This window comes from Sciurus carolinensis, chromosome 3 (genome assembly GCF_902686445.1).
Source record: "Sciurus carolinensis chromosome 3, mSciCar1.2, whole genome shotgun sequence".
In the NCBI taxonomy this organism is placed as follows: domain Eukaryota; kingdom Metazoa; phylum Chordata; class Mammalia; order Rodentia; family Sciuridae; genus Sciurus; species Sciurus carolinensis.
The window spans coordinates 3,836,874-3,981,052 of NC_062215.1; the positions used below are offsets into that span (position 1 = coordinate 3,836,874).

At 44.0% G+C, this 144,179-nt stretch overlaps 1 protein-coding gene and 1 pseudogene across 4 annotated transcripts; one reads left to right on the forward strand and one right to left on the reverse strand.

Annotated features, from left to right (window-relative positions):
* Positions 1–329: 329 nt before the first annotated feature.
* Positions 330–120,071, reverse strand: Tnrc6c (trinucleotide repeat containing adaptor 6C). 4 transcript variants are annotated; one of them, XM_047547760.1, is made up of 23 exons: positions 119,555–120,071; positions 77,664–77,763; positions 76,864–76,885; positions 56,526–56,852; positions 43,549–46,146; positions 32,732–32,947; positions 30,187–30,353; positions 27,578–27,658; positions 26,193–26,250; positions 24,061–24,203; positions 22,578–22,727; positions 20,639–20,785; positions 17,980–18,099; positions 15,912–15,995; positions 15,414–15,654; positions 11,726–11,893; positions 10,248–10,439; positions 9,668–9,811; positions 7,019–7,135; positions 4,935–5,129; positions 3,763–3,833; positions 2,979–3,118; positions 330–2,075 (listed from the first exon to the last, which is right to left on the reverse strand). In XM_047547760.1, the coding sequence occupies exons 2-23, from the start codon at positions 77,724–77,726 to the stop codon at positions 1,715–1,717; spliced, it is 5,805 nt and encodes a 1,934-aa protein (XP_047403716.1). In that variant the 5' UTR covers positions 77,727–77,763; positions 119,555–120,071; the 3' UTR covers positions 330–1,714. The 4 variants fall into 4 exon arrangements, with proteins under 4 accessions (XP_047403716.1, XP_047403715.1, XP_047403719.1 ...); XM_047547759.1 differs by having other exon boundaries at positions 22,578–22,751; XM_047547763.1 differs by lacking the exon at positions 7,019–7,135.
* LOC124981402 (transcription elongation factor A protein-like 8) lies at positions 73,651–74,159 on the forward strand (annotated as a pseudogene).
* Positions 120,072–144,179: the final 24,108 nt, after the last annotated feature.

Genomic DNA, 144,179 nt, shown 5'->3' on the forward strand with positions numbered 1-144,179 from the left:
TAGAGATTAGGTATTTTTCATCTTTGTGGTTTTTTTTCTTTTTTGTTTTTTCTTTCTTTTTTTAAATTTTTATTTTTTTTAATAACATCTTCAGTGCTAGGAGTTGGGTTTAAAAATACATGAAATGGTGTGGAGCTGCCCTCGGGAGCCCTGGCTTTCCTGAGAGCGCGTCCGGCATGTGCAAGACAGTGACCACAGCGCCTCGTCACCTCGACGAAGGGGCGAGAACAGTCGACAGAGTCCACGGCGATGGCCGAAGGGGGACGGCACTGTCCAATCCCAGAGCTCTGAAGTAGCGCGTCTGCGTTCTGAAAATAGTTTCTTTACCACGGAAGTCTTTTTTTTTTTTTTTCTTTTTTTAAAATTCCTTTTTAAAATTTTTTATTTTAAAGTCTGAAGGAGAAAAAAAGGTCTGTAAACAGGTGGGAGCCCAAACCACGGGCTCCGCTGAAAGCAGTCTCAACCACGTCCAAGTGCTTGTCCCGCTGCTGTCGCGGAACCGTCGCTCTTTACAAGTATCTATGGCCACAGTTCAGCATCAGTTCTTTCTCTTTAACTTTATATTCCAAATGGAAATGGTGCAATACTCTGGTAATGACTTCTTGCATTAGTCCACAATAACAAGCTGCTAAAGGTAGAGATACAGATCATTTCTCCAGAGATACACACTGCGGTTTTAGATGCAATAACAGAGTCCTTGAGTAAACATTTACACGTGAATTGTCGCCGGCCCTGTCCTGTGAGTTCTCTTTGCTGTTTAGGGTTAGCTGAAGGAAGGGCAGGGACACCTCAGTGCAAAGTTAGAAGCTAATAATAACAAACGTTTGACCAATGCGCCAAATAAAAGCATATACTGAATAAAAGGGAACACCCACAGTTAGATCCCTCCCACTCTCAACACACACAGGAAGCGCTACTGTGCAGGAGCACATGCGCACACACGCACACGCTGTTTCTCACACACACGCACACATAGGCTATGAACTTAAGAAAAATTTCCTAGAGCCTGTTTCTGTGTACTGATGTCAACCTGGAAGTGTAGAATTACTTAGAAAGTGTTCACATTTCATTATTGGCCTGCTGGATTCAAGTATTTGCATGTTTGATATGTCTTTTTTTTTTAAACTTTTTAAAAAATATCTTTTGGGATTTAAAAAAAAAATGACATGAAAAAGTAATGAAACAAGGGTAATGTGCATAGGCGGATCCAGGGGAACAGAGGGCAGATGGCGGCCGGCACCGCTCAGCTCAGTGCCAGCGGTCAGTGCCCTGCCCATCCCGCCCCGCCCCGCCCGCCGCCTCTGGTAATGTGCATAATCGTCACAGGCTCACTTAATAGGCTTCCGTCTCCCTCCCTCCCTCCCTCCCTCCCCGCGATAAAATAACCCTTTCCAGCCCACAATCTGAAAAGTGCCCTTCATGATAGAACTATTCTAAGCAGCTTTTATACTTAAAAACTCAAAATGACAACACACCATACAAACGTAAGACGACACAAAATAAAAAGCTATGAGGAACATCCTGTCGTTAGCACGTGACACTGACCAAACGCAGCCCGCACTGTTTCAGGAACAGTTCACAAGGGCTGCGGTGAAGGTTCGTCTTCGGAACTGGACAGAGGTACTCAAAAGGGCTGCGGGCTGCTCTTCCTGGGGCCACAGCGTCCGGGACTGGGAAGGTCAGCTCTCCTCTCTGGCACTGGTGACCCACGGCCCTAGATGGACTCCCCGCTGAGCAGGTCCCCGGGCAGCAGCGTGTTCAGCGGGGTGGGGCTGCCGATGACCCTGCCATCCTCGGTGCTGGGCGGGCCCCACAGGCTGCTGGAGTACTGGGGCACCCCACCCCACAGCAGCTCGCTGCTCCCTTTGCCTCCCAGGCAGGGGGCGTTCCAGTGGGTCGCATCGCTGCGCACCAGTCCGTGGGCACTACCCGAGGCGCCCAGCCGGGGCTGGCTGCTCCCGCTGCTGGACTGCCAGCTGGAAGTGGGCGGCAGGGCTTGGCCTTGGGCTAGGAACCGGTTCACTTCCTCTTCACTGGCGAACTCTGCCAAGATGGTAGTATTTCCCAGAACGCACCTGCGGGGAGAAAAGGTCAGGTGAGCGTGCTCCCAGGGCCCAGGCTGTGCCACAGGGAAAGGCGGGCCTGCAGCCTGTGCCATCCTGTGGCTGTGCTTCCCAGTTCCCAACCAGATCCTGTCCCTTTCCGGGACTTCTGGCAGCCACACACTGGTGTGTGCAACATGTATGTAAGTTCATGACGGACACCGGGGACCTGGGGCCACGCAGCATCAGTGCCAATTGCATTCTGGGCTAAACCCAGTAGAGCTGGTATCTCGGCCTCGTATCTCAGGGATGCTCCTGAGTGGTCGGAGGCTCTGCATCCAATGCACAATTTAAGGAGGCACAGGGGCCTGCGGTGTGAGGACTGCCGACAGCGCCTCTGGAGAGTGTGAGGGGCTTCGCAGGAAGGGTCCTTCCTTTCTGTGGTTGGGACGGATGTGGTCTTTGGGGAGCCCTTCCTAGTTCTGGCAAGCACCATCGGTAGAAACCCACTCATCACCAGACACCTGTGACGAGCTGCTGCACGAAGTCACCACCCCAGTGCTTCTGAATGTCGTAAAGACCTGTAAAGACAGGTCTTCGTGGAAGTGACTCAGTTAACTGAGGTCAGACGGGTGGTCTCATCCAACATGACTGAGGTCTTTAGGAGGAGACCAGGACACTGACACACACAAAAGGAGGACCACGGGAGGACAGAGAAAGGACGGCTGTCTATAGGCCGAGGAGAGAGGCCTCAGGAGGAGCCAACCCTGGTGACAGCTTGATCTCAGGCTTCCAGGCCCCAGGACCGTGAGAGACTGAATTCCCATGGCACACGGTCCCGTGGCTGCTGTGGAAGTGGCTCCAGGACATGAAGCCCCCATGTGCTTGGGCACTGGAGGCCAGCTGGCAGCGCAGGGCTGACTGAGGGGAACATACATGTGCAGAGACTTCTGGGCCTTGGCAGCCTCCTCCTTGGAGCTATAGCGGACCACAGCGTTGCCTTGAGTCAGGTTCAGGTGGAATGTGATGAGAGGCCCGTGCTGCAAACACAGTGTCCGCAGTGTAGAACCATCGATCTGGGGAGGAAGCACAGGGCACCCGGGCTCTTTCCTCCCAGTTCTTTCACTACCTTCTTCAAAAGCATCAGGAATGGAAGCACTAAGTGCTAGGAAAATGACTCTCCTTAAGAAGGCTTAATGAAATACACTTTATGACGCTGATGTGTGCTACTTTGGGCACCCTGGCATGTTGGACACTTTAGTTAGAGTTCATGAGTTGAACTAACCAGAGGAAGGAGAAAAAGTCCATTTTGGGTTCTGCTCCCCTCTCGCCAGGGCACATCCCACAGTCTGATTTCTAAAAGGCACCAGGGCCTGGTGGCCCTGTGGCCTAGCAGGTGTATGCCTCAGGTCAGGAATGGTGACTACTGGCTGGCCACAAGGCCTGAGCTGGCCAAGTCGCTCTTGAGTGGGCAGTTAGAAGACAAGCATTCTGTTTACAAGGGTATGCTTTCTGAGCCCCCAGAGTGGGGATAAATAACCAGGAACATGGTTCCAAGCAGCCCTGTGCCTGCTCACTGCAGCTGGAGCCTGGTTCTGCCTGCCTTGCGTGCCCCCAGGCTGATAGAGTATCTGCCAAGCTGCCTGCACCAGGGGCCAAGTGGCACTTCCATGTCCCTATGGGCATGTAGGGCGGCCCTCCTGTTGTGCTGGGGCCTTACCTGGGGTGTGAGATTGCGAAGAACGAGCCAGCTGCTTGTTCTTCCTGAGGTGTCGGTGCTCCAAGCAGAACCTGTGTGACAGGCCGAGGGCACAAGAACTCAGTGACAGGATGCAGAGCCTTATCCACAACAGGCAGCAGGCCCCCCGTCAAGCCAGCGGGGCCCAGGGCATCTCCTAATAAGCCCAAATCTCCCATCCCTGCAGACATCCGTCTGCACCCATGAGAACCCCCATTTCCTAGATGTTCCTCCAATCCAGGTCTGTGCGTTCCCACCTGTGCCATGAGTGATGGGAAGTTCTTGTTTGCCCTGACTCCCCACTTAGATTCAAGGTGCTAAATCCTGCTTGTTAATGAAACTAAGCAAATCCATAAGAACCATTATTATTATTATTATTTTTCCCTTTTTTTTTTTTGGTACTGGGGCTTGAGCCCAAGGGCATTTTACCACTGAGCTACATTCCAAATCCTTTTATCCTTTTATTTTTCATTTGAGACAGGGTCTAAGTTGCTCAGGCTGGCCTCCAACTTGTGATCCTCCTTCCTCAGCCTCCCAGTCACTGGGATTACAGTTTTGAGTTACCATACCTGGGTAAGGGCCACCATTTAAACAGTCATTCTCAAACTCTCTGCTGCTGACTTAAACCTTTAGTTTCTTAAATCCCCAGTACCTTTCTCTCATCCCTCAGGGTTAGCATGAGGTATCTGCAGGGAGTCTATAGAGCCCCAGTAGCAGCACAGTGTGCTCTTCGAGCTGCTGGGTTTGTTTTTGGCCTGGAAAACCCCTATGTTCCAGTGAAATCTTGTGGGGAAGCAAACACGAGGAGGAGCCCTTAAGACATTAGTGCTGGTTGGTTGGGGCTGATGGGAATGGGAAGGCCAAATGGGCTTCCCTGGGAGATCAGCACGTGGCACAGCAGGACACAGGACAGGTGCTGGACCACCTGGGACCTCTTGGCTCACAGCAAAGCTGCAGTGAGCTGCAACACAGGGGCTGAAAGCCCCAGGCTCAGTCAGCCAAAGCCCACAAGTGCAGGGAGGCCTCAGCTCCCTCCGAACTCTGCCCAGTAACGAGTGAGCATGCAGGGATCCTGATAAGGGAGGGGACAAAACCACAAGGGAGGTTTGCCCCCAAGGGAGGAGCAAAGTGGTTGGGAAGAGGAAGGCACTTACTGGAGGAGTAAGAGCTGGTCCAGCCAAGGGGGCTGGCGCCCCAGGTGGAGGAAGGCTTGGGATTGGCGAGCCCTGGAGGGGGCCTGGTGGGTGCAGTAGTGTTTCTTGGCACCTTCCACAGCTCGTGAGACAGAGAGGCTTGCGTGTGGGAGGCTGCGCCAGAGGACCACGTCGATTTAATGTCTGACAGCTTACCTAGAAGGCAGAAAACGGAGCATGTTCACTCACTCTGCAGTCAGAGAGGCAAAGTGATCACAGGGTTTGGGGAGCAGGCACACACTTGGACACCAGTAGACTGGGAGGAAAAAGAAATTCCACATCCTGAAGCGAGCCCAAAGCACTCTATTTCTTCCAATTCTTTTTTGTTGCCAGGCTGACCTTGAGCTCCTGGGTTCAAGGGATCCTCCGGCCTCAGCCTCCCAGGTAATTGAGACCACAGGTGTGCACTGCTGCACCCAGCCATGCTCTCTCTTGGATTTCGGCTCACAGTCTGCATGGCCCCTATAGACCTTGCAAGTGTTTCGACACTTCATCAATCTGCTAACATTCACCACCAAGATAACAGCATTTCTCAAGTCAGTGTTAAGAAAAACTTGCCATTGAAGCCTATGGGGACGTATCTGGTCATGCAACAGGTTAGTGGAGTCAGAGGCACAATGTCCACATGCGCCTCCTTATGGTATTTCCTTCAGCATTAGTCCCTTGTCAGAGGACGCTCCTGATGTGCCAGCTTCCCCCGCTGCCCCTGCAATCTGCCACAGCTTCTAGAGACACCCCTCTTGCACCCTTGCACAGAAACAGCAGCAGTCCAGCTGCCCTGAGTCAAGGTGCCACATCGGGCATGCTAGTTGGGGAGGGACTGTTTTAAAAGTTCTTTGGGAGAAAAACAAAAAGTCAGTAATGACCACCAGCCCCAGCTGTCTCCTCCACCAAGGCTGATGGAATGAGCAGAGGCCTGGACACCTGATACCCCTGTGTCCAGGATTCACAGCACAAATGTGGTTCCCCAAGCATGACCCCAAGGTGGTTGTGACTTCACAGTGAACAAATGCTAACCTTAGAAAAGGTGTCGCTGATTAGAAAACAAAAGCCATGCAAGACTGACTCAGAGGTAAGGAAAGCGATTTTTTTGCTCTTCTCTTTAGCCAAATGACTGAGGAGGTACTAAAAGTCTAAGTATCTCCCTCCTCTTTTTTGGAGGCTCCACCACTGAGCCACACCTGCAGCCCTTTTTGAGACAGTTGCCTAGGCTGAACTGGAACTTGTGATCCCCCTGCCCCAGCCTCCTGAGACGCTTAACTACAGGTATGCGCCACTGCGCCTGGCTTTGGTTTTCTTTTAATAAGATGCTAAACTACATTGAAAGTGCTTTTCCCCCAAGGTAATGGAATTATAAAAATTCTTACTGAAAAAACCCTAAATGCTGTCCTCATGTGGGCACGGCACAGCAGTTTAAAAATTTGATAGAACACAGAACTAGATATGAAATAATTTATAAATAAATATTCATAAACACACCACAGTTTGTGTCTAGTTCTCGTTATATGCTTGTCTTAAGAGCTTCAGATCCAAGTCCTTTTATTCTCCTATTCTCCCCTAACTCTAAAACAAATGCCTCATTTGAAGGCCTTACATCTTCTGCGGGAATACAGACGGAGTGCATCAGATGCCACACAGATGCAGGCAGTGGGATGCGGGCACTCTGGGGACCTGCCAGCCTCCTCCACCTCTCATGGCAGATTCCCAGCTGCTGCCTGCCTCTGAGCTCCTCACACACACACTCCCTGTCTTGCAATCAATCGTGGGGGAGGAGGGAGGGAAGCAGGCTACTCAGGCTGGCGCTGTGTGCCAGGCCAGCTGGTACCCTACGCGTCACCTGATCTTCACAATCCCACAGAGGGGCACCGTCACCACACTTCCACTCCTGTGTGAGGACGCAGGTGCCTGAGGCCCCGCAGTCGCGGGGGAGGCCAGCCAGGCTCCATCACCTAGCAGGAGGGCAAGGGGCACAGCTGAGGCCTGTCACAGTTTTGTTTGGGGAAAGAAAGAAAATGCTACCTGCAAGTGGAGAGGCCAGTTCGTACCTGCAGCACTAGGTGCGGAGGCAATGCTGCTCAAAGAGCCACTGTAGCCGGAGGCACTGAGCGGCCAGGCACTCGAGGAAGGCAGTGTGGCATTCTGAGAGGATGGTGGGGAGGACCCTGCAGAACCAAACATGGCACTAAGAAGGGGTGGCAGGCGTGTGGTCGGCAGCTCTGATGTGGGTGAGGAGCAGCACCGTCACCTCCTGAGCCGCCGATGGGGCAGAGGACTGGACAGGGAGGCGTGGTGCCAGGAGGCATGAAGGCACGCCTCTGAGGCCCGCGGTCCGAGCTGTGGGGAGGCCAGTTTGGGATGCTCAGGAGGCCCAGGAGACCACAGCATGCTCTGAGGGTGACATCAAGCCCTGGGGGAAGGTCTACCACCAGAATGCTTAAAACGCCAGGTCAGAGAAGGTCACGTGACTGCCCCTTCCTAAGCATGGGAACGATTTAAATGCGGGGCAACCCTCACCCTTTCACAGTTCCAACCACAGCCACAGAACAAAGAACACAAACCCCAAGCTTTTCAGTACAAATTCTACCATAAAAACATGAGCACTCTCTGGCCCCTTATCTCCCTTGCGTTCCTTCTGGGGACATAGGCACGGTGGAGACATCGTCCCAGGAACTGTGCCCCTCCAGGCACGGTGCCCGCAGAGTGGCACCTTCTGTTCTGAGGAAACGCTATCCCTGCACCCGCAAGACACCTGGTTCCTTGGGATGGAGCTGAGCTCTACGTGGCTTTGCTTGCTGTCACTTTCACTCAACATCTGGGAAGAAAGCAAGAAGCTGGGAGGGGTGGGCAGGTGGAGTAGAGGACGCTGCATAGAAGCAAGGAGAAAGAGCTCTTCTCGCCTGGGGGCCAGGAGGACCCAGGGGGCTTCTGCCTTCATCACCACCAAGGCAGGGCCCCAGGTGTGGGGCACCTCCTACATGCCCTGTGTAGGGGGACCTCTTCACCAGCTGACAACAGTTAGAGCATACTTAACAGGTCTTCAATTTTATTTATTTATTTAGGTACCGAGGACTTAACCCCGGTGTTTAACCACTGAACCACTACCCCAGCCCTTTCATTGATTTATTTTTATGTGGTGCTGAGGATTGAACCCAGTTCCTCACACATGCAAGGCAAGTGCTCTACCACAGAGCTATAGCCCCAGCCCTCCCCGGCCCTTTTAAATTTTTATTTTGAGACAGTCTCACTAAGATGCCGAGGCTGGCTCTGAACTTGGGATCCCCTGCTTCAGTCTCACGAGTTGCTGGGGTCGCAGCGTGGCCACTGTGCCTGGCAGCTGATGTGTTTAATCCCAGAGTTGGATTCTACCTTCTTGCCTTGTCTTGATGGCCAATGTGCTTCTCAGCTTAGATTCCCTTCTGCCCTTAAGTCTACCTCTTTTATCAGGTAGGTACAGAACCAGAGGAAGCTGCTTGGCTCTGATCAGAAACCATGTGCTTCTTGAGGCCACCTTTACTGCATCAAGGAAGACCTGGCCCTACGGTAGATGGCACTCACACCACTCCTGCTGCCACCCAGAGGCCAAAGGATCCTGTGCAGCTCCATCTATGCCTGCTCCAGAAACTCTGCAGCGTACCAAGTAACACCGATGCTTTCAGCTTCTAACGCCTGGATCAGCATGGCCCATTTCACTTCCCCACAAGACGGTCAAGACAGACGGGTTCACTCTGCCTGCTCTGCCACACACAGGTGTGACTTGCCTTGGTCCATCCCTGCCATCTCGTGCAGGCTCCTGTTCTGACAGCTGGGACACCTGCAGCACTGAACAGGAAGGGTGGTCTATACTCATGTGGGCCTCTGTCCAGACCACAGACATGTTTAGAAGTTCATTGCTGAAAATAGCCGAGAAGCAGATGCCTTGCTCCAGCAGGTCTTTTTTTTAAGTGGGAAACCTAACTTAACTTTTTTGGGAACTATGTAAGAGGCCTTCTCAGTGAGGACAGGGGTCTCTGGAAACCTTGCTCTTCTGTCCACACCCACGAGTGCTGCCGATGAAGCCATGGGAGGAGGCTCCTCCAGGCTGCCCTCTACGGGCATGCCTAGGAGGGAGTCTGAACTCACACTTCAGCCCAGCACTTCTTGCTCTGAATCCTAAAGTCTGACAGAGTGTGTGCTAAAAACTGGCATTGATATTTGTGCTAGGAAAAACAGATTGGGATGGATGAATAAAGGGTATTTCTACATCCTTTTCAGTTTAAAGAGATTTCAGGTGGAAACTTTTTCATTAAAAAGCTAAAGGCTAACAGTGTGATTTTATAATGCAATCTTAAAAAATGCGATATGATATATGGGGTGAGCATCTAAAACCAGTGTCATGTAGCTAGCACACTGCAGACTGCATTTTTGGACTGGGCATGCTCAACTGTGAAGTCCCTGCCAACATTCCAAAATCAGAAAAGCTCTGGAATCCAAGTTACTTCTGCCCCAAGCATTCTGGATACCTTATACTCAACCTCTACAAATCAAGCAAAAGCATGTACCCCAAATCAATTGTCTTATGCTGCAGCTGACAGGTGGCCAGAAGTAGCCTAGCAGTGGTGTCTCAGTCGGCCTGCCCCCACCTACACTGCCAGCTGGCGTCTCTGAAGGAGACCGGACCCTCCCAGGGGAAGGCAGGTTGAAGGGCCTCTCCTCACCTCCACTCTTGAGGAGGTAGCGGTTGACATCCTGGATGGTGGTGTTGATGCTAGGCCCAGTGGGGACACTGCCAGGAGTGACATCAGGGTCATTCTCAGGATCGATGTTCTGAAGTCCTTTCCACGGAACTCCAGGATGGAATTCTGCTTGTGGGAATGAAATGAAGCTGCATGCTAGAGCACCTTCACATTGCTTCCTGACATTTAAAAATATTCTTTTCCTGTTTGTGGAAATTTTTATAATCTGGTAATTAAATTCAGGAACGCGCTAGACTCTTTCAATTAAATCAACCACTCCTTTGGAATAAAGGAGGACCAAGTATTACACACTAAGGCCTGAAATTTGTTCCCAGATGGTATCCAGTGTCCCCTACCCCCCGCCACTGCCTTACTGTCCCCTCCACTCCTCACATTGGACTAAGGAGCCACAGAACAAGGTTTGATGCCCTTGTTCTGACAAATGAATTCCCAGTGGAGATGACAAAGTAGTGGGGCCGAAGTTCCCAGAACCTGTGGCCTAGAACCTGCTCCTCCCAGGCTCGTGTTCAGATCTGTGTTGCTCTGTATTGTGTGGTCTTACCTGGGGGCCAGTTGATGCTGGAGCCATTTGAGATTTTATCACTGTCAGATTTGGCACGTGACCAGCTATGGGGCACAGCTACGGGAGGACTGGCTGGTGACTCACTGTTCTGGATTAAATCGTACCGGCCATAGGAGTCATCAATGGAGGACTTACCTGGAGGCCCAATGCTTAGACCTCCAGGGATAGCACCTATAGGAGAAAGAAACAGGAGCCCAGTGAATACTCTCTGCTCAAGACCCAGGGGCTGCCAAAGAGCCTTCCCTTCCAGGTTTGTCAGAATAACACGAATCATCAGACTTGGTGTGTCCAGGATTCTCAAGAACAGTGACTTGTCTGGTCAGCCCAAACTTTGCCCCTGGAGGAGTGAAACTCTTAAAAGAACTATTTTACTTAAGTCAAGTTGGGAACCATTTTTTTCTTAAGTCAGAGTCTGTTTCCTAGGATGGCCCTGACTTCCTGGGCTCAAGTGATCCTCCAGCTTCAACCTCCCAAATAGATGGGACCATAGTTGTGTGCCGCTGGGCCTAGTGAATACTTATTTCTTGCATTGCTGGGTGGGGTGGAACCCAGGGCATGGTTCTGCCACTGAGCTATACTTTCCTTTTTTTTTTTTTTTGCGGTACTGGGGATCGAACTCAGGGCCTTGTGCTTGCAAGGCAAGCACTCTACCAGCTGAGCTATCTCCCCAGTCCTGAGCTATACTTTCGTCCATGCTAGAAATCTTTATGACACAGGAGGCTGCCCATCATAACCCTTTCTAAGGACAACATAAGAGGCTTTGTGGTTTGCTGCTGTCTCTGTGTCCTCCCTCCTGCAGCTGGCCACCCTTACTGTGGAGGAACAAGAGGGTGTTAAGTTTACACAGACTAAACCAACCAGTTACAGGCGACGGGGCTTCCTCTTGCCAAGGAAGATGCACAGATGTCGTGGAGATTTCCTCATAGAAATGACTAACCACCAGGCAGAACTGTCTTGTTCCTTTTAAATTATGTGGATCGAGTAATTATATAACATATTAAATGTCCTTCATGTTTTATGCTACCGGGAAGTTCAAAGCTACTTAATTTAATACTTAACAGTGTGATTAATTCTAATGATTGACATTTTCTTTCTTTTTCTAAGTATTTGATTTTGTTTGTGTTTTATTATTTTATTGAAAAATTTTCTTTTCAGTAGACTCATTTCTGTGGTTTAGGAATGTAGATGTTTAAAAAAAAAGCAAGCATACAGGCTATGGCCTGTATGTTTGCTGCTCTGTGATTTCTGGATTTGAAGCTTAGATCTGACAGCTGGGTTTCAACAAGTTTGATCCATGACTAGTTGAAAACTTATAGACTCTGTAATGAATGGAATGCTTTTATTCCATTTTCAGCATTGGGTGTGTAAAATGTACAGAATGAGCATGCCCCACAATGGGATAATCAACGAATAAGCCAGCAGTGACCCCTTGTGTGGGTGTGCTGGTCATGACGTACCGTGCTTGCTAGGGTTCTGATCCAAAGGAGAAGCAGCACTGGACAAGCTGTCCATGGAGTTGGGGTGTGTCCATTGAGGGAGGCGCGACTGGGACTGAGATGGGTCTTTTACCGACAAACCACTGGTCATGTCCATGCTGCTGACATTCATGTTTGGGTTCAGTCCAGCTGAAAACAGAGGTGCCGTTAGGATCGGTCTTTCCTCCTCTGTCTGATTTCACTCCAGGCTTTATTAATGCTGGTGAAAAAATACCTTTCTTCCAAACAACATATTTCTTTTCTTTCTTTAAGCAATATTATTCCTCAAAGTGAAAATGCCAACAATCTTCAACTAAGTACATTCCACAATTCTCATTTGGCTTGTTTTAGTGCTGAACATGGTCCTGAGGCTGCCCAGTCAGCGTCTACAGAGAAACAGTAAGCCTAACAAGGAGGAAAATTCTTTCGGATTTTAGGGCATCTTGTGGGAACCTCCAGATCAAGAAAACTTTCTCCTGACCCGCCACCTACAGAACAAGCTGATCTGAAGAATGCATCTATCTGCAGTGAACTTCTGTTACAGAAGCATTTTCTGAAGGAGTGTGAGTTCCATTTCAAGTGACTTTTCAGGAACTGTACTATCTGGGAGCGTGGGCGCTGCCATTTTCTCCAGCTGGAATGATGAGTAGATGCTGCCAAGGTAGCAGCACTGGGTTGGCTGATAAAGATGATGGGGATCATGATACAAAGACTGAAGTGAAGAGTTCCTGACAGGGATGCCACTAAATGGTAGGCCAGATGGCTGGGCTGGAAGGAAGCCCACTGTGGCAGGGCAGCCACCAGGATGGAACACTTGACAGCAGCAGTCTGCGTGCCATGAGCACCTACTCACCCCCATGTCACGTGTTACCCAGGGAGGGAACCCTACTATTAGGCAAGGTGCCAAACACTTTGGTTCTTAACTTTATATCAGGGTCTGCAAATTCAAATGCCTACAGGAGCCAGGTGGATAATGCAAATGAAGGTGAGCGGGGCGTGAGGGACTACAGCAGGAGGGACAGGCTCTGCACTATGAAAGCAGGTGCTCCTGGGCAACCAGAGACTGCCCTGTGGAATACTGACCTGACCTGTGTGGCCACACTGTTTATTTTGTACTGGGGATTGAAGCCAGGGGGCTCTAGCACTCATCTGCACCCCAGTCTTTTTTTTTTTTTTGAGATAGGGTCTCAATTAGTTTCCCAGGCTGTTCTCAAACTTGCAATCGTCCTGCATCAGCCTCGTGAGTCACCAGGATTATAGGTGTGCACCACTGTGCCTAGCTAGTCAATTTTAAAAGATATCAGGAGTCATTTTTATTTGATGATCCCCCCACTTTTTTTGTACTAGGGATTGAACTCAGGGATGCTTAATCACTGAGCCACATCCCTAGCCCTTCGTATATTATATTTACAGACAGGGTCTCCCTAAGTTGCTTAGGGCCTTGGTAAAGTTGTTGAGGCTGACTTTGAACTTGTGATACTCTTGCCTCTGCCTCCCAAGTCACTGGGATTACAGACTTGTGCTACAGTGCCCAGCTGACAATTTCCCAATTTTTAAATATTAGTAATCAATATAGATAGATAGATGAGAGAGAGAGAGAGAGAGAGAGAGAGAGAGAGAGAGAGAGAAAGAGAGAGAGAGAGAGAGGACAGAGACAGACAGATATACACTTTGTAGACATAAAAAATACCTCTGCAAGTTTAATACTGCCTAGAGGGTGCCTGCTTACAGTCTCTGCTTTCTTGCTTTCATTTCCATTTGTACAGGTCTACCAGATGAGGGGCCCCAAGGCAGGGGCTTCAGCCTGGCCAGCAGAGTATCCAGTTCCCACAGTTTGGTCCCAACCCCCTCTCTCTACTCTTCCTTCACAAGTCAGCTAGACTGGTCTGGGCCTGGAGAATATGAACTGCCCCTGGAATACACCAGAGCTCCTCTGTAAGGCTGTGTCTAGAGAGGCTTTCTCTTTATTCATTGAACTTCTATTTCTTTGAGGCTCAAGCTTAAATTCTACTCTCTGGTGTTTCTTTAGTCATCAAGGTGAAAGTCAACTTTCTGCTTAACAGTCCTGAAAGCCACTGGGTATCAAAGCTACTTCTTCCTGTGGGTAGGCTTCATCTCCTTGTCCAGGTGGTTGGCTCTCTGAGGGAAAAGATGGAATAGCCAGGGAGGTTGAACATGCAGACAGAAGGTGGACAGAAGCTCACAACTAGGTGTGGGCTGCTGGCTCCTGGCGTTGATACCTTAGTGTCTAAGAGGCTTTTAGTACATGCTGCTGCAGAGAGATGCTGACAGTCAACAGGAAAGTGAAGTTCCCTATACCTTACTAGCTATTCATTTTTAATGCATTTACAATTTTTTTTTTCTTTTTTTTTGTGGTGCTGGGAATTGAACTCAGGGCCTGTGCTTGCAAGGCAAGCACTCTACCAACTGAGTTATATCCCCAGCCCCCATTTACAACTTTAATGCGACTATTATGAATATTTTATCAAAATAATTTTCATCAGATTTTGAAGATCCACTGAATGAATTATTTCATTATGCTAAGAAAGAGATGTTATAGGGCAGAGATGAGTGCACTTTATTCTCTAAAGCAAGAGGACAGGTGAACACTAGAAGCTGGATTTAGAGCATTTTAGGATGACAGGTGGAATGGAATCAGTTTCCAAACCAACCATTCCTAAAACAGAAGAGCCTATATGAAAAGTCAATGAATTACATGCTTTGTATTGGGTAAGAGCTTGACATACTAACAGAGGCAAAGGACAGTAGACAAGCTGTACCAGGGAACAGTGGGCCAGCTGGCAGTGGGCTGGGACTCAACCCAGGAAGGTAATTCCTAGGTCAGGCCTTCATTACCAGACACCATTTCTTGGACATCAGGGGCATTAATGGACAGGACAGGAATGTCCAGTCTAACATTTGTCAGCTTCATGTTAAAGATATACCATGTTTGTTATGCGTGAAGCAGGAAGTGTTCCTATGACTACTTGCGACTCTTTTTCAGAAATTTGTGCTAGCATTTAGAAAGGGATGTTATCAGTTGGTAGCAAATTCTCTGTCACTCATCCTGTGTCTGTAGATTCTGATAGTGACAGACAAGCCTGAAATGCAGTCCCTAGCTCCTGGTGACATTTCTCCTCTATTTTCTTCAGTTGTGTAACCCAAGTCTTTGCTGGCCAGCCTGTATGACCTGGAAGGTGGGTACTGTGGCTCTCAAGACATGTGGGCTTTACATGCTGGGCATCCTCTGGTGGGTCAGTTCCCATTCTGCACAGTAGGAGCTGTAGGAAACAGCTGCTGCCCTGTAAGCAGGGCCTGCTTCAATGAGTCTGAAGAGAACTCATTAAACTACTGTAAACTCTTCCCTGCAACTGAAGCTGGAGGAGGGTGGCTAGTAAAGAACAGCAAAAGAAAAATAAACCAGGAACAAACAGGCTTTGCTGATGCAAGAATGGAAAAGGGAATATCTTCAGGGCTTTCATGGGTATACTCTGAAAGACTTTATATTCCAAGCACTGGAGGCAGTGGTCAAGTGCTTTGTTTTGCAGAAGGCAGGTAGTGCTGCGCCCTCTGCAGTGGCCTCAGGAGGTCTGTCCTAGGGATCTGTCTGGGCTGCACTCCTGGCATGCTGCCCATCGCAGTACAGTGCTGGTGGCGACAGGAGACTCACCGAGAGGGTAAGGAGCAAAGGTGTTGGGTGAAGACTGCTGCTCTTTGGTCTGCAGGTCAGGTAGGCCGGGAGTCTGGGGGTGAGGGGGGAAGTTGTCCATGGCCGATTTGCCTGCAGAGGGGTGCAGAGACAGGTGCGGCGGGGGTGGTGGTGGCGGAGGCTGCTTCACAAGCAGGGCCTGGGCCAGCTGGCGCTGGTGCTGTTGGATCTGCTGCTGCAGATTAGTGATTGTGCGCGCAACCTGATGGGTAGAGAGACGCACGTTAGCCAGTGTGAAGCGACGTGCACAGCCTGCTACAGACCAAGTGTTTTCACCTCGAGGCTGGGTCAACCCCCTCCCAAACCTAGCTAGTTTCAGGACTTTTCAAAGGGGAGGCTTAGCCCGGGGTTGGGGAGGAGGGTACGGAAACAAGGATAATCTAATAGTTCATCAGTTAGTGTCTCTTCTATTAGGGACAATCAAGGCTAATGACAAAAGTCAGGCTGGGTGACACCTACTTGCTGCTCCTGTTGTCTCATGGGTCCGGAAACATTACGCTGGGCCTGTAACATCTGCTGCTGGATTTGTAAACGTTGGTATGCCTATTGGCAGAAAGAAAAGCTAGAATGTTATAAGAAAGCCATCAACAGATGGTTCAATATCCTAACATTAAGCAAATAAAAAAATAAATTTACTTTTATCATGATCAAGACTAAAGTCCAGAATGGCCAGATTACAGATAGGTTGCCCCAAACAAAAAATTGGTACTAAGCAGCTCCTAAGCACCTGGAGGTCATGTGATTACCTCAGACAGTGCTATGGGAACGAAAGCCAGGACAGGACCCCAAACATGGGTCTGTGGGCCCTTTCGGCATGTGCACCTGTGGCCAGAGTGGGCCCAGGCAACTGCATGGTTGTAAGCACGCTGGTGCAGACCCCATGTTCAGCGGAGTATTGCAGAATGCTGGGGGAACACTAGATTTTTTTCTTACAACATGGATTTTGGGAGATATTTTTGACAAAAGGACTTAATTAAAATAGAATCCAAATAACAGTAGAGATTAAGCTCTTAGAAACCCCTCATTAATTATGGATTCACTTAAGTGGATCCATCCAGGGGTCCGAAAACTGAAACTTAGAAACAGTGAACTTTATTTCTCCAATTTTTCTGGGAAAAAGTTGGAGAACAGAATACACTAAACATAATCCAGCATTTTTCCTGATGTTCTGCACCATGGGGCCAAGAAGAACTCAGCAGGTGAAGGAACGACTCTGGAGCATCAGGCCCACAGCACTGTCCAGCGTGCGTCCTTGGTCTATGGCAATGACTCTGAATCCCTGGGCTTTATAAGGTGTGCCTGGTTCTTGTAGCACCTGCCTCCTTCTTGGGGTAGGGTCTCCTGCTGCTGTTGCCAGCACTGAAAGCCACAGGACTGTGCAAGTGTGTTGCCCTGAACGCAGTACTGCTAGCCTCCCTATCTTTGCTGTGGACCAAGAAAGAGCCTGCGGGTGAGGCCATCCTGCCCTTTATCTGGAGTTCTGTGCTTTTCAGGAAAGTCAGGACACCCACAGTGTCTCTGGGACGCTTTTCTCCTGCTGCCCCACTGAAAAGTCAGATATCCAAACTTCATAGATATGTGCTTAAAAACCGTGCCTTAGAAACTGTGAGGGGGGCCTCAAGGACCTGGACTCCTGTATAAGCAAAGGTCTCACTGGGGTGCCATGCACTAGATGCCCCTGCTGCTCCCGCTGTTCAGCTGCCTGACTCCTACAAGGTACCAGCCAGGACGTCTAAATACACCAGGCACCCACACATCAAAGAACAGAGTAACAGACTGGGCCCTGTGGTGTGCATCAATTGAGTGTACACCTAGGGAATGTAACAGCATGGTGTTTTATGGTAAAAGCAATAAAACTTTAAAAACTAAAAATTCAAGATATATTAAATTATAAAACTTTTAAGAATAATTGGGTCATATAGGCTGTACTCCTTTTTTTTTTAGTCTTAGGGACTGAACCCAGGGGGGCTCTGCTACTAAGCTATACCCCCCAGTCCTTTTTATATATTATTTTGAGTGAGGATCTCACTAAGTTGCTGAGGCTGTTCTTGAACTTGGGACCCTGCCGTCTCGGTCACCTGAGGAGTTGGGATTATTGGTTTGCCCCTGACTCACACCAGCCACTCTCAACCGGGGTCTTAGAGAATCGAGTTCTTAGTTCCAAGGCATCTAGCACCCATGATGAAGTGACTCTCACCTGTTTGTAGAATAGGTACTGTGCAAACCGCTCTTGGGAGAACTGAGAAAACAGTCACTTATATGAGTTTTTATGTCCTGTGGCTCCCAGAAGCTATGAGCTCAAAGGGAGAGAGAGCCTGAGACTCCTGAATGCATAGGGGCCAAAGCGCTTACAGAGCTTAGTAAAAACACCCTTAGTGAAAAGTTCCACAACTCACGAACACTCGATGACACACCACACCAGCTTCAAGTGTCACAGCAACCACAGGTGTCTGTGGTGTGTGTCGCTTAGCTATGAGTGTGTGGGACGCTCCCCTTCACCTGTAGCGTGGGCGACTGGCGAACTCACCAGCTGCAGCTGATGGAGCTGGTTCAACATCGTCATATGCTGAGGGTTAATTGGCGAGGTTAATAGTGCAGGGTTGAGACCAATGTTTTTTGCTGCAAACTGCAAAAGCTGTGCTTGAACCTGTTTGACATAAGACACACTGTCAGCACCATCTCTATGAGGACCTTTACTTACCCACAGAGTGTTTCTAAGACTCAAACTTTATTAAATCAAAATTACATTTGTGTCAGGGTTGGACTTCAAAGGCCATTAGAATATCTATGGACACTTTAACTTTAGTAGTTAACACTTTGAAAATAAGGAAAGAAGGACGGAAGGAGAATCTTCAGCGATTTCTTTCCCTAAGTACTTTAGTTACTCATTAGCTTCCCATGTGTGGTTCTGGGTTATTCCCATCAGTGACTGAGTTCGTGTTCTGCCAAAGTGAATGCCTGAAGGACAGGAGGCAGGGGTATGTGTCTCACACAGACCCCTGGGCCCAGCTCCTGCCCGAGCTGCACCCCTGGGAGGACCAGCAAACCCATCTCCTGTGTACACACTCCAAATGCTGCCACTGCTGCCACAGAGCAGATGTGCCTCTGGCTGGGCACCACTACCCTCAGTCTTCCTGTGACTCTCTGCAGACCTGATTAGCTACCTGCCTGCCTCCCACTCGGGGCCGTCTCTTCAACTAGAATTCACTACTTTGAACCAAGCAGGGCTAACACTGGCTATTTCAATGTTTTCCAAAGTGTGAAATGGACCTTCATATCAGAGGTAGGCACACAAGAAGATTTTAGGTGTAACACAGTTTGGGATTTTTTACTTTAATAATTGTCTTAATGCATATTAGAAAAATGATGATTTTTCGATTATGGTAGACGTGAAGTTTTCTTTAAAAATAAACAAGTTAAAAAGGGCAAGTCAATTTAAATAAAAAATATTATGTAACAGTACAGGTACAATGGAAATCATATTGGAATTCATTGAGAAAATAAGACAGCACAGCAATGGCTGACATGCTCCTCTGCTCAGGGTGGGGCAGAGCACTACACGTTCTCCTCCGGGGTGTGGCTGTGGTGCTAGCTGCAGGCAGAAGCATGTACCGGAGAGGAGCATATGCAGCCTCCAGGCCATCCACACAAAGGGCTGTCCTGGCCTCTCTTGTACCTTCTTCCTGTGGTTGGCAAGTGGTTGTGGCAGAGCTGCCCCACAAGCTCTTAGCTGCTTCTGTCCACACTGTCATGAAAGAGAGGAATGCCTGTCTTTTGTGGCCTGTCTATTACACAGGCTTATCCTGCATCCTAACATATTTAACTAGCATTCTACCAAGTTCTAGCCATCTCTGCTAGTGCACAAACCATTACAGATCAATGCTTGTTCCCAGCAAACCCCTCACACATCTGCTTGCTTCTGTATATGCTATGGTCTGAATGTTTGGTCTCCCAAATCCCAGCACTGACATCTAACCCTCTATGTAGTACTAAGAGCTGGGATGCTTGGGAGGTGGCTGAGTCATGAGCACAGAGCCCTACGTGGGATCAGGACTCTTATCAAAGAGCCTAAGGGAGTGTGGCTGCCCCTGCTTCCACGTGAGTATGAAGGAGGTCATCAGGTGTGAGGACAGTCCACACCACACACCAGATCCTCGGTGCCTTGATCTTGGACTTCCAGCCTCCAGAACTGTGAGCAATGAGCCCACGCTGTTTACGATTCATCCAGTCTAGGGGATTTTGTTATAGCAATCCAAAGTCAACTGCAGCTTGAATTTTATGAATAAAGACTGATGGGTTAACACATTCTCTTTTGGAACAGATTAAACATAAGGTCCTTCAGAAATCTCAAAAATTTTCCTGGTAACAGAGGTCTCTCGGGGAGAAAGCAGTTTTTCCTCTGCTAGAAGAATGCCAGGAGGTGGTAGGGACCTCAGGATGTTTTTGCTCCTTCCTGGTAGGGCGCAACCTCCCTGTGCCAAGAATGACATATCAAGTAGAGTTCTGATGTGTTAACAATGTAAAGCAATCAAGTATTATGAGGGTAAGGACTGTCACACTGTGATCAAAAACTCAGTCCAAAGCCTGAAATTATGGGATGTTCTAAAAGTAAACAATACTCCCCCTAACACATGCTCTGACTGGAGGACCCAGAGCTGTGTAAAACAGTAATATCTTGAGAATCTCTCTGGCCAGGAATAACCTCACAAATGTTAACTACGACTCTAACACACACGTGCTCTCTGTGATGGCCTTCAACTTCTCACCACAAAGTGGTAGTCCTGGGTTGTTTGGGGCTATTTCCTCCATGGCCCAAGCTGCCAGCAGAGCAGCCTGCCCTGCCCTTGCCAGCTACCCAGGACCACCATCAGGTTCATCAGAGTAACTTCCTAAGGCAAACCCAGGACAAAACCACATCATGGGTGGTATGCTGTCTTGTTTTCCCACAGAGCTGCTCTGACCAGTGGACACCTGGGGCAGTCTAGGTGGCTAAGGCTGCCTGAGCAGTAGGTTCTGGGGATATTCCTGGGGCGGCAGGGTCAAGCTGCTTCTTGAAGGGTTAGGATGGCTTTGCACATTAAAAACAGATGTGGATAACTCAGTTCTCACTTTAAAAGAGTGTCTCAGATATGACGCAAGTCCCCACCAAGCACCCGCCTGTATCTCCCACTTGGCAAGGGTCTGACCTGAGGGGATAGAAACTGAGGCACTTGAGCGCGGAGGCTGGGCTGGGAGGAGTTAAGAGGCTGCACTGGTGGCTGTGGCGGCTGCTGCATGGTCCTGGCTTGTGCTGCTCCGCTATTGCCAAACACACCCAGATTGCCACTCGGGATCTGTAGGGAGACAGAATGGACTTTAGGCGGCAGAGATAGATAGGTTGCAGGGGTAGGTGAAGTAGTGTGCTTCCCATCTACGAATGCAAGGTTGTTTCTGCTTTCTAACACTGCCAACCTGCTCCCACCACACCCGGGGTTGATGCTGTCTATACTGGGGACAGTGGGTAGACAATCAGCCACAGAAGCAGCTGATGCTTTAAACTCACAGCAGTCATATGATAAGAGCCCCCTTTTTTGGCAGTTCAGTCAGTGGGGACTGAAACCAGGGTTGTTCTACTACTGAGCTATACCCCTGGTCCTTTTTATGCATTTTTAAAATTTTGGGGCAGAATCACACTAAGTGGCCCAAGTTGGCCTTAAACTTGTGATCTTCCCACCTCAGAGATTTCTTTATTTTTTTTTTGGTACTAGGGACTGAACTCGACCACTGAGTCATACCCCAAGTCCTATTCTGTATTTTTATTTAGAGACAGGGTCTCACTGAGTTGCTCAGCAGCATGCAGTTGCTGGGGTTGGCTTTGAACTCTCAATCCTGCCTCAGTCTCCCAAGCTGCTGGGTTACCCTGCCTGACAGTACATTTTGGAAGTGTTCCCGAACAAGGCTATCAATTTACAGAAACCATAACAACTCAGTTATGGTCTATTTTTAGAAAATAGAATGACAGACATTTCCAGAGGCTGTCTATGGTCAGAGGTGAAGGGCAAGAATGTTTGATAATTACTACTAACCCAGAGAAGAATGACATTTTCTTTTTCTTTTTTTTTTTTTTTTTTTGTGGTACTGGGGATTGAATCCAGGGCCTTGTGCTTGCGAGGCAAACACTATCAACTGAGCTATATCCCCAGCCCTGAAGAATGACATTTTCAAATGGGAAATATGGTCATTATGTCAACAAACCCTGGAATTGAATCAACTGGCAAATCTGGGTAGTTCAACTTGTTGTCAAATCCAGTACGTCTGTCTGGGGTGCATTTTCCACACTGTGTCAGAAGCTACCTAGCAAATAAGTACAGCAAGATGCTCTCTGCCTTCTCTTGGGAGAGCAGTCTAGGGGGCACTGGGCAGGAGACCCATCCTGTGCCCACACTGCTGCTGGACTGCTGACTCCCGACAGAATATCTGGAAGGGAGATTTCCTATCAAATTCCATGAAGCTAGCAATTCCAAGAGCACCAGGATTGCACTGAGGGTCAGCTGGGAGCTCTGAGAGTGGACAGAACACTGCTGATAATCCCATGGGGACCACAGGCGCAGACACCCTAATAACAGGGTGTACTTCAAGGAAGGGGCAAAGGGGTGGGGGGCCACTTCCATGCAAAACCAATGAGAAGTGCTGGCCTGCAGCCATCAAGGCACTGCTTGTCTGAACACCATCTTGTGCCAGAGAATCCACAGGAGGGTGAGGAAATGCAGCAGCAGGCAGTCAGCGGACCTCTTCACAAGAGGGGCCCCTCTGTGTCTGGTGAGAGGGAGTGCATGGCTTCTCTTCTAGCTCAAGACTACTTGGCATTTAAACTAGCAGGAAGTTGGTCCCAGGGTATGGGGAACACTCAAGTATGTTTTAGTTTAGTGTAAAAGTTGTAAGCATTTCCTGTTGCATGGTTAAATTTCAGGTCCTGATTCCACTGAATCACCTGAGGGAAATTTTTATGATATTTCAACTACTCTTCCATATTTGATTTTATTTTAAAATAAAAGTATTAATGGAAAATAAGAGCGTTTCCATGGAACACATCTTTCTAAGAGGCAGGTGAACAGAGACCACAGTCAGCTTTCTCCCCAGCCTTACCTGTCTGGAAGAGTTCAAGTTTTGCATGCCCAGCCCTGAGGCAATCCCACCCAGGGCCTGATTGGGGAGTGCACTGTTGGAAAGGGGGAGCTTCAGGCTTGGGGAAGGCAAAAACGGTGAAGTCGTGGGCTCTTCCACGAGGCCGCCATCCTGATTGGAGAAAGAAAGGGTGAGCTGTGCGCAGCGTCCACCAGCAGACAAAGCACCGAACAGTTTCCCAAGGGAGGAGGAAGGGGACGGATGGAGAATTAAAAGAGCGAGAGTGTGGACAGTGAGGGAATGGACAGCATGGGCAAAAGAAGAGGGGAAAAGAAAAAGAGAAACAAGATTAAGATGCTGTTTTCATCAAAAATATTCTACAAACACATACATTCACTTCTAGTACTGCTCTCACACACTGCTGCCCCCACCTTGGGTAGAATGAGGAGGAAGGGCCAGAAGCGCTGGCTGAGTCTGGTCTGCAGAATTTGGTACAACCATTTTCAAACAGGTTCTTTCTGAGAGAGTAGGACCAAGGCTCGAGGTATACATGGACTGAATTCTGACATTCACCAGCTTTGACCTCAGCACTCAAATTTCACTGAGTGTAAGTTACAAAACACTCGGAATCCTATTTGTTTTTTTCCTTGTATTTATTGAGGGCATACTATGTGCTAAACCCTTTACAAACTGAACTCATCCAATGTCACAACCAGTTGTAGTATCATTCTGTTTTAAAGATAAGGAAATAGTCAGGGTCCCACTCTTAGGACTGCCAGATTTAGTAAATAAAAATATGGGATGCTGCAAATAAATGAATAATTTTTTAGTGTAATATGTTCCTGGTTCACACCACAGCCCAGTTTTCAAAAGTGGAGTGTGTTGGGGAGGCTCTGAGAACAGAGGGAAAATCCTATCAGGGATGGCCAGAGCCCTCCTGGGAGGCTTTGGTTTTTTAAAGCGTGCCCCTTCTTGTTTGAACATTAATTTTCAGGTTTGATCCGAATGATGATGTTTCCCTGCTTTGTAGTTCCACCAATCTGAAGGGGGCAGTACTCCACAATGACACTAAGAAGATGGAGCTGACTGGATTTGAATGTGCAGGGAGCTGTCCACTGGGGCTGTGGGTGTCACCAACATGGGTGGCTGGCCAGGGCCAGCCAGATCCAGGTGCCCAGCCCCACTACTTCCCTTTCTCCAAAGCTAAAAACACCATTTCCAAATGGAAGAACTGTGTGTTTGAAATTTGATGACCCTTGGATATTGGACAAATTGAAGTAGATAACCAACTAAGTTCACACAACAAAAATGAAGATCAGTTTTCAATTCCAGTGTTTTTCATTCCTCCTAACATTATTTGTGAAATGTATTATGTCTTTGATTAAACTTTCATATCTTAGGGGAAAAAAAGGGTCAAAGTCTAGTAAAAATTTACTCTGACTTGCATTAAGGACACAGTTTAAATGAAAACACTTCTCATTTAAAAACTGCCTAAATCCATTACCTTGTCAAGAAAGGTGGGGCGGTCCATGGAAGACTCTTTGGAGATTGGTGGGCGGCAGCCAAGGGGTTTGGTGACCATCCCATTATAGTCGGTCACTCCCAGTCCACGCTTATCCATGTCCACCTTCTTTTCCAGCAGAGCGCCTGGGGCACAACACACAGAACAACACTAAAAACAAATGCAGTCAGGGGCACTGGCACAGGACAGGTGCTGGCTCCAGCCTCAGGGAAGAGACCCCTGAGCCCTTCAGGAAGGAGCAGGGGCACAACAAGCCCTTAGGTGCTGCATGGTACCCCTGCTGCCCTCACCCTGATGAGCCCGCCTATGGCTGCCCAGGCTTCACACACTTGCTTCCTCCCCACAACTACCAGTGTCAGGCCTTCCTGACTGTCTTTGGGAACAGTTCCTCTCGCTCAACTTGTGGCCTTGGTCCCCATTATTGACGTCCTGTAGAAGTAAACTGCTTCCTGGAAGCTTCTGGCCCAGTGATCTGCATTTGTTTGGATCACCTGAACTTTGCATTACTTCACAAGTCTAAGAAGCTGGTACTCACTGCTTCTGCTAGCCAAAGATCCCCTGCTCTGACACTCTCAACCCCACCTGGTCATACCATCTACCACCATTACTCACAGATTCTGTACTTGAAAATCTGCCAACTCACTAAAATTTGTCACCCCAAAACCAATAATTATGGTATCTTTGTGGTCACTTGTGAGCATGTGCAGATAGGCAGGAAACATGAGTCATTCCACAATCAATCTCATGTCAAGCTCAGGTCACACGCTGCATGGTGTCCTTCTTTCTTGAGGTCCACTTAGTGCCCTGTTTTTCATATTTATGTGCTTTTTGTTGGTGGTTTTGGTGACTGAGATGGCCCCCCAGTGTGCAAGAAGGCTGAGTGAGAAAATGTGTTATGTGAGCTTTGCTCAGGCACGAGCTGCAGCTGTGGCTTTGAGTTCAGTGTTAGTGAGTCTCAACAGGGCACACCCAGAAGGGGCACACTGCCACGCAGGCAAGGATGCAGGTGCTGAGCCAATACTCATGGGTCACAAGAGTGCTGCAGGAAAGATGCAGAGCAGCTACACTTGTGGATTTCTGAGGGACTGATGTAAAAAGCATAGTGGGTAGCACTGTTTTGAGTTTGAAACCAAAAGAATTTATGGCCATATTATCTAGGTTTAGGAAGATGTTAAATCTTCCTTGGCTCTTCTTTTTTTTTTGGCACTGTGATTGAACCCAGGGTGCTTTACCATTAAGCTACACCCCCAGCCCCTTTTGCTTTTCACTGTGACAGGACCTTACTAAGTTGCCCTGATGGCCTCAGACTTGCCCTCCTCCCGCCTCAGGCTCCCGAGTAGCTGGGATTACAGGTATGCCATGGTGCCTGGCACTTGTGCTGTGTTATAAATAAATATGGCATCTAATTGTTTGATAAACACCTATGAAATATGGTGTCTTGAAACAGACACACACATAAGACAAGGTCAGGTATGGTCAGCAGAGGAACAGGTTTCCAGAGGTTTGTAGGACCCTCTCTATCTCCCTTGAGACAGAGGTACAGTATTTCTTCAATGTTTGCAGTGGCTTTATGGAACATAAGTACCAAGAGTATTGAGTACAGAGGTGTGCCACTGCACCCAGCAATAATTATCATTTTTAAAGTAGTTCCAGGGCCAGGTTGTTTCTTGAGTATAGACTGTTTTTCAACAAAAGAAAGGGCTTGGTGGTAGAGTGCTGAGGTCCATGCTGGCCCACTGGGTAGGGTACTTGGAGGGTGCTTAGTTGGGACCAAAAGAGGTCTGGGTGGGGTCCCAGCACCTCTCTCCAGCAGTGTCACTATTAAATGCCCCCTCAAAGTAGAGGCATGCAACCCACCTGTTTACTAACATACTGGGAGAAAAATGAAAAAAAGTGACAGGCTTCAAGAATGGCACTGGCCATTTGTCCTCACAGTCCACCTGCCCAAGAGACTTGCCACGTGATCAGTGCCTCGAGTTCTGCTCGTGCACTGGCCCGGCCTCATCTGCCCAGCACAAACGCAGCCACTGCCCGTGACCACAACTGGGCACTCAGGGGAGCAGCACGCAGGAGTGGGCCCCTGGCTGGCAAGTGCCGCCCACACCCTCACTTACTCATGGCCTGGTCCAGGTTCATGCTGTTGCTCTTCAGGGCCTCCTCGGCCGGCTCTCTCTGCAGAGGAAGCAGAGTGCTTATCAGCAGCACACATCAGCAAAGGGAGGGCTAGCAGCAGCGTGGTCACCCCCAGCGTGGAGAACACTGTGATGGCTAGATTTTGGACCTGGAAATGCTTTTCTCCACTGCTAAGGTTAGAGATGCCTTTTAAACAGAAAGAATCCTTAATTAAAAATGACTGCTAACCTTGGAGAACTTGTATTTAACATCTTAGGATCACATGTAGTTTTCCAGGACAGCCTTCTAAGTTCTCCAGCTAGTGTCTTCTGTCCAGCAATGATTCAGCAGGGATGCCACCTGGGCCCATAAAGCAGAGCCAGACACTATTGATGCGGGAAGACCCTGTGCCACCTGCCACTCCAGCACCAGCAACTGCTAAAAGTCCCTGGCAATCAGCCTAGAGGTTGTTTTCTAGGTCAAGAGCGCTAGGCTCTGCCATTCAAACTTCCCCCTCGAGAAACAGAAAAAACCCAAGTAGGTTTATCGTGGTTGTTAGCCCTCCGAGTGGAGCAGAACAATCCCCTGGACGACTGAAGCTCCCGGTGCTGGATGAGCACAGCAGCTGGGCCACAGGGGCAGTGCTGGGCGTGGGGCAGGGATGCCTGGCTAGAGGCCCCATCCTTTAGGGTCACCCAGTGAAGATACTCATCTGAATAAGGATTTGGAAAGAAGACATTCGTAGATACTACATGGTGACCACAGGTGACAGCCCTGGCTCTCTGAATCCCTCTCATTCTGCCTTAGGAACTGAACAGACTGACATTTTCAAGGGAATACACTAGATCTGAATTCTCCCTACGAGTCATCAGAAACTCTGAAACTAAATATGCTTGGTTAGCATGCTTTTTTTTTTTTTTTTTTTGATATGATACTTCAGAGTATCTATACAAAGATTTCTTTTTTCTTTCTTTCTTTCTTTTTTTTTTTTTTTGTGATACTGGGGATCGAACCCAGGGCCTTGTGCTTGCAAGGCAAGTACTCTACCAACTGAGCTATCTCTCCAGCCCTACAAAGATTACTTTTGTCATCTTTTTCAATCTATCACATTAATAAAATTCACTTTTAACTATAAATTATAAGAAAATAAAAAACTATGTAAACCATAGAAGTTACAAATTATGCAGTTTTTACTATGAAAAAGCTGTCATGTTGCTCTTAATGGGAACTGAGTGAGTCTTTTGCTGCAGTTCAAACCTAGCCTAAACTGCCCAGGCCAAAGGGGACTTAAGAGCTAATGAGGTCATAACCTCATCCTCACAGCCTTCCTCAATTATAGCTGTTCACTTAGGGAAATGTGAAGAAGTAGTACCAGGTGACCACTCACCGGGAAGCCCATGTCTGTGAGTTGTTTGATCAGCCGACTCATGATCCAGGCCTCATCCTGCTTGCCAGATGTCTTCATGCCCTGGAATGAAGTGCAGGCAAGGTGAAGGGCCAAGAGTTGCATTGTGCCTAGACACGGGAGGCAGCTGAAACTCATGGTAATTTAGAAGCCACAAATCTTTTTTGTTAGCATTGAATTGGGCTCCCTTACAGGACTTTGTGGCTAACAGAGAATTGCAGGGTGCAGCACCAGGTTGGGTAGTAAGTGTAACTTTATAGACTTAAAAAAAGCAGGATAATTATTTCTCCTTCCCAGGACATCAGTTTGGCTCATCACAAAAGTGTACTACTTTCATTATTAAGTAATCACAAGGAATGCTCCAAATTACTGTTTTTGTCCTTTTACAAACTTTACTGTCAATGCAAAATGTAGGGGGTTTGCTGCAATGAATAAAAGGTCAAGAAGAAAGGTAGGGCTGGGGATATAGCTCAGTTGGTAGAGGGCTTGCCTCAAAAGCACAAGGCCCTGGGTTCAATCCCCAGCACCACAAAAAAAAAAAAAGGTAAACAAACCTTTTAATTGTATTAACTATTCATTGCTTGCACCCCTCAGGTGAGAGGAAAGGAGGAAGGAGGAGTGTCAGAGAGGACAAGAGAAAAGGGGGACAGGTCAACCACAGGAACAGAGAGAGCCCAGCAGGAGGGTGCAGGTCCTGGGAAGAAACGTCCCTCTCAGTCTGCATGGACAAAGGCTCTACTGATAAATCAAGAAAATAAACAAAACAAAACAAAAACTCCAGGTGCGGTCCTGCCTGCCTGCAGTCCCACTACTTGGCAGGATGACTTGGGCCCAACAGTTCAGGAGCAACTGGGCGACACAGTGAGACAGTCTCAAAAAATGAACAAACATGAAATGCTCCCTGTAGGAACGTACCTCACTGTGTGTTTTGCTGTAACTGCGATGCAGCACATGAAGCAGGCTTGCTGCCTACTAGGAAGCAGCTCATCTGGGGCTGTTTTCAACATTACCATGTTGCTGGAGCCACATCAGCCAAAACTATATTATATTTCTCTTTTTTTTGGTACCAGGGATTGAACCCAGGGGTGCTTAACCACTGAGTCACATCCCCAGTCCTTTTCATGTTTTATTTAGAGACAGGGTCTTGCTGAGTTGCTTAGGGCTTAAGTTGCTGAGGCTGGATACTCCTGCCTCAGTCTCCCAAGCTACTGGAATTACAGGTGTGTGCCACGGTGCCTGGCAGGGCTGTTCAACCTTAATATATGTTCATGAGTATTTAATGCATCCTAATATTGCACCCAAGACAGCTTAGTAATAAATGTTTTTAAAGTAATATCAGCACTTTTTTTTAAAACTTAAGTTTTATATGATGGTCACACTCTACTCATTTGCAAAAAAAAAAGAAAAAGAAAAAAAAAAAAAAAAAAAAAAAAAAAAGGCATAAAACCCGTGACTATTATGTGGTGAAATTGTCTGTCCTACAGATCCCTTCTCTCTTCTGTTCTATGACGTGAGCTATTATATTTTCCCCCAATCTTTTACCTGCCCTTTGTCTCTGACTAGGCTGTTTTCTGTCAAGTATGGTTTTTGTGCTTACTGTTGAAATCTAAAATTGTTTAATGATTTGAGGATTTTAGTCATATTTAGAAATGTCCCTCCAACTGCTAGATTGTTTTTATAACAATCATGATTTTATATTTTCGTATTTAAATTTGTGATCTAATTGGAATTCATCTTGCTGTGAGTTTTGGATCTCAGTAGCTTCCAGATGGCTGCTCATTTCAACACTAATTAATGGTACACTTCAGCAGTTCTTAAATTATTTCGTTTTGGAATTCCATTACACTCTCTTAAAAATTAAACTCCCCAAAGAACTGTCACTGATAGATGTACATTTACTGTACTTGAAGTTAAAACTGAGAAATTAAAAAAAGTTTAAAAGTTTCATTTGAAAACAGCGAGAACAATAACAAAACATTCACGTTAACATAACTTTTTGGAGGGGTACTGGGGATTGAACTCAGGGGTGCTCTACCACTAAGCTACATCCCCAACCCTTAATATTTTATTTTTTTAGATTTTGAGACACGGTCTCATTAAATTGCCAAGGCTGGACTCAAACTTAGATGCTCTTGCTTCAGCCTGCTGAGTTGCTACGATTATAGGGGTGACCACGGCACCTAGCTATAAATAACATATTTTAATAAAATTTAATCGCATTTCTAAAACACATTTTCAGTGAGAAGAACTGGTCCTGTGTTGCCTCTCTCTGACTCGTGTGATGTCTGGCTTGAGAAACCTTTCCGTGCATGTGCTTTGTGACTGCTATGGTTTGGATCCTATGTGTCTGCCAAAGGTCCACCTGCTGACAGCTGCTCCCCAGAGTGGCAATACTGGGAGGACAGGGGTCTTTAAGAGGTAGGGCTGCGTCATGCCTTCCTTTCCTCCGACATCTCAGCCATGAGGCGTGCAGCTTGCTCTATCACAAGCTTTCGCTACGATGTGCGGCTTCTCAGAGGTCCTAAGCAGTAAGGTCCCCAACCAATGCCTCCCAAACTGTTGGTTCTCTCCTGCAGAAGCACTGGGCCTACCTTCTGAAGTCCCTTTTTGGGGGCGTTGCCCCAGGAGCTGCAGGAGGAAGTGCTTTCTTGGGAAGCAGCATTGTTCCACAGGTCCCCTTCCTCGTCTTCCCACTGGCTGGGGCCCAGGTTCACATCATCCCCACCACTGCCCCAGCCTTCTTGCATAGATTTGGAAGCTGGAAGGAAAGCAAACAGGAACTTATGAAACTCCCTCCCTAAGGCATGCAGTTTTGCTGTAATGAAACCCGGGGAGGCAGGGAAAAGTGGGTGCTGTGAGACCCACCTTCTCATTTTGTTTCCCCAGGACCTAAGAAGCTCCCCCGCCCCGTCACGGATGACGCAGATACATGAGTGTGTTTTCTCTTTTGCAGTCCAGCTATTTGCAGTTAATGCTGTTCAAACTTGTTTAACCAACTACACTTCTTCTGTGAAACAGTAAAGTAATCCCACGGCACTAAGGGGAGGGTGGCAGTGTCTGCGCCCTGTGAAAAGGCTGCTAGGATGCGGACCCCTGAAAATGTCTGTCCCCATGTGGTTCTCGGCGGTAACGCGACCTAACCCTGTGGGCAAGTCCCATGGCCAGCTTCTCAGTCCTCACCACAGGTGGCAGTCAGTGAGGGTCACCCAGAGGGCTAATGGTCTAGGTGGGGTTAGCTACCTCTATTTCTGATAAGCTTCCAGGAGATGCCCCAGCTCCAGGACAGAAGCCTGGGGCCGGGGAAGCTCACACTGACTACTGAGTTACTATTTCAGGATGTTATTTTTCTTCCTTTTTAATAACAGAAAGTGATTTTTGGTGTCAAAGCAACCCCAGTTTTTACTTTTTGGAAGAACGAATAAGACCAAACTAGGTGACTGTGGATAGTTGAAGTCTTTAAGATGATGAAAATATGATGCTCACAAGGTAGACAGGCACATAACTGGACCTCATGGGTAAGTTCTAAAAGCAAAATACACTGCCTTAAAATAGTGTGTGCATTTAAACACCCAGAAGTTCTCTTATCCTTTAGCTTTGTAACCAAAAGTAACAGGAATGAAATAGACACTTCTAGCACAACTGTTGGATATCCGGAACATACCATCTATTGTCAGCAAAACACAAAATCAAATGAAGTTGTATTTTAAGATCTAGGGCATCTAATGAAATCCAAAGAACATAAGATACTTTCTGCAGCCAAGTGAACACCTTTTCCCCCTGGTATTGAGGGACTGAACCCAGGGTTGCTGTACCACTGAACTATGTCCCCAGTCCTTTTTATTCTGAGACAGAGTCCAAGTTGCCCAGGCTGGCCTCAAACTTGAGATCTTCTTGCTTTAGACTCCTGAGTGCCACTGTGCTGGCCTGAACAATTAATTTTCACATGAGACTTAAATCAGAAATCTTATACTCAGGAAACTCTGGGCTTCACCCATGCTGGCAAGTGCTCTGCCTCTGAGCCACTCCCCAGCCCCATCTTCTTCAAGTTGTTTTAAGTATGAACAGTAAGACCCAAAGTGAAATTTTGTTTGCAAGATGAAAACATGGCAAGAAGTTCCAGATCACTACGAATATGTGTTTTCAAGACCCAGTACAAGGAAAAAACTGACGTGCTGTGTTCGTCTTGCTTGTGAAGTAAGCTTAGTCAGCAGGCACAAAGTGCTACGAGGAAGAGAGAGTGCTGCGGCTCAGCCTTCACTGACATGCTGGGAAACAGCAGGGTTTCACATCAGTTTGGGGTTTGGACTATTTGCATGTACCTGATGAGATATGGGGACAGGACCCACGTCTAAACACAGAATCTGTTTGTTGCCCATACACCTTATACATGCAACCTGCAGGTGACACTATTACTTATTTTCTGTGCATCTGTGGGACCCAGCACATGAGGTCAGGTTTGAAATTTTTTTACCATGCTGCCACATTGAGGCTCAAAGATTTTCAGGTTTTCAAGCACTTTGGATTTGAATTTTTGGATTGGGGGTGCTCAACATGTAGTAGTATTAAATATGCATGCTTGATTGCTCTGATTTATTTATTTATTTATTTATTTATTTATTTATTTTTTGCGGTGCTGGGGATTGAACCCAGGGCCTTATGCTTGCAAGGCAAGCACTCTACCAACTAAGCTATATCCTCAGCCCCTGTATTTATTTTTAAAAGAAGGAGAGCATGGACTTCTGTTAAAAAATTCTTTTATGTTCATGTTTAAGATGTGGTAAATATTTCTTTATAGTCTTGGTTAAAGTTAGTCTTAGAGGATAAATAGATTGAGGAAAAGGGTCCTAATTTTTTTTTTTTTTTTTTTTTTAAACTCTACCAACTGAGCTTTAACACCAGCCCCAATACTTTAAGTTTTAAAATTCATTTGGGTCTGGGACTAACTGGTAGTGTGTGCTCATAGCAAGGTTTTTGGTTCAATTTCCAGCATCAAAAATTTAAATGAATGAACAAAACAAGCGTGATGGCTTAAAAAAGGAAGGTGTTCTAAAATCCACTGAAAAGCATCCATCTACATACAATGCTTTGAACCATTTCTACATTGCCAGATCAGGGCATGCAGAATGCTCGACTCACCTGGCTTGCACAGGGCTGGGGTGGCAGCAGGCGCACTGGCTCTTCCGAATGTCCCCGTCGGCTCAGAAGGGTGATCCACCCACCCGCTGCCACTGCTTGGTGGCTTTCCCCACGCTGCTGTGCCGTTGTCCACCAGGGTGGAAGGCGGGGACGGCTCCCCCCAGGAGTTTTCAGCCTTTGAGTGAGCATTGGGCATTTCTCCCCAGCCTGAGGAAACTGCAAAGGGTGCCAAAGGGGAGAGGAAACAATAGGAGTGAAACAGGAAGAAAAAGTGAAGTTGTAATCCAATTTCTAAACTCAGTTCAATGTTCACAATTCTGCCAGAAGCCCATGTCATACTGCTGTCAGCTCCTGCCAGTTGTAATGTTTACAGAGACAGGTTATCTCCGCAAGAGAGATGCAAAGATTCCAAATAGTAACCCAAGACTAGAAAGTACCAGACTCTACATACAAGAGAAAGCTTAGGTATAAAATAAAAATAGTTAATGCAAAATTTAAGTGATTTGGTCCCAATGTGGGTATTACTATCTCAATGATAAAATTTATTAATTTTCTTACTAAAGACAAATGGAATCAGTTCCCTTGACGCTCATTATTCTAATAACATGCAATAATACTGATGATAAAAGGATATGCAACCTATGAATCATTTTAAATTACAAGCTCTAGGATGAGCAATAGATTATGCAAATTGTTACCAATAACATGGGAACCATTCCTAATCAGTTATTACTGGCAACTGCTAACAGTAATGTTGCCTATAATTATACAGAAAATAATGCATATGGGGAACAAGGTTTACAAATTGAAGGGACAGAATTAAATCAGGAAAATTAACATAGCTGATAAAAATTATGGATGCTCTGGGAAACTAAAAAACGTAGGTGCTGCTAAAGACCAATCAGCTATTAACACACTGATTCATTGTAGGTAACTAAATACTAAATTCACCCAACTCTTCAAAATTAGAATTTTTTTTTTTTTTTTTTTTTTTGTACCAGGGTTTGAATCCAGCAGTGCTTAGCCAGAGTCATGTCTCCAACCCTTTTTTGTATTTTATTTAAAGAGAGAGTTTTGCTGAGTTGCTTAGCACCTCGCTAAATTGCTGAGGCTGGCTTTGAACTTGTGATCCTCCTGCCTCAGCCTTCCAAGCAGCTGGGATTACAGGCATGCATCAACTGCTTGGCCAAATTAGATTATTTAAATAAGTAAAAACTAATAAACATTGGGTTGAAGTTGTGGCTCAGTGGTAGAATGCTTGCCTAGCACATGTGAGGCACTGTGTTTGATCCTCAGTACCACATAAAAATAAAGGTATCGTGTCCACCTACAACTAAAAAAAAATTTTTAAAAACTAATAAATATTGAGACTATGGTAATTATAGTCAATTGGTTTTTTATGGAATGTTTTTCTGTTAAAAGCAGCAGCAAAGTCTAAGGAGTATTTTTATGTAGAAGGCAAGTGATTTATAAGTTTCATATCTCCAAATGTTAGAAATAAATGCAAAAGCACTAGTTTCCTCAAAAATCAAGAATATATTTTCTTTCTATATGAATATGCTCACAATGCAAACCCACATGCATTTCAGGGTGAGCACAGTGTCACCATTCAAGGTTCTGGAAAGCGCTGTGCAGTGAGATGCAACAGACAATTTTGGTGCAAACCAAGTATTTTTAGTAGACAAAAACCAATTGTAAATACACAATATTAAACATAATCTCGATTGTTCAGTGTTTACTACTAGAGAAAATTTTCTCTCCTTTTTGTTAATAATTTGCAGGGAGTTATTTTAAACTTGGATCGATGAGGCAGAACAACTTTCTATTTATACTTAAAACACTAATGTTAAAATTTTAAAAGTGATCCTCCTGGGCTGGGATGTGGCTCAGGGGTAGAGCATTGACAGCATGTGCTTGGCACACACAGTTCCTGGCTTATATCCCCAGGACCCTATCATTGTCCCTTTCAGTTTCTTTGATTGAACAAACAGGGTAGGGAATAATAAAATGACAAGACACCAGCAGAACATGCAGCTTTTGTTTCACATTAGAATGATCCCCCCTTCTGCAATGCTATGGGTGGGGGATGGAGCCCAGGGCTTCCTGCACATCAGGAAGGCACACGACTTCTGGCTCCAGAGATTCTGCCTCTTTCATCAGATTGGAAGGAGTGAAGTGCCCCGGGGGCCAGCATCAGGAGACGGGGGTAAAAATGAACGCAGAACAGGCTCAGGGCAAGAGCTGCTCTTCCCCAACTTCAGGAACCCACCGTGAACACAACAGTCCTGTTGGTGGCCTGCACTCTCTTCTACGAAAGCAGAATCAGTTCCAGCTTGTTCCATGGACCTAGCTTATGAAGCTTCCTAAATATGACAGGCAATCCTTCTTGAGAAGAGAGGTTTAGTGAAAGAGTGGCCAGTCAAAATTATGTGAAAGAAAAGTAAAAGACTAGAAGTTCAACTGATTGGCATTTATCGAATGCTCGTGATATGCCTGGCACCTTCAGGTACGAACCGAGGCATTAGCAAAGCCTCTCCCTCTCTGAACTTCACGTAAGTGGGCTGCAGCACTGGGTGGCTATGGCTGAGGCACAAGGTTTCCTATATGAAACCGAGATGGCACTGATGCCCTTGGCTGGGAGCTCCGTATGCACAAGCGTACAGTCAGGTGCAGAGCACCCTCCTTTTCCAAAAGCCTTGAGCTGTGGGCATGTGATGTTTCTATTCCACACCAGAGGACACTCTTTGAGAGCACATTTGAGGAGACACTATTAGAGTAACAGGGGTCCTGCTGAAAGACCAGTTCCCCTGAGACACGGTGTGGCATAGGCATTAGGAACAGAAGAGTGTCTGTCTATTCTAGCACACCAGTCCCGGTTTCAAATTCCTCTTTCTTGTTGGTACTTGTGAGGCAGCACCATTTTCAACCGTCGTGGTCATCTATTTTGAACTGAAGGCGCCCACAGCTGGAGCATCTGTGCACGTCCTTCACCTGCTTCACACGTTGATAAGCATCCCTCCCTCCCACGACTGTCGCAGGACTGCTCATTACCTAGCCTCATTCAACTTTAGCAACACTTACCAAGCCCCTCAAAGCACAGGAAAGCAAAAATGACCCAATGCAATCCCCCACCCTACTCCAAACGATTCCATATCCACAAAAGCATAGATCGCTCAAATCATCGCACACTGCTTAAAATGGAATTACTTCTGCCTGTTAAGGTCACTAGAAGCTGTTTCTGGATTTGTGGTGTGAAAACAGTTGAACTGGAAGAACATGTTGCGGATTCATTCTATCTCCAGATGACACTAGTTTTCGGTACCATTTTTACACCAAAAAACAACTACTAAACTTTCTAGGACAGGGTGTCTTAAGCAAGGGCATTTTCTCTAGCTTTTGCTACTGCTGAGACATATATAACAACGGAGAAAATATCCTAAATTCAATTTCCCCAGGTTTTAGTTTAGAAAATGGAAGTCATGCCACTTTCCTAGCTAACATACATGCTCTCTGCTTTTATAAAATTTTGTAATATAATTTTAAAACATCTGTGCTAGCTTGGGTATTATGGGCACATGTCTGCAATCCCAGAGATCAGGAGGCTGAGGAAGGAGGATTGCAAGTTTGAGGAAGGAGGATTGCAAGTTTGAGGTCAGCCTCACAGCAACTTAGCAAGACCCTGTCTCAAAAATAAAATAAAAAAGTCCAGGGATGTAGCTCAGAGGTTAAACAGCTCTGGGCTCAATCCCCAGTACCAAATATAAATGAAAAAAAAAAAAAAATCTGCATCAGAAAAGTAATTATCACTAGACGGCCCAAATGCAAAGTCAAATGTGCTTCTGGCTCCAGCCCTTCCTGACCCACGTGAGTCACCATGGCGGTTACTGCCAGCACAGTTGCCAAGGCTTGATGGCTTAGAGGGGTGCTCTGGAGGAGCAGGGGCAGGTAGGTTTGGAGATAAGAAATGCTCTCTCTAGGAAGACCAACGCTCACAGTACTTTCCCTCTGGTTTTCTGACTGATACATGGAACTAATACTTTATTCCTACCCAGTATTGAAGAAGGTAAAATCCCACAACCCCACTGTGTGCTGGCTTGAGCAAGGGTGGCACCTACTCTGGCTTCCATATTTGACTTTAGGGAGACTATAGTGTTTTCTCTTCCCCACACCAATCCCTTTCAAATTATCTGTGTATCTTTGGGGAAACCTGATAAAGAGTTCAGGGATAAAAGAAACAATCTCTGGAGGTTCTCCTATCATTGTTAGATTCAGTTACCTGTGACATAACTGTGCTAAACAGTTGTATTAATAATTACTGTTCTGTATGTCTGCAAGTTGTTTTAAGTATCCCAGAATATTTATTTCTAAATGTACTGGGTAATCAGGCTGCTAAGTAGTATTAGGACCTTTTTTATTCCCTCAGAAACCTAAGTAAAATGCTGTGTTTGTGTTTTCTTGCTCTGGCCACTTCCCCACCAGTGGGTGAAATGATGGCCTGCTTCTATGATGCATGACAGCTTCAGGTCTGTCAGGTTTTGCTCAGGTTAGACCATGCCACTGGGGTGATGTCACCAGGAGTGCCATGTGGGTCAGGGGATGCAAGCTGGCGTCCTGCATCAGTGGGGACTTGCAAGCCCTCTTTAGGTGGCTTATTGTCTCTGATAAAAAGACAGGCACAGGGAAATTTCTGTAGATTGTTACGGTTGTTCTACCTCCAGAATAGGGTTGAGCCAGGTTCCAACAATCCAGCTATCCAAGGTATACTGCACTTCTTAACATGATATCAGTTTTCCTCAGGTTCACAGGTAATTAATATCAACATAAGAATGAGAAAAAAAGATAGACATATCATTTGCTCCTATAAAACTGGATATGCAAAATGTTATTGAGAAACCATATTTTGTACAAGGAGAGCACAATACCCATAAGTGGTAATGATCAACATTTAAAAAGTAACTTAAATCCAGAAATAAAAGATAATTACATGAAATTAACACAGGACAACAGCAGAACTGCAGAACTGCAGAATACCTATAAAACACCAAATTTATAAACAGCAGAAACCTCACTAGGCAGACAAGTAGGAGGTTTTGTTTGGAGTGGAGGATCTCAGTGGAGCTATGGAACAGTGCGGCTGCTCCAGTCAGTGGCTAACACGCCTGGCAGGTGCTGTGACTGCTGGACAGCACAGTCCTACATGAGGGCATCAGGCTGCCCTGGTGGGCACACACGTGCATGGTGTCGTCATTGGCAGGAACTGGTGTGAAACTGCCTGTTACAAGAACAGGTAGGTGTAAGAATATTGCAGAGTGACAGGCTCTGAGCACTTGGAATCCCCAAGAGTGGTAAACTGACTCTCACTGAAAAAGATGGCTTGGCTCAGGTCTAAGGCTGGAACATCCCGGGTAATATGGAGCAATGATACACCATGCTGCCACTTTAAACCCATGGTAGAAAAAGAAATTGATCTTGTGAGAAAATTGGTAAATAACTCTCTACTCTGTGTTGTGTAATACACCGAACCAGACAGTTTCTGTACAAGGTATTACCACACAGAAAAAAATTCTATAACTTTTTGTCTCTGTTAAGTGGTAAAACTAAATTCACAATTGCTTGTACAACACTGCTTCATGCACAGGGCCCAGGAGCTGGCAGAAGAGAAGGAACACAGAAACAGTTACCATGCTGGGATGAAATGATCACGGCAATTTTCCTCTATGTTGTGAAACAACATTGTGCAATTTGTATTTTTCATATATAAGAATGTTCTTGGCCCTTCTAACTGAAAAAGAATGCCTTTATCAGGGTAAAGTTCACATTCCTTGTCTATTACAAACCAGTTAAGAGCTGGGGAGATAGCTCAGTTGGTAGAGTGCTTGCCTGTCAACCACAAGGCCCTGGGTTCAATTCCCAGCACCGCAATAAAACAAAACAAAACAAAAAACCAAACACACAAAACAACAACAACAAAAGAAAAAGTTAAAAGTGGTTCTAGGTTGACTATTGAAGGGAACAATGGCCATTATGTGCCATGTGGTTCCCACTTCTGCAGGGTGACATGGTGTGACATTTCAGAGCAGTCTGGAGGCTGAGATGCAAATTACACATGGGACTTCACCACCTCCTTGGCACACAGGTGTTGCTGTAAGTTACGAACCCCCTGTTCGTGGCTGTAAAAGGAGATGGCACGTGAAGACACTCCCTGCACAAGGTCACAAGGTAGAGGCCCAGCAGCTGGAGATCCTCCAGAAGGTACCAGGCCACCTGGGAGCACAGCTATGGGACGGTTCATGGTGGTGGCAAGGAACGGTGATAGCATTTTAAAAGGCCGATTTTTCTCAGACGACTTTCTGTGAAGCAAGCTGTATTGAATTTGACATTACTGGCTTCTCTCACTACACTATACCATGTCTTCATTTTCAGATTCCTTCTCTTTTTTTGGCAACACTTTTTTACTTCCTGATTTCCCTCATTCTCTCAAGTACTTCTTAAAATTTAAGTGCTTAAAAACAACAGTTATACAGAAGTAGAAAACAGTGACCACAAATTTAAATGTCCCAAGGAAGCAGCCAGTTAATATAAACTGTCCTGGTGTAAGGTAGACACAGCACAAATTTGATAACCAAAGGCAAAGCAGTAGCTCAAAAGCCCCCAGACTGGGAACCTCAGGGCCAGCAGGGAAGGTCGCAAAGGGAGCATACACTCTAGTTGGTTGCTGCCAGGAGTCCAACATGTCAGAACCTACAGGTTTCCAAAAGGAGCCAGAAATCTGCAATTTTTACATGAAATTTTACATTAAAAATGCTCATTTAGTCAGGCATGGTGGTGCACATCACCTGTAATCCTAGCAACTCAGGAGGCTGAACCAGGAGGGTCATAAGTTCAAGGATAGCCTCAGCAACTTAAGGAGGCCCTAAGCAACTGAGCAAGACGCTGTCTCAAAATAAAACAAAAAGAGCTGGGAATGTGACTTAATGGTAAAGAAGGCATGGGTTCAATCACCAGTGCCCAAAACAAACACTTATTCATAGAAAAAATGTGGGTCAAAAGGACATGTTTGTGGGACCAGGTGGGGCCTGTGATTTGGATGAACTGCAGGTGGGTCCACACGGAATTCCTGATGAGGCAGGTAGCATTAGGGAGGTAAGGGTGAATTGCCAAGGATGTGAGAGAGGCCTGAAGGACCACATGCTGCAGCGAACAAGGAGGTTCTACAGGGAGGCATTTGAATTAATGCAAAAAGGACAGTTCCCATTTCAGCCTAGCTGCTGAACGTTCACCACGAAAACGCCATGGCCGCCCAAGGCCCCTCTGCCTTGTGCAAGTCCCTCCCCACCCCACCTCCCTGGGGCTCTCCCCAGCATCATCACTGCTCATGCATAGTCCACCTACTGCAAGTCCCATGGGCAGGGTCCTGGCTGCTTTGCTCCCTGCTGTGCTCCAATGCAGCGCTGTGCCCTGAGACCTCCGGGACCTGACACTGCCCAGCCCTTTGGGATCTGGCCAACCACTGGCTCCGTTCTCTGCACAGGCTGATGCAGGCTTCCCCCCCTTCACACTTCACTCCTCCGACTTCCTCTCCACTCTGGGTTGGTGCCAGTGCCCTTGAGCCACTGAACATTTGCCTGCCCTTTTCTCCTCTGAGACAGACCAGGAGTCTCTCGTCTACTGGATGGAGGGCCCTCCTCCCTTCCCACTCCTCATTCTTTTCTATTGGTTCCTAACTGTGCTCAAAAGTCCACCATCGTATGTATTTTGCTTCTTGACCTTACACCTGTGCCACAGTCACTCTCCCATACCTGCACCTTAAGTCAGCTCTGTGCCAAGACCTGGTCTTCCACGTCTAATTCGGGCACCAGACAAGTCTGAATTCTAAGCAGAAGTCTGCTGTGCTCATGGATATGTGAGCAGATGACACAATAATCTGTCCCTTGCCAGAGCCCTTGAGTCCATCTTCCTTTTGGCTCCCACATCCAAAAGATACTCCTTTTAAGTCCACCTCCATCCATCTTCACCCCACCACTGTCCATTCCACTGGTACCTCTTCTCCAGCATGGTTTCTTTTTACATTCATTTTACTGATTCCACAAAAAGTAAGTCTAAGAGTTCAAGTTCTGCTGACAACTGTTCCTTGTTTTCCCAGACCTCTGGACATGGTCCAGATGGCCTAAAAGATCCCACTGACCCAGCCCTGGCTCTGCTTCAGTTGCTGCTTTCTGCAAAGCCTTCCCCATCACAACATCAAACTACTCTGGACTCCTATGTTCACTCAAGTTGTTTCCTATGCCACCTCATGGGAGCTATGCTGAGGGCAGAGGTAAGGAAAGAGCCAGTTACAGCTGATGTCTGGTAGGGTATGGAGTGAGGCAGCCATGGAAGAAGATTCTCCACTCAGGTCTGTCCAGCAATACCTGGCTGGTGAGGATGGTTTTTTAAACCAATGTGTCTGCATATGACAATCAACTGGCACTCAATACTACTCTGCTGCTCCCCATGGGCCTTCTGGAATTACTAATGCTGAGTAAAAAACGACACTGCAGACTCTCTCACAGGTGGGGTTCTGAAGACAGGAACCATCTATCAGATTGGCCAGAGACTATCCTGAGTCCTGTCTTTATGGCATTTTTATAAAATTCAGGGGCAACATAAAGCTGGAAGGAATAACTGTTGATGATGCCTATAGAATCAGGGGTCCAATTGCTCTCAGGGGCTGGGGTTGTGGTTCAGTGGTAGAATGCTTAGCCTAGCATGTGTGAGGCACTGGGTTTGATTCTCAGCACCACATATACATAAATGAATAAAATAAAGGTCTATCAACAGCTAAAAAAAATTTTTTTTTAAATGCTCTCTAGAGGCTAGAAGCCCTGATCATAACAGCTGACCAGAAATGGGGCTCTCTACTTGAGGCTCAGTAACCATTCAACAGAGTAGTTTTGAGGGAGAAAAGGAGGGGTTGCTTAATCTCAGCCTTAGGAGGAAAGATGTGATTTTAAGCTCAATTTGAGGAAAACTGCACATGACATGACTCAAAAAGCTAATGGAAACTTAGGATGCATTTCTAGGGAGTACGGTTTTGGGGTGAAGAAGGTTACAATGTCAACTAACTATACACTGGTTTAAGAGTACTTAAAGCCAACAACATCAGTTCTAGGCACAAGGATTCTCACCGAAACAGCTTCCCAGATGACCATGGAAAGAACTGAAAACTGTAAGTCTAAGGAAAGCTTTTAAAGGGCAGGAACATCTCCTGGTTATGGGTTAATGAAATGTGATAACCATAGTCAACTGCTTGAATTTCTGCAGTACAGAAGAAAAATTAATTCTGATATTGTTTCAGGAGACAAAGCTATAAGCATAATCACTGAAGCAAGAGAGCAGTGCAAGGAAAAGCACAACAGAGGCGGGAAATGAATTACACTGGGAGGGGTGGGCAAAGGCTTGGCGGAGGTGTCTGGTTCTTTACTAAGTTGGCAGAAGGGATTTCAGAATGCAACCAGGCCAGGAGCTGGATCATAGTCCTTCTAGTGCCTCCCACACTTCTAAGAAGTTCTGAAATTTGGTGAGTAGTCTCCTTCATTTGTACAAAGACTAATATTCCAGTTAGAAATTTGGGACTATTGGTAATTGTGCAGTTACGAAGTCCAACTGAATTTTATTTGCACCCCTTATAGTCAATGCTAGGTTTCTCTTCTCTATTGTAATTCAAGCTCTCTGGGGGGCAGGCTGAATTATCTCTTCATCATCTCTTCCACTTGTACCACGTAGGAACTCAAAACACAAGTCTTAGTTTGAATTTAGGATGACATGACTGGTACAATGTCCTTCACATTTTACAAAAATTGTTTTCAGTGTGGACCACACACCAGAAACACCTGTGGAGCTTTAACGCTATCAGTGAATTGGGCTTCATTCCAGACCGACTGAATTGCACTCTCTGGAACTGACATCCCTCCATCCCACCAAATTCCCAGGTTATCTAAGGAGTCAGGGCTGAGAACCACTGGCTTATCTGATAGAGATGAAGACATTTCTAAATTAACATAACTTTCCTGAAGAGGATGTGGATCTTCTTTCCTCTGCCATCTTGTGATCATGGCTTGCCACTGACATTGAGGGGGTTTGGGTGTGTGGCAGGGTTGATATGGACTATCTGCACAGCATGGGGTAGGGAATGGGGCTGTACTTAAAAACTCAAAACTGGGCTGGGGATATAGCTCAGTTGGTAGAGTGCCTGCCTCACAAGGCCCTGGATTCAATCCCCAGCACTGCAAAAACAAAAACAAAAACAAAAACAAAAACTCAAAACCATCTGTGATGGTGATAAGACTGATTACTTAAAAAGGCTCAAACACTGGGCAAAGGCTAAATAAATGACAGTGTGAACATGACACACAACATTGGGCAACCTCTAAAATGATGTTTAAGAAGATAGGAAGTAGCAATGAAACATACAAGAATGAGGCTAAAATGAAAAAAAAAAAATCAAAAATCGTTCCTGTAAAAAGATACAATCTATCCAACAGTTATATAACTGACGAGGAACCCAGACAAACAGAGTCATCACATGAGCATAACTTCATATAAAGTCCCCTCTGGTAATCTGAACAAGAGGGGAACAGCTCTATTTCCCCTGTGGATAGAAAGCAACAAGGGGATCCTGCCCTATTTACTATTTTCTTTGGAAGATATTGAGGTATGATGCTACAAGGCCAGGGCACTGAAGTGATTTCATGTCATCTGTGGTAAAACCACTATGCATAAGTAATGCGAATAAACTACTTTTTTACTCATAACGCAGCTTACAGCACCTTCCATACCTGGCCCAAGCAATGGCGACCGATTCAGCTGCGTGCTGGCCTGGTGCGGGGGTGGTGTCCCGCCCCGGTGTGCAGGGTTGCTTGTGGAGGGGGTAGTGGTGGTGGTGGTGGTGGTACTGCTCTGGATAACTGGGTTGTTTCTATCCCACATGTTTACAGTTTTATTGTTGTAGTTGCTTGGGTCCCCCCAAGCTGAGGTACCATCATCAATTTCCATTTTGCGTCGGATGGACGGTGGAGAGGGTTCTTCCCAGCCAGTTGCCTCACTGCTGTCCTTCTGCTTGACTGGTACTGGTCCTCCGATCCAGCCTGTCCCTGTCTGTTTAACAGAAGCAGCTCCTCCCCAGTTACTCACATTGTTGTCTTGGGGCTTGTTTGCCCAGTTCTGTTGGGGACCAGGTTTTAGGGACTCCCCCCAGTTTGTACCTGGATTCACCTTTGCATTTGTGCCGTTGCCCCAGCCACTGGTCCCAGCTCTTGTGGCATCATTCCAACCAGACCCTGATCTATTACTGTCCGCATCCCATCCAGAGCCATTCTTCTTCCCATCCCCCAGGTGTCCAAGGACAGATGATGAGTCTGCCCAGTCTCCCCCTCCTGCACTCCAGGATGGATTAGATCTTTGTCCATCTCCCCAGTTTTGGGATTTGGGTTTTTGAGGCTCACCCCAGGTGGGTGACTTGTCCTCCTGATTCACGGTCCCACTCCAAGCATGGCTGCTCTTGGCAGCAGCAGCATTATTAACAGCAGTAGAGCTTATCGAGTCCCCCCAAACCCCAGGACCACTTGGTGCTTTGCTGTTGCTGTCTCCCCAGCCTGTGTTTGCTGGCACAGCAGCAGGGGGTGCGCTGGCCCACCCCGATACTGAAGAGGTATTTGTACTGTTCGTGATGGACCCATCATTCCTCCCCCCTGAGCTTGAAGGCTGAGGAGCTGCACAACCCCAGGCCTCTGTCCCATTGTCACTTTTCCTTTCCGACCTAGGGGATTCTTCAAATTCCCAGGCAGTGTTCTGCTTTACAGGAGTCTGTCCCCAACCAGTATTAGACAGAACTCTTGGGTCGAGATCATTCCTTGGCAACTGGATATGTCCCGGGTCCATCGCCCCTTTATCCCTTCTCCGGCCCTCTCCTGCTCCTTCCCTCCCAGGGCCTCCTTCATTGTGACTGCCAGACCCATCACTACTCCCTTCACTTGCTGTAGTTCCAGAAGATGCAGCTTTGGCCCAAGAGTTCACGTGTTCACTGCTAGGCTGCAAAGCAGGAGTCTGGCCAGCAGAGCTGGGGCCATCCCACCCTCCTGGTCCTTTCCCACTGATGTCGCTACTGGAATGCTGGTTTGGGAGCTTCCCCCACTCCCCATTCACACCATTAGAGGAGCCTCGGCTGGGGTGGCCCCATGCTCCTGAATGGATGTTACCAATGCCACTGCTGCCACTGCCCCTCCCCCAGGCAAGTACCCCAGGACCTGCAGGAGGCCCCGAGTCCCAGGCACTCCCTCCCCTCTCTTCCTTTTGCACAGCACTGCTGGATCCATTTTGTTTAGCACTTAATGCTGAGTTCACAGTGTCTGCATTCCCCTGACTGAACCCAGAACTGCTATTTGCTGTGGGAGTGTTACCGGGGGTCAGTCCCCACACAGAGTTGCTTATCCCTTCACCCCCACCCCCACTGCCTTGAGAAGCCGATGATCCATTAGCACCAGGAAGGCCTTGCAGGTGGGGTGGGAGGATGGCCCCCATGCCCACAGCCACGCCCCAGTTGGGCAGTCCATTTGTCTGCATTGCATTGACAGGGTTTGGTGAGGAGCTCATGGGGTTAGTGTTATTTGGTCCATCAGTGTTAAGGTTCTGAGGTTGTAGGCTGAAAGACACATTCTGAGACGTGGACGTTTGTGGTTCTGTGCTCTCTTGAGGCAGCAAGTTTCCCCAAGCACCTAGAGTGCCTGATGGATTCCCATTCTGGCTGCCCATATTCTGACCCATGGCACTGACTGGACTGCAAATACTGGAAGGGTTGCCTGTGGCCACAGTTCCTTCATGCCCCAGTACAGGCCAGGCAGCTGGGTTGGCATTAGGACTAAGGTTAAGGTTAATGCCGGCACTGGAGTTGGAAGCACCCCAGCAATTCTGATTTCTTCCATCGCCAATCATGGTGTCCATTTTCCCATCCCCACCACTGACAGAGCAGTGAGCCAGGCCAGAGCTGGAGCCAGTGGCTACGCCCCACGCTCTGGCTGTGCTTCCACTCCCATTCGCTCCCGTTGCCCCAAGGGCACTCTGATGAGAAGGGCTTTGGACGAGTGCGCCGTTGGTGCCGTTATTGCCATTTGTCTTCTTGGTATGTCCTGTGAAGCTGCCCTGGGCACTCCCTGTAGCCATGCTACTGTTCTCTGAGCCACAGTTGGAGGCAGAGTCAGTGTCTGTAGGACATTCTGAGGCAGATTCAGTCTCTGTTCCTGTGATGGAAGGCCACGCCTCCTGGTCAGTCCTGTCTATAATCACTTTTTCCCAGCTGCAGTTGGCATCACTTCTATAAGAGGGCTGCTGTCCCCAGTGGGAATTTTCATAATGATCTGTTAGTCCACTGTGACCAAGATCTAAAAAAGATGAAAGAATATTCAAAATTAGATTTTCCTCCCATTTGTTAATGAATCAACTGTCAAATAGTCTTTGGGGAAGTTCTTTGTTTCAGGTTTTCAATTCTGAATGACAAATGCTAAACGTGACATAAAAAAAAAGTTGTGGGTCAGAGTTCATTTCACCATGTCCTATTTCCCTTGGGGACAGGCTCTGCCTTGAGGCAGGCCACTTGCCTCTCCACTAGGACAGCAGAGGTCAGTTGCAATACACAGTTTCATGGTTTCCATTCCATAACTGTGGCACCGTGGAAGACGGGTCTTGCCTTAATGGTCTGCTGCGGGGATCTGTGTGAAGTGATGCCTGAGGCTCACTCAGCCCACATTTGGAGGGGTCATACATTGGATGAGTGACAGGCTAAAGAAGACAGCACCAGGCTAGCAGAGAAGAGGAGGACCAACTAAGGAGTGCTACTACACAACTGCCTGGCCATATGCAAAGAAGAAAAGGAGATTCCCTTATTTCATACAGACACAAAAACACACTCTACATAAAGAAGACCTAATTAGGGTGGGACGTGGTGACTCACACCTGTAATCTCAGAGGCTTGGAGGGCTGAGGCAGGAGGATAGGGAGTTCAAAGTCAGCCTTGGCAACTTAGCATGACTCTCAGCAACTTTTTTTTTTTTTTTTTGCAGTACTGGGGATCAAACTCAGGGCCTTGTGCTTACAAGGCAAGCACTCTACCAACTGAGCTATCTCCCCAGCCCGACTCTCAGCAACTTTGTGAGGCCCTGTCTCAATTCCTGATCTCAAAAACAAAACAAAAAAAAAAAAAACAAACAAAAAAAAAACACCAAGATTCTTCTCCAAAGCACTCCCTGTGGATCCTGATTGCACACACAAGCACTTCAAAGTCCGCCTCTCTTTTGAGGCCTCACTTCGTGTCACTCCTTCCCTTGCTCTGGGATCTAGCTCAGCTAGTTCAAGACGCTGTCTGTACAATGCCTTGCCAAGACAGGGCCATTGGAGAGGTGTCCTGCCTGGATTCAAGGTCTACTCTGTTTTCCTATCTCAACTCAGTGCACATTCATTTTGAGAGGCTTTCTTTCACCAGTTAGGACCCTCTGCCACATTATTAGTCTTCCTTTCCTGTTAACCCTTTTAGACCAGATTGGCAACAATTTCTGTACAGGGTCAGAGGGTGAATATTTTGTAATTCATGGGTCATTGGTCTCTGTGACGACCACTCAGTTTTGCTGTGGTGGTATATAAGCCACTACAAATAATGTGTAAATAAATGAGTGTGGGGTGTGTCCAACAAAACTATCTACAAAAATAGGTGGTGGACTAGAACTGGCTCATGGGGACTGCCCAGTGCAGCACCCATTACCTTCTCCTCTGGATTTCAGCTGTTCTCTTGTTCCTTACTTGTTGGTTTTTCAACCATATCAAAATCTAAATCTCCCAAAATTAACTTCACTGAAAATCCAAAGACATGGAGACAAAACAACATAAAAAATGAACTAAAGTTGTGTTCTCTTTATTTTACCACTTAGAAGCTCACTAAGGGCAGATCCTAGGTACTTCTCTAAAAATTTCTCTGAAATTATAAAAGCCCAAGTCCAAACCCAACATATAAACTATAACTTTGCCATGAGAAACACCTTATCATTTAATTTACTTCTTTAGCGGGGAGAGAGGTGATTTCATCATTGTGATGAATGTTACTGGGACAATGGAGAAATTTAAGTATGCTAAATTTGGATATATTAGATAATAGTACGACACATCGATGTTAAATTTCGCAAATGTAAAATTTATAAAATGCTACTACAAACATTCCAATACTCTTTACTCCTAACATCCTCAAGTCCCTTTTTTCTCAGCTGATGGGTAGGAGTTACAGGTAAGAAGACCTGACCTAAGAAACCCCAATGTTTTTGTTCTGCAACTGAATGGCATCCACCACCCTCTGCACATGGTGCCAGTCAGGAGCCACATCCACAGCTCAGAGGGGAACAGGATGTTCTGGAACCAGAATGCACCAAGTGGGAGCATCTCAAGTCCACTTTAAAATGACTACTTCTGTCTTCAATTCAGCCAAGAATGGCAAAACTTACATATGGAACTTCTGAAGGGGCTTAAAATGAGGTCAGGTTAGTTTGCTGTGCATTTTATCTATGTGTAATAATTTATTATATAAGCCAATAGGAACATTTTTTAAGTATATCTTTGTTGTCATGCAAACAGTAAATAAGGGCAAAAAGAAACACGATTATTATAAATTTTTCCATTGTGATTAAGCTTTAAGAACTCCAAAATATATGTATTTTTCCAGGGAAAGTACTTTTGGGGTGCTATGAGGGTCAAAATGAATATTAAATATGTGAAAACCAAGAGATGAAGCATGAAAAGCAAAAATTACTCCACATCGCAGTCCTTACAGTTCTGATATTTGGCCTTACTGCGGGTCTTCTCACTTTGGTGCCCTAGGAAATTTTCTAACATACTTCTCTTTTCCTACCATCTAGGACCCCACACTGTGCCTGCCCTCATGTGACTCCTGGTCAGTGTCCTCACTTGAAAGTTTCCTGAGACATCCACATTCAACAACAGCATATTCAACAGTTGTTACTTGGTAGAACCTCAAGACTGGAAAGATGGGTAGGACCTGTTCCTACTAAGAGGCCTGATATACAGAAGTTTTATTTTTTCCTTATGTCCCTTCTTTCGCTTTTACCTTGTTCTACCACTTTTTTCTTCAGAGTTTTAACATGGGAATCAACTGTGTCTTATCTACCTTGATATCTTTAAAAAATAATAGATCAAATGTAAAAACTTAAAAACTGGAACAAGATGTGGTGGTATGCACCTGTAGTCCCACCTACTTGGGAGGCTGATGCAGAAGGATCACTTGAGCCCAGCTCAAGTTGGGAGGCCAGCTTGGGCAGCACAGCAAGACCCCACCTCACAAACACAACTACCACAACTTGATTGGAAAGGACTTGAAAGCCAGAAAGCAAAAAGGCATGATTCCAATTCAGTATTTCTGGTTCTCAAATACAGACTCAAGTTGATTTGAGAATGTCACTCAAATATCTTATTGTTCTTAACGCCAGGTAAGGACTGTTGAATGTGAATGTCTAAGGGAGCTTTCAGCTGAGGACACTGCCAGGAATTACATTAGGGCAGGCACACAAGAAAATAATGCCTTAGCAGACTGGTAAAAACAAAACAAGCAACAGAAAACAAACAGCAGAATCTCTGTCTCCACATGTGAGTAACCTAAAGCCACTTCGTAAAACCAGGTTCTCCCCACACCTCCCTGCTCTTCTTAAGACCCTGCTGAAGTGGAACTCTGAGGAGTTTGAATAGCAGCATTCTGTCACACCTGAATGTACCCTCTACCCCTTCACCACTATCATCATCGCCACCATCACTATCATTATAATCATCACTGTCACTGTGGTCACCACTGCCATCATCACCACTACCACCACCATCACCACTACCACCACCACCATCACCACCATCACCACTGCCATTATTACTACCACCACCACCACCATTATCACTGTCACCACTGAGATAGATCATCAATACCGTCACCACTGCCACCACTACCACCCCATACAGTCATTTAATCAGTGCACCAGGATATATCCCCAAAATAAAAAGACTTATTCCCTGTAAGTTTAAAGCATACCATGCACCTTAGGAGAACTTTATGACTTCAAAAATATCTGAACAAAATACTTTTCGGAAACCAGAGTCTCAGCAGGCAAGGTGGTATGTGCCTCAATCCCAGCAACTCAGGAGACTGAGGCAGTAATATCACAAGTTTGAGGTCAGCCTGGGCAACTTAGCAAGACCCTGTCTCAAAATAAAAAGGAGTAGGGAATATAGCTCAGTGGTAAAGTATCCCTGGATTCAATCTCTAGTACCACAAAAAAAAAAAAAGAAGAAGAAGAGAGAAGAAAAGAAACAAAACAAATCAGTCTGACTGTTATTAATTCATGAACCCTAAGTTGTCCAAAGGACTGAACTAAGTAAAAAAAATTGTTTTTGAATTGAGTGACTTCATGGAGCAGGCATTTTGAAGTGAAAGAAATGAAACTCTAAGTTGATTCAAGCCTGAATTTTCTTTCAGGCATTGCAGACTTTCAGGCACGGCACAGGAGCTTTCAAAGTTTAAAATCCACACACCAAACACGCAGCAAGTCTGAAAGTGCTTTTCGTCTTCATCTCCTTCAGGCATCACCCTCTGCTACAGGTTGAAGAATTTCCAAATAAACCAGTCTAACTGAACCTTAGGAAACAAATTATGTCCGTTTTCTACACAGGGAAAGAGAAACTGACAGGTGTGAGTGGGGCTCAACTAAGGCTTATAACAAAATGCAGTGAGGAATGAATGAGAATGTGTTTCAGAAGAAGACCAAATAGAGTGCTTTCTACCACATCATTCATCTATTACCAACATGAAAAAGAAGTGAGGGTCATGTGTAATGTTAAACTCTTCTGCTGTTTAACTGGCTTACACATTCTATAAATAAAAGTCTCTGTAAAAACTAAGTAACAAAACTGTCTTAAGAAATTAAATTAAAAAGGATTACATAATAGCATATTTTAAAGAGAAAAGCTTTCCTGCTTTTTTTTTGGGTGCTGGGGATTGAACCCAGGGCCTTGTGCTTACAAGGCAAGCACTCTACCGACTGAGCTATCTCCCCAGCCCCTGCTTTTTGTTTTTAAACCTCCAAATATTACCATATGGAGAAAACTTTCCAGGCCAAAGTATTTAGTAAAGGCCTTCCAAAAGCTATAGTAAGCAAAATTTTAATTAGTTATCAAAGTAATCAGGCAAGTGTGGCCAAGACTGATTCAGAAGCAGTGTGCCGAGTACTCAAGTGGCTGCCAGGGATAAGCAGTGCACATGGAAAGCACTCCTCTATCACCTTGGTTACAAAGTAACAAATCACACATTTTAAAGGATGGTTCCCAGTGCTTTTAACCATGGATGTTCACCAATGCTTACTGACAACACAAATTCCTTGCTACCTGGTTTTGGGGGACAGGCTAAATGTTATTACTGTTTTCAGTTCTTGAGGACCTCCCATTCAGCTCAACTCACTGTGTATAAAAATCTCAGGGAGAAAGCAGTTTGCAATCAGAATTGTTGGAGAGACGCCCAAGCATTTCATTTCAACTGTTGGAAGTGCAACGGATTACAAATGCACACCATAGTAAAAGGTTTACTGGAAACAGTAATAAAACTTCTAAAAGTATCCGCTTGTTGTCTTGTGTTTTTCTTGAAAATGGCTGTAAAATGAGATTGCTTTCTCAAGGTTAAGAAGTCGGACTACTGAGCAGGACCCTTGACGGCTTCCCTCCAGGGGCCATCTTATTCCACCCAGATGCAGCCAGGAACCAGGGCCAGCTCTGCTCCACACTGCAAATTCAGGATGACTCAGGAGAGGAAGCTGCTTCTTGCTCAGGGCTTGCTCTGCCTCTCTTGCTCTACCAGGAAATACCTGCTCTGCTGCAGGAGAGGAAATACCTGCAGCGAGTGCTGCTTGCCTCCCAGGGGATGCCCCCTGGTGCACAGTGGGCCCAGTGATATACTGGTTCCCCAGACTCCAGTTCCAACATGACAGCAGGTCCAGCTTGAAGTCTCCTGCAGAGCTGCCAGGACATTCTGGCCCAGGTAGGTCCGTCCGGGTGATGCCCTTTCCATTCACTACAGGAGGAAGCCCATGGATGGAGGTACCCATGAATGGGCTCTTCATGCTTTGGTTATCTAATCGCAACTGACAATCTGTATCTTCCTTCCTCTGCAAATTATCCCAACTGTCACAGATATTTTCACTTCAGGACCCAGTAATAATTAGCACCACAGCCACTTTTCTTCTGCTTTTTTTTTGAAAGCCAGCCAAAAGAACAGCAGTATATTGTCTACTGACTGCATGTAAATAAACTGCTGCTGCACTGATCCACCCTTGCTTTACATCTCTTCTTTCTCTTCCAAAACATCCTCTAATGTTCCACATCCCAACACTAGCTGTGATATTCTCAATGAGCCCATATGGAAACTGGCGAGTGTCCAACTTCCTAATTACTTTTCTGCCTCTCTCCAAAAAGGATATAAGTAGTAAACACTGCCAAATATTAATCAAACCTTCTGTTTAATAAATGTACAAAGCAGTCACCAAAACAATATTGTTTTGCCTCTGCCTAGGAAAAAGGTTTTTTTCTTTCTTTCTTTCTTTTTTTTTTTAATAAAAGCTCTTGAGTGTTCAAGTTGGGAGTTATCACTTGCAAAACATAATCTCAAGATAAAATAACATGATAGAGTGGGCATTCTTTGGAGTCCTGGCAGTGTAAATCACTAAAGGTGTATGCTAACACACATCCAACCAGGTCAATTGGCCAAAGGAGTTCCTCTTACAATCGAAATATGAATTCAAAAACAACTTTCCCGGGCTGGGGAGATAGCTCAGTTGGTAGAGTGCTCGCCTCACAAGCACTAAGGCCCTGAGTTCAATCCCCAGCACCGCAAAAAAAAAAAAAAAAAAAAAAAAAAAAAAACAACTTTCCCTTTGATTATTCTGTGAGAAGACTAATGTTATATTTGCCAGAAACAGTCTTATTTAAATAGAACCCTGTCCAGAAGTGGGAGGTGTCCTGGCCCACTGGTGTGGCAGAAGCCCTTCCACTATAGGCAACACCTGGCTGTGTCTCTGGCTACAGTCAGTGTCGGGGAGGGAGCAAGTTCTCCCACAGGCTGTACCCTGCCCACTGCCAGCGCTACACTCCAGTCTACTTACACCGCTCTGGGTCCTCAGGCCAGCCTTCCTGGGCTTGAAATGCTTGCAGGCCTGCCTCCTCCTCTTTGTTTATGGCTTTTGGATGGGCTCCCCTAGCCCTCGGAAGACATTTCTCGGCCTCTGTCACCCAGGCTGCTTTGGGCACAATTGCTCAAGAGCCCGTTTTCCACAAGTCATCCATGGGATATACACTACTAACGGGAACAACAGGCTGGGTCCTGGAAACTTCTTTTGAACTGGTAGCTTATTACAAAAAGTCTGTTTTGGCCTTAAACTTCAGAGAGTTTCACTGTATCATCAGCATTATTAAACCAGTACTAGCTTACCACCCACAGCTCAGAGCCTTTTCTACTCTAAGCTAGCCACACGATGGAAAGTTCAGATACTTTCTTTACAGGTTCTTTTTGATTTAGTTGAGAGGTGAAACTAATGAATTAATCAGTAAAAGATACAAGTTATACAATATAGTGTGCTGCAGATCCAGGGGGAGCTACAAAGGTCAGAGGCTTAAGAAGCTAGGCAGTGAACTAGTGGGAGGAAGACGAGGCACTGCCAGCTCCCACACACCGCCCACAAACAGTCTGCTTAGGACAGAAAGTGGGCGTGGAGAAGAGAGAAGGGCTGACTAGAACAGTTGCAAAGGCAGGAAAACTAAGTTTGTGCCTTAGGAATAGGCAGGGTGCTAAGGAGATATCTCAAACTAAGGAAAGGTGAACTGTGGGGAAGATTTACATGCTGACACCAGAGAGTGTGGGGAAGAGAAATGGTATAAAAGGAAGACCTCTGTGGACCAAGAATCAGTTTATTTTATACTCATTATATAGACTGACTCAATTTTCTGACCTGTTTTTATCCACAAAAAGGAGGATTTATGTCCTCAAATTGTTATTCATCCATTTTTTGTGCTGCTGAGGTGCTGGGTCACAGGGCCTTGTCCTGTGCACACCAGGTGAGCACTCTATCCCTGAGCTACGCCCAGCCCTGAGTGTGTGTTGGAAATGAGAATCTCACCATGCTGCCCAGACTGGTCTCAAACTCATGGGTTCAAGCACTCCTTCTGCCTCTGTATCCCAAAAAGCTGGGGGACTACAAGAGCATAGTGCAGCTCTCAGTATCTCAGTATACATGTGTGTGTGTGTGCGTGCATGTGTGTGGGTATGTGTGTATTTTTTGGTACCCCCAAGTTGCTTGACCACTGAGTTACATCCCAAGCCCTTTTGTAATTTTTATCTTGAGACAGGGTCTTGTTAAGTTGGGGAGGGCCTTGCTAGGTTGCTGAGGCTGCCCTCAAATTTGCAATTCTCCTGCCTCAGCCTCCTGAGTCACTAGGATTACAGGCACATATATATAACATACATACACATATACATATAAATATTAAAAGGACTATAAACTAGAAATATTTTCTTGGAGAAGGTTATTATGTTTATAGAAAAAGCTTGTTTTATGATTCTTCTTTTTTTTTTTTTTTTTTTTTTTTTTTTGTGGTGCTGGGAATGGAACCCAGGGCCTCATACGTGCCAGACAAGAGTTCTAGCAATGAATTACACCTTCAGTCCTGAAAGGGTTTATTAAAGAATATTATTTTCACACCAAAATTTTATGGAATTGATCCTTGATGATGTTCTACTTTTTATGTAAGAAGTACCAGGAATAGCCTACACCAACAGCATCTGAGGAGAAGAACCCTGATGCAAAATGGTCAAATAAACACATCCAAGTGAGGTGCAGATAAAGGCTATTGCATTTCTTGTCCAGTTTTTCATACTGAACACCTTAACTTACTAAGCTATTTAGATATGCCTACAGATCTTGGTTAAGGTTATCCTGAGGACTGCATTTTAGTGTAGAAAGTAATCTGCACGTTTGATTTAGAGTGCTTGCAGCTAAACAGATGGGACTATGGTCATGAACATGTTTTTTCCTTACTGTCTTGCTTTTTGGTGACAATCATAGGTCTACCTCCCCTCTACCAGATGCTTAGCAGATAAAATTCAAGGCTATTTGAAAGATATGGCAGTTATCCTAAAAAGTTAGTTCCAAACATATTACAAAGTTGCAGTTTTGAAAAGCACTGCTATAAATACTTTAAGGTTATGCTGGCATTATTCCCCATATTAAAAGGTAGCACATGAAAGAAACCAAGTATTAATATGGCTTGTGACATGTTTCTTTTAAATCACAATCATGAAAGTCTCCTTGCTTATCTAATTACAGACCTGAATTCACAACTATCAGCAAGTGTGATATCCATTATAGAAGAAGCATGAACTAGCATTTAAATTCCTTTTTTAAAAAAGTTAAGAAAACAAGGGCTGGGGTTGTAGTTCAGTGGTAGAGAGCTTGCCTAGCATGTGTGAGGCACTGGGTTTGATTCTCGGCACCACATAAAAATAAATAAAATAAAGGTCCACTGACAACTACAAAAATATTTTTTAAAAAAGTTAAAAAAAGGGGGGGGGCTGGGGTTGTGGCTCAGTAGTGGAGCGCTTGCCTAGCATGTGTGAGGCTCTGCGTTTGATCCCCAGTACCACATAAAAACACTAAATAAACAAAATAAAGGTATTGTGTCCATCTACAACTTAAAAAAAAAAAAATTAAAAAAACAAAAGAGAAACATGGCAGTTGAACATAAATACATTGCTCTCTCTCCAAAACTCCCTAAAACTATAGCAAAGGAATATTTTCTCTGATATGCAGATGCTAATTCACAATGCCGGGTGGGGGGGGGAGGGGCGGCTAGAGAAGAACAGAGTTACTTAGATTAGGTAGAGGGGAGTGAAGGGAGGGGCAGGGGTTATGAGGATGGGAAGGACAGTAGAATGAATCAGACTTTATGGTATGTACATATATAACTACACAACTGGTGGGATTCTACATCATGTATAGTCAGAAAAATAAGAAATTATACTCCATTATACATGATGTATCAAACTGAATTCTCCTGCCATGTATAACTAATTAAAACAAATTAAAAAAAAAAAGTAGAAATTCATGAAGTCTAGAAGACTGGAGAAGGAGCTGACAGGAGCTAAGACAAGGAACAGCTACATCTTGGCGATTTTTCTCAGGAGTCAAGAGAAAGCTACAAGATAATGTGGGCAAGGAAGCAATACAACGAAGTCAGAGTAGAACCCCTGGGGCCACAGGGCTCAGGCCATGCGCATAGTACACTCAGGAGACAGCTTCGCTGCAAAGGGAAAGGTTTTCAGGCCATGCACAGTTTGAAAGCACTGCCTTGATGGGGTCACACAGACTCTTAGCTTCTGGTGAGAGACCAGCTGACCCGAGTGAGGTAGCTAATGACGTCTTCAGATACATGGAAAATACCAGAATAAAAAGGAGAAAACACAAACTTTCAAATCTGACATCAATCGGTCTATCTCTATTAATAAGTATAGAGTGAACATATGCCAAAATGTCTATTTTTATTTCTCAGCAGCAGAGTTCTCACATAAAATGTCTCAGGCTGAGGGTGTAGCTCAGTGGTAGAATGCTTATCTAGCACATACAAGTCCCTGGATTCAATCCTTAGCACTGCAAAAACAAAAACCTTATTCTCCCTGGTTTGTTACCTGGTTGGAGTTTGCTGGGATGCTGCTGCGACCCGGTTCCAGGGAGGGGAGGAGGGCTTGCCCCTGTAGACCCAGCAACCTGCGCCGGGCTCACACTGGTCAGAGTCCCTGTAGGCAATGGTTGACCTCTCTTTAACAGCTGCTTCTGTTCTTGCTGGCGGAAGCGTGGAGGCACCTCTCGAGGCAGGTAACGGGATGCAGCTGGCTGCTGGCCACTGGCAGATGCACGTTTGCCATTGCTGCTGCTGGAGATAGTGCTGGTGGAAGTACTGGTACTGGTACCGGCAGGTTGGAGCTGGCTTGAACAGGTCTTAGTAGGTTCTGGCACTAAAAAGAACAAAAGGAAAAAGAAACCAAAGTTTTAAAAAAATAACTTCTTAAAATACAACCCAAACCAGAAAAACAAAAAAACGAGAGGACAAAAGCCAATGCAGTGCTTTAGAAGCAGAACTGGACTAAAGTCTACAGTTGCAGGTTTGAACCCAGTTTTCCTACAAATGAACTGTCATCTTGAGATCTTGGGTTAGCTGCTCTTGGGCCTTAGTGTCTGTCCCCATCTGTAAAAGGAGGGTGCTAAAATTAGATTAGAGCAGCAATTACATTTCCATACTTGCTTTCATCAGAATCACCCCTAGGGGGTGTTGAAGCCCAGTCAGCTTGCCCCCTCCCCTCACCCCCATCACAGACCTTCTGTTGCAGTAGGTTGGAGGAAGAGGAGAAACCCGACACTTGCCTTCTGGCTTCTCAGGTGATGCTGTGCTGGCCCAAGGACGACCCTTCAAGAACCACTGCTCTAGTTCAATGCTTGTACAAACCACAGGATCCCGAAGGTGTCCGTGAATTTATATGTACTTTTGTTTTAATTCTGATAATAATGAATAAGTTATTGTGCATTCTAAGCTATCTGAATAATTAAAGCTGAATACCCTGGATTTCAGCATTTGTGGGGATACCACCTACAGCGTTGCTGCACTCCGCCGGCTTCACTGGACAAGGATACAGGTGGCTACTCTGAAAACCATGCTAATGATAACAAACATGCCAAATGCGAAGGTGGATTATGTAGTGGTGTAATGACCTACACACCCAGGTCAGGCACAAAAGAACCTGAGCCTCAATTGTCGGGCCCATCTTCATCCTAATGTCAAACATCATTATCTAGGACATTATATTTATCATGTTGTTGTTGCTTTTTTAAACAGACCTGGGGTTGAATCAGAGGCTATCACTGATCTACACCTCCTGTCCTTTATTTTTAATTTTGAGACAAGGTCTTGATGAGTCACCCAGACTGGCTGTGAACTTGTGATTTTTCTGCTTCAGGCATGATTACAGGCATGAGTTACTGCACCTTGTGAAACACCCTTGGTTGTATAGTTGAGTAAAATAAAATCTCATGTACAAAATGAGTTTATACATAGTTCAGTGTATACCTTTAACATACAAGTAACATTATAAAAATATTATGGGGGACATTCTGAGACACTGCTGTTTTCTTCATATTACTAGCTCCAGTTAGTCTGCAGTTTTTTTTTCTTTAATATTTTGTTTAAGTTGTAGGTGGACACAATACCTTTATTTTATCTTTATGTGGTGATGAGGATTGAACCCAGGGCCTTGCGCATGCTAGGAGAGCGCTCTACCACTGAGCCACAACCCCAGCGCTAGTCTGCAGTTTTCGTCTCTCAATGTGGACTCCACGGTCCACCTGATGACTGCTACATTGCCTGCTTGGCCATGTTCTTGAGGTCTTTGCGCATCTTTCTGTCACTGCTGCCTGGCAAGTTCTTCATCCTGAAAGAAGTCACTGCTCATTCTATGCTGACTCACAGTCTCTCCAAGAAAGCTGAATAGCCAGGAAGTTTGGTGCTACTCTGAAAGGATGGTTCCTACTTTTTGAGATTCCCCCCAATCCTGTGTGCTCCTGGGTCAAAATTCATTCAAAACCTTTCATTCAAGCCTCTCATGCCTTTGCCCAGTCTCTTCCTGTACCCCAGGATAAGCCTGACTCCCTCTTCAGCTCTGAGACTTGCACTTCCTCATCGGCTCACATCACTTATGCTGGGATGTGCCTTGCAGTCCATTACACATCAGTTACTCCCCAATTTCTCATGTCTCCTACCACCAACCTTCTTGGAGAGTGTGTGCATGCTGCCTCTTCTTGCTTCCTTACTTGCCATTCTCCCTTCACCCCGCTCCTCATGGAAGCCTTGTCACACCCAACTCCAGTGAGTTATCTCTTCTTATCTCCTGTCTCCAGGAGACTTCCTGTGCTCAGCAGATCTTTTCTGCTCACCCTAGCAGGCTTCCTTCTGGCCTATGCTTGAGATTTTGATGCAGACACTTTTTTTTTTTAACTGGTTTTATTTCCTTTTAAAGTTTTCTTCATTTTTTTAGATATACATGACAGTAGAGTGTATTTTGATAGATTTTACACACATGGAGTATAATGTATTCTAACTAGGACCCCATTCTTGTGGTTGAACATAGTGTGGAGTTCCAGGGGTCATGTATTCATATATGAACATAGGAGAGTTGTGTCCGATTCATTCTGTCTTTCCTATTCTGCCCCCACTCCCTTCCCTTCATTTCCCTTTGTCTAATCCAGTGAATTTCTATTCTTCCCTCTCCTCTACTTATCATGAGTCAACAGCATATCAGAGAGAACATTCAGCCCTTGGTTTTTTGAGATTGGCTTATTTCACCTAGCATGACAGTCTCCAGATCCATCCATTTACTGGCAAAAGTCATAAAGTCATTCTTTTTTATGGCTGAGTAATATTCCATTGTATATATGTACCATATTTTCTTTATTCATTCATCAGTTGAAGGGCACCTAGACTGGTTCCACAGCTTAACTATTGTGAACTGAGCTACTATAAACATTGATGTTGTTTCATGCAGGCACTCTTTATACTAACACATTGATCCTAGTCATCTCATCTATTCCCGTGGCTTCATTTATCAATCTTGTGACAGTGCTTAGAGCCCCAGATGGCAACTAGAGACCTGTATCTGCATATCTTACAGGCACTTCAAAATCAACATATCTCTAACACTATGCATTTCTCTCCTTGCCCTGCTGAGTCTTTCAATCTCTCCTAGAGATTCACTGCAAAATTCAAAGGCAGCAGAAGAAAAGAAGAAGGAAGGTGGGAATAAAGAACTACTATCAAGCTGTAGAAAGTTCCATGCACCCCTGTGATGAAAACCCAATTTCTCTTTTATGAACAACTGACACTGGTTGGCCAGCCACTATCAATGTCAAGGTCTGTCCACTCGTTAACTTGTTTTTTAAAAGAGTAGAAGAAAATCTTTTTTCCTTTACTGAAGGAAATTTGGCAAGGACTCCAAAGCAAAGAATTCATGCTGACAGCAGCCTCAGAATTGTCTCACCTCTCCATTACCTGTACCTTAAGAGCAGAGGGGACTAACTCAAGGGAACACAGCTGATGTGTCAGGAACAGATGCCACTGCTCTGACCAACAGCCCAGAGCTCTCCCATGATACTGCTATCTTTTTTTTTTTTTTTTTGGCAGTACTAAGGCCTCACACGTTAGGCAAGAGTGCTATAACTGAGCTATATCCCCCCAGCCTGCTGCTATCTTTAAAAAAGATCAAAGGGCAAATTCAGAACTATTTCCCATCAAATCTATCAGAGGAAAAGGAATTTATGCTGCATTAATGAAAGAGTAAGCAAATAAACGTTATCAACCAGTCACTCTTTTTTCAATCTAAACTACCAGAATCTAAGATGTTTGCGTATGGAACATGCAGCTCTCCCATTACCTGTTGTGTTATGCCAAGGCCTCGTTTTAAGAGTCCAGCATTCTAAGCCAGTCTTGCCTTTCCTCCTTGAGTACCTGTTTTCTAGGCAGGGTAGAGGCTGGCAGGTGAACTAAGAATGCTCCTATACTTTTAAAGGGTGTGGGAAGGGAATAAAGCAAAGATGACTATATAACAGAGACCAAATAAGGCTTGAAAATTCTAAAATGTTTACTATCTGGCTCTTTTTAAGAAAAGTTTGCTGACTATTAGTATAGGGTATGGAAACTTCCTGGAGAAAAATTCCAGTAATGTATCTCAAAGTCTTGTGTGTTTTTATTTTTTAAAAATGTATGGGCACAAGGGTACACACCTGTAATGTCAGCTACTTGGGAGCCTGAGGCAAGAGGATCGTAAGCTTGAGGACAGCCTTGGCAACTCTGTCAACCTAACTCCAAATAAAAAATTAAAAGATAAAAAGGACTGGGGATGTAGCTCAGTGGCAGAATGTTCCTGTGTTCAATCCCCAGCACCAATAAATAAATAAATATGAAAGTCTGTAAGTAAACTGTGAGCTCCTTGTCCCCTCTGCACTCACGAGGTATTCTTAACAGTAGCCAAATGAAAGGGGGCAATGCTCTTCACCAGGAACACACAAGAGTCACTGAGTCTGGCAGTCTTAGGTCCTCTCTTAGGAACCCAGGTGCTTTTTGCTCCATCCCAGCACTGAGTCCCATGCACAAGACAATGCCTTACCCCAGACACGTCTGGGGGACTGCCTACCCTTCCTGTGTCCTTCATGGGCCCTGCCACTCTTGTTCTCATCCCTGCCTGGGGTGACTCAGGAGCGGGCTTCCACACTCATGGCTCTCACTCTCCTCTGTGCCACTGAAGCCCACATACTGCCCCAGAGCAGCCTCTCTAAGTTCATCTCCAGCACTGCTTGGAAGAGTTTCTCTTCAAATCAAACACTGAAGTTGAACAAGAATGTCCTTCCACTAAGCCAAGACCATGCTGGTTGTTGCAGGAAGGCACTGTAGCATAAGCTAGGCTTCTCACCTAAATGCACCAACAATTAATTGGGAAAATAAAAATCAAAAGACATGCAGTTTTCAAAACATGGATAGCTGATTGGAAATCTTAGATAAGTTTAGAGAGGAAAGATGACCATATGGTGGCCATCAACCACACAGGGTTACTGACAGTGCTGGATGTCCACAATGAGTTGTACTGCAAGTATGAAAAACATAACTAGATTCTGAAGACTTAGGACCAAAAAAAACGAATATACAAATAAATATGAAATACCAAATATCTAAAAATACTTTTCATATTAATGCTAAAATGGTAGTATTTTGGATATATTGAGATAAAAAAAAGCACATTTTTATTAAAAGTAACTTTAGTAGCTCAGTGGAAGAGTGCATGTGCAAGGCCCTTGGCTTAATCCCCAGTCCTGCAAAAGAGTAACTTCACCTGTTATTTTTAATATATATATTTTTAGTTGTTGATGAGCCTTTATTTATTTATTTTATGTGATGCTGAGGATCAAACCCAGGGCCTCACACATGCAATAAGTGTTCTACACTGAGTCACAAACCCAGCCCCTTTACCTGTTACTTTTTAATGATGCTACTAGATTCACCTGGCTCACATTTTTTGGGGGGTGAGGGGTGGGGGGTGGGGTCTTGTTATGTTGCCCAGGCTGGTGTTGAACTTCTAGGTTCAAATAATCCTCCAGCCTCAGCCTCAGCCTCAGCCTCCCAAGTAAGTGGGATTAGAGGTGTGCACCACTGTACCCAGACTAAACGGAATTTTCTTTGTCTTTTCTTCTTCATAGTGCAGGGCCTTGCACATGCTAAACATGCACTCTACCACTGAGCTTCCTCTTAGCCCCTTGTATATTTCTGTTAGACAATGCTGCTTCAGAAATGGCAGTTGGGACTTTTTTTTTTTTTTTTTTTTTGGTACTGGGGATTGAACCCAGGGAAGCTCTACCAATAAGTTGCATCTCCGGCCCTTTTTATTTTTATTTTGAGACAGGGTCTCACTAAATTGTCCAGGCTGGTCTTGAACTTGCATTCCCTCCTGTGTCTCTGGGATTACAGGAGTGTCCCACCACAACTGGTAGCAATGTCTTTTTGAAAGAGATCAATTCAACTGATTTCTTAGAAATATGTTACATTTAGAGGCCAGGGATGTGGTTCACTGATGGAGCGCTTACCTTGTGTGTGGGAGGCACTGGGCTCGATCCTTAGCACCACATAAAAATAAATAAATGTATAACAAAAAGAAATACGTTACATTTAAATGATTGTGTTTTTCTAAAGGTTGCAAGTGAGAAAATAGCAGCTGTGAGCGATCACATTGTTTCAGGTGAGAGGTTTTCCCTTACAGCTCTGCATGCCACAGGAAGCACTGCATGTTGTCTCACAAACAGAAAAATGCCATTTGTTAAATTAACAAAAAGACCAAGGGCCCCTAGAGCACAACAGGAGCACAGAATCCCTCACACTGCCTCACAGCAGTGGCTCCAGCAGCCCCAGTGCCAGGGCTCCAGGCTAGAAGTCTGGAGGTCCTCTTGGGCCCTAAGAAAAGGGAAGAGGCCCCTTACTCAGCAAAACAGTGAACAGGAACCACGAATTCTGGCCTGGTCCAGTTGTACCTCTGGGGTCTCTTCTATGTGATGGAATGGTGAACCTGCTCTGATTTCAGACCTTTGGAACTAGAAGCCACCTAACACATCTCAAATGAAAAATGGAGAATTTCAAAATTTGGATCTATTCTCAAAATAGAGATAAATCAAATGGGTGCTTTTGGACTAGACATAAACTCTTCTTGGATCCAAATTTCTGAATCTATTCCTGCCCCAAAGAAATAAGGTATCCTATAATAAAATTCAAAAACAAAAATGGGGTATCCAGAGCAATCCTAATGTTTCTCTTACACAAACCTGGATCTAAGCCCACATTGCAATAAGGAAGGCTTATACTGTATCTATCTTTCTACACGCAGTGTTTCCACAAAGCAGAACACAGCAAAGCCATGGAAATCAGTTTATGAATGGTAAACAAATCATTTGTCTCACTTAGAAAAACTTAAGATTGCAATCATTTACTAACTATATAGCTCAAAAACACTTTCAGAGTGCTGGAAGTTTTGTTTACTCTTTTTTGCCTAAGCTTTTACCTTTTTTTTTTTTTTAATGAGGGTGACACCTGCTGGTAAAAAGTAAAAAGGCAGATATTAACTCTTTACCTTTTAAGAATTTTCTCCTTTCAGCTAAAATTTCCAGGTACATTGTTATTTAATAAGGCCAAATAGTCTATTTGATAAGCTGCTATTGCTTTTTCAAAACCCCAGGTGACAGCATTGACAGGAAGTCCAGACTGTCCCTGTGGTGCTCTGGAGGACTTCTTTTAGGAACTCCTTTTCAAGCTTGTATACACTCTCTAAGAGATCACAGGAGAGCGACTTGCCTAACTGATTCCTGCCCCCTTGCTAGTTACTTTGCAGCCTCCCCAACCGCTAGTTACAGTCCTGCCCTCTTCCCCTACTTCCCAGCATTCGCCTGGCGTGAGCTTCATGGTGTCATTCGACACCACCATCTGCATTGACCTTTCTTCCCTTGATGTGCTTGCTACTATGCTCCTGTACATTTACCCCAGCCTTCATTCTGGCATCCAGACTGCCTGGCCCTGCCACAGCCTCAGTGACAGGGAAGGCATTGACTATCTACTTATTCCAGCATAAGGCCCAATGCTTTGAAGAATTAACCTAATGTGGACTGCCCAAATCTCTCTATTGTAATGTCTAAAACCTTTCCTATACTCTGAAATTTGGATAACCCAGTTCCCTCCCTCTCTCAATCTGTGCCCTTGACTTCTGTCTGATTTACATTCATTCGACTGTGGGTGAGACAGGCGGTTCCTGGGAGGGGGCCAACCCAATTGCTTTCTTTTTGGCTGTGAAGACCAGGCTGACGAGTTCTTTCCCCAAGTCACAGCTCCTCAGCCCTTCTCAACCCTTTCTATGATTTCATAAGCACTCAATCCCCTGTTCTGAGTCCATTTCTGTTTAAGTAGAGTGTAAGCAGGACATTCGCGTCTTTCATACACCTCAACAACATTACGGCATTTGGTGTGAGCCAGACACGCAACTGCTTCCTTCTGATGGAAACAACTCAAAGGCACCAGAGTTACAATCTCCTGGGCCACCATTACTTGCCTCAAGTACACTGACAGAGTACAGAGGTATGTTTTAAAAGTTGTTTTCTATAGGTAAATGCTAACCTACAGGGATGTTTTAATACACACATTTTATTTTTAAAATCTGGATGTACTTTACAATGACTGAATACATTTAATATGGTTTCCCAATTCATCCTCTAACTCCACCAGTAAGACATTTAATCAAATGTATGATACATACATTATTTTGGTTTTCCTCTACAGTTCCTGGCTCATGACTCCCATAGCCCTTGTTAAGTTCTTAGTGACTAGAACAATGAGCCTATCTTTTGTTAAAGTGTTTGGTCTGCTATTCTTGGTTCCCAAAGCAGCTTAGGAGCACCTGTAGAGGCTGAGGGTAGAAGACAGTATCTTGGGACAGCACTGGGGCCCCTGGCCTCAGGAAGCACAGCCTCTCCCTCTGTCTCATCTGGCCCTCCTTCCACCTGCTCCTGTTCTCCTCAAGGTGGACCACAGAAACCAGAATTCCTCTTTCCCAAGGGAGCTCACAGAAGCTCAAGAGGCTGGAGTCTTCCCCCACCTTTCTGTCTTGGAGCTGGTCACACGGAATTCTCTGCCCCACTTGTCTGACAGTAGCAGATCCCAAGACCTCCCATTTCCAAAGGGGGCCTTCCTCAGACCCAGGAGGAAAGAATCGCTGGGGCAAGAAGAACATGTGCACAAAGACCTTGCTGGGGTCCTGGCCCACCTGTTAGCGCTGGACCGTGGCCTGGTGTCCTGTCACCTTTCCACACAGCTGTCCATGCTGCAATCATGCCTGAAGCATCGAAGCCTCCATACAACCCCAGGACAGGAAGCTGAACAAGAACGCGTCCACCCGCTGGCAGGCGGGACACGTGGGGTCCTTCTAGACCTCACCCTATTCATCTCAACTGGCTGTTCACTTGTATCATTTGAAATACACATTATGATAAACCAGCATACGGGTTTCTGAGTTCTGAGAGCAGCTCGAGCAAATCAATTGAGCTTAAAGAGGGACTGCAGGAGCTCCAAATCACAGCAGGTCACTTGGAAGTTCAGAAGGTCCCAACTTGCACCTGGGTCTGAAGTGGGGTACAGCTCTCAACCTATGGGGTCTTACACTGTCCCAGAACTCAGGTGAACTGGAGGACATGCAGCAGGTGGCCACTGCAGAATTGCTTGCTTGCTTGCTTGCTTGCTTGCTGTGGGGAGAAACCCCCACACCTTTTGGTGTGTTTGTGTGTTGATGGGCTGGGGTTGTGGCTCAGTGGTAGAGTGCTTGCCCAGCACGTGTGAGGCACTAGGTTCGATCCTCAGCACCACATAAAAATACACAAATAAAATAAAGGTATTCATCTACCACTAAAAAAAAAGTTAAAAAAAAGTAAAGAAAAGAAAGAAACCATGTGTTTGAGTGTATAGTAGAAGAAACTGAGTTTGTGTTCATTTTTCTACATAGATAGCATCTCAGAATTTCACAAACAAAAGTTTTTGTATGATACAGCAAAGAAACTTCTGTTGGGCACAGGCACTACACAATAACAAAAAAAGAAAAATACTAAAAAATCTCTCATTAGAATTTGAGGGCTGGGGAGATAGCTCAGTTGGTAGAGTACTTGCCTTGCAAGCACAAGGCCCTGGGTTCGATCCCCAGCACAAAAAAAAAAAAAAAAAAAAAAAAAGAATTCCAAGTTTGAGGTCAGCCTCAGCACCTTAATGAGGCCCTAAGCAACTTAGTGAGACCCTGTATCAAAATAAAAATAGGGCTGGGGATGTGGCTTAGTGGTTGAGTGCCTCTGGGTTCAACTCCTAGTACCAAAACAAACAGAATACATATTCAAAAATTCAAAGTTTTAAAAACCATTTTACATTTAAATTTATTCAAATATATGTGATTAATGTTTGCAAGTATGACTATATAACAGAACTATTCTCTTATGCTAAAATAATCAGATTCCAAGAAGAGTTTTAATGATTACAATTTCTCCTGAAACCAATACAGCAACTCACTTTGTGGGGAGAAGTAGAAGACAGCTTCTGAGTAAAGAGGGGCCATCTGTTGTGTTTATCAGCAATACCGGTGGGATAAAAGCGGAGGCCTTCTGTTTGTTCAGTTGACAGCTTATGGCTCATCTATCACCATGGTAACATTTGGAGCCCAACTCAAAATCAGCACAATCCCATTAACTATAAAATACATTAACTGTCTATTGCCAATGAGAAATGCTGTTTAGAGGTATTTTCTATTCTAACTTATTATAGTGATCGCTAAAAGGTATTAAAATTAGATACTCAATATATCAGATCAGATAAAATCAATGTTAAAAAAAGTATAATTATTTTAGCAATGACTACTAACAATATGACTCATTTCACTAAAAGGTTACTTTACTTTGGCTCTTGGATTCTTCTACTCTAAGAAAATGTACTATTTATGGTATAGGCAAGTATTTCTGAATTCTTCTTAAATAATAGCAGGTCGATTTAGAAGACCCAAATAGAAAATGTTGATAACAGTTTTTGTTAAATAAAATCACCTACCAATACAGCATTAAAACATACTGCTCCCAAAGCAACTTGGGGAGACCCTGCCTCAATATAAAATATAAAAGGGACTAGGGATGTGGCTCAGTGCTTAAGCACTCCTGGGTTCAATCTCCAGTACCAAAAACAAACAAACAAAAACTGAACTGGCTTCTCTATAATCCTTCTTATATCTACTCTCAACTGAAATACTCCCCATATAAGGGAGGCAACACACTGGACCTGCCAGTAGGGGTGAAGAAAGTCCACCAAACGTGTAGCTGGCCATTCTTCCAACTCCTTCCTGACCTCCTCTCTTTCCATGCTAAATCACCCTGAACTGACTGAGTTCTCAGCAGACAGCAAATCCTAAAGTTCAGGAAACACTGAATGTTAAATGGAATTGTGTCCAAAGGGTGTCCTAGGACAAGAGTATTTCCTTCTGTGGGACTCCGTGTATTTTCTTAATAAATTAATACATTGTGAAGTAGTAATAATCCTGGCATATTTCCCCCCAAGAGTGCAGAGCCCTGAAGTCTGCCAGAAGGGGGCACCCAAGTCAAAGCACTGCAAAACAAGTAGGCAGGCCGTTGGGGGAGAAGGAAAATTGGTCCTTCTGCAAGTGAGTTGAAAAGCCTTCCTATTCTCTAAAACCTCTGCTGTGCACCTGCACATGGGGTGTCACCTGCCCTGCCAGTCTTTTGTTTGTCTAGATCCTGAAAATGCTACACTCCCCCAGCCTCGGAGGCCTACAAAAGCTTGTTCCTCCGTAGGTGCAGGTCCTAATCTCTCTCTCTCTCCTTTCCCGGGCTTACCCATGTTCAGGTTACCCTTTAGATATCCAGTCAGCATTACCTACAGGTGCCATCTGTAATTCCCAGGCTCCCTCAGGTTCCTTTGATCTATGCTCTCATTCTACCATGCTTCCTTCCTGCACAGTGGCCATGGCAGCTGGAAATGATACAGGTAGCACCATGACTTATATTTATATCCATTCCCTACAAAACTCTAAGACCCACAAGAGTGAAAAGCATATATATTTTTTTAATCATTTTCTTCCCATAGCAACCAGCACATTATCAAGCCAACAGTAGGTGTTCAATAAATATCTGCTGATAACAGAAAAGACAGAACTAGAAACTAATCTACATTAGCCTTCCCCTCCACCTCATCACCTAGCTCATCTTCTGAAGCCTGAACTATGCATTATTCTAAATGCACCCACTGCCTTAAGCCCCTCCCCACTAAGCCAGTTTAGTTCAGTTTTAACCCTGCATGTTCAGTGGGTTTTCCAAAATACACATCTCATGATACCATTCTTCCACTTGAAACACTTCAATGGCTTTCTTTGGTTTAGAAAATAAAATACAAATTCCCTAGTTTCAACTCCTTTTCTGGATAGGATAGGCTGTTGAGAGTTCAGTTGTAATGGTCTGATGGCTGGGCTTGGGATGACCTGGAGAAGGCATGTCTCCCTGTCTTTGTTTTCTTAGCAAACTCAGGGCACAATTGGACAAGTGGCCAGCTCTAAGAGCATGCATTTATCTCACTCTTCTCAGTATTTTCTTTTCCCATTCTCTCATTTATTTTTAAAAGTAGGTAATTATGTTTTATACAGATATAAATATTTAATGAAAAGATGACCATTTAAATTTTTTCAGTTAGAAGGTGTGGGATAAATAAATCACAGTACCCAGAAGTTGTATTGCATTCATTTGCACATATATAGATCTTTCTACTAAAACCTCTGAGAACAGGAAGCTTATCTCTGCTGTCTAGTAGGTATTTATTAACTGTTTATTTAATGAGCTAACCAACCAACTCTAGATAACGAATACAATGAAATCTTTTGGTGTGCTAAAAGCTAGATAAACTGTCATATTTAAAAGTGCATGTTTCCTGATATTACCACATGAAAAGTACCTGCATACCCAGAAAGAAAGGGAAGAACTGTGGCAAGCTGACAACTCTGCTGTGGTGTGGCATCTCTCCACTGAGTTTGAGGGGCCACATGAGTGTCACAAATCAATTTGGAAAAAGAAAATAAATAATAAAAGTAGGCAAGCCATTTGAACAGATACTTCACTAAAGGAGCTATGCAGATGGCAAATAAGCACATAAAAATTACATTCACTATTGTTAGTCATTAAGAAAATGCAGGGATTTGATTGTGGTTCAGTGGTAGAGCGCTTGCTTAGCACAGGTGAGGCACTGGGTTCGATCCTCAGCACCACATAAAATAAATAAATAAATAAATAGGGCTGGGGATATAGCTCAGTTGGTAGAGTGTTTGCCTTGCAAGCACAAGGTCCTGGGTTCAATCCCCAGCACCGCAAATAAATAAATAAATAAATAAATAAATAAATAAAGTAAATTATTGTGACCATCTACAACTAAAATATTTAAAAAAGAAAATGCAAATTAAAGTCTTAATAAGACACCCTACATATCTATTAGAATGGCTGAAATTATACTATGCGTTATAAAGTACAACTGTGAAATAGTATTAGCACTGGAAGTTTTGCAGTTTCTTGGCAAGTTAACCATGCACCCATCATTATGACAGGTGCATTGCTGACCGTGGCAATGGTTCCAAAGGTGTATGGATGTCAACATATGTTAATCTGTTCTATTTAACCATGTGTACTGTAGCCAATAATGACTCAATAAAGTTGTTTTAAAAAGCAGCAGCCCGCCAGGGTTAACAACAGCCTACTTCTCAGAATGCAGGCTGTCAGCATTTTTTTGAGTTATGAACTATCAACTGCCTCTATGTTCAAAGTTTTAGTGAAGAATTATGCTGTACTTTCATGTCATCTAAGACTCAGTGAAGCAACCGCAGAAAGATGCTGTGATGAGACCTGACATGAGGAAGCAGAGCATGCTGGACCTGTTGTCACCAGCGTCACTACCATTCCTTTAAAATTTGATCAGGAACTTACACACGCATGAACCTGTACCTGCCTAGAGTTTGTTTTTTGGCAGTACATTTTTATCCTTTTAAATTGTCCATATATTTTTAAACACCTCATCTTAACTCTCTTGTTAATAAGATGTATATTAATGTTAATAAATATACATTTATTATATCTTTCTCTTAAGATTTAACAGCAAACTAATTCCTTTAAAAACAGAAAGACAAATCTAATATTTAGAAATCTAAATATTTAGGTATCATCCCTTAAAGATCCCTCATATAATAAATCTTGGAGGGATTTCTTACAGTCTATTTAGAAGAATCCTAAGAACTGAAGTTTCTTCTAGAGTGACCAGGTCTACTGAAAACAGGTACACAACACCTGTGTCTCTCATCTTGCTATGTGGTGGTAAGAGAACAAACAAACAAAAATAACAACAACAACCCTGCACAATTGACTACCAGAAGATGAGGGTTCTGATCCTGCTGCAACCTAGCTGTCAAAACTTACACAAATCACTTACCCTCTTTGGATCTCATTTTCTTATCTGAAACAGGAACTAGGTTATCTCCAAGGGCCCTTCAAGCTCTAAGATTTTATTAATTTTGTAGAAAGGCAAACAAAAGGCCATAAAATGCCATAAAAGTACTGAGCATGAGGAAGACTTTTAGCTACTGCCTTTAGAAGAAATTTATACACTCGAACATTTGGTTTAGTTATGTGAATATGAGTGTGAATTCATGTAAATTCCAGGATTCTGGCAATTTTATCGTTAACACAGGAAAACGACTGATCTGACACTGTGACCAGTGCCCCACCCAAGCAGAAGTGCACCTACTTTAGTCAAGATCAGAAAGTGAATGTTCCTCTCTGTTAATCTCTAAATCCTACTATGAAACTGAGAAGAGCTTTATACCTCAATTCTTACTATTCTTCATTTATGTTAATAAAAAGTTCTATTTGTTTAAAATGAATTTTAATAGTAGTACAGCACCCTGCATGTAATTTGTCACTCCAAAAACCTTATCACTCAATGTAAAGCTATGGAAAGAATATGGTTTCAAATGATTTAAACTAACAAAAGCAGATAAAGTTTCTCTTTTTCCTATATAGTACTGGGAATGGAACCCAGGAGCACTTTATCACTAAGCTACATTCCCAGCCCTTTTTATTTTTCAAACAGATCCTCGCTAAGTTGCTGAGGGTGGCCCTGAACTTATGATCCTCCTGCCTCATCATGGCACCTGGGGAAAGCACAGAGAAGTTTTTTGAAAATTAACAATTACTAACTAAATATGTGGCAAAGTTCAACACCTGATTCCAAAATTTAAATTATACTCCTTACAAGCAGGATTAGAATACTAATTAAGTGTACGGTCACAGCAGCGCTGTAACATACAAGTTAATGATCTTTCACAGCAGGATTTTATCTGATCTCAGCCCAATTATGAGAGCACATAGGATCTCAGGCAAACCCAGAGATCGTGTTCAGTTGTTGTTCTTTGGGCACCAATGCAGAATTTACAAGAGACTATTTTGTTTGTGAGCAGGCTCACAAGGAGGTTCTCAGATGGCTCAGGGCAGCACTTGGCTGGGTTTGGGGAGAATGGATTGGAGGGAAATAGCAAAGTTCAAATAAACATATATTTATATTTGTGAATTTATAATGACATGCATTCAAGGATGGTTGGCAAAATGTTAACTGGTAAATATCTCAGGATAGAGGGATTTCAAGTAAACTTCAATTAATGCTCAAATTATTTTCAATGAAAGTACATTACTTATGTTCTTCATCACAGGAGGAAAAATAAGGTAAAGGTTAACTAAAACAACAACACAAGACTAGAGGCAGGAAAAGGGGGAGGGAAAGGATTCCAGAAAAATAAACATGCTCAGATTTTTCAGGAGTGTAGGACATCACCCCACTGAAGATCTGCAGACTCAGAGAAGAATCAGAAGAGAGGAACAAGAGTGAACACATGTCTGAATGAAAGTCCCCCACAGCTAACCAAGAGTGTGTTCCTGGCTGCAGGGTAGCATGCGGGGAGTACCACTAGGTGCATGGTATTTCATAAGTGGATTCCGCTGCTCTGAGTCTTAAAATGGCCTCCACAAAGAAGGCACAGGTCAGGATGTGAAAAGATAGCCAGGGAGAATTTTCTGTTTAGTTGTGAAATCTGCAAAGCAGACTTTCTGGAAACCTTGTTTACAAATTTATGGGGTAGGAGGTATGCTGTATATTAGATTATGTTTTTTAGTAAAGATATGTTTTTAGTTAGATTCAGTTCTACATTAGTCTTTGAAGTAAAGTTATAAGTTAAATGGTTAAAGTCAGGTGTGAAAAAAATTTTAAGTGATACTCTAATGAAGACCATCCTACCAAGACTAGTTAATATTCTGTGGGAGAAGGTAGGGGGTATAGTCTATGTGTGTACATAATATACTCTAAAAAGTTCTCCAAAAATGTTTAAAATAAATCGAAATTTAAGGGATAGGGTTGTAGCTCAGTTGCAGACAGCTTGCCTACCACATGTGAGGCACTGGGTTTGATCCTCAGTACCACATAAAAATAAGTAAAATAGGGGCTGAGGAGATAGCTCAGCTGGTAGAGTGCTTGCCTCGAAAGCACAAGGCCCTGAGTTCGATCCCCAGTACCGCAAAAAAAAAAAAAAAAAAAAAAAAAAAAAAAACACAGTAAAATATAAAAAGGTAAAAGGTATTGTGTCCATCCACAACTAAAAATATATCTTAAAAAAAATCAAAAGTTAAAGACATCAAGTCTCAGTTATTGAGAAAATTAAGTCAAATGCAATGCGAACTAACAAAGGCATCTATTTCCTAATACTGCTAGTTGAACGGTTTTCTTTGAGGCACTCACACATGCTACGCAAGTACTCTACACCACTGATCTACAGCCCAGTCCTGAATGATGTATAATAGTGCAGAACAAGAAAATTAGTGACTGATTTGATCTAGTTTAATTTAATTATTAAGACCAAAACAATTTAATCTTCTTTTCCAAAAAACTGACCTGGCATATTACACAGTGTATAGCTATGGCCTCTCTCTAGAGTATTCAACTCTTGGACTCATTCAACATTAAACTTTTCCAACATTCAAATGCCCTGGGCCCTGGACTTCTGAGAGCTGCCCTGTGTTACAGCAAGGTCTCTCCCTGTTTCTGGTGATTCTGTCAGGCAGGCTAGCTGGCCCTGGGGTCAAAGCATAGCTAACTCAAGTTCTGTCAATTGCTGACTGTGTCCTTGTGTCTTGGCCTCTGAGCACACTCCCTGCCACAGGCAGGACTGCTCTGGACCACAGTGACCGCAGAGACTGGACGTGCTGGGGCAAGTGTCTGCTGCGTGTTTTTTCAGTGGGCTGCATGGCAGGAGATTCTGGGGACATCAGCCACCACTCACTTGCTCCACAGTCATAGGGACACACAGTAAACTTCCAGAGCCTTAGTTTACTCATCTGTCCCCTAGAGAGAATGCCACCAACAATGCAAAATACTAAATGTAAGGGCCTTGTACTGGGTCTGACATGAAAGAAGTCGCTGAGTGAGGGTGCTGGGGAGGAAAGAGGGAGCAGGCAAATGGAGTCCCTGCCCTATTAATGCAGGCTACAACAGGGGAAGCAGACAGGAATGCCAACATGTTAGAAAATCAAATCGAGCTTACAGTCCAGGACCTGTTTCCCTGTAGCAGCTCGCTTCTGATGGAGAAAGAGAAAAGTAACCCAGATCCTTTAAGGACTCTTGGTCTTTTGGGCGCGACACAAATCGAGGTGAGGGAAGAGGGAGGAAAATCTCCTGGATCCCTGCAGGATTAATTTATTCCAAAAGGAAATAATAAAAAAAAATCCAACATGCAAAAGTCTTGTGAAGAAAATGAAAGAAAACCATAGAACATGCCAAAGGCAGAAGACCATCCTTCAGAAGATGTACCACAGGAAACAGAAGGAAATCCTCAACCTTCCCAAGAAAATGTAAGCCAGGAAGCAGAAGGAAACCTTAGAGGAGGGCCCGCACAACCCGGCCAGGGATTTAAAGAGGACACTCCTGTTAGGCATGTGGACCCTGAAGAAATGATAAGAGGAGTAGATGAGTTGGAAGGTTTAGGGAAGAGATCAGAAGAGTAAGAAACAAGTTCGTGATGCTGCATTGGAAGCAAAGACATTCACGTAGCCTTCCTTATCCTATATGCTTCAGGCCTTGAATTCCTTTTTGTCTGATATTAAAATTTAGCCCCTGCTTTCTTTCTTTATCATTTTCTGATGTATCTTTGACCTTCATTTTACTTTTAGTTACATGGCCGTATTGTTTTAGGTAGTTTCCTTGTTACCAGCATCTCACTGGATTTTGACCTACTTTCCAGGTTTATTTTTCAGTTGGAAAGTTTCACACATACGCATGGAAATATGTTCATTCATTCCGTATGTACAGTAAAACGTTAACAGGTTACAAAGCAGCATATTTAGTATCAGCTCGCATATGTAGGATACAATTCCAAATTGGGTGTGTATGTGTATACATACATACATACATATCTCAAAAACTTAACTGTGCTTATTTTTGAAGTTTTGTTTTTGTTTTGCTTTTTGCTTATGTGTATTTTTTAATGAACACCTTTCACACACACAAAGAATTGAGGATTTTTTAATAAGTAATAATCAAAAATAGTTTGCAACTAGCTTGTAAGGGCAATGGGGGCACCTAAACTCTTGATGAAACAACTATACATGAAATGTAAACCTCAAGTTACCTCTGGATTTCTTTGCCAGAGGAATAAAACTGGCAATCATTACAAAAAAAAAAGAAAGAAAATCAAATCGATTTCATGTATAAACACAGATGCTACTATAGCAACCTCCCAGGGCGGGGGTTGTAGCTCAGTGGTATGGCGTTTTCCTAGCATGTGTGAGGGTTTGATCCTCAGCATCATATAAAATACATAAATAAAATAAAGGAATTGTGTCCATCTACAACAACAACAACAAAAGCAAGCAAACAAACAAACAAAAACCAACCTCACTAGTTCACAGTCAGGTCAAGTCTGTACGATCTGACACTGGGGTCCAGTCAGAAAGTCAGAACCTTCGACTTGCAGCAGCCAATTTTGATTTGGCTCGGTAATGATGGAGAATCTAAGTAAATTCAAACCTAATGCTGCTAATGCTCTGGTGAACTACCTAGTAGTCCTGTTTTAAAAAAAAACTTCTTTACAGTTCAATAAGCATTTTTTGTTTAGTAGGATGTGAATAATAATTATTATGAACCATTCTAAGGCTAGTTAGTAGTTACTGATAATCTATACCCAAAGGAACAGTATTTTAGAGAAGATAAAAACCCCAGTAAAGTGTGGAGTCAACAATGAAAATACTGATCAGTACAGCAATAGAAATTATTAACTCTGTGTAAAGTGGCAGGCCAACTGTAATTCACAATTACTACACATAAATAAGCAATCTGTTACTATCTGAGGAGAAAACAATTACAATGACAGTGAAAATGGAATACAGCAAGGATTAAAGCAGAATGTAAAAACTTCTCCAATGTTAAAAAAAGGAATGATTCAGAAAACTAATACTGTATTTTTAAGTGACAACTATTAAGAAATCACTGTTTCTTATTTCAGATCATAAGTTCAAATACAACTAAGTACCAACCCTTTTGAGCCCCTCTGGAATTTACCATGCTTCTAAGAGTAGAAGAAGGAAAAATCTCCTTTTTACTTTGCTGCCTTTTAATATTCAATTTATGTTAAATTCATCTCTTAATGTGACTCTAGTTTAAGGTGAAAAGGCTGAGTTGCACCAGGATCAGAAGCCCTGGGCTCTCTCAGTCCTATCTTTACCATTGTCAATCAAGAACATGATGCTCACCAGGAGCATTATCTATAAATGAATTCCTATCCTGCTCAATTACAAACTCAATGAGATAACATACATAACGTTTTCTTTGAAAACTATAAAATGCCAAACTGAAGTAGAGTATATTGGTAATGACGGCAGCCTGAGTAAGCATGCTCATAAAAATGTCTCAGTATACGTGTACATGTGATGGGTCGACAGAAAATAAGAACTTAAGAATGAAAACAGTTAGAGAGATCCTTTACTGAGCACCAACTATATACGAGGAATTGAGCTGTTTTCTAGCATGATTTCATCTGTCTTTACAACAGGTTTATGAGGCAACAACAATTCATTGCTCATTTTAAATATGAGATACCTGAGAATTAAAAAAGGGAAGTTACTTGCCCCAAGTGAAACAGAGCTGGTGTATGTGACCCAAGGTATGCCTTTAACCAGGGAAACCACCTAACCACATCAAGCATGAACTGAAGAGGCTGGAAGTGTGGCTTGCCTATGTTCATTCTAATATTCCAACACAACCCAGGGATGCTGGAGCTACAGTGAGAACTGTATGTTTCCATCAACACCCCGAAGGCAACAGAAACAAGCAAGTTCAGGACTTAGAGGACACAAAAGAAACCTCTTATGTATCAGTAAGGAAGAAGGAATATAGAAAGGTTATACCTACAAAGAATAGCTGGCAATGAGGAACTGGAAGTTTTTTTAAAAAATTCAGATATCTTTGGTTATTCTTATTCCAACTCCATCAGTTTGTTCCTTATTTGGTGGAAAACAAACCGAAAGAAAATTAAAAAATATTGTGTAGAAAGCTAATGTAACATTCTTAAGGCATTTTTAGATTAATCAAAGGTCAATGAGATGCAGATGTAAAACCAGTGTTAAATGAAGAATTTCACAATGAATAATAAAAAGTAGAATCACAGACATGCTTATATCCTTTGTTTTGAGACATCAATTAAAAATTAAAAAAAGAAATCACACTCATCATAAAAAGTTTAGTACCACCATAAAATGTACCCCCCCACACACAAATATAAACAAACTTACCTTTGGTTTTTTGATCAGCAGCCTGAAAAAAACAAAACAAAACAAAACCAGAAATTCTTTAGGAACAATAGTGTGTAGAATGTGTGCATATATAAAAGTCTATAAGCAGAATTTTACACTGAAAATTTTAAAGCAAGCTTTTGCCCAGTTTATTCATTATAATTTATTACTGGGAAAAACATGGATTTGTCTACATGCTATTGATTACATACCAATAGTAAAACTAAAGGAAAAAAAAAAAAAACCTATATTGGAAGCTCATTTGAGCTCTGTATTTTAATACAGTCTAAAAGGCATACAGTTTTAAACTACAAGATACATTCAACTAGGCAAGAATGAAGACAAATGGCATACTTTGTATTTAAAAGGCATAAAATTCAAGCATGACTTTAATGTTTACAGCAGAATTTTTGATTTTTAATATTTACTAATAGGATTTATAAAAGAATATAGGCCAAAGAATTTTCTGCAAAAATTATTTTTAGCTTTTCTAAAACGATCAAGTTTCATGACCTTTTCCTCATTCCTTAGAGGTGGTTGTTATGAACAGCTCTCTTTATCACCAACAACTAAAATCAAACTTCTTGAAACACAGTTCTAATATTCCTAGTTTTTTAAGAGGCTTGTGCAGCTGTCACCCTGTGCTATTTCACTAGCTCAATATCTCTTCCTTGCTGGTTACAGATTTAGCACGTTGATTTAAAACAGTAACAGAATGAAACTTGGTCTCAGATGGCTATGACAAGGCAAATGAGACACAATGATTGCAGAGACAATGAAGTTAGTAACTCTGGTCAAACCTTTTTCTGAGCACCTTCCTTCTTTTTCTTTTCTTCCTGCTTTTTCTTTTTCTTTTCTTCCATCAAACGCTCCTCTTCTTGTGTTTCTTGTTCTTTCTCCCTGTCAAAAATAAAGAAAAGCAGTATTAGTAAAATGGCTGTTTTAAAATTTAGAAAATGAAAAAGCATTAACTGCAGAAAAGTCTTAAGCCAGGCACATATTGGAAAAAGGAGGCCACGTGTTCTGAGAGAACATCAGAAATGCACATTTGTCTGTTACTGCTGGGTGTTCTTTCCTACTACTATAGCAAGCTGCCCTACCTTTTTTTAGTGGTTTTTAGTTGTCTCTTTCATTTAGTTCACACTTATTGGGCACCAAACTACCACCAGGCATTGTACTTGGGATTTTAAAAGCAAGTAGGTACAATATTGAGTAAGTCATAGTCCCTTCCCAATAGCCCCACGCCAGGATTTCTCAAAGTGTTGCCTCTGGGATCGTCATCATCATAATCAGTGGATTCCTAGGTTCTATCCTGGCTCAACATACCAGAATCTCTGGAGGTGATTTACAGCATACTATAATTACATGCTTGTTTGATAAACTGTTTTCTTAAACAGGTAGCATTCGGCATGGTGTTATTGTAAAGATACATGGGTACACAGCATGGAGGAACACATCTGGAAGAAGTCAGCCTAGAAGCTGGGTTGCGAAGTTGAAGAGAGTTGGCTGGCATAGGATGGTGTGTCAGTGGCCAACTGATTGCTTGTCAGCTCCAAATTCACCCTTCAACACCTGGCTGCAGTAGCTGACAGAGATTCTTTAAGCATTTCCCTTTCAGTGAGCACTAAATGGAGCTTTCTTAGTAGAAGGTACTTGAGGGATACTGAAAGAGGAAGCGGCCTCCCTGCTGTTTGAGGTAGCTACATTGTAGGGTCAGCATGTGGGTATGAGGCCACTGGTGATGGTTCCAGCCCCTCAGCAACCTTACAGCTCTGGTATAATCTAGAGTCATCTTCCCATGACCCACTCAACACAGACACTGTGCTCTAGGCCTCCTGCTGCTAACCCACCCCAGATTTGTCTCTGGGTCTTCGCAATAGCATGGTCCCTCCTGACTAGAAAATAGTGTACTCCAGGCCTGCTGCACCGATACCCTATATCTCTGCCACATGCCCAGGCATCAGCTTGACCCAGAGGGTTGCACCAACGCCCCCACTTCCTATGTGTGCCCATGCAACTGGCTATGACTCCTCTGGGTTCTGTCTGTGCTCCTGTTGGAACACAGGGGACAGGAAGGCTTCCTGCTGTCCAGCAAGGGGGGTCAGACCTGATCTGGCAAAACTGCCAACTGCTCTGCCATCCAGCGAGCTGTAAACACACCTTCAATGAGTATGCAGCCTAGGCTCAGGAATTGGTCTTCCTTCTCCAAGTCCCTTCCTTGGGTACTCTACTAAAGCCTCGGGTCCACAACATTTTCTATAATTACATTTTTATCCCCATTTATGTCACCTTGTAGTTTCTAGCTCCTGGCTGATACAGGCGGGAAGGGGAATTTCACAGACTCCGCAGGAAGAAAAACATGCCCAAAAGCCTCAGCAAAACATCAACCAACCATCAATGTTGCTTTGAATTTATTCATTTGGAGTTTGTTTTTAATTTGTAACATGCTTTTATGTACAACTACATGCACAAGGATTTTCAACTGGGTCAGTTTGTACATATTTAAATACTATCATAATAAAAATATTTTAAATCAATACAGAATGTGGAATGTCTTTTTGAATATTCTTTCTTCAAAACTACGGTCCTCAGTCTCTGGCTGCCTGTCAGAATTACCTGGGAAGCTTCAGAACATAAGATTAAAGTCGCAACCCATGTTGGGGAGGTCACTGGGAACCTAACTCAGGAGTCGGCAGTGTTGAAAGCCTCCAGATGACTCCAACTTCAGCCAGCACTGAGAAACACTGCTTTTAAAATAGCTCTACACATTTGTCAAGTTTGAAAAATGATTACTCATTATTTTAGATGATATTTTCCAGGCATTGTTTCATGATAAAAGGTGCAGAGACATTAAGAAATCTGCATTTACAAAATTCTTCTAAGGAGCAGGGAACCCCTGGGTACCAGATAAACAGTGACTACCTACTGCCATCTTATACTTTCCTGATCTACAGCACAACAAGACGCTTAAATTATCTTCAGAGAGTAAACTGAATAAAGCAGACAAGTACAGTCTACAGTTTAAAAGGTATTCAATAAAAGGAGTAAAAATGACTTGTTATTTTTAGTTCTATTTGTCTGCAAATTAATTAGAGCTAGCTATTCTCTGGCAACACAGTGAAGATTTTACTACAACAGTAAACTAAAGTGTTGTAAATAAAGAGCCCGTGTAGCCATGAGACCTCTTACCAGGTCCTGCTGTGCTCATGTTCGTGGAACAAAGCATAACTCAGACGTCAGATACTTAATAAAGCTTCATCTAATTTCCTCCAGCTAGCAATAATGGTTTCTATCACTCTTTGTGTACAACTTCTGCCATTCTTTATTAATAATTTAAAAAACAGGAGCAGTGTGAAGAAGAGGCGAGAATAATCCCCGGACCGACCAAAGCCGCGCACCGCTGCATGCCTACGTCCAGTGCCTGCGTCCCACCACTGTCACCACCATGCCCAAGAGAAAGGCTGAAGGGGATGATAAGGAGATAAAGCCAAGGTGAAGGACGAACCACAGAGAAGTCAGCAAGGCTGTCTGCTAAACCTGCTCCTCCAAAGTCAGAGCCCAAGCCTAAAAAGGCCCCTGCAAAGAAGGGAGAGAAGGTACCCAAAGGGAAAAAGGGAAAGGCTGACGCTGGCAAGGATGGGAATGACCCTGCAGAAAATGGAGATGCCAAACAGACCAGGCACAGAAAGCTGAAGGTGCTGGAGATGCCAAGTGAAGTGTGTGCATTTTTGATAACTGTGTACTTCTGGTGACTGTACACTATGAAATACTATTTTTTATCAAGTTTTATAAAAATGCAGAATTTTGTTTTACTTTTTTTTAAGCTATTTTTTTTGGGGGGTGCTGGGGATTGAACTCAGGGCCTTATGCTTGCAAGGCAAGCACTCTACCAACTGAGCTATCTCCCCAGTCCCTTAAGCTATATTGTTAGCACACAGAACACTTCATTGTTTTCAGGGGAAGGAGCATAGGTCACTAGTAGAATGTCTCCAAAGCTGGATTGCTGTGGAGGAAACACCTTCCCCTGCTAGTTTTGAGAGACTTCCTCTTGGCTCCCAAGAGAAGGGATTCCCTGATGTTGGCACACATAGCCACCTTGGCACAAATGCCTTATGGTATGGAAAAACTCAAATTCATCTTATGTCTTATGTCCTCCTCTCCCTCTCTGCCATCGGCATAGACTTAACTCCCCTAAACTCAGACCTGTTGGGACCTGTCTCCCAACAATTGGTTTTACCAGTGTCAGCAATCTGGACTTCCCAGTGACAACATTGAGATATTGTTCCTCAGAAGAGCAACAGTTCCTTTTCTAGATTGTGGATCTTCACATTAATAATTTTTGCCATTTTCATTTCATTTCCTGCAAGTCAGGGTTGGCTCGTGAAAAGTTGTTAAATAACATACTAAATGTGAAATGTCAACCCTCACTCTAAACTTTCCCTATTCAGAGCATCAAATGAAGATTTCATTGGGTTTTATAGTGGCTTTCTAATTTTGGTAGTTCATTGAAGAAGGGAATTTGAAAGTTGTTGTATACTGTTAACAATTGTCTGCCCATGTCCTGCCTGAAATACCATGATTGTTTATGAAAAGTATCTTTAATAAAACTAGATACAGTTTGGCTTGGAAAAAAAAATAATAATTTTAAAAATCAACATCGAATCACATTTTTACTTTATACTACTACTGAGTTTAAAGCATTGGCCTTCTTAAATCCCCATTCTACAGCCTTCCACTCTGTTCTGTCTGGGCTGAGAGCACCCACAATGACAGCTAGCAGACTACTGTTTAACCCCTTAAATGTTTAAAAATTGTATTAAAATATACACTATACACGATATGCTCTTTTAAGTAGTTTTAAGTTCACAGTTCAGTAGTGCTCTGTTTATACCACTGGGCAAAATTCCACTTTACAATACTGAAACTGTCCCTACCAAAAATTTCCACTTCCCCATCTCCCTGCCTTGGGCAACCCCACTTCTACTTTCTCTGTGAATCTGACTACTTTACATGCCTCATTTGGTTTTGATCTACATTTCCCGAATATTCAGGGGTGCCGAGTATCTTCTCACAGGCTGTTGGTCATGTGTGTATCTTCTCTGTAGTCTCTTGTCACAATTTTAACTATTCTTTTGCTTGAACTTGCCAGGTTCTGGAACTTCAGGATAATATATCCGCACATCTTTTCTGCCCATAATGTCTGCTTAGGCAGAGGCTTTCACAAAGACACACTTCCTTCAGTTATTTTCTTTAGAATAACTTCCTTGAGTTTCCTAAACAACATAATTAACATATGAACCTTTTGGATCAACAATAATTTACCTTTTATGTATTATACTGTCTTTTTTACAACTGTCACTATTTCCTGGGCACTTGGCTCAACTGTATCTTACAAACCATCTACTTGAGTTTCTTATTTCATGACATTTAAGTTTTTTAGTAACTTTTTCTCTCTTTTCAATTTTTTTTTTTTTTTTTTTTTTTAGTTGTAAGTGGAAAACAATACCTTTATTTTTATGTGGTGCTGAGGATCGAACCCAGGGCCTCATGCATGATAGGTGAGTGCTCTACCACTGAGCCACAACCCCAGCACCTTGTTCTTGTTTTCTGTATGAAAACCACCTCTATTCCAGTCATAAATATCAATCAGGGTTTTTTCCAAAGGGCTTCTGCATTTCCTGTACTGTCTGTGTTCCTCCTCTGGACACTTTTTCCCCTGGGCTCTCTGACAGAAGAGCGTTTCCTCAGCTGCCTAGTAATCCATGCTTGACCATTCAGGTCTGAATGTGAAGCAATAAAAACCAATCCAGAGTTTTGTGCACATGAGTGGACTTGTTTCATGGTGGTCTTTCCTTTAGAGAACAGGCAAGGAGTGGCTATTTTGTCAGAGCAGTCCCAAATGCCAAAATATGACATTTTTCCTGATTACCAGGGCACTTTATCTATTATTAGTGACCATCCAGATTACTCCACTGCTGGAATTTTCAATCCCACTTTCCGATATTTGGATGTGACTTCTATTCTATTCCCATTTCCTTCTAAATTGTTTTCATCAATCACTTTCCTAGAAAGCCTAAACCTGAAGGCCATCCCTTATGGCCACTAGTTCAGTCTCACAGGAATGAAAAGAGGGAGGGACTGATTCATTTAACAAGTGTTTTTGGGGCAATGGTTTTACAAGAGTTCTGGAATTACAGACATGAAAAAGTCAGAGTATACATACACTCAAGGACACTCATGTAAAAGACACAAGAGAAGCAAATGGTCAGGGCCACCACAGTGACATGTGCCTGTGCGGTCAGCGTGTGGCAAGATGAGCATCTGGGCTTCCTCTCAAAGGACCTTTCTGGAGAGGGAAGAGACCGTATGGTTCTGGCTCTAACTGAAAACATGAGCTTTCTCTGTCCTTGGGCTATGACAGCCTTGGTGGCAGGACTCTGTTCTGTCTCTGTGGCCCCAAGAAAAACCTGTTACCATTCAGGGATTTTATTCCCAGTGTCTGGGAAGATCTCAACTGAAGTCCACACAGGACAAAATCTCCATGCAAATTTTCTTTTCAAGGCATCAACTTTATTTTTGATGATCAAGTAATACTTAGAATTACATTTAAATATACATGATTTAATGTACATTTATAAATGTAATGTTATTTTCTTTTTTTGATACTGGGGATTGAACTCAGAGCTGAGCCACATCACCAGCCCTATTTTGTATTTTATTTAGAGACTGAGTCTCACTGAGTTGTTGAGCACCTCGATTTAGATGAGGCTAGCTTTGAACTCCTGATCCTACTGCCTCAGCCTCCCCAGTTGCTGGGATTATGGGCATGTGCCACTGTGCCTGTATTTTTTTTTTCTTCTCAGTAAAATCTTTGCTTTTCTGTTTGATTTTCTTGGTCTTCCTTTACCCATTTCTCACCTCCCTCCAAATCCACATCAACTGTCTATTGTGACACCACCAGCTAACCCATGTTAACTAATCAGTTCATATCCACCTGTTTCTGTCCATACTCATGTAATGATATGAAAATACACATACTTATACATTTTCACAAGGGATTTTATTTGATCATTGTTTTGCAAAACTGGGATAATGCCATATAAGTTTTGCATTTTGCTTTTTTCATTCAATACACATGTGGATGAGGAAATTTCCCTCCCCCACTGCAACTGATAGATCCAATCTATTATTTCTAATGGCTCCATAATATATCATGGTATGAGTGTTATAATGAAGTACTCAATCATTTCTCTATTCATATGCATCCACTCCATTCCCAGTTTATTGCCACTACAAAGATTCCCAGCTTCTGTGAAAGACAATAGCACAGACTGGCAGCTATGGGTTAATGTTTCAGTAGTAGTGGGAACTAGGCAAGAAGAAAATCTGATGCATGTCTCAACTTCAGGGCCTGGAGCAAGTCTAAAGGGCCAAAGCAATACAAAGTATCTATCCATTATACAAGGCATCCTGTGGTGAGCTCCTCTAGCTGGCTTTTTTATTAAAGAAAAAGTTTATTTTGATCATCCCAATTTTTAATATATATATATTTCTTTCATTCTCAAACAGTTCTGCAATCTTGGGAGTAGGAGGCATGGGTAGAGAAGGAAGCAGCTCTCTCAGTCTCAGGCGACTCTGGAAGGGGGTTGGAGGGGCAGAAGCTTCTCTACAGTGCCCGACAGCATGACTCAGTGCTCCTCATGAAACTCAAGTTTTCCCAAGAAAACAATGATCTGGAACATGAAATTATGTAGGGTGCTGGCAATCCAGTCCCCACTCTCTACAAAATGACTCTGGATGGAGAATATTCCAATTTACAGTCTTTATGTTAGTTGATTGCTGACAATATTTGTTAAATAAGATTCAGTGAAACAGCAAGGGGACCTGTTTTTGCCCTTGAGGTTTTAGTTAACAGAACCTGAAAATGTTTCTTATCCTTAGTTTCATATACAAGATACACCAGTCCCTATACCCTGAAGTTACACTGGTTACACTCCAAACATCTCATCAAAATATTCTCTAGTTCACTTTGTGTGAGTGTGTGTATGTGTGTGACAGGTTACTATTTTTAAAGTCTGGCTAATTCAATAACAACATCCTTGTGGTGTTTAAGTTAGGAAGGGCTGGTAAATGTTGGCAGACAAAATTAAAGAGAGAAGAGGAAGGAAGTGGTACCCTGACCAATTATCATAGCAATATGTAAGGTTATTTATTCAATACATGTTTGAATACCTGCTTTGTGTGGGAAATATTTGCTACAACCTGCAGGTAGTACAAGAGAACAAGACAAAATAATCTTAGATCTCCAGGGCATATAATCTAGTAGGAAAGATACAGTGAAGCTTGAATCATATTTAATACTCCATGAACTACGAAAAGAAACAGTAAGGGGGAGAGGGAGGGGGATTTAGAGTTGCAAGAATGGGTTCCACTGTATTGTTTAGTTCTGAGCATATGGGGGTGGTGAGATGCTTGTAGACTAAGCTGCGCACAATGGCACACACCTGGAATCACAGCTACTCAGGAGGCTGAGGCAGGAGGATTGCAAGCTCAAAGTCAACCTTGGCAACTTAGCTCAAAATAAAAAGGGCTAGGGACAGAGCTCAGTGATAGAGTGCCTTGGGTTCAATCTCCAGTACAATAGAACAATATAAAACTAAACAAACGAACAAAAATAATCCTACCACCACTACCACTTAGGTCATCCAGCAGGACACAGACTAGGGGCAAGGAAGAGAAACACGCACCAAGTAGCTCTGATGGACAAGACTAGAGGAGGATCCTGGGGTGACATGGCCGACAGACTCTTGGATTTTCTGAGGCTTACACTGTGACTGTGACAGGCGATGGCAGAGGAGTCAATCATTCCCTTGCTACGTGACAGAAGACTCTATTCTAGCAGACTGGCTTTAGACTCTCCCTCTTAATTGCTGGCCAGAAAAAAGACAATTATGAATCCTGTTACTGCAAGGAAGCAATACTGCCAGCGTGGCCTGAGGAAGCATGGACAGCAAGCAACCCATCCTCAGCTCTCGCTGTGACTGAGGCCTTAGAGGACCCAGCTGCATCCAGCCTCCTGACTCATAGAAACTGAAGTAAGAAGTATGCATTGCTTTAAGCCACCAAGTTTATGATGATCTGCTATGCAGCACAGAAAACTAATACAGACAGTGATTTAGGACTTCTGGGCCTTCAAGGAAGGGGGATATAGCCTCTTTCTGCTGATTCACAACAAATAATTGGACAAAATATAATACAATACAAAAATACAAATAAAGGGGCTGGGGATACAGTTCAGTTGGTAGAGTGCCTGCCTCGCAAGCACAAGGCCCTGGGTTCAATCCCCAGCACCGCCAAAAAAAAAAAAAAAAAAAATACAAATAAAGGAAGGTAAACAAAAGCAGGTGGCTTAGGGAAAGGAGTTGAAACTTAGGGAGGCAACCAGTATAGGGGTTACTTTCTCATTTCCCCTTTTCTCTTGAGACTTTGACTAGGGTGTGGGCTAAAGTCACGGAGCCATGCTGTGGCAGGGGTGGCACAGGCAGTTAAAAGGAGACCAATCCACCTTTCTCACAGAGGACTAGAAAAAGGAGCTCCTGGGAGATGGATGGTAAAGGGGTCCTAGGGAGGAATCACCTGGAGAAGAGAATTCCTCAGTTCTGGATATGGGTTGTCACTGTCTGGGGTTCTACTTGGTTCTGCACATGCAGTGCTGATCCCAAACAGCAGAGAAAGAATGTGAGAACTGAAGTACAAAACCAGGGTACAATGCCTCAAGTCTCAAACTAACTCCCTGGCTATGCCTGGGCCACGCCTAAAGCAGCACAGTGAAGGCCTGGGACACACTGAAGGCCCTGGATTCCCTGCCCACAGAAGGTAAGGTCTCAACTTTTGTTTTGGAGGGTGAGGAAGAATTCTGGGGATCTGAGAGACATGACAAAACCAGCTGCCTCAAGCTTTCAAAGGAACCCTGAATTATTTCCATGTTAGTGCTAATACAGACTTCAGACCCAGGACTTAGTTAAGACTTATTATTATGGCTGAAACAAAACAATACAGGACTCCATAGCAACGCTCAGTTTGGAGCTCCTGTAGCCTAAATTTACCTAACTTCTCAAGAAACGGCATTGCCTGCTGCTTGCCTCAGAAACCAGCACCTCTGGGGTTTGCTGCCTGGCCACCAACTGGTTTCACCAGTATTCTCCTATATTCTGCTTTCTTTTTCCTCATGGCCTTTTCATCACAGAACAAATGTCATTTCTCATATTGGTTGGCTTTTCTCTGGAAAATAAGGTTAGTTACCTGTATGTTTCACTTTGCCATCTGGCATCCTTTCCCCCTACTGGTAACTCTGTCCCCACAGAGAACAACTCTTTCCCACACCTGGATCCAGGGACTTTTAGGAACAATAGCTCCAGGGATCCACTGTGTTTGGCTAATGAAAGAGCAGTATATTCCCTGGGCCACAGTGCTTAGAATCAGGAAGGACCCTCAATATGAACCAGAAGAGAGGCTGGAAGCTGTGGAAGTTGGCTCTCCACTGCAAAGATCTTGAGAATGAAGCACCAACCAAGGAAGAGAGGCCAAGAAATAGAGAGAAGAGCTGAGTCTCTGTGAAATGTGGCCTGAGTCCAGGAATAAGTTTCTGCAGCTTGGCACACAGCACCTGCGCTCCCCAGCAGTGGCCCTTGGCCAATGATGCTCCTTGGGAAGGAAGCTACACACAGTTGGAGCAGACTCACTCACTCACTGTGCCCTACAAGTCTTGTCCTCTCCAGGTAACTGCCCTGTATCCTGACTTGTCAGCTTTTCTTTCAATTTTGTCAACTACCTCATATGGGTCCAAAGTTATTTTCCTCCCTTAAATTACAGTTACTTTTTATTGCTTGTAATCAAAGAATCCTGAAAAGTACCTGGGTTTGCTCAATAAAACTGAGTTCAGAATAGAAGCAGCAATTTTAATTAAGACTGGTGTTAAAGGTGATTATGTTCACTAAGCATTTTTACCACTATTAAAGTTCTATAAGTATTATTATATCAACATGTCCATTACAAGTAGAGGAGTTACAAATACCCTTTTGCAAATACCTTTTATTTCATTTTTGAGTTTAAAGTAGCCTCAAATTTTTTAAATAACAATACAGTTTTAATAGCACTCCATTTTCATAGTCAAATATATATAAAACATACTTAAAGTAACAGAAAAAAATTTCCAACCGGTCTCAGAGACAGAAGTCCTTGCTGGCATGGCCTGGTGCGCATGCTATAGAGTGGTTACTAACGATGATCAGGACTTCATTGCTTCCTAAAAAATTTAAAAACATGTACTGTGGAACCTGTGATAAACATAAAACCATACCCCAAAGTGTCCATTTCCAACTACTGAGAAGTCTGGAGGTCAGGAACTTGTGCTGGTTATCGATTTACTGCCTCTTAGCACTAAGTCTGCTTTTTGCCTACTCTGTGAAAATGGATCTGTGGCCTTTAACTACTTTTCCTTTGCCAGCTGGTCAGGTATCCAGTTTTTTTGGTAGAGGGCGCTAGAGAGACACAGTGGGAGGAGAGTTCTGCTGTGGGCTAGGTGCTGCTAGTATGGTCCTTCTGGTGAGGCCTTTACCATGACTGCTTTCACTGCAGATGGCAAACTTCCATGCACACAGCATCACAGCAACTTCTCTGCCATGCCCTGAACCATGGCTTTGGCCTCTCCAGTGAGTCTGGGCCTCAGCCCTGTGGGCTCTCACTGAGTGCTCCATCTCAGCCCTTCTATCTACTGTTCTGTATTCTCTAAAGACTTTTTCCCTCCTGACCTTCAATCTCTCTTCATCCCTGCTACTCTTCATAGTAAACTTGCCCCATTTTCAATGCCATATGGTTTCTTTCTCCTGTCAGGTAAGAGAAACTCTTAAATGAGAGCTTATTTCAATCCTGTCACTTAACTGGAGACCTTTTTATACTGTCGCACCATGAGCTGTGCCTAAGTAATGAATTTAACTAACAGCACACAGACCCGAAATACTAAACCTGAGAGATGGAGTACAAGAGCTCTTCTGCCTGAATTTACTAGTATCACTTGACCACTTTTTTTTTTTTAATCTCCATGATATTGGTGTTCCAAAACTTGTGATACATTTGGCAGGTTTAGAAAAGGCTCTCCTCATGACTATGAAACAGGAAAGAATGAAGTCCCAGCACCATGGAATTGGGAGGTGGTGGGTGGGGACAGTGACTGAAGTGATGAAAGAAGCCAGGGCAGTTGTCAATGTGGGCACTGGACTGTAGGCGATCTCCAGGGGCCTGTCCTGTTCAAAGACCCAGCAATTCTGTGAGTTAACAGGGCTGTTAACTGAATAGATTAGGCTTCAGGAGCCACTAAATTAACTTGTGCTCAAAGCTGGATTCTAATTTGGGAGAGCAGGCAGGCGTACAAACCTGGGCAGAAATAGCCTAATGACAAACTGTGCAAGGGAAAAATCAAATAAGAAAAGAGATGATCCTACCATCTACCCAGTCCTTTGATCCAGAAACATCTGAAGCTTATGGCTAGTATGGGAAGACAGCAGGAGAGAGGTTTTCAGAGGTATGTGCTGTAGCAATATGCTGATAAAGGAGTAGAGTATCTGCCTAACAGTTTCTATAATGAAAGTAGAAAAAAATTATGTGACTAGTTATATTGTGCAGGAAAAAAAAAAATCACAGATTTTTGGTTTTTTGGTGTTTCATATTAAAAATGTGAAATGTATGGAAAACATCTGAAAAAAATCAATTATAGAAAAAATTTAATTTTCTATTTTATTTTCAAGTACATGGCAGGTTCAGATGGGGAGGGGGAAAAGGCCCAAATAGAGATCTTAGAGAAACTACCTAAGAAAAAGTGAAGTTTAGCTGTTGGGCATTTGTCCAACCAGCACAAAGCAGTGTACTGCTTGCTCACTGACCAACTGAGCTCACACCAGAGCCCTGGCCTAGAGGTCCCTGCTGACCGCTAGCAAGTGTTTTCTGGCCACAGGCTGTTTTTTCTGCACTTGACAACTACCTGGAAATTACTGTCTTACATCACCAATCTAGTATTCAGAATATGTAAACTTGTAGGAGCCATGTGTCTAAGACTATGCTATTCTAATACATTAAACACCAATTTGAAAAGGCATTACCCTCATAAAATCAAAGTACTGCTAGTTGTCACTAATTTGGCTTTCTGGTTTCTTTTAAAAAGGAAAAAGAAAAACCACACCTAGTAACAGATTAATAGATACTCAGAGCTAACCTACAATTTGCCCTGTAGTGAAAGCAATTAGCAATTTCCCAAATTATTTTACCATTTATGAATCAATTCCTCTCTCTGTCCTTTGTGATTCTCATTAAGCATGAGAACACACATTCATTCTGTAATGTAAATAAGTTTCCCTAGCATTCAGGTCCAAAAATAAGTTTCCAGGGGGATGCTCCTCACAGAGGGCAACATCATGCACTGGACAGCTTCTTTTGAGCACCAGTGTGTGTGAAGGGTGGGCTTCCTTAAACCATCTCTTACAGGCTTCTCAACAGCCAACACACATAAAGGGAAACATCAGAATGCTCAAAAAGTCAGCAAGTCTCTAGGGAGTCCAGGCAACATAGTCAGTCCATGTTTCTGATGGTTGTGCTTAGTCCAGGGATAAAACTTTGAAAATCAAATTATCCTTCATAACACAAAGTTCCAAATGAAAAAAATACTAGGGTGGTAGACAGTTTGAGGTCATAGTTCTTCAAACTTGAAATAACAAAAGCTGTCATTCAGTAAGCACTGGGAAGAGCTCGTCTAATCTTCAAAACATTCCCACTGAAATGACTATCACCCACATCTTAAAGCAGAAGACTCTGAAGTTGGGAGGATATTAGTGAGTACTAATGTACTGACACTGACAGTAAGTGGCAGGGCTGCCATTCAAGCTGAGGGCTGATGGAATCCCAAGCATAAACTGCATGCATTACCTCATACTACATCCCTAAAGAGCACATATTCTTTATTGTAGTTCAAAGTGAGAGCCATATGCTTCAGATTTGAATTGACCAACAGGAAGGCCAATCTCAGGATTTGGAAATTCTCGAGTCCCTAAACAATATATCATCTCTTAGATAGTCATTAGTTAGAATACAGGTGAAGCTGCTGTAAAAGAGAGACACTAAAATACATTTTCAAGATGTTTCTCCCCCATGGTACAGAGGCTGGTCAGGCACCTTTGTTCCATGTTGGTCATCTTGGGACTCAAGTTCTTTTTATTCACTAGAGGAAAGAAAAAGGGAATTGGAGAGCAAATCATGTCCATTTTGGTTCATGCCCTAGAATTTTACATGTTATTTCTATTCATATCCAATTGACCAGAACTTGCCCAGATCTAGGGGTGGGGGGAAATGTCTGCAGATACTTCATCTAAAACTCCCTGCCAAGGAATAGGCCAGGAATGCAGCTCAGAGGTAGAACACTTGCCTAGCATGTGTGAGCCCTGGGTTCAATTCCAGTATCATGAGGGAGGCAGGGAAAAAAGGGAGAATGCATTTAGAGGGTCTGAGTCTAATTAACAGTCTCTGGAACTAAGGGATAGCCTGTCCAATTTTTAAAAAATGACAATTTTTCTAAAACAAAACAGATATGTACACATATAGACACAAACTTAAGTTTATGTCTACAATATACAAATCAAGCACCCAACTTTTAACTCTATAGATATGACCAAAATAATTTTAGGCAGAAACTTCCTCAAGAGATCAAGATGTCATTCATTACGTGCTCTAGCTACAGAAAATTTATTAAGGTTTCCACAGAATGACTGAGCAACACAGGTTCCTAGAATGAATTTGTTACAAAGTACCAGATGTTATATAAACTAAGTTACCTTAAACTATAAGACATAGTTATTTTATGTACTAAGAAAGAAAAAAAATGACAATTACAGCAGAACATGTATGCCACTGACTGCAACACATGCCAATCTCAGATATGTTACAATGGGAGAAGTGAATTTCTTAGAACAAATGAAACAGTGTCCTTTTGAAGTAACAAGTCAAACTGGTCTGCCCCATGAAATCGCTAGATAAAAGCCAACTCAATTTTGAAAGACAAATTCTTAGAGCTGCTATCAGGTCATTCTTTATGGTGATAACATAAATACACCAAAGCCATACCTACATTCATAAGTTACACACACACTCCTATGGGAGAGAAAGATAACTCCCATCATGATCCATTAGTTGCAAGGTGCTAAGAAGTGAGAGTGCTATGAGTGAATGTAGGGGAGGCGTTAGCCAGGAGGTCATGGATAGTCCTATGGCAGTGACCTAAAATTCTGAAGTAAAGTTGGCTGGGTAACATCACGCACAAAAGTTCTATGGGGAAAGAGACACAGCATGTTTAAGAAACAGCAAAAAGGGGGCTGGAGTTGTAGCTCAGTGGTACAGGCACTTGTCTGGCATGTATGAGGCACTGGGTTCAATTCTCAGCACCACAAATCAATCAATCAATCAATCAATAAACCAATAAATAAAATAAAGGTCCATCGATAACATATATATATATATACATACATATATATATATATATATATATATATATATATATATATATCTCACATCAGCAGAAGGGGTTCAGGTTGCAACCTCAGTGATAGAGCACTTGTCTAATCTGTGAGGACCTAGGTTCAATCCCTACCACTGCCAAGAAACAAAAAGAAAAAGGAAACAAGATGACAGGTACACCTAAGGAATAGGAAGCAATGGAAGAAATAGCCAGAGCAAGTCTGGCAGGCAGACTTAGGTTAAATTTTTTGGTCTTTATCCTTAGAGCAATGAGATAAGCAAGAGAAAAGCAATCATATTTGTGTTTTTAGGAGCTCATTCTGGCTACTCTGTGGAAACTGGATTATGGGAGGGTTGGCATGAACGAATGAAACCCCTGAGTAGGCAAGCTACTGCAGTCAAAGAGTTGAGACTCAGGTTTAGGTTTGGGGAGCAGCAGAGGATCTGGGGGCAGAAAGCAGGGTTTGAAGATTATTTAGGAGACAAGTGAACAGGACTTGGTGATGAACCAAATATGGGCTTAAACAGTAAAGGAGGCATCAAACACAGTCACTAGGTCTCTCACCAACATGCCCAAGGGCATGGCAGCACCCATCAACCGAGGTGAACCCTGGAAAGGGACAGGCTGAATTTGAGATGACTGAGGCAGTAAACTGGGGAAGGACTGGCAACTGGATACATAATTCTCAAGTTCGAAGGAAAGACCTACACTGGCTAAAAACCCTGGGACGTATCAATGTAAAGATATAAACTGAAGCTAGTGGTGTAGTTGAGTTCTGGAAGGGAGGGAGCTTCAGAGTACATAAAAAAGTGGAGTGGGGATCAAGGCTTATGGAACATAGGCTCTTGAAGGTCAGGTTCAGGAGGATAGTTCATTCATTCAAACATCCATTCATAATTAATGCATCAATTATTTATTAATAACTGGCCACAAAGTGCCAGACTTTGAGGAATAGAGATATCCAGTGACAAGATACATAAGATCGCTATTTTAAGAGCTTACAATTTAGCGGGTACACAAATTAAGACCACAAATGAAAAACCAAGGTGATTTCAGTTTCTGATGAGCACTATCCGAGAATTGATATTGTAACTCAAATTCATGAGTGGCACTGCTATCAATGAGATTTTTAAAATGATGACTAACCACTGAGGAAATTCTCAATAAAGTTCAATCTTCCCTGAATGTGTATGAAAACTGCTTTCCTGGAAAAGGAAGCATACCTTACAGCAGCACACACACAAAGAAACTGTATCCACATGAAATGGGTTCTGAGCTCCAATAAATGACTCTCTCGCCTACACAAACATCCAGAGGAATACTCGAGGGCCGTGAAGGGTGCAACAGCAGGCATGCTGCATGAAGCCAGTCCTAGGCACTGCACAACACCCAGGATCCCTGGTCCACCCAGCCCCAACCATGTGATATCCTAAACACACTTGTACCTTTCCAAATGCCCACCAAGGGGCTGGCTGTTCCATGCCCTGTAAGGCAACAAGCTAGCACTGTGCTGAAGACAGAGTCTGAGAAATAGAGATGCTCTCATGTCTCCACATGAACAAATTTCAACTGCAGAAACTTGTCGGAGCTGGAACATGATCTTTCACTGGAAGCAGATTTAGGGTACCATGTGCCACACAAAGTTCTAAGTTCCTGTCTTCCTGGAGCTTATATTTTAGAAAGCCAAAGGAAACAGATCACCCGGAATGGGGCTCTTGCATTTTAAATCTATACTCCCTTGCACCTCTGAGGTAAAAGTATAAAAAGTTTCCTTGAAAATTGATGTTATTTTCCCACTAACTTACTCATCTCTGGGTACATGCCCCATCAAACAGAATTTCTACAGTCAGCACCCAACAAGTGAGGTTCAGCACTGAAAAGGAAACCAGTTTCAAACCCCACTGACTTGGTTGTTTAGTCTGAAATACAGACAGCAGCACTTCTGGGAAAGATGCTAATTATAACAGAATCTTTGGACTCTAAAAATGCCCTCCCAAAAGAAGAGGAGCAAAGGGGGAGTGAATTTGTAATGGGGCAGCAACCTTCTGAGAGAGACTTGACTTGGGGGCAGCTGCAGAGAAGTAACTGACGCTGGAAGGATGCAAAGATTCTGAGCTGGCACAGGGCTACTAGTACCGTTAACCACCATCCTAATTTACACCCTCGAGAATGCTTGGGTAAATTGGGTGTGGTAGCCCATGCCTGTAATCCCAGCTACTTGGGAGGCTGGGGCAGGAGGATCACAAGTTCAACTACTTAGTGAGATCCTGTCTCAAAAAAAAATATAGAAAGGGATTATAATATAGTTGGGATTGCAGGTATGCATTTTTAAAGCATTCTCTATTTATTTTTGGTACTGGGGATTTGAACCCAGAGACACTTAATCACTGAGCCACATCCCTAGTGGTTTTAATTTTATTATTTTGAGACAGGGTCTTGTTAAGTTGCTTAGGGCATTGCTAAATTGCTAAGGCTGGCTTTGAACTTGTGATCCTCCTGCCTCAGCCTCCCAAGTTGCTGGGATTACAGGCGTGCACATTGCACCCAGTTCAATGAATTTTAATATACTTTCATTGTGAAGATGGACCACCACTTACTGAAAGCCCCTGCTGTTTTATTCTGGTGTCTCCACTGAACTCTTTTTATCACTGAGCCCTTTAGCTTGCAGTTTGTTCTGCATTTGTGATTATTGTCTGCAGAGATGTTTCCAGAAGCAGACTTTTGAAAACAAAAGAGTATAATTAAAGGTTTTGGCACTTATTACCTATTATCCAAAAGGATTTTAATAATCTAATTAAAGGATTTTTATTAGCTGAGTACAAGTGTGGTTACAAAACACCCTTACAAGCACTGAACAGAAGTTTTAATCTTTGCTAATCTGATAGAAAAAGCATCTTAATGGTCTTAGTTTTTAAATCTTGGATTACTAATTAACACATTTCTCCATATTTGTTAACCAACATGAATTTATTTTCTGAGAGCCACCTGTTTATCTCCTGACTCATCCCAAGTTCTTAGTGAATTTTTTTCTCTATCCATTTATAAGAGTTTATGTTAAACTGGTTAACCTTTTACCATGTTGTTATAAACATTTCCTCGTTTTCAGTTTGCCTTGTTTTTTTTTTTTTATACTTTTTAGTTGTAGATGGACGTAATACTTTTATTTATTTATTTTTATGTGGTGCTGAAGATCAAACCCAGTGCCTCATACACGCAAGAGAAGCATTCTCCCACTGAGCCACAACCTCAGCTCCTGCCTTGTTTTTGATAAAGGTAAAAATTATACAAAAAAATATAAAATTTGACAAAAAATTTTCATGAGATTTTACTGTAATGTGCAGAAGCTACTCAAATTTACTATTTTTATTTTCTAGATTTCTTCATTTTTTAATTTTATAAACTAATACTTTACTTAAAATTAATTTAGGTGTAGCTGGGTGTGATGGTGCACAACTGTGATCCCAGCAGCTCAGGAGGTTGATTCAGGAGGATCTCGAATCAAGTTCAAAGCCAGCGTCAGCAACAGTAGGGCACCAAGAAACTCAGTGAGATTCTGTCTCTAAATACAAAATATGTGTGTGTGTGTGTGTGTGTGTGTGTGTGTGTATTAGGTGTATGGTCAACCCTAGGGACCCTAGGTTCTACCTTGCTTGCTTTCTTAAGACAAAGTTTATTCCGAGTGCCTGAGGGTCATTTATTTCATTGCCCCAGGACTAAACATGATCCGTCCTTTCTAATTTATTTGTACACTGTCTCTTTGTATATCAAAGTCATATTCAACAGATAGGCCTGAAGCTCATTCTGGTCCATGAATAGTTGTACATTTCTGCAAGGACAACACTATTTCTCATCATTCCAATTTCATAAAATTTTGTTATCTTCCATTCATTACTCCTTTAAAAAAACATTTATCCTTCCAGATGCAATTTATGATCAATGTCATGTAAAAATGAAAAATATTACATATTTCTTAAAAATTAAAACTGTTTTAAACCAACAAACAGATCACACTGAAAGTTTCAGGATTTAATTTTCCTGTTTGAGAACATCTCTCATTTGTTTTTCCCCTTCAGTGACACCACTGTCTTCTTTTTCTTTTCTTTCTTTCTTTCTTTCTCTTTTTTTTTTTTTTTTTTTTTTTTTTTTTGGTACTGGGGATTCAACCCAGGGGCACTAAACCACTGGACCACATCCCCAGTCCTTTTTTTTTTTTGTACTTTATTTAGAGACAGGGTCTTGCTGAGTTACTTAGGGCCTCCCTAAGCTGCTGGGACTGGTTCTAAACTTGAGATCCTCCTGCCTCAGCCTCCTGAGCTGCTGAGATTACAAGCGTGTGCCACCCACCACAATGGGCGACACCATTGTTTTCTCGTTTATTTATTTATTTAAGGTGCTGGGGACAGAATCCAGGCCTTAGACATGGCTGAGCACATGCTCCAATATTAAGCTACTCCCTTGCTCATTTTATTCCTATTCATTTTTTATACACATTGAGCTCATGTCTTGGTATTTTATGAGTTTTAATTTATTATTTACTATTATTATTTATTAGGCAGATAGTCTACGCATTGCCTAAATGGTTAGTGATGGCAGATGTCAAGTAAAGTTACTTATTTATTTACACTGTATATAACTTTTCAGCTGATCATCCTGAGCTTTCTGGATACAAAAATCTATAAATCACAACTAACTTTTCACCTGTTCATTTCTATTTTGTGTTTGTGGTAGACAGAATTCTAAGACTGCACCAAAGATCTTGGCCCCTGCCATACATGTACCTTGTCTAAATTATTCCAACAATAACCAATCTAGGTACTATTTTGAAGGGATTTTGCAGATGTAATTCCAGTCCCAAATCAGATGACCTTAAGCCTAGGAGTCTTTCCAGGGGAGATTAACCTAATCATAGGAACCCTTTAAATTTGAGTTTAGAGATCAGAGATAGGAAGACAAGGAGCGGGGGTTGAGAGCAGCTTCAGGGACAGCCCCCAAGGAAATGAAAACCTCAATTCTATGACTGCAAAGAGTCAAAGAATGAGTGTGGAAGGAGCTTCATATCCAAGTCCTTGTCAGGGCACAACCTGATCTCTGCCTTGTGAGAATGAGCCCCTGTAGCTTCCAGCAACTTGGGAGGCTGAGGTATGAGGTAGGAGGATTACAAATTTGAGGTCATCCTCAGCAACTTAATGAGATACTCAGCAACTCAGCATGATCCACTGAAGTAGGGATGTAGCTCAGTTTTTGCACCTCTGGATTCAATCCCTGGTACCCTCTCACCCCAAAAAAGTCCTATCATGCCCTGCTAGACCTCTGATTTACAGAACTCTAACTTTATAGATAGTTCTTTAAACCTCTAGTTTGTGATAATTTGGTATGTAGTAACTGAAAACAAAAGGCTTACTTAACTGGACTGGACTTAAAGGGCAATGCCAAAGTTAAAATAGTAATGTTAGTAAGTCTCAGCACTCAGGAATAGTCAGAAGTCAGAGATTACACCAGTGATTTAACAGGGTAGATTTAATATAAAGATGTGCTAATTAGAAAAATGTGGGTAAGTTTAAAGAAAAGTAAAAACAGGTCTTTAAGGGTCCAGAAGGAACAAAGGCAGAACTGGACATCTACTAGCTCAAAGGTGTGTGTGTGAATAAAAAAGGGGCTAAGAGTTTAGGATCCCTCCAAGCAGGAATGGAGAGGGTGTGGCTGCCATGATCCAGTTAGACAGCAGTGAAGGGATCTGGTGGAGGGCACAGATCCACTCAAAGGTCTTACCGCAGGCAGAAATTTCCTCGAGGGCACAGATTGACCATGCTGCTTCATAAGCACCAGAAGTGCGCGTTCCCCAGGACTCCCTGAGGTCACTCTGCTGACTACTGCACCAGAAGCAGCACACTGGAGGCAGGGAGAGAAGTCCCCTTCGTCCTTCTCTTCCTCCTCCCACTGTTCCTCCAGTGCCTTGTACTGATAAGGCCCAACATAAAGCCAGCAAGCTGCAGGGAAATGTATCCGCAGTGCCCAGCTCCAGTATCAAAAGCACAGCATAGTTGGACTTGGATTTACACAGACCAGGAGCTGAGAGACACCCTTTACACACATCTGAATTTACATGAAGCAGCCAATCCACCTGTTTCCACTCAATGACATGTAGCTATCTTCCTATATATGAAGATGTTCTTACCTGCTCCCCAAATCACTGACTTCCTCAATGGCGATGCTAATTACTTTACAGTTCACAGTCATGATAAATATTCTATTCTCTGAAGAAAACTGCTAAATTAACTTCCATATGTTTTTACATATAACAAGGGGAAGAAGAGAAAGAAGAGTTAATCCTTGTTTCTGGGTCATGAATTGTGTTCCTGACTTTCTCCTGTACCTTCCACCCAACAGCTCCTCTGTCCTCGATCAGAACCTCAGCTCGTCAGTGTTCTCAACATGGCAGGATGACCCAAACTGTCCTCCCTGAAGAAAGGGACTCAACAGACCTCCTTTCTCTTTACTCTTTAACAGTGTGCCCAGACACTCCAAACAACGCCAGGAGTCAGCTCTCCTTGCCCTTGGTACACCATGACCCTGTTTCTACCCAGGAACCGGGGGACTAAAAACTCCAGGCAACACAGTGGCCTGTTGGTGCGGTCGCTGATAGAGCTCCACATGGGAGGCAGCCTTACCTTCCCATTAGCAGAACCACTCAGCAGCCCCATTAGAAACATTCTCTGCTTGGAAAGTGAAAACTTCAAATCCCTGGAGTTCCAAGCTGCTAGGATGTTTAGCTGAAATTCTAGGAGGGGGTTATGAGGTATAATCATAGTCACACAGCTGAGCATGGTGGCACATGCCTGTAATCCTCCTTGGGTTAGGAGGCTGAGGCAGCAGGACGGCAAGTTCAAAGTCAGCCTCAGTAACTTAGCAAAACCATTGTAGCTCAATGGTAAAATGTATTCGAAAAGAGAATACATGGGAGTGACAGATTACTTTCAGGGTTTTACCATTAAGTATGATACTGGAAAGTTGGTCTGTGAATTTATACCATATCGAATATCCTTCTTGTCCTTAAAAACAAACACTATAACTCAGAGGGTGAAGGTATATTGTGATGAAGGGCTCAGACTCTGAAGCTAGACTATAGAGAACAGAGCACAGAACTAAAATTTAATGACCATATGACCTTGGAAAAATTACATCACTTTATGGTGCCTCATTTTAATCATTTGTAAAGTGAGGTATATAACAGAATCTAGTTCATAGCACACTGTTATTGTTAAATGAGTATTTACACTTTAAGCACTTAAGAAAAACCATGGTTGATGAGTAATGACTATATGAGTTACTATTATTGTGGTTGTTATTTGTTTTCATTGTTACTATTAATTTAAGTGTTGAATAAGTAATATGAATGGTCTTGATTATGTTTTCCCTTAGAACAGTGTTAAAAATGCTTATAGATACTGTTTTATTTATCATCTGAAAACTAAGAAACTGAATTATCTTCATGAGGTCTTTCTTGCAGAGGAGATACAAGGTTATGCTATTACTGGGAAAGATGTTCATGAATATCGTTGGTTAATTTTTTCTCTATTACAGAGAAAAGTTGCTTAATTCATTCGTGTAAAGAAATATTTAAATCTGGTGCAAGTTCTTTTGATGTCATTATGGTACTACTATTTTTTCCTGAAGAGTAAGTTTCCTCTAACTTGGAAAATTCTACTTGAATCTCTTAAATATGAGATTAAGGGGGATATGGGAAAATGAGACATTCTTGTTCTAGGAAGCAGAGTCTCTGCAAATTGGAATAATTATGAAGGTATGCAAGGCAAAAATAAATCATTAATGTATTATAAAATGTAATGGTGGCTGTGTACCCAAGGAAGGCCTTGGCAATTTGCCTTGTAAATATCTAAACTCATCTCATTCTCCATGATTTAGTTATATAATGCTATGTAACTAAGTGGAAAGTCTTACTGCCTTTAATGTGAATACTTAATGATGTTCCTTGTGTTTTATATTAGTAAATACAGAAGTTCTAAGAGAAAAAGTGAATTTTCTAATTAATGCTATTATTTTCCTCCAATTATGGTCTTCAAATATTAATACTAAGGTTCTTAAATTTTAGTGTGTCCTACTTCTCTGGTAATAATGACATAATGGGATAGCTTGATTCTAAATCTTAAGGAAACTAATTTTGGGGGAAACCAAATACACATATTTCATTGCATAATTATAGAGAGAATAAAAAAATGATGAAGCATGTAGCTTGACTGAATGGTTGAAAGCAATAACCTAGTGTGGAATAATAATATATGCCTTTTTCTTATCACATATGTATGTTTTTCACATAAAATGAAGAGCCATTATCTTACCACTAATATTTGTGAAAGTAATAAGCAGCTTGGAAATAAATATTTAATCCACAAAATCTACTTTCAAAAATTTACTGTGCAACATGTAATAAAATTGCATGGAACTAAATTTTGTGTGCATGTGAACACACACACAGGTAGGTACAAATCAAGCTACAAAACTTTGAGTAAGACTAGTGGATTATATCAACATCCTGGCTTGTTAAAATGAACTTAAGAGTTTTGCAAGACAATATCACTGGGGAAAAATGTAGAAGGGGTACAAAGTATCACTTTGCATTATTGTGTATAACTATATTTGAATCAATAATTATCTCAGAAGGTTAAATTAAAATATAAAAAATTGAAAATAAAAAACAAAAACCCAGTGACAGTGAATTTATCTTTTTCTCCTTTTGATTCTATCACATTTTGTACCATTTAAATTGATCATCTTACTACTACTAAACTTTAGTTACCTATTCTATGTCCTTTTTGTCTTCTTTTGAGCCAGCTGATAGCTATTATTCTACTTCCCTCTCCTTTATTAGTTTAGTACTACAAAAACTCCTATTCTTTTACCCTAGAGCACTTTTCTCAACTTGAGTTCTACGACAGAATAATGCCCCAGGTTGACTATTTTTAATAATTTTTTCACCATCCTACTAGAAAAGAAGTTAAATTCATTATAGACGATGGATGTCCTAGCACAGATGTGTTAGTTCTGGATTCTACTAACAAAAGCACAACAGACTGGGTGCCTTAAACAACATGAACTTCTCAGAGTTCTGCAGACTGAGAAGTCTACCATCAGGGAGCCAGCATGGTCAGGTAGTGGTGAGGGTCCTTCTCTGGCTTGGAGAATGGCTGCCTTCTGTGTGCCTACATGGTGGAGAGCATAGGCAGGAAGGAAGCCCTCTTGCATCTCTTCCTAACAAGGGCACTATTCCCACTCAGGAAGGCTCCACCGTCAGGACCTAATACCTCCCAAAGGCTCCACCTCTGAACACCATCACACTGGAGGTTAAGTTTCAACATATGAATCTGGAAGGACAAAAACATTCATCCCACAAAACCTAGGACATGGCAAGCTTTCTCTATCAAGGACAGTGAATATTTTGAGCTTTATGGGCCATCGGTCTTTCCTCAATTCTGGTGTTGAAGTATGAAAGTAGCCATGGAGTCTGTGGATTAATGGGCATGGCACCCTAACCATCATCGAGTAAAGGAGGTAGCAGACTAGACATGGTACAGGGCTTGAAGTTTGCTGAGTTATGTCTTTGGCATTGGGATGTGATTCTCTCACTACACTGGGTGGGAAGGACTGCCTGAGATATGACATCATGTATCCCTGATTCACTGAAATCTAGTATGACATCATATACCCATGACTCACTGAAATCTAGTACAAATTAGAAGGCCCTTGGGTCATCAATTGTATTTACCCTCTTTTAGCTTTTTGTGCTGCTGCCATTTACCAGTTTTGCTGTGTTAGAAGTCATTACTTTAGATTTACTCATCAATTTTCCAGTGCTCTTTATTCTTTCTTGCATTTTCAACTTCTATCTGGGATAATTTTCACTGAAAGAACTTCTTTACAGTTCCTTTAGTGTAGATCTGCTGGTGATGAATCTCTCAAACTTTTGTTTTTCCTGTCTGAGAATGTCTATATTCTTTCATTTCTGAACGATATCTTTGCTTGATATATATTTCCCGTTGGCAGCTATTTCTTGCATTGTTCTGATTTCCACTTCCTCTGAAGAGCAGTCTATTATTACTCCTGTAAAGATAAAATTGCTCCTGTAAAGATAATGAATGGGACTTTCTCCTTCACCTGACTTTTCATCTGTTTGAGACCAATTCTCACTATCTTACCCAGGCTGATCTTGAGCTCCTGGGTTCAAGTGTTCCTTCTGCCTCAACCTCTGGGACTGCTGGCACATTCCACTATGCCAGGCTTATGCCTTTGACTGATTTAAGGATTTTGGTTTTTTGTTTTAGCAATTTTCTCTTTATTCTTTTTTCTTTCTTTCCTCACTCCCCGCCACCACCACCTTTTTTCTGCATGGATGTACAATGATTCGTAAATCTGTGGCTTGATAGTTTGTTCTAGTTTTGGAAGAGTCTCAATCATCGTCTCTTTAAATATTGCTTCTGGTCTATTCTTTCTGCTCTTCTGAAATTTCAACTATAAATATTTCAGACTTGTAACAGGTCCTATTTGTTCTCTCTTGTACCTTTGTTTTCCTTTTATTTTCATTTTCCATTCTTTTGTCCCTGTGCTTGGGCATGGATATTCTCTCCTGTCTATCTTCCAGTTCGCTCATTCTTCCTTTAACTGTGAATACTCTAGTAATACACCTTCCTGTTGATTTCATATTTTGAGCTATTATACTTTTCAATTATAAAATTTCCACTAAGCATTTTTTATAGTTTCCAGCTCAAATTCTCCATTTGCATCTAATTTACTGACCATGGTAATCAACATTCCCTTAAGCTCCACATTTGATGACCCTAATATCTGTTATTTCCCGTAGATGACCTTCTGCCTGTCTTTTTATTCATGCTTGATCTTTTGTTGATCTTGCGTGTGAAACATTGTGTAGATAGTATGAGGTTCTGGACAATGTTACCTTCCTCTAGACAGGACTGAATTTTGTTTCTGATAGCACTTAAGAGTAGGGGTCACCTGTTTTAGTCTCTTCTAGCTGATTTGACAGTTTCAGGCTCATTTTTAAATTCCTCCTACTCTGAGGGTAAACTGCTTTTTTTAGGAATGGGGCAGTGTTCCAAATGAAATCTGGAATGTTTGCCAAGGTCTTTCCTCAGTGTCTGGAGCCTCATGTACCTGCTGAAATCTCAGCTTTCTGTTCAGTTTTTCAGTCAGCTTTGGGGAGGCGAATAAATGCCTCTGAAGGGTCGTGAGGCACTAACGCTCATTCTGTCTCGTAGGCCTCCCTTCTCTCAAGTCCCTGATGTACTGGCCCGCCCAGTGCCTTCTCACAGGTGCCGTGTTCTCTTTTTAGTTCTCAGCAGCACGTTGGGCAGCCACAGTGGGACTGCCCTGGCCACAAGGAGATGTCTAAATAAATGGAGGCTGACTTACTGAACAACCCTCTAGGAAGTAGTGGGACAACCTTACGAATTTCTTAACCAACTATTGTAGAAGAACATTAGCAGAGTTTTCTGTGCATTCCAAAGACAACACTTACTTGATCTTAATGTTATATTTTTGAAATGTTGTTGTATTTCTCTCAAATTCTCTTTAGAAGAATGTTTTAAAGAAATACTGATAAATTATATTAATTATATTAATTATATTTTCTGATAAATTATATTAATCTCAAAACAAACCCAAAGTTAGCCTTTTGGCTATTGTTTTTCATGTTTTGAATATCATAATTGTTAGATTCATTAAATAAATTGGATAATTATCTCTCTAAATTCCAAGACAATTTAAAAGTAACTACAAACATCTGAAAAGGAGAAACTCTTAGGAGATAAATTCTTTTTTCTTTTTCACAGTGCTAGGGATGAACCCCACCATCTTACACATGATGAGCACAAGCTCTATTACTGAGCTACACCCTCACATCCTAGGAGATGAATTATTTTATAATTAAAAAAATTTCCTTGTTCTATTTAGGTTTATCTGTATTCTTAAGGAAAGTGTGACTATTTTTAAAGTTAAGATCCAGTCCTAGCACACAAAGCTAGGGTTCAATAAATATTGGTTTCCTTTTGACCTAAAAAACCTGTCTTTTTGTTTCCCACTAAGCCATAAAACATGCTTTTTGTTTCGCACTATGGCTTCCTTCGTGGGGAGTTCCTTTTTATTACCCGAAACTTCAGAAAACTGGAGATTAGAGAGGTGGAAAAGTTGTTAATGGAACTGAAAATGGGGTATTTTTACTCACTATAGTTTCATCACCCCAACACATCGAACTTTGAAGAGAAACTTGATATCAGAAGACAGCATAGGTAATACATCATTTAAGCAATATTTACTGAGTATCTATTATGTATCATTCAATAAGCTAGGTTTTATAGAAAATGGATTAAACATGAATTCTGCCTTCAAGGACTTTATAATCTAGTGGAAGGAAGAAAATCTAAACAAATATAATCATTATAAAGGGTAAAAAAGTCTTAAGTAGTACAAGAAAGATGCTACCTGGAAACATTGTTATATAATGATTCATACAACCTGTATGCTGACTAGCAACATGTTAGGCATTCTATTTTACTTCCTCCTCTTTAACATAACTCTAAAATGAAGGTGAAAACCAAGCTATAGTGATTGTGTATCTCTTACGCATCTGATCTTACAGAATAAATTCAGTAATAAAGAACCAACATTACCACATTTATGATAATTAAATGCCAAAGGAGACAGTTTTATAAACATTTCTGGAAATTTGACTGGGCTTCTCTGTGTGAAATAAATTGACAATTTGATCACAAGAAGATATCCTAATATTCTTCACAAAGAATATAAATTTGATCTTTATCCCACATCTTTTCTCAAACAGTAATTTTATTTTTTATCCATCCATCCATCCATCCTTCTTTCTCTGTGGTTCTGGAGGATTAAACCCAGATTCTGGAGGATTAAACCTTTACTACTGACCCCAGCTCTTTTTATCTTTTATTTTCAGATAGGGTCTCCCTAAGCTGCCTGGGCTAGCCTCCGACCTGTGATCCTCCTGCCTCAGCCTTCTCAGTCACTGGGATTACAGGCATGTGTCACTGAGCCTGGCTTCAAACAATAATTCTATAATTCAGTATTTGTGGATGTTTTCAGGATGAAACATCCTCTTCACCTTACAAATTATACCAAATTGATTATTATGGTCATGCTCATGATAGGGTTAAAAAAAATGCCACTTGAATTGCTTCTTTGAAGTTACAGTCATGAAAGCACAAGGAGGCGGCACAAAGTGAGAGCAGACTGCATGCCTGCTGTGGGCATGCCCACAACCCAAGGCTCCCACACTCTCCTGGTCCTGACAGCACTCTGTAAGGGTGCACATCATCACCCGCCTCTTCCAGCTAAACAAATGAGGCTCATTGGAAAACAAAATAACCCTGAAGACATTAACTGATAAGTGGCATTCCTATAAATGTAACCTAGAATTGACAACTCCCAATACCACACTGCCACAGTGATCCTCAAATACTGGTTATTAGCTGGTGAGAAAGTTTTATGACTCCACAGAATGAGAAAAGAATTAAGGATGAGGAGGTAAACTTTCATAGGTACATTTACTTAATTTATAGGACCTTTCTGTGAGATGACATTCTATAATAACAGTGAGTGGTGGTAGTTTTTTATTCAAATATCTTATATGTCAATACTAAAAGATGGCCACCAAATGTTAATTACTATTTTTATTGTTAAAATTTTACTTGTATATTAAGTCCCAAAATCTAATAACAACACAACTTCCCTCCCTCTATCCCTCCCTTCCTGTGGTACTAGGGACTGAGCCCAGGGGCACTCTACCAATGAGCTACATTCCCAGTCCCACCCCTTGTTTTCATTTTGAGACAGTCTTGCTTAGTTTCCCAGGCTGGCTTCAAACTTGTGATCTTCCTGCCTCAGCCTCCCAAGTAACTGGGATTTCAGGTGTGCACCACTGCACCGGCTACCATGCTTTCCTACATTTTGAAAAGAAAAGGTTTTATCCAAAAAAGAAAGAAGTTTGATTAAATAATACTAAAAAAAAAAAAAAATCATTACCTTCTTATAAGAATGACAAATACTTTGAAAAGTGCCATGAGCAAACTCATGAGCAGCACTCCATTCCCTCCACCACCATCTGTCCAGTGATACTCAATTTTAAAAATGTTATTTCTGTTCCCCTTGACCACAGTTCCTCACAACTCCTCCCACCAACATACTTCAAAACTTAACCTTGAGAGAGATGTTCATGTGGTGAAGGTTTCACAGGTGTATACATACATGAAGATATTACTGAGCTGGGCATGATAGTTCATGCATGTAATTCCAGAGACTTGGGAAGCTGAGTTCAGTTCCAGGCCAGCACAGGCAACTTAGCAATTCCCTGCCTCAAAATAAAAAATGAAAAGGGCTGGGGTTGCAGCTCAGTGGTGGAACACCCTTGGGTTCAAACCCTTGCAATGCAAAAGGGGTAAACAGATTTACTGAAGGGTATATTTTAAATATGTGCAGATTAGTTTATGTACGAAATAGACCTTAATACATATGCTTTTTAAAACACCTAACCGGGCTGAGGATGTAACTCAGTTGGTAGAGTGCTTGCCTTGCAAGCACAAGGCCTTGGGTTCAAATCCCCAGGACCGCAAAAAACAAAAAACAAAAAAACAAAAAAACAAAACACCTTACCAGGGGTAATAAGGCATTCGGGTCTTTGGATATGCATCATTATTTTCACTGCCTGAAGGTGTCTGCACTTTTTTCACTGGCATCAAACAGCTGACTGAAGAATTTTCTTTCTAATCCTCCCTAGCATCATATTTAAATCATGTTAACTGGGTAAATTTTTATAAATCCTGATTTCTTGAATTTGCCTTTCTTTGCTTATTGGTAATATAAACCTTAAAAAAAAAAGTCTGCTATTTTACAAATTGTCTTTCTTTTGTTCTTTTACCTAGGCTATAAGGCATAGAACTAGTTTTCTGCAAGACCTGATTTTGAACCCAGGGCTGTCTAATCTTAGCAAGTCATACTACCTCTCTGGGTCTCAGTTTTCTCTTCTATAGACTCTACTACAAAATCCCCCCACCCTCCCCAACTCCGTGCTGGGTATCAAATCTGTGGTCTCCTTAATGCTAGCCAGTCACTCAACCTCTAAGCAACACTCCTATCGCAGAATTATGAACTTTATTGTTCCTACGTATTTTATAAAAACAAAACAAACAACCCAGAACTATGAACTTGGGCTGGGGAGATAACTCAGCTGGTAGAGTGCTCACCTCGCAAGCACAAGGCCCTGAGTTCAATCCCCAGTACCGCAAAAAAACAAACAAACAAACAAAAAAACAAACTATGAACTTGAACTAGTTAAGACTTAATTCTTAGAAACAGCAGATAAGCAGGATACAATGCTCATTAATAACACTGTTACTGCAACCCATTATCACTATTATACAGACATGACAGAACAGTATAATAAGAACCCCCCAAAATCAAGCAAACACAAACACCCTATTTTTAATAAAAAATAAGGTTAAAATGTCTAATAAGTATATCACTTTAATGGGCACTTTCAAATCACACTAATTTACACCTTAAGATAAAAGGCTTTTTTCCTCCCTCAAAAAAAAGATTTATAGCTGGGCACAGTGCTGCATGCCTGTAATTGCAGCAGCACAGGAGGCCAAGGCAGGAGTTCAAAGCCAGTCTCAGCAACTTAGCAAGGCCCTAAGCAACTTGGTGAGACCATGTCTCAAAATTAAAAACAAAAAGGGCTGGAAATGTGACTCAGTGGTTCAGCACCCCTGGGTTCAATACCTGATACAAAAAAAAAAAAAAAAAAAAAAAAAGATTTATAGTGAATTTACAGAGTTATGCAGTTGTAATAATAACCATCCAGGTTCACAACATTTTCATTACTCCCTAAAGATCCCTCATTCCATTTGTAGCTAATCCTCATTCTCACTGTCGGTCCTATAACAGCATTAATATACTTTTGGATCCTTAACAGATTTGTTCTTTCTGAAAGTATTATGTAAATGAAATCTGGATTCTTTCACTTACTATGTCTTTGAGGTTCACCTTTGTCTTCCAGCACCTCTTTCATCACTGAACACCCTTCCACTATAAGAATATTCCACAACTCCTTTATCCATTCACCAGAAGGTGCCATTTGGACTCTTCCCACTTGTTGGGTACTACAAATGACATGTTCATGCTTTGTGTTGACACATGTTGTTACTTGTCCTGAGTTAGAGAAGGAGCAGAAGAACTTACTGGATCGTATGGTGACTTTATGTTTAACTTTTTTTGCAGTGCTGGGGATTGTTTACTAGTTCTGGTAACTTTTTTGTGGATTCCTTAGGGTTTTCTTACATACTGGACCATGACGTGTAGGAAAGGACAGTTTACTTCTTTTCTCTAGGCACCTTTTTGTTACTTTTTCTTACCTGACAGCACAGCAGCATAATCTCCAGTACGATGCTGAAGAGTCATGAAGAGAATTGATGTTTCTGTCTTGGTCCCAAATGTAGGAAGAAAGCATTCAGTAATTTACCCTTAAGTAGGATGTTAACATACTGTAGTTTGTGTTTTTTACATATGCCTTTTATCAAGATGAGACTGAGTAGTCTAGGCTGGTGATATTAAACTTGGAACTCTTCAGTAGTGTGTTTAAAGTCACAGGACTGAATGAGATCACCAAAGAAGCAGAAAAGGGAAAACTTACTACAAGTAAAGTTAGGAGAAGATTACACAGAGATGACTGGTTCAATGTTAGGAATTTTAGGAAATTCAGAATTTGGCAAGAACAGAAGTCAATTTAAGCACTCTATAAGCCAATGTGAAATAAACATTATCACATGTCAGCATGTCACAACTGTGACCCAGGATATGTTAATGATACCACCATCCAATTAACTTAGGGAACAACTTCAAAAGACCTAGGTCTCCAGGTAAATAGATATTTACAATATGGACATATTCACATTAGGCTTCTTCTATCTATGTTTACTAAAATTATAACATCTTTAATTTTCTGTTGCTAAAATTAGAGTTATACTCCCATGTCACCTGATTTTCTATATCCATGAGTCTCTCTACCATTCTCAGTCACTTCGCATGTATCTCTTCTGAAAACTATGATATCAAATAAAATTAAATTGCTGTTCCTCCAACCCAGACAGCCAAATAATGAAACAAAATATGCTTATCCCAAACCAGGTATCTGAATCTCCTTATTTAGTGAGTCTTTAAGACAGACATGCCATTCCTGTAAACTTTTTGTGTTGAAGAACCAGAAGAAAGATATTGTGCAGAAGAGAAATGGGTCAAATGAGGGAAATTGCTTTCCAACTGAGATTTGAGATTGAATAGGAAGTGGTTGAATTAGAAGAAAGGCTGCTATCACCCATTCACAAACTGCTCTTATGTATCAAAGGCAGCTTCCTTCCAGTTTACCCTATTAACTAAAGCACTCTAGTTTCAAGGTGACACAGATTTTTTTACAGAAATGTCTTCCCTCTTTTTATAACTTGGACAAAACTAGAATCCCTTTAAATGGGCTTAAATTTTTCAGTAACGTTCATTTTCAAATAATGCTCCAAGAAAAACCTGCTACTATAGCAGAAAAAACAAAAAAGCCCATGAACTCTGTTTGTCTTCCAGGCACACTCCTGCCTAAGCTGAATTCCTAATGCCAGAGTTAGAAATCGGGATGGGGATGGGGTTTACATCAGGTTTTCAAAGAATATTTCTTGAAGACAAATCAAAGTAATGTTCTCTTAACATTTCTTTAGAGTCCCAAATGATACTACCTAGGCGTTAAACTTCCAAACCATTAGAAATATGTAACATCTGATCTTTTTATGAATAGTTCAAATATTACAGATCAAATTTGGGGCCCCAAAGATTTCTCATACTTTTAAAGGTAATGAAAATCAGTTTGAATGTAGTGGTACAGCATCTGTGAACTGACGTCTTCAACCAACAGGCTTAGCAGCACACAGCTCTGAAGGGGGGAGCGCACCCTGTTCACCCTATGGCTGCAAACCAGACCTTCATTCCTATCTCTGAAGCAAAAAACTTCAGGAGAACAAATGGAAACAAGGGCAAAGGCTGTGGGAAAGACAAAAAAGAGCAGGAGAAACTAATGGATTTTTTTTTAAGTATTCCTGCTAGTGGAATACTGAAATTGACGTTCATTAATTTAAGATTTAGTTAGCAAATCACAAGTTAAAGGAAAAAAATTTTTCTTAGGCCCTAGGATCTACCTAATCAAAGTTCTGCCAAAGGTTAAATAGGCATATATGTAAGCTATTTAATAATTACATCTACAGGCTGGGGTACATCGAAGTGGCAGAAAGCTTGCTTAGCATGCATGAGGCCCTCAGCTGAATTCCCAGCACCATAAATAGATAAATAATATGAATTATAAATCAATATAAAATGATTGCAAGAAAAAAAATTGGGATAATATCCTTTGAAAATACTATTACTTCCACAGTCCTCCCTGAAGAACAGAATAATGAGTTTATGCTAACCAGATAATTCATTTTGGCCACCATGATCCCAATCCATATAATGCTCATATTTCCAATGGGCTAATATCTAAAATGTCTTCAAAGCTGTGAAAGACAAACCAGGAATTACTTTGTGACATTGAACCCATCAAACCTAAAGCTGTAATGTGTAAGAAATGTCATATATCATTTCTTTCCAGTTTGGATGGGGACACTTGCTGGTAGTGCCAGGGGCCTTCAGGAGCTGCCCATTCCTCCAGGCACCCTTATAAAAAGCTGCACAAAGATCCCCAGGATGAATAAGATGGACTAAACTCCTCTAAGCTGAGCAGCTTTACATGCTGAGCTGACTAGCTGGAAATATGGTTGGTCATTATTCCAAAGGACTAAAATCAGAAAAAGCATGGGATAATCAGGCTCCCTTCCCCATGATCATTTGTGGAAGCAACATCTCTGAAGAAACAGATGGCTCAAAACTGAAAATTTTTATTTTAATAGCCACAAAACACTATAGATTACATAGGGATTACAAAAAAGAACATATTATCTCTGCTACCAATTAACTCAATCTAAGAAATAAAGAACAGTGAAGATGTTTTGCAATAATCTGCAAGGGACTGTGCTGGGGTTTAAAGTCTAAGATAAATAGGAGAGATGAATAATTAATTAATTAAATATGAAACTCATATACAAAAGTACAACGGTGGCTAAAATCTTACCACCGCATGGTGGTAAAATAAAAACTATTTTTATCTGTTTGAAAGCTTCCCCACCCAACTCTAAAGGAGTAAAAAAGAAAAATCAACTTAGTTGTTTTAATTTTTTTCTTTGTTAAAAAAAGAGTCTAGGGCTGGGAATATAGCTCAGTTGGTAGAGTGCTTGCCTTGCAAGCACAAGGCCTTGGGTTCAATCCCCAGTACCGCAAAAAAAAAAAAAAAAGAGTCTATTATTCCTGGGCTTGGAGTGTAGTCCAATGATAATGTACTTTTCTAGCACACATTAGGTCAAGTTTAATCCCCAGCACTGGGGGGGAAAAAATCTACTCTTCAAGTTTAAAGAATATATTAAATTTATCAAATCTTTAAAAAGTACTAGTAACTTCAACACAACTGATACTAATATTGCTATGCTATGTATAGTTTGATCTTACATTTCCTTGCAACTTTGAAGATTTTTTTTTTTTCTGTCAATAGGCCATTATCCATGAAGTTTACTACATAGGTGGGACTGTTACATAAAGTCTGGGTTAAGAATTTTTTATGAGCATGATACTAAGACAATTTAATTTCATTGAAAGTATTCACCATAATTCACAGCATAACCCTATTATTACATGCCTCATTACATGCTTGAATTTATGCTGTGACTCAAATCCCTACCTTGGAATGCAACCTCATACAATAACTTTCCTACAACTGTTATCTTATGTGTCATCTTTCCCTGGTTAGTATCCAACATTAGGGTTTTTTGTTTTGTTTTTGCAGTGCTGGAGATTGAACCCAGGGCCCACTAACAAGTGCTCTACCACTGAGCCACATCTCTAATCCAACATCAGCTTCCACAGGACTTAATATAAAGTCTAGTCCAATCCTTCCAACAACCGTCGGCTGTATATTATTTTGTCCAACTACTGTGTATTATTTTGTCCTGGAGAGCCTTCCTACTACTTTTTCAGTTCCACCCCACCATTATGCTTGTCCAAGCTTGCACCACCTCACAGACAGCTATAACAGACATAGTTGCAATACTGTACCTCTGCTCAAGGGGAGTTTCCCATCCACCACTTGGGAAGTCCATCAAGCCCATCAACAGCCATTCAGTTGCCTACCAAACAATGGAGGTCCTACCCAATGTAGCCCCTTCCTAATCTCACTTCAGTACAAAACCCTCCCTTACAGCGAGGCCTCAGGGTTGATTTGCTCAGTAAATATACTGACCCATACTATGTCCCAGCCATTATCTTAGGTAATTTCCCAAATGTGTCTGCCCATTTATCTCCTTGTAGAATATCCCTTCCATCCAAGCAAATGCTTTCCACCTCTCAGGATCCACTTCAAGCCAAGTCTGTCTGTTGCACTGACCCACCATGCTCAGTGGTCATATAAGTTTGAGAAATACTGAGCTAATAAAAGTAAGCATATTTCCTTTTCAGCTAGACTTCCCCATACATCTAATATTTCGATTTGCATCCTCAGGTGGGAGGCTATGTCATTGCATACTACCTTAGATTTTTGTTAAATTCCTGTGTGTATGTGGTTTCCTTCAAACATTTATTGCTGGCTCACTTTTTAAAACTTGTTTAAAAAGCTTATTTAGTGCCCATCTCTCTCACTGTGACTAGCAGAACAACTCCAGAAGAACAGAAAAAGTGCATCTCCTTTACAGAGGCTGCTTCAGGCAGAAGGTATGTAGTTTTTGTGGAGTAAAGGAAGGAATGTGACCAGGCTTGGGCTTGGGAAGGCAGCTCAGTGGAATGAGAAAGAGCCCAGGCTCTGGCATCAGGGGACCTAGACACACTTATCAAGCCTCTGCCTTTGGGCAATTATTCAACCTCATCAGCCTCAGCTTCCCTGTATATATAAAGCAAACAGAACACCAGTACCTATACCTTACAAAATGCTGCTGAGGAATGGATGAGCTAACACACAGAAGACACTCAGAAAGCATTCAGTTAATACTAGCAGCTGGATTGGTGGAACACAGAGGACAGGAAGAGAGGTTAAATAAGAGGTTATTAAAATAAAACAAGCTATTTCTATGTGTGAGAGCTTTGGGATACACTGAGTTTAAGTTCTGGCATCACCTCCTACAAGCTGTAAGATTTTATGGAAATTACTTCTTTCTTTGTGTCTCTAGTTGCTCATCTACAAAATGGGAATTATAAAAGGAACCACTTTAGAGGAGTGTTGTAAGGATTACATAATGCCCATGTCCTTGGCACACAGTCATATAGTAAATGCCCAAATATTAGTTGCACCTATTTGAGGATTATATTAAAACAAATCTGGTTGCCTGAGAGAAGATTAACCACTCCCACCCCACCTTGTAAATGCACTTGCTCCCACATGACCAACTTCTTCCCTCGCTGCTCCCTACCAAAAGAAACCCTGTTCAAACCATCAGCCCACAGCATCCAGCAGCCTGTAGAGTTCCCCCACTGTGCACTCATTCCCCTTGCTCTCAGCTTTTCATATTTCCTATGCAGTGAGAGAGAACATAATGTGACCCAATGAATAATTTTGCATCTCCTCCCTCTTAACTTCTGAACAACCCTTGTTGACATTGTTTCCGAGCAAGAATGGTTGCAAAGGCAATAGGCTGTGCCTGTGCTGCCATTTCCCAATTTCAAATCTTAGTTTAATTCCCAGTTGCTATTTTAACTTAGGTTTTCCTGGCTTATTAAAAGAGCAATTAAGAAGAAATTATCTTTGGGAATAAAAAGTAAACAATACCTTTGACAGGCTCAAGCCAAGCAAATGATTTTAGCTGTGAGAGATCTTAGTCTTAATAATAAGCTAGACTGTACACATAGAATGAATTCAAATGCTACACATTCCCAATAACCATTTTGCCATAAATTTGCCAGTCATGTCAAAAGACAGTTTGCATGTTGGTAAAGGATTAAATCATAGATAGGAGTTATCCAACTGCTGAGGTAAATTTGACTTGATGTTGTGACTTGCAGGCCTGCAGTTCAACCAGTCAGAGGAAAGATATTACGAAGGTGTAAGGAAGATTCATTTCTAAAAGGTCCAAAGAAGGAAAATAAAGGTTTTAGATTAAAGAAAAAAGAGCTGTTCAAATATTTATATCCTAGAGGATCACAAAGATCATTTGTAATCACACAAAGTTCACAAAAAAAATGCTTATAATGACAGCAAGCTGACATAATTGTACATTCTATTTTACTTTCATAAATGTAAAAAAAATTAAACTTTGTTGTATCAGAAAGATTTATGAAAAAGTAAAGTGAAAACCGTATCCTTTCAAGACGAATCCATCCTGCACTCTCGGGAAGCCAGCTTCAAGATTCGTTGGGCCATGTGGCCCATGATCATATATGTTCCAGCAGGTCACCTCCAACAGGAAAGATGTTGCAGCAGATAGGCAAAAAAAAGAGGCAAGTAGATGGTGGGAAGGCAACTCAACCCTCCTTGGAGCAGAAATTTAAATTCAGTGGCCCACAAGAGGCATAAATTCAGAAGCCATATTTTTATCCATCCTTATATATCATAGAAAACCAAAGTCCCAACACACAGCTGGAACTCAGGACCACCAAGAGTATTAAGAGTTCAAAACAGCAGTGAAGGCTGCTTTCCCAAGGCTGCCCCTCTTGTTGAGGTTCATAGCCATGGAGGGCTCGGGAGAGTACACCACACTATCTGTGCTGCAGCAGGGATGTTTCATGGCTGGACGCCCAGATTGTCCAGCTCTGCACACAACTCTGGAGTCTTTTGAGGGTTGCATGGGAGAAATGCGCTCAACAAACAGCTCTCCATCCCTGCAACTGCTTCTTCATTCTTTGAAAACATCTGATGCCGAGAAAAGAATTCATTTTCAGTATAATTCTAAAAATGACACAAAGGGTAGAGACTTAACCATATTTTTAACATGTAAAACCTTCTTATATTGCAGCTGGAGAATTTAAAAACATATTCTATTTTTCATTAGACTAGTTAACAGTTCAGATGCAAGTGTACAACAGAAACCTTGTATGACTATTTTAAAGAGGTACTCAAATACATTCTCTGGGTAAGAATTACACATTGCTTGGTTTCAACATCACACTCTACCCAAGCTTAGACAGTTATTTCTGGCACGTAGTCTTTATATTTTTAAGTAATTCAATTCCTGAAAAAGTTGTGCATAAGCTGAAAATTTGTAAATAGGAACACATTTATTACATTAAAAGTCTACTTCAAGGACGCTTACTGTGAACTATTTTGTTAAAAAAAATTGCTATCCTCACAACTGCACAATAAAAGTTAGTTTATAAAAATTAAGATAGACAAAATCCAAGAACTACTCTCCACAAAAATACTGGTCAATTTTCATTTGACACTCTGCTCTTCCTACTGCAATCTGTGGCAATTTCAAACAAAATTATTAAGATGTTAAGTATCTTTACTAAAAAACTAAAATCTAGTCATCTTTGCTGTGAAGACAGCTGTCATGCAAGAGACTGCGCCAACTGTACTTTCAAGACATCTCACCACTGCTCATCTAAAATATGGGAAGACCCTCTGCCACAGAGCTTGAAAAAAGGCAAAAAATCCATTTGAGTGTCACAAAACTGCAAGAAAGAAGCCAAAGCACTTTCAAAGGAAACAAAAACAACCCAAAACAAGCAGACAAAAACAAAGTCACCTGGCTCTTCCTGGTTTCTCAGAATCCTTCATGGCTGGCCTGTCAGGGGCTCAGCCTGCCTCCTACATCTCTCTCCTGGTTTCAAGGACATCCATAAATCTGTCCCTGCCTCCTTCTCCCTGTTTCTCATGCTTTCCTATGGGCTTCCGTTCTCTGGCTGAGTGATTTCTGCTTGCTCCATCCCTGGATCATTACTGTCCAAACACTATACTGATATGTGGGACAGCCTCGGACTCACAATCAACCTATTTTCTTTCTTATAAATCTTCTCAAATAGCACCTTTGCACAATAAGCCCTAAGTTGTAAATAGTTTTCTAAAACATACACATGCAACCTAATGGATCCAATTCCTAGTGGGGAAGACCACAGAGATCCATAAATAGCATAAAAAAGCCCCTTTGACCTTTAAATGTTAAACTGTTAGGGAACTTGTATAATGCCAAAAACACTCTTAGCAACTCAAGTCAAATAATAGACAAATAAATTAACTTCCTCTGCTCCCCCCACCCCACCCCTTTCTCTAAGTCAAATTAGCATCACTTTCCTGAGTTCCAAGAGAGCAAGTTTACATTCAGGACCACCTACCCCTCCTTGCTGTTGAGGAGGTGATGCAAACACTCCATTTTCAGGTGACAATGCAGGAATTTTATCTTTCAACTCTTCCCTCTCTTCACTATGGAAATAAGCTGCCCAATTCCAGCCCTGACCTCCTCTCCAGGATTGGTTTTGGAAGTGAGCCAGAAGACAGCATTTGGAAAAGCACAAAATTTACCTCGGTAAAGCTGGTTGTTTAACAAAAAGGTGGTAGTGGTGAGAAATCCTATAATCCTCATATACTCCCCACATGACTTAGTTATTTTTTAATCTTCCAACATCAGAACATCAAATGAAACAATTCATCCCCCTTCCCTTTTCCCCCATAATCAGCACTCTAATGGCAACTTCTTATTCTAGAATTCCTGAGCCAACTAAGTACAAATCCAAACCTGTTACAAAATAATCTTTGTTAAAGTGTTAAAACATATGCCACTTGGGGAAAAAAAACAATAATAAACATTGTAAAGAAGAAAATCTAAAAATTAACAATTCACATGTATCCCAAACTACCATCAGAACATTTAAATGCCAGAATCCAAAATGAAATTAAGTCTTATGACAGACTAGTGTCAAATCTTATTTAATTTCATACCTTAAGAGTAAAACCAAGGCAATGGTCAGATTGGTTTGGACAGGAAGCATGGAAGTAGAGTTCAAAATCAGATTCTTATAATTAAATCAAGAGTCAGTGTGTGTATGTGTGATGTATTTATTTTACCATTCACATTTGCTCCCCAGTACTGAAAGAAAAAAAGCAACAACCAGTGAAACTGAAAACAGAAAAATACAAAAAAATTAATAAAAATTATTATTTGCTGAATTATCAATTTCTCATGACTCAAAATGTGGAAAAAAAGATTCTAAGAATCTTTTATTTTTTTAAATTTTTTTGGGAGGACACCAGGGATTGAACTCAGACCACTGAGCCACATTCCAGTCCTATTTTGTATTTTATTGAGAGACAGGGTCTCACTGAGTTGCTTAGCACCTCCTATTTGCTGAGGCTGGCTTTCAACTCATGGTCCTCCTGCCTCAGCCTCTGGAGGAGCTGCTGGGATTACAGGTGTGTGCCACCACCTGGCTGAATCTCTATTCTTTTGAAAATACAAATACTAAAACTTTATTTAGAAAAAGACCCTTTCAGTATAGGTAAACAAAGTTACAACTAGTCAGACCATACTTTGCTCTTTAAACACAATAAAATTAATTCAGATAACTAATTTTTAAAACCTTATTTTGTATCATTTTCCCCAATAAAAGCATCCTAGGGATGCCACACTTAAGTGTTCAAAGCCATCACCACTTCTTGTTCGGAATAAAGTAAATTTCTTCAAGGTGCCCTCTGCCAACCAAGTTCCTGTGGCCTAGGGCTAAGTGTTATCATTTATCCTTTCATTTAGTACCAAAGGAAGTCTGGAATCTGAATATAATAGCACTTCCTCCACAGTTCCAACCTACCATGCTGTCCTCTGAAATCACTTAGGCCACATTCCAGCGTATCCATTCAGCTACCCCAGTCTACATGTATGAAATAACTCACACAAAATAAGCTTTCGGCAGGATCAAATTACATTCAGAAACGTACAAGCCTTTCGCAGTAACGATCATAAACTGACCAACTACCTATACAACTGAATAGGTGGATACAACTGAATAGGATATCAATTGAACACCAGCTATCCAGAAAAACAACCTCAGCAACACAATGGATTAAACCAGGAGGCTCCAACTCGCCACTCCTAGACACTCTACTTGGACGTCCACAGAGCACCATTTTGAGTTCAGAATTTGCACTTCACGCCCAGAAATCACCGACCAGATCACTCAAATGGAGGTTTCATCTGGCAACGGTCTGAGACAACTAACTGCGTACTGTCAGATACCTTGGAACGCAATAGGTGCAGCCGAGACCCAGCGGCTCCTCCTCCGCCAGCTCCAGCACAGCATCCAAACACAATCCTTCATCTTCGCTAGGATTCCTAAATCCCTGGGCAGCTTGCGCGCCAACAGTCTTCACCAGGTTAACGCACAGGGACCCCGTATATTCACATCTGCACACTTTAACAGCTGCAAATCTATTAATTAAATCTCGTTCACGAGGCCAAGGTGCAAACGAGGTATCCCTAAAAGCAGAGGTGGCGACGACGCGCTCGGGTTTCGTTATCTGATAACGCGGCAGATGTTGTGCGGCTCGTTCTCCTCGGACGCATTACTCCGCAGTCCGCAGTACCGTTACAAATCCACCGAATTTCAGACCCGCAAGACGCTCACGGGTCCTGTTCTGATCGCCCAAACAACGCCGCGGGGGTCCCGAACCCAAACACTGCGGACTTCTGCACGCCATGCACCCGGAATGCACGACCTGCGTGTGCCTGCCGGCGCAGGACCGGATCTCACCCACCGCATTCGTTTAAAATGCAAGGGGACGGCGATGCTCGCGACCCACGCGTCCCACCCGGTCCGCCGCGGGGCGCACAGGCGGTCTGCACACCCTCCTCCCGCGGCCCCGCGCTCGCGGGCTCCCTCCCGCCGGCCCGGGCCGGCGCCGCACGCGGGTCGCTCGGGGCACCGCTCCGGCTCGGCCCGGCCCGGCCGAACAAAGGGCGGCGGACCTCGGGGCGGCGGCGCGCTCACCTGGGCTCCGTCCCCGGCGGCTGCTCCGCGGGGCTCCGGCGGCGCGGGCCTGGCGGCGGCGAAGGCGCGCACAGCCGCCCAGGGACCTCGGGGGCGCTCGAGCGGCGGGGGCCCGCTCAGCGCCGGCGCCGCGGGCTCGGGTCCCGGCGCGGGCGGCGCGGACGGGTGGGCGGCGGCGCGTCCCGGCAGGTCCAGGTCCCGCGCCGGCGACGCCGCGACGCGCCCTCTTCCTCGCGCCGGGTGGGACGCGGCTCCGGCGCGGCCCGGGTCCGAGGCGGCGGCGGCGGTGGCGGGCTGGGCGCGGGGCCGCTCCGCTCCCTCCGCCTCGGGCTCCGGCTCCGGCGGGCCTGTGGCGGCGGTGGCGGGAGCGCGGAGGCGCGGGGCGGCCTGTCACGGGGCGGCCGGGGCGGCCCGGCGGCGCTCAGGGCAGCGCGGCGGCGCAGCCGGCGGCGGCGGTTGCGGCTCCCGAGGCCGTCGCGCTGAGGTGCGGAGCTGCCACCGCGGCCATCTTGTTGCTCTAACTGACAAGAACCCCCCCTCCCCCCGCTCCAGCCAGACGGGGCGCTCGCGCCCCCTTCCCCGCCCCGCGTCGGCCTCCAACAGGAAGTCGTCCCGGCCCCTGGCACGTGACCACACCACATCTGCATACCGGAGTGCGGGCTGGCCAATCGGCCCTCTACGCTTCAGCTCCGCCCCCGCGCGCCCCTCCATTTCCCATTGGCTAGTTCTGTACAAGCCACGCCTCCTCCTTCCCCCTTAATACCCGCCCGCGCCGTGGTTGTCCAGACCGCGCGGGGAGCGCGCCAGGGTACGAGCTGCGCGCGCTTCTCCTCGCTCGGACGCGCGCTGGTCCTGGGAGCTTGCGCTCTTTGCGGGGATGCGTGGAGAGCCGAACTGTGGCGTTCCCCGTCATCGCCCACCCTCCCGCTTTAGTACTGTGGTTCCACATAGCCGCGCCGGCCCGAGGGGCGCCGACCCAGGTTTGCTCATCCACTGGGTTCCCCCAGCCCGCGCTCCGCGGCGCCCCAGGCCAGACTTTACGCGGTATTTTCGCCCGGCGGCGCTGACCCTCTATGCAACGGCTCCCAACTCCTGGAGCTTGCACTGGCGCGCGTCCGGCCCGTGCCGTGCACACACACGTACACGCGCCGGCTGGGGCCCGGGAAGCATCCTGCTCTCCTCGAGCCTTAGGGCCCGCCTCTGCGCGCCCCAGCTCTCCGGGGAGCGCTCCGCAGCAAACCCAACAACCTATGTTCGCCCCCTGCCCTGGGAAAACACCCCTTCCCCTTGGCGCGAACACCCCGACCCCCGCCGTGCACACAGCCTGTCGGGACCGAACCCGGGTGCTCCGTCTTCTACACACCCCACGGTTCCTTCCTGGCGTTCGGTAACGCGCCGCGATCCTCCATTCTGCGGCTCTTCATCGGTATACATTATTCATTCATAGTAGGCAAGGTCAGACCCAATGTGCAATCTGAAGAATTCCTTTTTAAACTTTCGGTTCAAGCTACGAGAAGATTTTGAAACCAGGTTTTTCTGCATTTTCATGAAAGGACGTGGAAGAAAGCTGGCTTTTTTCTCCGTGGCACGATGAAGATTCGGCGGTGCTATCACGGAAAGTTGCTGGTGCTGTAAGAGGCCATTCCCTGTCTACGTGTCCCCATCTTGAAAAGGAGATAATACACGGATACTTTCGCAATGCAATTTTGTTACCGCAAGTGTCGCACTTTGAGTCGTCTATGGATGAAAGAAACAACAATTCCCCGCTCTCCTTTCCCTTCAGGGTCCCAGAAGCTGCCTACACTGCTTTCTTCTTTCTGCCATGTTTTAAACCCTCAGGTAGTCACTGTCACAAGTCACTCTCTAAAGTCGTTTTCAAATGTGATGCTGTGTATTTCCCCTTCCAGAAATCCACATCCCATAGATGGAACCGAAGGCTGTCGAAGCTTACATGGAGAAGTCTGCCTTTTCTCTTCAGCGTTTTATTTGCATTAATTGCGGAGAACCAGCATCTTTTTCTATTTCTCAAAGGTAGAGGCATTATCACATGATCCAGGAGGGAGCCAAAATAACATCTTGCAAATATACAGCACCCACTGGTAGACGGATATATCAATGGATCCAAGTAGCAGGGTGGACTGACATTGTAATAAGCAGACCTTCATTTTTTGAATTCTTGAACCAAAATGACACGATTTATTGTTTGACTGTGATGTTGATTTTGTGACTATCGCTTTGCAATTCCCTGCTGTTTGGTTCCCTTCACTCTTCCCCTTCATTATCTTAACCAGACAAAATAGTTCTCTCTTACATTGTAAATACCTACAGAAAAGGCAGGTTGTATTTTCTGAACCCAAAATCAAGTCATAATTTGGCATGTGGACCTGTGGTAATAGAATATTGAGATCAGGGTTGACCCAAAAAATGAGGAGTTTGTGATTATGATCCTGGAGATTGCAGATCACAGTGTTACTAGTGGCTGGACAGAATAAAGTATGAATTAGGACCCCAAGCAAAATTGTAAAATGGGTAATTTCATAGTCGGTGTTTGTCACCCTCTTATCATCCTGCCACAACCACCTTAAAACTTAGGTGTGAGAGTTTATTTTTATTTTAATGGGCAAAATCAACAAAACCACATATAAAAGGAGTAAATGCTAAATGTACTCTTCAGTTAAAAAATCGACTAATTAAGGACAGATGGACAATCCCTGAGTGGATACAAGTACATGTTAAAATTTGGGGGGTTTTGTTTGTTGTTTTTTAATATACAGTCAACTGGGCGTGGTGGTGCATGACTGTAATACCAGCTACTCAGGAGGCTGAGGCAGGAGTATCCCAAGTTCCTGGACAGCCTGGGCAACTTAGTGAGACCCTGGCTCAAAATAAAAAAGGACTGGGGATGTAGCTCAATGGTAGAGAACTTGCCTAGCATTTGTGAGACCCTGGGTTCCATCAACAGTACCAAAACAAACAAACAAACAAACAAACAAACAAAAAACCAGTCTACTCTAAAATAGCTTCTAGCTGGTCAGATCCCAGATGGAGTACTGTGCCAGTTCTGAGCACTACGGTGTAAGAAAGAAGTTGACAGCTTAGAGATTCTCAGGGATATGGTTGATGTTGGTGGAAGTCCTCCAGTCTGAGCAATGACTAAAGAAGCAGAAAATATTTGTGTAGGGAAGAAGAGACAGATAGGTCAGGTGTTGATCTTCAAATAATTTAAAAAATTTTTTTTAGTTGTAGATGGACACTATAGCTTTATTTTATTTAGTTAGTTTTTTAATATGGTGCTGGGGATTGAACCCAGTGCCTCACACGTAATAGTCAAGCGCTCTGTCACTGAGCCACAACCCCAGCCCTTCAATTTTTTTTTTTTTTTTTTTTTTAATTCACAGATACAAATAGGTGCGGATATGTTCTTTGAGAACCTAGGAAGCAGACCTGGTATCACTGAGTGAAAGGTATTTGAGGCAAATTTTGGTTCAGCTCAAGATAGAACCTTGAGAGTTATTCATAAAAAATCCCATTTCAAAATGTAACAAGATCCACATCTGTGGAAGAGTTTAAGCGGAAAAACAGGGAGATGGGATTTCTCTGTGGATATTGCAAAATAGATTATTGCATTGAGCAAAATGATTGACCAGCTCTGAGGCTCCCAAAGCATGCTGCTTGGACCAGCAACTGTAGCACCTAGAAGCTTGTTAGAATAGCAACTTCTGGGACCCCCTGCCAAACCTACTGAGTCAGGTACCTGCATCTTAACAAGTCCCCCAGGTGATTCCGATGTGCACTAAGGTATAAGAATAAAAACAAAGAGCACCTGGGGATTTTTATTTGTGATCCTTATCTCCTCTCCACTTCCAGGCACTTCCTACTCTGTATGATGGTCTTGCTTCCTCTCCAAGTCCCTACTTCCATCTTTTCATCCCTGTCAATTCTACAAGGATAATCTGCACCCTAATCGTGGCCTCTTAAAGGGAAAAGCTTTAGGACTCAAATGATTGCTCTTCAGTGAAAATGTAATGAAGTAGGGCTTGATTCTCCTGCTTGTCACCAGTATTTAACAACTGAGTTGGTCCTAAAATGATATGATCAACTTGACAAAGTCCATTCAGACAGGCAGCCCTTGTTCTGAGCACTATGATGTAAGACAGCAGACATGGTTCTCAAACTTTCTATTTAGAAGACTCACCAACATAGCTTGTCCAAAATAGAGATTCATCTAGGGCCAAGTGAGGCCTGTCAATCTGCATGTCTAACCAGATCCCCAGGGATTCTGATGCACTTCTCCCACTATGCTGAGAATAACCCTGGAACAGACAAAAGAGCCCTTAAAAGTAGAATAAGGGTGTGGTTTGCTCAACTCCAAAGAGTTGTTAGACCTTAGGCAATTTACTGGGTCTCAGAATTCTTTACAGACCTTGTTGAGTTGAAGATACTCATTGAACCTTTGTTGAACATGTATGATGTGCCAGGCTGTGGACTAGATGCTGGGGAATTAAAACTACAAGCCAAACCAGGCATGCCAGCACATGCCTGTAACCCCAACAACTTGGGAGGCTGAGGCAGGAGGACTGCAGGTTTGAGGCCAGTCTGGATGACTTAGTGAGACCTTGTCTCAAAATAAAAATAAAAAGGCCTGGGAGTATAGCTCAGTGGTAGAGCACCCCTGGGTTCAATGTCTAGCACAGGGGCTAGGGAACTTCAAACCATGGCTACGATGCAAATGCCTCATGTGCAAGGAGCTGAGGTAGGTGGAAGAGTCCTAGGTCACTCTGGAGGGTTAGGGCATCTTCCCAGAGAGCCTCTAGTCTGAGTCTTGGAGGATGCCAGAGAAACAGTAATGGTCAGAAGCTGATTAAAGGACATTGAAGAAAGAGGGAGGGGCTGGGGATACAGCTCAGTTGGTAGAGTTCTTGCCTTGCAAGCACAAGGCGCTGGGTTCAACCTCAGAGGAAAGAGGGGAACAGCTGGTATTATGGTTTAGATACGAGGTGAGCCCCAAAAGCTCACATGTGAAGTAATGCAAAAAAGTCTAGAGGTGAAATGATTGGGTTATGAGAGCTTTAACCTAATCAGTGCATTGATTTACTGATGTGGATTAACTGGGCCTAACTGTAGGAAGGTGGGGAGTGGCTGGAGGGGGTGGGTCACCTGGGGTATGCCTTTGGGTTTATGTTTTGTCCTTGGTGTGCAGAGCTCTCTTCCTGATGGCCACGTCCTGCAGCGCTTTCCTGTGCCACACCCTTTCCCCATGGTGTTCTGCCTCACCTCGGGCCCAGAGCAATGGAGTCAGCCATTTATAGACTGAGACCTCTAAAACTGTGAGTGGCAAATAAGCTTTTCCTCCTCTACATTGTTCTTGTCTTTTGGTGACAGTGATAGAAAAACTGACTAAGACAGCTGGGATGAAGGGAACAGAGGGAGCTTGCAGTGATGGTGTTCCAACATAAGAGCTCAGGAATAAGGGGAAGAGAGAGTTGAGCCAGGGCCAGATTACAAGGTGCATCTCCTGTCCCACTGAGGCGTTTGAACTTTGTCCTGAATGTAGAGCCCTCCAAGGATTATAAACATCATTACACTTGGTCGCCAGAGAGCTCTCTCTGGGAACAGTCCCCATTGATAGGGAGGAGGATGGGGCAGGATGGGGCAGGCAGGAAGTGATGGCGTGGGGCGGGAGCCCTATGAAGTCGCCCAGGCAGGAAATTAGAAGGGATGGAAGTACCTAGAGAGGCAATAGTCATCAGACAGAGTGAATCCATTTGAAAGATGGTTTTAAGGTGGACTCTGGGGGACTTGGGGACTGTTACATGTGGAGAGTAAGGGCAATGGCGAAGAATATGGCTAGGTTTTCTTGCTTAGTAATTGGTGGCCAGGCTATAAGAGAAGGTTGAACCAGAGGCCTTAGGTGTATGAAGGTAGATCTTAACAAGAGTCGGGGTGAAAACTTTGCAGGGGCCCTGGGTACAGAGCAGAAGATGAACAATGAAGTTATGCTGAGGGTATTGACTGGACAGGGGTGTCGGGTACTTAAAACAGCCTTACTTATCTGGGTCCTGTGATGCTGGTCGGATGGCTTTGGGGACACTGCAGTTTCTTTGATCCAGTTCTGCCAAATCGGCTATCTGATGTCACTAAGAGAGATAAGGGGTTCAGGTTGCAGAGTTTCATTTGGAAGTAGGAGGGAGGATCACTCTTGGTCTTTCACCCTGAGAGCTTCTCTGTAGTCCCAATTCTTTTGACAGATCTGGTGATCAAGCAGGGGTGGGGCCTTAGGTCGGCAGCCAGTGACTCCTAGATTTGCCGTCTGAGGGAACTCCCTCACCATGGAGCCTGCTCCTTCTTGACTGCTTTAATTAGGCCAATGTTTGCAAGCCCCAGAGTAGGCAATACCCCGTCCTCTTGCAAGCTCACCTGTCCACTGCCCTGTCCGCCCTTCTGAGCTCCTGACAATCTTGCCAATCCCAGTGGCTTGGGAGGCTGAGGCAGGAGGATTGTGAGTTCAAAGCAGCCTCAGCAACTTAGTGAGGACCTGAGTGACTCAGCAAGACCCTGTCTCTAAATAAAATACAAAAGAGGGCTGGGGATGTGGCTCAGTGGTCAAGTGTCCCTGAGTTCAATCCCTGGTACCAAAGGAAAAAAAAAAAGACTTAAGTGATTTTATGGCCCTGTTCTACTTTTTCTTTTTTTCTATGGCATTGCGCTGTATTTGTTGTTTCTCTCTCAACTAGAATGTAAGCGGCCCTGCGTGAGGTCTTGTGTGTTGTGTGACTGATGTGTCATGAGCACCTGCCACACATCTGGCACCCAGGGCCCAATAGATATTTCTTTGTTGTGCTACCACATTAAGACAAACTATGGTAAGTGTCATAAGAACATTAACATCAAAGAAGTGGAGGAGAAATCACATTTGGTTATTGGGCATAAGGGGTGGATCAGGGAATGCTCTATAAAGAAATGGGACTCAGGATGTCTTTAAAAGAACGGCTAGAGGCCCTTCCTTCTTTCCCTCCTCACTCCTTCCCTCCCCTCCTCTTTCTCTCTTTTTCCTTAGTAGTGTACCAATTATTTGGAGACGTAAGACATTATAAAGGAGAGATACCAGAATGTTTGATGTTTATGGGACATATTTCCTGAGAACTTTGTAGAGTCCAATTAAAAAAACAACTTTACTATACAATTTTCCATTTACTCCCCCTCACAAGTAAACCAAAATGCATATTTTATTGTGAGTAGACAATGAAAAAGACCATTTTACATATCTGTTGCTGAGAAACAAATTATTCCAACATTTAGAAGTTTAAAACAAACATGGATAGACCACACAATTGCTAAGAGTCAGGAACCCAGGAGTAACCCAGCTGGATGCATCTCCCTGTGGTTGTGGTCAAGCCAGGTCTGTGGTCCCTGAAGATCCAGCTGGGGCTGGAAGGGCTGCTCCCAACCTCCTCACATGGCTGTGGCAGGGACTCAGTCTCTTGCCATCTCCACCTCTCCACAGGGCTCATCCCAAACTGAGTCAGCCATCTAGGAGGGAGAGCCCACCATGAGACAGAAGCCAGAGTCCTTTATGATGTGACCAGGCATGGTAATGCATGACTGTAATCCCAGCTACTCAGAGGCTGAGACAGGAGGATCATAACTTTGAGGCCGGCCTGGGCAACTTAGTGAGACCCTGTCTTAAAATAAAAAGGGCTGGGGATGCAGCTCAGAGGTACTGGGTTCAATCCCAGGTACTCCCCCAACAAAAAAAAAAAAGAGAGAGAAAACAAACAAAATATGAACTGAAATATCATATGAGAAATTTTCCAATATGTAGTGAAATTATTTGAGAATGAACGTTACAATGGGAATCCACGTGGGTGGGCCCCAAAGGAAGACCAACATTTTAAAGGTGAAATGAAAAGGGTTTGATGTCAGAGGAAACGTCCCGTCATATCTATCACTCTGCTCTGTTGCGGGTCATGTGGACCACCTCTGGCACAGAGTGGGGTGAGGGGGGACGCAGGGTGTGGATGCCTGGAGGCGGAGCTCATTGGGGTCATCTTGGAGGATGGCCGCCATGACAACAAACCTACACATAATTCAAGTTCATGGCTTAGCAAAATCTAAATCATGACCTGTGATGGCCTTTGAGATTCTTGCTAAATTTTTGGCAAGCAGGGGACATAGGTATGCCGTGACTGCCAGGTTTGGGGGATTCTCTCTTTCCTAAGCCTTATTCCCCTGATACCAATGGGACTGAGCTATATTACTGAGGGACCATCCAACTCTCAGACTCAGAAATTCAGTTTCCAGGGGCTGGGGAGATAGGATAGCTCAGTGGGTAGAGTGCTTGCTTTGTAAGCACAAGGCCCTGGGTTCAATCCCCAGCACCCAAAAAAAAAAAAAAAAGAAAGAAATTCAGTTTCTGAGTTGAGTCAGTGGCCGGCTGGCTCTAGAAATGACGACATCTTCAAAGAGGAGATGCATTTGTACCTGGAAAACCCTGCAGTGCTAAGATGGATGGAATGTGTCCCATTGAGAACAGAGAGCTGTGTGGGGAAGACGATCGTGGGTCTGAGGCTGGGACGGCAGAAGGCTCCTGTTTGGGAGGTAGAAATGAAGCAGGCTGAACACGTGAACCACGGGGCATGGCTCCATAGGTGTGAGTAGGGCAGAGATGTCTCCTCCAAAATCTGCATTGCTCTCCTTGGGGTTGAGTTTTCATTGAAAGGGGCTGTCCATCCAGAGACAATTCCCCTTCTCTAGCTGGACAATGCAGCATGGGCAGAAGGGATGGGAGTCACATCTGAATGAAGGCCACTCAAGTTGGGCCTTCTCCTCTGGCTCTTTCCCCTCTTGCAGATGAACCAGGGGATGGAAGAACCTTAAGAGCAAAAGAGTTGGGCTGGAGTGTGACTCAGGGGTAGAGTGCAAGCTTAATGTGTGCAAGGTCCTGGGTTTGACCCCTACCAGCCCTAAAATAGAAAGGAAGAAAGAAGGAAAAGACAAAGAAAGGAAAAGAAAAGGGCCTGGTGCTCCTAAACCATCAAGGGAAGGAAAATCCTCTCCAGTCCAGCAACTCTGGATGAGGGGAAAATGCACTTGCATCGGTGACACCATTGAGAGTTTGGGGTCCATTTGTTACAGCAGCTGCTACTATCCTAACCCACAGTAGAAAAACTTTGTTAAGACTTCGGGGAGGGCTGGGGATATAGCTCAGTTTGTAGGGTGCTTGCCTTGCAAGTACAAGGCCCTGGGTTCAATCCCCAGCACCACAAAAAAAAAGACTTTGGGGAATTCAAAAGAAAGGTCATCCTAGGAAACTAGAAGGCTGGTTGTGAGAGGACTCAGACATGATGAAATGCGAGTGAGCTCAGCATCCCTGTGCCTGTGTCAGCTTCGTGGCAAGGCTCATTAACAAACCCTGAAAGCAACGCTGGCCTTTAGACTTTGCCTCTTACGGGCCAGATACTATGCGTGTCGTACACATTATTTCACTTAGTATTTTTTAGTTCTTGTTTAAATTTTTATCTTGCATTGTACATATTAAAAACAATTTTGAGGGGATAAGGGTGTGGTTCGGTGTTAGAGCATGCTTGAGACATTGGGTTCAATTCCCAGCACCCCTCAAATACATACTACTTATGTGTTTATGATAAAAACAATTTTTAAAAAGTAATCCAGGTTTGCAGTTTTAAAAGGCAATCACATGCTCCTAGTCTTAAACAAACCCAGTCTCGTGCCCCTCCGCTTGCTTTTTTTTTGTACCAGGGATTGAACCCAGGAGTGCTTAACCCCCGAGCCATACCCCCTTCTTATTTTTTACTTTGCTAGTGGCTTACTGCCTCACTGAGTTGCTGAGACTGGCCTTGAATCTGCGGTCCTCAGCCCCTGGAGCTGCTGGGATCACAGGTGCACACCACCACACCCTGCAACCTCCTTGCTCTTCATTTCTACCCCCAAAGGCAACCACTTTCAAGTTCTGTTATTGACCTTTGTGTTCCTAAATAAAATTTTTATTCTCTTCCTTTTCAGTTTTTCTTTTCTAACATCATGACTTCCTACTGTCAGGGATGAGACTGGCCTTTCTTCTCACCTCCCACTAACCTACATCCTTTCCCTCCCTCACGTTGGATTTAGGGGTGCATTTTCTCGACAGGTAACATAAATGCACATAGCAATAGTCAGCATAATACATGGGCTATCCTTGGAGGGTTAGAAGGAAATAAAGTAGAAAAGTAGGTTGGAACCAGAGCATAGGACAGAGCCACCAGGCCAGGCTGGGGTGCATCTCAGCAGTAGAGCACTTGCCTAGCACACATGAAGCCCTGGATTCAATCCCCCCAACGTGCAGTAGGAAGCCATTTAAAGTTCAAGGGAGAGGGGTGACTGGATGAGGGGCTAGAAGGGATCAAAGAAGGGATCATGTGGTAGTCTAAACAACTGTTCATTCGTTCATCCATCTATCCATCCGTTTATTCTACCCACTCTCGTTTCCATCTCCATTTCAACCCTGGGTACTGCCTGTCTTTCCTGCTGGTCTCTGCTACAGCCTTGCTCTTCTGACTGATGCTCTGCCCCATCCTGGCATGTTGTCTGGCATGTACACAGTAGGTATTTAGTAAGTATTTGTTGAAGGAAGGAAAGACAGATGTTGGCAATGTGAGATAGCGTGATAGCTGTGGTCAAAGGACTAGAGGCGTTTTGGAGAGACCTGGTCTTGGTCACTAAGTAAACAGCAGGGCTTTGGGGGGCCATCGTGACTTCTGATGAAGCGTCCTTGTGAACGATGGTTCCAGGAGCAGCAGTCAGAGCCTTGAGGGGGCTTGGTTCACATTCTGATGCTAGTTCATCTTTAGGACTATCAGATTAAACAAAGCACACACTACTCTCGCTCTGTTCCTTCAGTCCACCAAGGGAGCCTCGATTCACTTTCATCCAAGATATTTCCTGTCTTTGTCACTCCAGTGGTGTGGTGGCAAACTCAGATGCCTGCTGTGTTCGAACAGGGGAGCTGGATTCCCACTGTTTTCCCCTTGGCTATTTTAGGAAGTACCCAGCTAATTCCACAGGAGAGAACGTGTCTAACTGGTTACCCGTTGGATCCCCAGTGTGTGATGCATAATGGTGCTCAAAAAATATTTTTCTCTGTGCCAGGCATTACTGGCTCCCTCTGCCCAAGGTGTTGGTAGAGGGGAGCTTCATCAGTAGATACTAAACCTAAAGAGGAGGCATGTGTTAGAGGAACCAGGCAGGGACCAGCATTTTAGGATCAGGGGTTTATTTATTAAAGGTGGAGAAGCCAGTTTGTTTAATAAAAGCAGATTCCGCTTGGCAGTTTGGGGAATGGAAATAATTCAGACACTTGGCTACAATTCTGGTTAAAACCAACAAGTTGAATAATTAGAAATGCAGGACCAAAGAGATCAATCCACTGGGTTAGGACAGCTGCCCAAGACCTCAACCAGTTGGTGCACAGCAATGAGGGCAACTTACCTGGAGCCAGTCCCAGCCTGTGCCGAGCTCTTGGGACAGGAATGTGTGCTCTCTTCCAAGGGACAGGCTCTGACCCCAGATCAACAGGGAGGTAACATGGGTGATCTCTGGTGCACAGCTTCTGTCTTGGAAAGCTGAACTTTCCACTGAAATCTGTCTCATCTACAGGGTCAGTGTGTCTTGGAGAAGAACAGAATGGGTCCATCTTCTTTCAAGGAGACCATGTTAAGGTCCCTGTAAACTTCTTCCTTGCACCCTGTTGATCCCCAGTCACCAAAATGTGTATGTTCCGGGGCACATGCCCACATAGCTACAGCCAGAAGAGGTGGGGAAGAAAAATCCCAGACCTGGTGGCATTCGGAGTTTGCCAGACCTCTCAGTTTGGCATCTGGTGTGGTCTGGAGTTGGCCAAGGGTCCTGGATGTTCATCTCAAGTAGCCCGGGCAGGGTTCCCAGCTGCCAGTTGTCAGATCATGGGTTTAACATGACACTGGGACAAGGCAGTGACTAGATAATGAAGTCCCTGCCCTGTCTTCTCACCATGGCAACCACTTGTTTGTTGATTTTTGTTTATTTTATTCTTCCCAACTATAAAATACTGCACCCACTCTTTATGAAATAATGTCGAAAAATATGGAAAGATGGAAAGAAGAATAATGGCAACTTGTCCCCTCCTGAGAGACCTAGGCCTCTGTGAACACTGAAGAGCACTCCCTTCCAGACTCGGACCTCAGCAGAGTTTTCAAAATCATAGATCTGGCTGGGCGGGGTGGTGCACACCTGTAATCCCAGCTACTCAGGAGGCTGAGGCAGGAGGATCACCAGTTTGAGGTCAGCCTCAGTAACTTAGTGAGGCCCTAAGCAACTTAGTGAGACACTCTCTCAAAATAAAAAATAAAAAGGGCTGGAGATGCGGTTCAGTGGTTGAGTGTCCCTGGGTTCAATCTCCAGCGCCAACCAAACAAACAAAAAAACATAGCTATGCTCATGTTCCACAATTTGTTTTGAATATTCTGGGAGGAAAAGAGAAACCTGTTTAGTCTAGGAGTAAGAAACATTTTCACATTAAAGTTTTTCATGTATTACAATAACGTTATACAAACATTTGCTGTTGTACTTGTGGTGGAACCTGAGTCTTCCACATGCTAGGCAAGCACGCTACCATTGAGCTGCATCCCAAGCCCTTTTGTTAACTTAATTTTGAGACAGGGTCTCACTAAATTGTCCAGGCCGGTCTAGAACTTGTGATCCTCCTGCTTTAAATTTCTGAGCAGCTGAGATTACACACCAACTGTACAAACCATCTTCAGGGCAGGCGTGTTGTTTTGCTGAATGAATTTGCCATCCTTAATGGAACAAAGTTCTTTCTAGACGTGAGACCTAGGATGGGAACTCCACGTCCCCCTCTCTGACAGGACCTCTTGAGAGGACCGATGCCAGGGCCATGGTGCGGGTGACCAGGGAAGGAACGGTTGGGAGTGTCAGCACCGTCACACCACAAATATGTTCAGAAAAAAAAAAAATCTCTCTTGCTCCCCACCATTTAATAACTGAAATGTACCCTGAGGAGTAGGTTTCCCTTCTTTTTTAAAAAAAATATTTTGATTAGTGTTGATGAACCTTTATCATACATTTATCCGTATGCAGTGCTGAGAATCGAACCCAGTGCCTCACACATTCAAGGCAAGCGCTCTACCACCAAGTCACAATCCCAGCTCTAGGTTTTCCTTCTTAATGATGATTCCATTTATTTGGGAAAATTTTATGATTTTTTTTTTTTTTTTTTTTTTTTGCAGTGCGGGGGATCGAACCCAGGGCCTTGTTCTTGCAAGGCAAGCACTCTGCCAACTGAGCTATCTCCCCAGCCCTAGTCTTATTTTTTAATGCAGGCAGAATGAATGAATCAACTTTCTTGGAAGAAGTCAAAAGAAAGCAGTTTTGCTGTTGCTTTTGGGGGCCTCTGCCAAGGAGCAGAACTTTCTTCTGGGGCTCATGGGGGCACTGGACCTTGCAGAACACATGTCCCTCTGTGGCAGACCTCTGGGCAGCAAGAGAGTCCTGTTGGTCAAAGGCATGAGACGCTGCCCTTTGGCAGGCCGGTTTCCCTGCCGCCCCTTCTAAATCCTGCTTCCTTCTCCAGCTCTGCTGGAGGAGATACCGCAGGACCTCAGGGGCAGCTCACCCCAGGGGGGCACAGGCCTTGAACGCCCATCCTGACAGGGCAGCTGTCAACGAAGCGACACCACCGGAACTGGCATTAAGAATTGCACTGCCCAGCTATCAGCAGCCTGGAGAGCACGAGAAAAGGGCCTTGCAGAACCCCGCCAGTGGCTAGCCACCGTTTCTGTGTCTGGAGACCTGTGTGGAAAGATCCTACACATTTCCCTGTGCGGTTGGGGCACAACTGGGCCTTTGTGTGTTGGGGTCAAGCATGGTTCCTAACTGGCAGCATGGACAATGGGCCTGTGTTTGTTCCCAGAGGACGGCACAGTCCTGCAGCAATGACACGTGTTTCCAAGTACAAAAAAAAAAAATGTTGGAGTCTGACATTTCAACAAAATTCTCTTTGGAGAATCCGGTACTTATCACTCAAAGACCTTGTTACGTGCATCGTACCAGTGGCAGCGATGACATCCTCCACCACCTGGCAGGCCGTGGGCCTTTGTCATGTTCCTGTGGGCACTGCAGACCGCTGGGTGCACAGTATCTCGCAGGGCGGTAATTAGCAGGTTTTACTGGGCTTGATGTAAGGACCTGATCTGCCACAAAGTACTTGCATCCTGGGATCCAACTCAGACCAACACAGTGACAGCCAGAGAGGACCTGATCAGCTTTCACACCAAAACACCCACAGCAGACTTTGGCAAGGCTCGGTGTGTGGGGTTCTTACACAGAAGTTCTGGAAAGAGAAGAAAGAGAAGGCACCTGTGTCCGGACTGTTGGCATAGGAAGGCGCAGCTCCCTGTGTTCTGCAGGCTGCCTCCACCGCATCTTAACCTAGCCATTTTTAGGGAGGAGGGAGGATGGCCCAGCCCTGGCTGCACTTGTCCCTGCTGTATCAGTCACGGAGGGAGGTGGGGTGCGGGGAGAAGGAGAACTTAAGGAATTGGCTCACGTGATCCTGAGGCTGGCACGTTTCAGAGCACGCTGGGAGGCTGGAGCCCAGGGAAGAGTTGATGTCTGGCATCTTGAGTCCAAAGACCGTCTGGTGGCAGAATTCCTTCTTTCTTGGGGGATCTCTGTCTTTTTTCTTTTGAGGCCTTTGACTCATTGGCTGAGTTGAATATGACATGCATAACATTACCTGGAGAATATCTCCTTACTGAAAGTCCACCGATTTAAACATTAATCACACCTTAAAAGGTCTGAAAAGTACCTTACTGCAACACCTTGACTGGTATTACACCAAACAACTATGTACCATACTCTAGCCAAGCCTCGTTGAGAAGCAGAATTAGCCAGCACATAACCACCTAGTGGTGCCCACCACCACGCCACCTTCTCGGAAGGCCAAGGCAGGAGGATCTCAAGTTCGAGGCCAGCCTGGGTAACTTAGTGAGACCCTGTCTCAAAACAAAATAAAAAATAAAAAGGACAGGGGATGCAGTTCAGTGGTATAGCACCCCTGGGTTCAATGCTCAGGACTGCAAAACAGAACAAACCACCAGCCTGCACAACCTCCTGGAGAGGTGGTGGCACATAGTGGGTGGTCACTTGGCATTCGTAGATTCTGCGCGTGAGTGAGTAGGTGGCTCGCCCTCCTTGTCCTCTTTGACACCCTCGCTCTCTGATGTGGGGTATACTTTACTTAGCTCTTGGCTATTATCTAGCTGATTTGGGGCTGGGTAGTCCCCAGGGCCTAGAGGAGAGCCCCACACATAGTATGCACTCAAGAAATCTTTGTGGAACAAATGAATTGGAAGGGTAGCGACAGCCACCAACAGAGCGTCGATCCACTCAGGCGGTCCCTCGGGGTGGCCCCTGTGGAATGGCACAGGTCCCACACCTACAGGAGCATGGTCATTGTTGGGCTGTGGATTTTCCTCCCTCACAGCCTGTGAGACCCTGGAGGGGCCTGTCCCGGTTGTCTGGCTTTCCCAGTGTGCGACACAGGCCAACAGACCAGCGAAATGCCCGAGGATGGACTCGATCAACGACAGCTCAGTTAGTAACTGCCCCTGTCCTTTGCCTTCTCAACAGTCTCCACATGACCATTCCAACCTCTGCTCCTTGCCCCGCCCCACGAGGAGTAAATATAATTTGATGACGCTCTGGTCGTTCAGGGGAAGCCAATGTCCTCTGGTCACTTTGAAGTCATACCTATTTCTGCCGGTTGGCTTCAGCCTCCAGAGCCTGGGGGTGGGCTGGCTTTCATCTGAGCTTCTCCGCACCCCCTTAATCAAGTGGAGGGCACCTCTTGTGATTTAGAGGGATTTGTAGACACCCACCCCTGACTCTCGGGATTTTACAGCACGACAGATCCATTACGTGACTATTGCGAGAGAGATTGAAATAAGGAAGGAGAGGAGACGGTGAGAGGCTGTCCGAGTCCAAGTCCATCATTCATAATCCCGCTAAGTCAGAATCATCGTCCCGGCCCATTAAAGGAAGTCCCCGATTAGGCACTGGGTGGAGGCGATGACTTCCCAGAGAGAATGTTCAGAGGGCAGCCATGGCCCTGCCAGGAGCGCGCCGCTGGAGTCCGCTGGGATTCCCTGGGTGAAGCGGGGAGTACTTGGAATGCCAGACCCAATGTGCTGTCCTTCCCCATCTCCGAGGAGAGTCCGGGGACGAGGGACAGAGGAAGTCTTAGGAACCGCGATGGTTCCCTGACGTCAGAGCATCACCCCTTCCTAAAGGATTGCATCTTATTCCTGTTTTGAACTTTTAAAATTCTTTGCACTGCATTTTTATGATAGCACATGTTTTAAAGCAGTCTATTATAAAATTAATAACATTAGCGGATTAATACGTACCATTTCAATGTATTATCACTACTATTTTTTAAAGTATTTTTAATTATAGGTGGACACAATGCCTTTACTTTATTTAGTATTATGCGGTGCTGAGAATCGAACCCAGTGCTTCACACATGCTAGGCAAGTGCTCTACCACTGAGCCCCAGTCCCAGCCCTTATGACTACTATTACTGGTACTGAGGATTGAACCCAGGGGCACTTTTCCAATGAGCTACACCCCCCAGCCTTTTCATTTTGAGACAGGTTCTCCCTGAATTTCTGAGGTTGGCCTCAGCAATCCTGGCAATCCTCTTTCCTCAGCCTCCTGAGATGATGGCATTACAGGCATGTGCCACCATACCTGGATATTTTTTTTTATAAAGTCTTCTACTTTCAAAATCAATAGATCTGTATGCTGTATCCTGGATTTCATTTAATGAAGTGTGAACTTTAAGATTGAATAACTGCTGCTCGTAAAATCCCGGTAGACTTGAAGGAGCTATGCCTGGGGACTGGGGAGGGGACTGGCTGTCTCCTCCTAGGTTCTTGTTTCCTCTTCAGTGGCATAGACCCTGACTGCTGGGGACTTGGGGGCTTCTGGGAAGCCATTTACTTGATGTGGTCACGAGAGGATGAGTTTTCTGAGGTTATGAGCAGCTCAGAGGTTCCCAGTGGGTGTCGTGGGTTCCTGGGAGCCTGCCTCTGTGGCAGCCTTGCCAGTTTCCCTCATCTCGTTTGAACAGGTGTGTGCTGGTGCTGAAGCAGACCTGGGGGGAAGCACAGGCCCTGCCGGGGGCAGGTGGGCGAGACTCCGTGGCTCAGCCAATTCTGGCTTAAAGACCCACTTCCTACTTCCAGATAACCAGCAATGAGACATGGTTGCTATTTTCTTTATGTGGTTCCGGCAAACTTCTTGTTTCCGGCCACACATCTCACCCTCCCAGTATCAAGGACTGGATTTGGGGCAGGTATCTGATCTGAGTCAAGTCCGTCTAGCCCAACAAGACTCTTGTGTTGTTCCTACTTGAACTCCTGGCAGACTAGACCTCTTCCTGAGAGCACGGGAGGGAGAGGCCATCTGGGAAGGAAGACTGGGGAGCTCCGCCAGGGGCGGGACAGCAGCCAGTCCCGGTGACGTTGTTGGTGCTCCGGCATCGAGTCCCTCCAAAGCCAGTTCTACCTTCAGCTTTCGTAGCCAGGGCATTTTTCTTGAGCTGAATCCCGCTGGTTTTCTGTCCTGGAGGGAAGGTGCTCTTCCCAGTGTGCCACATTTGAGGAGGCTTCTGTCTCGTCAGGGGCTTAGGAAGACAAGGAGACAACTTCGGATGAGCGTGGGGGGCAGCCAGGAGCTGAGCCTGGGCTCTTGGAGGTTTCCTGGAGAGACAGACGCCTGAGCTAAGTTTGCACAAGGGGAGAGTCCAAGGCAGGAGGCTGTGGGTGCCTCAGCTGCCAGGAGCGGGTGATATTGTCAGCCAGAGAGGAGCAGGAATCAAGAAGTGGAAGACGGGGTGGCAGGAAAAGGGTCCCTGACCACCAGCAGCCCGAGGACTCAGTGCCCATCATGAGACACCAAAAGGACATAAATGTCCCCGCGCCTTGCGTGGTGAGGTTACAGAAAAAAACCAGTTTAGGAAGGTAGGCAGCCCACTCAGTGCTATAGAACATGCCTTCAGTGTCTCCCACGTTCCAGAAAGAGAGCCAGCACCCTCCTGCAGATTTAGGGGCACACACCCCAGCCCTAAGCTGCTCGAGTGCCAGGTCAGAAAGAGCAAGTCTGGAGGAGCGCGCTCCGTTTTCACACCGCACAGGCGTGACTTTCACCAGGCCTTTAGCAACAGCACGAGCTCAGGTCCCAGGAGGTGTGGCTCCCTGCCACTCCAGGTCTGGCGCACGGCTCACTCCCATCCCCACAAGCCAAACCCGGTCATTTCAGCAACTGCTCTGATGACCATCCCTGCCTTGCCTCTGTTCCTGTGCGGAGGCATGGCACCCGAGGACCAGGATCACGCCACAGTTGACTCTCAACCTGCAGTAACAGAATAGAGGCAGCACAGAGCAAGCTGGCGCCCGAGGCAGGGTAGGGTGGGGGTGGTCTGGGTGCCCAAGCAAGCTTCTTGGGAGCCCCTGAAGGGGCTGACACAGAGTGACTAAGTGCAAACCTGTCACATACAAATTCTGAGACCAAGAGGAGGCCAAGGTTCAGGCAGAGGGTGATGGAGGCCTGGACCAGGATGGAGAGGAAGAAGAAGCTGGACAGACATCTGGTATGGAAAACCAGCAGGACTTGGAGACAGCATTCCCTGTGCTTTGGGCTTGGGACCTGCGTGAGCAAGACTGGGAAGAGGAGGTGGACCGTGTGCGGAAGGCTGAGCTCAGTTTGTGGCGTGCCGTGCAGAGATGGGCAGCCCCGGGTGTTGCTGGCAGCAGGCCAGACGGCTCTTACCAGAGAACGCACACTCACCCGGAGCTTAGGAAGCGATCTGCATGTCACTTTCCTTTCTACCTGGTTCTGGGGGAAATGTGGAGGAGGTTCCTTTACCAAAGAGGGAAGCAAAGGGCAGGGCCCACCCATACTGGTGCAGGGACAGTGGAACTGTCCCGACAACCTGGAGGCCCCCGGAAGAGAGGCAGGGCTGGCTCAGAACCTTTGCAGGTGCATTCTGAGAAGGCCACTTCATGCTTACGTCCCAACCAGAGCATCACAGCAAAGCGCACACTGCTGGGACACGAGGAACCTGTTTAACACTTGAGGACCACAGGTTTCCTGTCATTTAGGGGATTATCTGGTGATGCAAGAAAAGAATCCCTGACACCAGGGAACCCCAGGTCCCAGGGATGGATTGTGCCTGGGAGCCTGCTAGAGTTTGGATCTGGAATCCCCCCAAAGGCCCAGGTGTTAAAAGTTTGGTTCTCAGTTTGGTGAGGTGAGAGGCGGTGGCGGAACCTTTAGGAGTTGGGGCCTAGTGGGAGATTTTAGGTCGTGGGGCGGGGGGGCCTCAAAGGGGATTTTGGGGCCCTGGTCTCTTCCCTTCTCTTTTTACTTCCCATTGGTCATGAGGTGAGCAACTTCCTGCACTGCACCCTGGCCTCCAATGATATGCTGCCTTGTCACAGACCAAAAGCAACAGGGACAACCAACTATGAACTGAAACCTTGAAAATTGTGAGCCAAAATGAAACTTTTCTGTTTATAAGCTGGTTTTCTCAGGTTATTTGTGACAGTAATGGAAAGCTGACTAACACAAAATCTTCTAATTAAGATGACCTGAGGCAACTGAGTGTGGGACAGGCCAAAGCAAGGCATGAAAATTTGAGCACTATCCCCACACATGTGCCTGTCTAACCACAGGACTGGAGGGTCATTCAAGGAGAAGTATAGAGCAGTGATGGCCAGGGCCAAGGCTGTGGAACCCTGAAGAACTGTGGTGTTTAAGGAACTGGAAGAGGAGGTAACTGCGAAGGGGAAGAGGGATCAGGAGAGCTAGGAAAGGAAAGTGCCTGGGAAGACAAGGAGGGAGAGAATTTCCAAGAATGAATCATCAAAAATGCCAAATGCTCTGTGGTGAGAGGACTGGAATTAGATAGTAGGGAGCCGGTGGCCACCACTGCCAGGGCAGTTTCCATGCAGCAGCAGGGAGGGTATCTGAGAGAGAGTTGGAGAGGTAACAGGCAGTTGGGAGGACCCAGCACCTCCCCAGGACCACCCCAGCAAAGGAATGCAGAGGGCAGTTGTGAGCCAGTAGCTTAGGCTGGCAGAGCTGGGCTTTGCCGCTTTGGTTTAGAGGGGGCCTGGGTTGCCTGTGACACAGACTCTGGTGAGGGAGGGGTTCAGGAGGAGCCCGAGGCTTCAGGGCGAGGGAGAGAGGATGAACCTTCTTCTGACCTCTCCAACCAGCATCCATTGCCAAAAGTTGCAGCCTGGCCTGGATGGGGGCCTCGGTGATGAGGGGCCACTTCCGTCTCCTCCAGCATCAAATGAAAGTTTGTATCAGATTAGAAGTTTCCATCCAGGGACTACCAAGATGCTTTTTAGTCTCCTTAAGATCCCTGGGCCCTGTGTTTGAAAAAAAATTTAAATTAATTAATTTATGTGTTTTTTGGTACTGGGGATTGAACCCAGTTCTACCATTGATCCACATCCTCAGCCCTTTTTCTCTTTTCTTTTGAAAAAGGGTTTTGCTAAGTTGCTGAAGTTGGCCTGAAACTTGTCATCCTCCTGCCTCAGTCTGCAGAATCAATGGAATTATAGGCCTTTGGCACCATGCCTGACCTGTTTTTTAAGAGATGGGGTCTTGCTGTGTTACCCAGGTTGGCCTTGACCTCCAGGCCTCAAGTGATCCTCCTGCTTTAGCCTCCTGCTTTAGTCCCCCAGCTGGGACTACAGGTGCCTGCCAATGCACCAGCTAACTCTCCCACCTCTGTACTGCATTTAGTAAGAAATAATCCAGCCAGCCACAATGGCATACACCTGTAATCCCAGTGACTCAGAAGGCTTAGACCAGAGGATCACAAATTTAAAGCCAGTCTCAGCAACTTGGTGAGACCCTGTCTCAAAATAAAAATTAGGGGCTGGGGAGGTAGCTCAGTCGGTAGAATGCTTGCCTTGTAAGCACAAGGCCCTGGGTTCGATTTCCAGCAACCCCCCCCAAAAAAAAAAAAAATAAATAAATAAATAAATAAAAATTAAAAAGGACTGGAGATGTGAGTGGTAAAGCATCCTTGGGTTCGATGCCCAGTGCCACAAAATAATTTTAATAATAATGATTTCATTTTATTAATGAATAACTTATTGAATAACAGCAGCCTGGTAAACGTGAGATAAGCCATATCACCACACTGGGTTATCTGTCTTGTGCAAAAGCCCGGGAGGAGATATTTTGGTTGCTTTGGGCAACCTTATTTCCTGTTTCTAACTCTGTAAGGTTCACCTGTGTGTCTTTCAAGAACATAGTGGCAAGGCACAGATGTCATTGCAAATGTATTTGGCCTTCCCTGGTCCTGAGTGGGCTCTAACAGCTGATGCTGGGACAGATCCGGGAGGACAGGATATAGTCATGTTCCTCTGCGCCCAAGACTCTACCTGCCTGCTCACCTGGAAGGCCATCCTGTTCTGGGCAGCATGACGGACCTGCCAACAGGCAGCCCTGGATCTTTGCGTGTTCCTTGGTACCAAGACCCAGGGACTCCAGAGGTCTGTGTGAAATGCTGGCACCAAACAGCAAGCCCTGATAAGGGACAAATGGTTACCCAGAAAGACCTGCACCTCCTGGGTGAAAGAATGGAAGACTTCATGGTTCTTGGGCAGAGAATTGTGCCTGAAAGAGGACTAGCGACTGTCATGTCTGTCACAGTCCTGAGCTGCCAGGATATCACACATGGAGCTGAGACATCTGGGGACAAAGAGCAAACCTAGAACCTGAGGTGCCTAAGGGAAAATATTATGGTGTGTTTGGACTGTTTGCAATTCATAGGCAAAGAAGTACAGGGGAGGGACTATTGGGGGTGAGGAGCTAGTCTGCATTTTCTTTCTACTTCCAGTAAAAATGTTTTGCAATAAAAGCACTATTCAATAAATAAATAAGTAAATAATGAATAAACCATCGCATACTGCTTTGTGCTTCCACTGAGAGTAAGAAAGAGAAACAGGTTCACGCAGATCATCAAAAATAATAAGGGTGGTCCCAAACAGAGAATGAAGACAACCCTGCCCTTGACTGATGTTGCCAAGGGGCATGGAGGCAGGGGTCACAGAACTGTCCCTGGGTAAATACCAAGTGGGGAGGGGGGCTGCTGGCTGGATGCAGAGATCAGAAGGGAGACTCTCCACTGAATGAGCCCCAGGAAGATGTAGGCATTAGGACTCCCAGGCGATTTCCTAAGGGACAGTGCTGAAGGGTCTCATTTTATTGAAAATTGGACCGTGTGAAACAGGGTCAAATTAGGGGACCTTCTCAGCAGTTACCTGAGGGGCCTCTTCTCGCTAATTACTAGGATTCTGCAGTTAAAACAACCCCCATTGTTCTGCCTGGCGGAAAAAGCAGCCTTCTCCCAGAAGGGGCCGGGATGCACAGTACCATGCTTATCTGGGGTTGTCTGAAGTGGTTAATCTGCATGCAGAACACTGACGAGGTGGTTTATTAAGTTAATTGCGACTGCAAAGAAAAAAAAAAAAAACACTGGGGAGAGACACTGGGAAACATATATAAGACTGCAAATAAAAGTGAGATAATTGTGACCACAAAGTTTCCTTCCCCATAAACCTGTGTAGTTGAAAGTATGATAACCAGACTATGCTAAGCCCTTGAACAATACTAAAATACCATGTACCTACAACCCACGCTAGGCAGTTCTGGCTGTCCCTGGGATCACCCTAACCTGCATTTCCCCCCTGCCTGTTCCAATTCTGTTTTTTTTAGATGTTGATGGACCTTTATTTTGTTCTTTTATTTCTATGTGGTGCTGAGAATCGAACCCAGTGCCTCACACATGCCAGGCAAGTGCTCTACCACTGAGCCACAACCCTAGCCCTCCAATTCCTTTTGACTCTAAGATGTACCATTCACCAACAAGCTTCTTTTGACATCAGTGATAAGATGCTCCTAATTTCAAGAACCTTAGAGGGTGAAAACCATGTTTATTTTCAAACAGAAAAAAAATATATGAAGAAGCATGATTACTGTCTCCTTGTTTCTGTGGGTTTGGTGCTAGGGATTGAACCCAGGCTTCGCCCATGCTAAAGGTACCTCTGATTTTGTGTCTGCTTCTATTTCACTCTTCTGCTCACTCACTCTTCCCTTTCTTCCCTCCCTGGCCTCCCACTTTTGGTTCTGTAACACACTGGGAATGTTTGGCTTAAGCTTGGAAATTTACAGCTGGGAGCCAGAAAGAAAGACTGGTTCGCATTCATTTAGCAAAACAATCCCCTTTTGCCCAGAGACTTGCTCCGCCATCTGAGCACCAAGCCCCAGGGAGGCCATCTCCCCAGCAGTGCGAGCTTGACTTTGCTATATCCGCAGGCCTAGGTGTGACTCCTCCCTCCTCGCCCCTCCCCACCCCACCAGCGTTCCCACAGCCTTGGATAACTGACTTTCCTTCCCTGAGTCTCCCTGCAGAACGGTGGTAATAAAATCCTGTTTCCTCAGGCTCCTGGGAGCAGAGCAGGAGATAGCACAAATTAGAACTCCAAGGAGAGCCCTGGACAGACCGTAGCTGCTCAAAAGGCATTCGGCTCCTCTCCTGCCTGCAAAACCCTTGCTGTAAATTGAGGATACGTCCTTGCTGGCAGGACTAGAGAAGTTCGATGCCAGGGCTTCAGGTGGATTCTTTACATGCAGAGAAGCTAGGTTTCTCTTCCACCATGCCCAAGGCAGAGGAAACCCCAGTCTTCTTCTCTGTCCAACAAAGAAACTTTTCAGAGTTCAGAAAACTGGGAGCAACTCAGGAGGACAGAGGCTTCATGGAACCAGGGAAGAGGCCGGGCAGGAGCAGCATCTCAGAGCCTATGTAGGAATGTTCTCCTGGAAGGTCCGGGTTGTGAATTCTGCCAGCAGCCACGTGAGCCTGAAGGAGAGCCTGAGGCCCAGAGGTGACTCGACACCTTGGCTATAGCCTGTGAGGCAAAGGGCCTGGTTAAACAGTGCAGGGACTCTGGCCCATGGGGCAGTAAGGCAGGAGCAGGAGGCTGCTGCGGGCACTGCTGCTTGCTATGGCTGGGAAAGGGACAGTGGCTTTTAGAGTGCAGGAGGACACCCACTAGTGGGTGAGATCAGGTTGTGGGAAAGTTGGTTAGAGAATGGAAGCAGTAATGTTAAAAAACCAGGAGAATATAATGAAATAAAATACAGGTATGCAGGACCAGAGTGAGTTCCTCTGTGACACGTTTGCCTCAGTGGCTTATATACAAGCTGGTGTGTGTGTTATCGGCTGAGACTCTCCTCTCTCTCTCTCTCTCTCTCTCTCCTCTTTCTCTCTCTCTCTCTCTTTCAACCAGGGATTAAACCCAGGGGCGCTTAACCACTGAGCCACATCCCCAGCCCTTTTTATTTTTCATTTTGAGACAGGGTCTTGCTAAATTGCTTACTTAGGGCCTCCCTGTTGCTGAGGCTGGCCTTGAACACATACGTGATCACCCTGCCTCAGCCTCCTGAGCCACTGGGATTACAGGCCTGTGCCACCGTGCCTGTC

Excerpts from the sequence above, each read along its gene's own strand:
- Tnrc6c (XM_047547759.1), bottom strand. The coding sequence starts at position 77,726 with ATGGAAGAAAAGAAAAAGAAAAAGCAGGAAGAAAAGAAAAAGAAGGAA. Across the intron at positions 20,786-22,577 it reads ACTTGAACTCTTCCAGACAG|ATCCCGAGTGGCAATCTGGG; the intron begins GTAAGGCTGGGG and ends GTCTCCCTACAG. Across the intron at positions 11,894-15,413 it reads CTTTGCTCCTTACCCTCTCG|CTGGACTGAACCCAAACATG; the intron begins GTGAGTCTCCTG and ends CTCTGTTTTCAG.